Below are 144179 nucleotides of genomic sequence, written 5' to 3'. Positions count from 1 at the left end.
ATGTAATGTTTTTATTTTAATTTTAAAAGGAAAGAGGTGAAGTTTCCATTTTTGATTTCTTATTTTCGAGCAGAACTCAATTACCAATAGGTTATTCAAAATTCGTTCCAATTATGTTTATATATAAGTTTCTTTTAATATTTTTAATGCGTGTCGATTAATTTTTTTTTTTAATAGCGATTTATAGCGAAAAAAGACCAAAGTATGATTTAAAACATGTAAATTATATGAAAAACAATTTCTTTATTTTTCTTCTACAAAGCTATATACTACAAACTGTGTATACCTTCACTATTTTTCTGTTATGCAAAAAATAAGAAAATATACGATTTGAATATAATATATAAATTTTAATTAGTCTTTGTAAAAGATTACTGTTTTACAGGTGACGAACATTATTAGTCATATATTTAAAAATACAGTTTTTTCCCAGTTAAATTACAGTAAGATTTTACAGCAATTTGTGTTTTTTATTATAATTAAAAACATATTATTTAAAAAACAGATTATTGTCATGTTTAAAAAGTTCACTGACTGCTCTTCAAAATCCCCAAATATGATTTATGACTATGGCACGCCATTTTTTTCTTTTAACCGTCGTTTTAGTCCCAAATTGGTATGGAATACTCTCTTTATATCAAGTATCAAATAAAATAGCCAAAACAGCTCACATGGAATATTCTTTAGTTAAAGTACTATCAATAAGCGTTGATAAACCAAAAACGCTTGTTAAGTCCAGCTTTGTTTTTTATTATTTTGGAGAATAATTTATAAAAATATGTATTTTTTTATAGTAAGATTAAACCAAATTGTAACTAGTGGATATTCATTTATGATGTAGATAAATTGAAATGGTTTGGATTTAGGATGTATGAAGTCGTTCTGCTTGTTTTCGTATAAATAATTCTTTAAACCGTAGCACAAATTCAACACTTGAAAATAGTCTACCAATAAACGCTGATAACCCAAATAAATATCATCATATGTTTATTAAATTATTAAATAAAGTCAATAACGTTTTAATAGTCAATTATTAAAACGTTAAAGATAACAAGTAAAAAAGACAGTACTTTGTAGTCATTGAGTATAAATTTATCTTAACTTAAAATGTATTTTGAAACCCACTCATAGGTAGAAAAATAACACCAAATGAGATGATATCAATGAAATTACAATTATTACCATTGAATGTTGAACCACTGACAGTGTAATGAACAATGCTACATCAGTGTTTTATCTTATTAGAAAAAGTAATGTTATATAATATTTAGAACGTTAGAATATAATTGAAAAACTGAGTGCAAATTCGAAGTACTTTAACGTCCCATTTGCTTTTTTTATTATAATTATCGACTAGTGTTTTCTCTTCTCAATGGTTAAGTTATGTTTCACAAGTAATAATAGAGAAATTCAGACTAAAGAACGCAATTATTAAAGATCCACAATGATGCAAACTATGTGTGCTGCTTAAACTATTATGTAGCCTAAATTATCTGCCGTTTTCAAACACTTATTAGATAAGAACTTAGTTGACTAAATGGTTTTCGGATATTTAAATCGAGACAATAAATACAAACTTGAAGAAAGCTTTCTAATCAGTAGTCTACTATTCTACTTTAATGAAAATAATAGTATTTCATTGCTTCGCCAAATGATGATTTTTATTTATGTTATCGTATAAAATTGGCAAATTTGGAGTAAACCCTTTGTAAAAATTGTTAATCGTTACACATTTTGATGGAATATTGCAATACCTTTTTGTAGGTGATAAAATATCAGTAATCTGTAGATAATGGATGTTTTTTATTTATATTTATTTTAGAAAAATAGTTTACAGTAATTTCGAGTATTTATATAATTTTTTAAAAATAATGTTAAATAAGATAAATTAGTAAAAAGTTTCACATTGAGTTACTGGTTAACAAATGATTCGAATGCATTTTATCGTTCGTTGGTAATATTATTAAATTATCGTAAATGGCTTGGTTAGACAGTGGCAATATGACATTGCCTAAAAATACAATTCATGATTACAATATTATCTACCACACACAACGTTTACCAATTAGCTACTTGATTCATAAAAAACACGATCGATTGGATCACATTGAAATCGATATATCGTAATTTATGCTTGAGATCACTAATGAAATTTTGTACGTTTGTCAAGCTATCGCTGTCGATGGCATCTTGGCCCGATTGTAGAGTCATCTCTTCGGTGGCATCGCATAGGAGACAAACGTTGAATTCATGCAGCTTAAGCTTGAGCTGTTCAATAATGTCGTTTACGACTAATTCGTTGCGGCCGAGGCGATTAATGGGGTTCGCCAAACTCCCAGTTTCCAGATCGTCTTGTAGGCATAACAGTTTTTGAAATTCTACCAGAAAGGCATGCCATGTTTTTAAGTAAGTTTCTCGACGGTTACCCGTACATTTATCGACATACAACCATAATTTCCACGTCAGCTTGTACACGATGCCTTTTCAACTACTAATAGAAGCTAATAAAAATGCCTCATTGTAAATACAACACGTTTTCTTCAATAGCTAAATTAAAAGTTATGACAGTAACATTATCACAGTCACTAAAGCTTCGACCAAACTTATTCACTTATCCAAACCAATATTTAGTGCAAACTAATCACAAAAACAAAGGCAGGGTAATAATTTTTTAGCTTCAAGCTACCAAGACGTGTAATTTTTTATTTGTGTATCGTCAACCGTCGCAGATGTATCGAAAAAAGATTGCTGTCGAATGTATAGTTTTGTAATTATCAACAAGTGCCAACGACTATTCAACTGTACCTATATACAAATTCCTTAAATTTTCCACAAAATTAGTAAAAATTAAAATAACTTTTTTTTCATTAAAAAAAAAAATCATACTAATTTTCTATCGTGTTGTATATTTTGCAAGTATGCCCTTTCGGTGATTTAAATCATACCACTTTAACATTGGTAAAACTATAAAGTATTGTTTTTGTAAATTATGACTTTTCTTATAATGTCATAACATAAAAGTTCTTGTAACCGACAGGTGTTTTGCAATGCGTCAGATGTTGCGAAACGTACTGTATGTAATGTAACAAAATAATATAATATACCTTCATTCATTTTTATATAGCACGGAAATTTTAACTAAAACCAAAATTGCTTGTTGTAATATGTCCTATAATAATGCATTGGGCACTAATTACAAGTAGCTACATGTTTTAAATGTAGGAATAACTCTTTCTAATTACTTCAAAGATAGTTAAACTGTCCCGACCCCACTGTGCTGGCTTTTTATACTTGATATTATTGCATATAGAAAAAGTCAACTATTAGTCAGACTACTAGCTATGTACATGAAATCGTTCATGCCATCATCCATGAAATTTGTTACCTATATTATATTTTAACTCAAAATTTTACCAATCTGGTTTAACAGTAATATTCGTTTATTGATGACTGATAAGCATGTATGTGAAATATAGGTGCGCATTATTAATTTTACTTTATCGGTTTTGCCACCCGCACCTGTTAGAAAACCAAAGCGACTGTAATGTAATATATACAGGATGATCCATCTGATATAAGACACTCATTATTTTGGAAAATATGAAAATTATTTCAATGCTGTTTTTTATTTTTCAAATAGAAATGTTAAGGCTAAATTTAGCTATAGTGTACTTCTGTTCGCGCATTCCTAACCGTAATACGTGCAGATATATTATAAGACCACGCGAGTAAACGCTTTATCTTTCAGTCTTATGGCCAAATATACTTGTTGATTTGATATTTTGACACTAAATGGCAGCGTCATCGGAGAGATTCGATATTTTGACTCTGGAGAACAACATTTTTTGCCGAAAAAAACCATAAAAATGAAAATAAAAATTTCAAATACGGGAGGTGATCTACCAACACGGCGTACTGAAAACTTGGAAAATTCCCAACTTTAAACTCGTTTTGTCCAAAAAGAAATATATTCCACGCCGTGCAATGGAGCTCAATGCATTTTAATCCAATTGACATGTGGTTGGACACATTTTTTCCCTTAACTTACTAGCATTTGCGTCACCTAAAACTTCATTAATTGTTAATACTTAATATTAATAAAACTCTTTTATACAAATGTGGTATGCAAAAATTACGTATTTTACTTTAAAAATGATCCAGAATTTTTAATTATTTTTTATTTTTTAAGTTCACTATAACATACGCTTATAGTGAACTTACTTTAACAGAAAAATTTTGCAGTAATTTATACGATATTAAACTTTTTTATAAAATACCTTTCCATTTCTTCAAAAACAATTCTAAAAAAATTCCTATTTACACAACCATCTCCCCTTAATGTATTTACATAGGACAATATTATTCTCTATAATTCTAGGAGGAAAGCTAAATTAAAATTTTGAGTCGGCAAGGTAACAAATGATTCGTCTAATTAAAGTAATTCTAAGGCAAAATTTGTTTTATGGGTATTTTCATTTGAAATAATATTTTATCATTCAAGCAGTGTCGGAAAAAATTGTATTTTGTTTGCCATTTAATTCTTGCGTGTACTTAGCATAATACATAAGGGAAAGGTCATGTACCTCCTTAAGTTCTAGGCCATTCAAGCATTTGTTTTCGGAAATTCAAACAAATTAAACTTAAATAATAAATTTAAATTTAAATTTTAAGAAAAGGTTTAAAACTATTAATCCAAAAAACAGTAAATTAATTATTTATACATTTGAGCTGTAATACCTTTTGGTGAAAGCTAATTAAATAAAAATATATAAATATAAGTTTGAAAGTTTGATAGAGCTCTGGATAATATGATAATGTAAAATAACATATTAAACAAAAATGTTATTAAAAAAATTAAAAACTACTAAATTGTAATTATTTTAAGAGATATTGAGTATCTCATACACACACTCAGGTGAATGCTTGCCGTGAAAGCTATTAATAATTACACGTTTTAAAGGAATATTTCTATAACCTATTGTAGGTAATAAAATAACAGTAACCTGTAGATAATGAATTTTTTATTTAATTTTAGTTTAGAAGAACCGTTTACAGTAATTTCGAGTATTTTAAGTTTTTTGTATACATTTTAATATAATATTAAATATATTTGATAAATAATATACACATTTTGTATATTTTACATAGTGTGGTCAATGATTAACAAGAAATTTGAATAGGTTTTTACATTAGTTGTTAATATTATTAATTTTTCAAAGCTGCTTTGGTCAGGTCTTGACAATATTGAATGGCAATGAATACATTATTAAATTATTACCTGCTACACACTGAATGAAGCTTCCACGTCTAGGTACTTCATGAGAGATCGGATAACTTTGAAATCGACCAAATAGAAAGATTTCTCCAGATCAGTGATGAAAGCCATTAAGTATTTAAAGCTCTTCCAGCCGATGTCAGCTTGAACGGACGTGCCCTTATCCACGCTCGAAGAGAGCTCGTCCGTGTGTAGAATCATCTGGTTGGTGGCCACACATTGGAGTATAACGTCAATTCTAAACAGTTTAATTCGGAACTCTTCATTAACGTAATCTATATTTACGACGTTTCCGCCGAATTTGTCGATAGTGCCCAGGATAAAAATGAAGTCCGGGTCGTCTTGGAGGTATAACAGTTTCTGGATTCGATCCACCAGCAATGATTGCCATACTTTCAAGTGATTTTCTCGACGTTCACCTGTAAACGTATTAACTATCAACAAAAATCTCCACGTCAGCCGGTACACGATACATACGAACAGACTGAAGGCCGCTTTGTAATATCTCTTAAAGCTAAAGAAGGGAAGTAATAAAGCAGTAGGGGAGAACATTTTGATGGCGTTCCTAAAGACACCATCTAGCACAACGGACATGCCGTTCCAGTTCACTTGCAAGTCGTACGAGTGCATCAGCATAGACTTGAGCATTTTGCTGACGCCCAGCTTATTAAGCAACAGCTGTCTGTAACTCAACGATTCATATCGCGTCCCGAACGTTAAGTTTGCGTTGTTTGTGTCTAACAGATCATTTAGCTGTCGGCAGTTGTCTATGGCCTCCGTTGGGATATCCTGTCTAGCGCATCTTATTTCATACGAGGCAAACCGGTTTTTGGGTCGACAATTTGCGGCCGTCAATTCCACTTGCATTCTGCCCGCCACATAATTGTGGTTTACCATCAGTTTGTGTACGGCCGCCGGGCGAGCGTATTCCTTTCCGTTGTGGATATACTGGTCGTAGTAAGACTTTACCGTGTTCGCATACAAGAGTAGCAGCCATAATGAGCCGATTTCCACGTCGGGCACCTCGTACAAGGTACATATCACCGCTTTGATGTCGTAAATGCTTATGAGACCAACCCAGGTGTTAGAAGGAATGTTTATGTCTAACAGTATGAGTTGCATCAACCGCATGTGAGTCAGTCCTAAAGAAAGATACGTGCATTTTAAATCTCTGTACAGCTGTGCTGTCGTCGGCTTTTCATTCGTGCCATATCTGTAACCGGTATCCAGCGATAGTACCGGTGTGTTCAATGAGGTCATCAGGTTCAACAGGGTCACTAGACTCAAGACGATCGTCGTTGGTGGTAGTTTTGAGAGCGTCATTTCGTCGATAATCCGCACCTATTCGCGATACTAAATTGTAACTAAACTGCAAAATTGTTGTTGTTTTCTGATTCAGAACTCGATTGTCAACTATTAGTACCTACCCATATTATGTCAATAACGCTGTGTTATTTTGTTACACACATATACGGCTTAGGAGTATTTGTGTAAAATTATTTAGATAATTTTCTTTTTCTTGTATATAATTTTGTCATTGGAACACGATGACGCGGTCGCATCGCGACTCCGGTGGTGGCCGAGTACTAACCACACTCGCCACCGCCGGATGGCGCCCGCGCCCGTTTTCCCCTCAGCTCGTCCGACAGGCCGCGCTCGCCGCACGGACGGGACAGCCCCCGCCCAACCGGTCACTTCCATTTGGATCAACATACGGACCTTTTTTCATGGATTAGTTTTAACTTTGTGTAAAAAATAATAAGGAGCAAAGATAATTTTAAAAGCGTCATGACGTCAAAAATACCCATCTAGTCTGGATACTGAAGTGTTACTTAACTGCAATGGTTTTTTTTTTTGGATTCAAACCTCAGGCGTCAAATATTATTTACAGTGTTTTGTCAATGTCTCCGTGTTGGCTTACAACACACATATACGCTTGTCTTTATACGTATTTTGTCGACACTTGGAGGCTTGCCAAAAGTTCGAGTAACCCCCCCCCCCCTTTAACCGTACCCACTGCACCGCCACATCACTGCCGCTGCCGACTAAACTTTAGTATATGAACTGAACAAGCTTATACGAAAACGCACACGTGTTCCTTGTACTGCACCCGCCCTTGTATTGCTCTAGAGGGCACAAGGGATCCGAGTCCCTATTTATGTTTAGTTATATTTTATTTTGAAAATTGCTTGAGAATCATTTAATAGGTAAAATTTACATTGGAAGGCATAATTTGACTTGCAACTATACAACGATTCGTTGAATTTAACCACTTGAAATAACACATGCATCGTCTCCGTTTTTACTCGATACTCGATTGAGTGTTTCTTACACAGGTGTAAATCCTTGTCGTGGAAGCTGTTAATAATTACACGTTTTAAAGGAATATTGTCATAACATATTGTAGGAGATAAAACAACAGTAACCTGTAGGTGATGAATGTTTTCTGTTTAATTTTATTTTTAGAAGAACCGTTTACAGTATTGTCGAGTATTTTAATAATAATGGTTTTTATAATTTCTTACATAACCTAATAAACCTAACATAAAATAGTTTACATAACTGGTTTAGAGTTAGTTGTCAGCTTATAAAACTTTGTTGTCATACTTACTCATAAACCGTTAAATTATATCGTATCATCTTCAATTCACTTACACATAGTAACCTGGGAATAGGTTACGGTGGTTTTTTCTTAAAAAAAATGACTACAGATTTTTGAAAAAATTCAGCCTAGTTCTTAGACCTGAAACCCTAAATCTAAAAAAAACAAACGTAATATTTAGATAATGATTGTTATTTCTTTAATATTATTTTAGAAGTTTACATCAATGTCGAGTATTTTTAAAATTATATTTTATATTTTTTTAAATAATGTTAAATATGTTTAATAAATAAGTAACAAGTTTCACATGGTGTTACTGGTTAACAAATGATTCGTATGGGTTTTTACATTGGTTGAGAATATTATTCAGTTATCGAAATTTCCTTAGTCAGATCGCGACAATATAACATTGGCTGATAATACAACACATTATTACAATATTACCTACTACGCACAACATTTAGATTCCTGCTTTACGTACAACACGACTGATCGGATCACATCGAAATCGACAAATTCAAAAGTGGACCTAAGTTCATCGATGAATGCCTGTGCGTTTGTCAGGCTATCGCGATCGATAGCCTCTTGACCCGGTCGCAGAATCATCGGGTTGGTCGCCTCGCATAGGAAAGTAACGTTAAACGATTTCAACTTAATCTTGAGCGGCTTAAGAATATCGTTTACGACTAATTCATTGCGGCCGAGGCGATCAATGGCGTCCAATAAACTCTTGGTTTCCGGATCGTCTTGAAGGCATAACAGTTTCATTAACTCCGCCAGTATGTTGTACCATTTTTTTAAGTAGTTTTCTCGAATTTTACCCGTAAACTTATCGACGTACAACAAAAATTTCCACGTATGCCGGTACATGATGACTTTAAACAGGCTGAAGACCCCTTCGTTTTACTTCTTAATGACAAACAACGGGCGTAACAGAACAGTGGGGGACAACATTTTCTGCGCGTGCTGAAAGTCGTTTTCTAGCATACTGGCCGTGTCATCCCAGTTGACTTGCACGTCGTATTCGGTCATCAGCTTGCACATCAACTCTGTGTTGAGACCTAGGTTGTTCAAGAACAGGAGTTTGGTCTTTAAAGCTGCGTACCGCGTCCCGTACGTGGATTGTGCGTCGTTCGCTTCCAACAGTCTTTTCAGCCCGTCACAGTTGTTTAACCCCTCCATTCGGATATTAATCGATTCGATTATACCGTTTGGCATGGTGGCTGACTTCAACCAATTTTCGTACGTGTCGAATTGGCGGTTCGGTCGACAATTGATGGCCGACAATTCCTTTTGCATTTTGCCCGTCACGTAATGGTGGATGTCAACCAGTTTCTTCACGACCGCCGTCCCGTTAGCTTTCTTGGCGTAGCCGACGATATAGTGGGCGAAATATGACCTGATCGTGTTCAGTCTTCAGATACAGCAGCAGCAACCACAACGAGCCGATTTTCACTTCTGCCACGTTGTACAGGGTGCATATGATCTCCCGGATCATGAATAGTTTACCAGCCTGATCACGTCTCTGGTCAAAAGCTTTTCGACTTCCAGCATGAGTTTCACCAACCGCAATTGTGTGATTCCGGCAAACAGATACGTGCATTTTAAATCTTTGTACATCTCTGCCGTCGTCGGGTTTTCATTCGTCCTGTAATTGTATCTGGTATCCAGCGACAGTACCTGTGGGCTCAACGTGGTCATCAGGCTCGACAAGGCCACTAGGCTCAAGTCGATCGTCGTTGGTGTTAATTTTGATAGCGTCATTTTGTCGTCAAACCACATCTAGTCGTGATATTGAATTGTAACTAAACTGCAAAGTGTTTTTTTTGGGATTCATACCTCAGGCGTCAAACATTATTTATTAAACCCATGTTTTGTCAACAACGCCATGTAGGTTTACCACGAAAACTTTTTTTTTTATATGTTTTTTTTTAACGCGGCAGACGATCAAGATAGTACCGAAACATTTTTTTTAATTTGGGAATTTTAATTTATTACTGTTTAAAATTTAGGACGGGAGGAAGGGCGGCGAATAGAGTTATTTTTATCTGCATACAATACTCAGTAGCACTCCACCTCCCATCATTTAATTAGTTTTATACCTAAATAACTTTAAAAATTTTAATAAATATATGCGTTACCATATAAGTTTCAAATGTTGATAAAAAGATACAAATTCGAATTCATTTTTTAATTTTAAAAACTCATCCCTTTTCCCTTAAAATCAATAAAACCACCAAGAAATGTACATGTTTTTCAATTTAAAATTACGGCACTAGGTAAATTACTATTTAAAAAATAGTCTTATTAGTTGCAAATTTTAACAGAATATTTTTAAAACATAGAAGTTCTCCTAGAATTTTAGTAGATATTACCGATATATTATCTTTTATAATATAAAAGTTTTAGGGACTTGCCATTTCCGATAATACTGATATTATAATTTATATCTATTTCTAATTATAATGGGGTACACAAAAAAAAAGTTTTCTACGGCATCAAATTAGTCGATGTTTTTAGTATGCACCTAAATTACACATTCTCAAAACACAGTAACTTTTTTTAGATTGATCCTGGTTCTTAAGATAAACTATACAGTCTACATGTTAATAATATCATATGTATTGCTATCTATTTTTTTGAGTTATAACTTAAGGAGGATAGGTTATATTATCCCCAGTTGTTTTATCGAATGTGCGCAAATACTCTCTCGGTTATCCGACCATGTGATTATTTTTCTGTAATATATAAGTAACTTACGCGTTCACTATTTTGCTGTTATGCAAACAACAAGAAAATATACGTTTTGAATATAATACCAATATTTAAATGTACATTTTTTTAATATTCTTTAAATTCCAAATACTTTTATTTTGTAAAAGTTTACTGTTTTACAGGTGATGAACACTATCAGTCATATAGTTAAAATAATTCCCAGTTTAATTACAGTAAGATTTGATAGCAATTTGTATTTTTATTACAATTAAAAACATATTATGCCCATGTTTAAAAAGTTCACTGACTCCTTCAAAATCCTCAAAAACGATTTAAGACAATGGCACGCCTTTTTTTTTTTTAACCGTCGGTTTTAGTCCCAAATTGGTATGGAATGCTCTCTTTAAATCAAGTATCAAATAAAATAGCCAAGACAGTTTGCAAGGAATATTTTTTTGTTGAAGTACTAATGATATGCGTTGATAAACCAAAAACGCTTGCCAAGTAAAGATGGGCTATGTTAATTTTTTGGAGAATAATTTAAGAAAAATGTGTTTTTTATTATAGTAAGATTAAACCAAATTGTAACTAGTGGATATTCATTTATGAAGTAGATGAATTAAAATAGTTTGGGTTTAAGAAGTATGAAGTCTTTCTGCTTGTTATCAAGAATTCTGTAGACTGTATCACAACCCAACAAATATCATCAGATTTTTTCTTCATTTCACTTGTTCAAGAAAAGTTTCAGGGATTTTGATCTGAAAATTAGACCGAAGGTACATCTAGAATAGGGCTATAACATAAACATTTGCTCAAAAATATGTATTCAATTTTTTTTTTATTAGAAAAAAACTCAAAAAAAAAAAAAGGAAAATTACACTTTTGCGTAGTCAATTACCGTAATCATTGGGTAATGAAAATAGTAGGTATAGAGACAGTATTTTTTAGTTTTTAAAATTCTTAAAATACTAATTTATCAAATTTTTTTCCAAGTTGTCTAAAAACATATTGAGAAATTCCACGTACCTCACTTATTATGTAATGCAGGCAATACCGTTGGTCAAATTATTAAAATGTTGAACATAACAACTAACAAGTAAAAATGGCAATACTTTGTAGTCTTTAAGTATAAATTTATCAAACTTAAAATTGATTTTGAAATCCACTCATAGATAGAATATTAACACCAAATGAGGTGAAATCTCAATGAAATCAATGAAATTACAATTATTTCCACTGAATGTTGAGCCACTAACAGTGTATGGCCCAATGCTATGTCAGCGTTTTTATCTTAAAACCATGTAATATAATATTTAGAACGTTAGAATTTATTTGAAAATCAAAGTGCAAATTCGAAGTACATTAATTCATTCCCATTCATTTATTTTTTTAATATAATTATCGACTAGTGTTTTCCCTTCTTATTGGAAGTTATGTTGCACAAATTTTAATATGGGGATTAGATCTTAAGTACGCAATTATTAAAGATCAGCTACGATTTAAATTATGTGTCCTCATTAAATTATTATGTATCTTGAATTATCTGCCGTTTTTAAACACTTTTTAGATAGATACTTAGTTGACTAAACTAATTACTGACAAGTTACCAATTTGATTGAATTTGATTTGAATATTATATTATATCCTACTTCTGCGGGCAGCCACGTATATACAGTTTATGCAAACTTAAAGAAGGCTTTCGATACAGTAGACTATTATTCTACTTTAATGAAAATAATGGTTTTCATTGATTCGCTCACTGAACATATTGTGGTCGTTGTGAAACAATCTGCTCTGCTAAATGTTTTTTAATTGCTCTTACTCGTTTTATTGTAGAATATGAATCTATAATTTGGTCTCCGTATATGTTAGCGTATAAAATTAGCAAACTTAGTGTAAATCCTTTGTAAATTGTCAATCGTTACACGTTTTGATGGAATATTATCATTATCATATTGCAGGGGCAAAAATCACAGTAATCTGTAGATAGTAAATGTTTTTTAATTATATGTATTTAAAATCTTATAAAATTATAAAAAGTTGTTCAAAACTGCTTATCAACCAGTCAACATTATAAGTACATTATTTTAAATTTTAAAAGTACATAAAATACAATATACGGTACCATTAAAGGCTGGGAGGTGGGTAAAAACAAAAAAAAACTATTATAGTCTATTATACTACTATTATTTTATAGTATCCACGCTATATGCGGATATGTCTCTTTTCTTATTTATTACCTCACAGATGGTATAAAAAATGACATGGAACTATACAAACGAAAGAACGTTTTTTTTATATTAGAGTGGATTAATTAAAACAAAAACAAAAATAGTCAAAACTTTATTAGTTCGCCCGCAAAAATAAACTTTTGTAGGTGAATATGTTTTGGTTCTTTGCGCCTCGTATAAGTTTAGTGTTCTGCTGAAATTTCAAACACTATTTAGATAGATACGTAGTTATTTTCGGACATCAAAATCCAGCATTACCAATTTGGTAGAATTTTATTTGGATATAATATTAACTGATATCGATGCGGGCTGCCACGTGGACACCATTTATTCTTTCACTGAACACATTATTGTTGCTGTTAACTAACCCGCTGAACTTTTAAGTTTTTTAAATTGCTCATACTCGGTAGATGCGGGATATGGATCTATAATTTGGTCACTACATCACCTAAGTTCAACTGATAAGAATCCTAACCGACCGCCAAGATTTTTTAATTATGTTAGCGTATAATATCGGCAAAATTAGATTAAACCCTCGAGTACAAACTGTTAATCGTTACAGGTTTTATTGGAATATTGCCATAAAATGTTACAATTGGCTCTGCTTAATAGTTTCAAAAATTGCACCTACTCGTTCGATTGAGGTATATATCTATAATTTGGTCACCATTTCCAATTGGTTTAGCCGATAAAATTGAGAACCTCGCCTGAGATGACATTCTACATATGTTAGCATATACAAACAGGATTGTAGTAATTGTTACACAATTTGATGGATTATTGTCATCATAGTTGATTAAACAACAGTTATCCTATAAATTATGATAAAAGATAATGAATGGGTCTTAAATGATTACAGCAATTTCCAGTATTTTTAAAATAGTTTTTTTATAATTTTATAAAATTAATGTTAATAATGTTTGATAAATTAGTAACAAGTTTCACATGGTGCTACTGGTTAACAAATGATTAGAATAAAGATTTCGTTACTTGATAATGTTATTAAGTTATCGAAAATGTATTGGTTAGACAGTGACAATATAACATTGCCAGATAATACAATACATTATTATAATGTTATTTACCGCATACAACATTTAGTTTCCTGCTCTATGTACAAAATGATCGATTGGATCACATTGAAATCGACATCTCGTACAGCAGACCTTAGATCACCGATGAATGCTCGTGCATTTGTCAGGCTATCGCTTTTGATGGCTTTTTGGCCCGATTGTAGCGTCATCTTTTCTCTGGCATTGTATAGGAAACAAGAGGTGAAGTCGCGTAGTTTTTGCGTGAGCTGCTCAATAATGTCATTTACGGCTATTTCGTTGCGGCCGAGGCTATTAATGAAGTCCACCAAACTCTTGGTTTCCAGATCGTCTTGAAGGCATAACAGTTTTTGAAATTCTACCAGAAAGGCATGCCATGTTTTTAAGTAACTTTTTTGAAGGTCACCCTTATATTTATTGACGTACAACAAAAATTTCCACGTCAGCTTGTACATGATAACTTTAAACAGACAGTAGACCCCTGTGTAATACTTCTTCATGCTAAACAAGGGCATAAATGTAACAGTGGGGGACATCATTTTCTGCGCGTAATTAAAGTCGTTTTCTAACATTTTGGCCGTGCCGATCCAGTTGATTTGCACGTCGTACCCGTTCATCAAATTGGACATCATATCAGTGTTTTTGCCTAGGTTATTGACGAACAGCTGTTTGGACTTTAACCTGTTATACCGCCGTCCGTACGTGCCTTGTGAGTTGTTCGCGTCCAACAGTTTTCTCAGCTCGTCGCAGTTGTGTATCCCCTTTTTTTGGATATTATCACAACTGACTTTGCCACTCGGCGTAGTGGCCACCTTCCGCCGGTACCAGTCGTCGTACGTGTCGAACCGGTTGACCGGTCGACAATTAGCGGCTAACAATTCAACTTGAACTCTGCGCATCACGTAATCGTGAATGGCCGCCACTTTGTCCGCGACCTCCTCCGGTCGAAGGAAAGGCTTCCCCACGGTAGCTTCTAGGACATATTGTTCGTAATAAGACTCCGTTGCGTTCACGAAGAGCAGTAGTAACCACAAAGAGCCGATTTTCACGTGGGTCACGTCGTACAGGGTGCATATGATCGCTCGGATTCTGTAGCTTTTCACCAGACCGATCACGTTTCTGGTCAAAAGTTTTTCTTTTTCCAGCATGAGTTTCACCAACCGCATTTGTATCATTCCAGAAATAAGATAAGTACACTTCAAATCTCTGTGCAGCTGTGCCGTCGTTGGTTTTTCATTCGTCCTGTAGTAGTATCCGGTGTATAGTGACAGTACCGGTGGACACAATGTGGTCATCAGGCTCGACAAGGCCACTAGGCTCATGACGATCGTCGTTGGTGATAGTTTTGAAAGCGTCATTTCGTCGATAATCCGCACCTATTCGCGATACTAAATTGTAACTAAACTGCAAAATTGTTGTTTTCTGATTCAGAACTCGAGTGTCAACAATTATTTACATATCCATTTTATGTCAATAACGCCATGTTATTATAGTACGTTTAGAAGTATGCATATTTATTTAGAGAACTTTTTTTATTTTGTATGTTTTCGACATTGTAACACGATAAACGATTATAGTAGAAAAATGGTGAAGTAACGAACAATTTTCACCCCTTGTGGGTTTTATGATATTAATTTGGATTGTCAACGTTATTGATAGTACTATGTCTTAATATTCTATACAAATTTAGAAGTAAATGGACAATTTAAAAAAATGCTAATGAGCATCGTAATTTGAATTTACCTATTCAGCTACCTATTGAAGCTTCTAAAATACCTCATTGTGAATACAATACGTTTTCTTCGATATCTAAAATAAAAAAAAAAGACAGTAGCATTATCACAGTGAATAAAGCTTTGACCGAACTCATTCATTAATATTTACATTCCAAACTAATATCTAGGGCCACTGATGAAAAGGATAATTTTGTAGCTTCAACCTACCAAGACGTGTAATTTTTTATTTGTGTATCGACAGACACAAAATTAAGACAAACTGTTTTCAATTAAAAGAAACCCCTTAATAACAATTATTATATAATATTATAACATAATATTATGTAATATTATAACATAATATACTATCATGTTGTATATTTTGCAGGTAGGCTTTACGGCGATATAAATCATACGAATTTATTATTGGTAAAACCATACAAACTTGTTTATGTGAAATATTACTTTTTTTATAATCTCATAATATAAAAGTTCTTGTAACCGACATGGTTTTTTTTTTTGCAATGCGAAAGATGTTATGAAGAGTATTGTATGTAATGTATGAAAATAATATACCTATTATTCGTTTTTATACAGCACGGAAATTTTAACTAAAACCAAAATTGTTTATATAATAATGCATTGGAAACTAATTTCAAGTAGCTACATATTTTAAAGGGATGGCTAACATACAAATTCATTCTAAATCTTTCAACGATAGTTAGACACCAATGTACAAAATAGGTTTTCGCTAAAATGTATGTAAATATGAAGTACTACTTCGCAAGAAAATAGTTCAAACATAAAAAAACCAAATGAAATGCGTTTAAAAAAACAGTTTTTTCGTATATACTAGTCAAACAGTTGGTCTTGAAAGAATAATGTGTACTTCTATGCCCCGACCCCGCTGTGCTGGCTTTTTATGCTTGATATTAGAAATTGTGCTTAGTAAAAGTCAAACCAAAAGACTACTAGCTGACTTTGTCCTTGAAATTGTTTATGCCGTTATTGATAAAATTTTTTACCCCTTTTAACTCAAAAATTTACCGATCCGGTTTACCAGTAATATGTGTTCGTTGACGTCGCGATGTATATTAAATGTAGGCGTGCATTATTACTTTTACTTTATCTGTTTTTTGCTTTTTAAGGAAATATAATATTATATCAATCGTAACGACAAACGACCTGGTGTCACCCTCACCAACCAAAGCTATTGTAATGTAATATATAACGTATGATATATCTGATATCAGACACTCATTATCTCGGAAAATATTATTTAAAAAAATATATTTTCCTATACTTTAGGTACTTATAGTACAATATTTTTTTATTCTTATTATAATAGTAGCACAACCGTTTCTTATTTTTTTTGAAGACCGTTGATAACAATTTTTATGTTTATTGATTATATTCTTTTTAATAATAACAGGCATAGAATTAAAATAAGTAGGACCTAGGTAGTCCACGAATTTTTGGCCAAAAACTTTTTTAAAGTATATCACTTTAACGTCGTATGCTAAATGTTCCCTTTTTGTTTTTTCATTATTTATATTTCTCAAATTATCTATATTTTTACCTACCCATAAAATGGAAATTTTTTTAAATAGTTAATCCACGGGTAATACATTAAATATTTTAAAGTTTTGACTTGTTGAACCTTCAAGAGTAGGTTTCTGTAAACATATTCGAACAATTTGTCTTTGTTGGATTAATAAAGGTTTTAGAGCATTAGCAGAAAGGCCTCCTCAAATAAGTAGACCATATTGCATTAATGCTTGATATAATGCTAGATATACTGTTCGAACAACTTGCATTGGTACTACTGTTCTTAATTTGTAAAAATTATAACTTATAGTACGTAGACGCATTACTAAATTGTTCACATGCAGATTCCATCGTAGATTTTTGTCAAAAATTAGACCCAGATAACGAATACTAGTGACTCTTATTAACATTTTGCATTTTATATCATTGCATGAGTTATTATTATCGCAGACATGAATTTTTAATGTATCAAAATTATCTTCTCTATCATTAATCATGAAATTCATAAACATAGTTTTATTATAATTTATCGATAGTTTTCTATGGTTTAGAAAATCGACTACTCTTTTAAAACCTTTAGTAGTTTAATACGTACATCAACCCATGAATTTCCTGAGAAAAGTAAGCACGTATCATCAGCATATGTAGTAATAGTCCTTCAATTTTTAAATTACAAACCCTATTTATGTACAGGCTAAATAGAATGGGACCCAGTACACTACCTTGTGGTACTCCACAGTTTATTACCATTTCATTACCAATAAACCTATTTATTCGCACTATTTTCCTTCTGTCTGCCAAATAACTCTTAAACCAATTTAAACTTGATGTAATAATACCAAATTCAGGCAAAATATTTAAACGTGCAGAGTGATTAACTGTGTCGAACGCTTTAGCTAAATCTAAAAATATTGCCATTACTTTCTTGTCATCATCAAGTGCAGAATTAATAAAACGAGTAGCATTATATAAAGCATTTTCCGTGCCTAGTCCTAGTCTAAAACCAAATTGATTTTTAGACAGAAGTTCGAATTTTTCTAAAAATATTATGACTCAATTTTTTACATTTTTTTTCAAATATTTTTGAGAAATTACTTAGCATAGAAATGGGTCTATAGTTGTTTATATATGTTTTATCCCCATTTTTGAACAGAGGTTTAATTATTGCCACTTAAAAGTTCTTTGGAAAAATACTGTTTTTAATACTTAAATTAAAAATATGTGTTAAAGGACTAATTAAATTATTAGCTACATGTTTAATAATTTTAACCGAGATTCCATCAAAACCAGCAGCTGTTTCATCTTTTAAGTTAGTGGGGACTTTTAGAACATCAGATTCATAAATAATTTCCGTGAAGAAATTATTAAAAGAATAAAAGTCGTACTGTAATATTTCCTAATGCTAAGGAATCCGTCTGTGGGGGAGTATATTTTCTTCGCGTAATAATAGTCATCGTTAAGCAATGTGAACGTGCCGTGCCAGCTGACTTGCATGTCATACCCACTCATCATCTTGAATTTCAGTTCTTTGTTGATGCCCAAATTATTGTGGAACACATGTCTGGACCTCAAAGCTTCGTACCTCATTCCGTACGTGGCTTGTGAGTCGTTCGCATTCAACATTATTCTTAGCTTGTAGCAGTTTCCAATTGTGTTTTTAATAGAATTCAATGAGTAAATGAAAAGGTAAACTAAAACTACGTTGATCCATAACTTTTTTAAAATTGTCCATTTACTTCTAAATTTGTATAGAATATTAACACATAGTACTATCCTAGAAAGGGTGGACATTTTTTCATTTTTTCACTTTTTCCTATTATGATCGTTTGTCTCGTGTTACATTGCCAAAAACATACAAAATAAACAAAAAGTTTTCTAAATATTTATACAAATACTCCTGTGCGTGTATGTGTGTAGCATAATAACATGGCGTTTTTGACATATAATAGGTACTGTAAATAATGGTTGACGCTCGAGTTCTGAATCATAAAAAAAAATTACTTGGCAGTTCAGTACAATTCCGAATCGTGAATAAGGTTGTCGCGGAAATGACGCTTTCGAAATTATCACCAACGACGATCGCCTTGAGCTTAGTGGCCTTGTTGAGCTTGATGGCCGCACTGAGCCCACCGGTACTGTCGCTGGATACCGGTTACGATTACAGGACAAATGAAAACCCGTCGACGACACAGCTGTACAGAGATTTGAAGTGCACTTATCTTATTACTGGCATAACACAAATGCGGTTGGTGAAACTCATGCTGGAAAAAGAAAAACTTTTAACCAAAAACGTGATCGGTCTGGTGAAAAGCTACAAAATCCGAGGAATCATATGCACCCTGTACGACGTGACCCACGTGAAAATCGGCTCGTTGTGGTTACTACTGCTGTTCGTGGTTGCAACGGAATCTTATTACGAACAGTATGTCGTCAAAATCGCAAGCAAAGACACCGATGTGACGCCCATCCTTCAACCGAAGGAGGTCGCGGACCAGCTGGCGGCCATTCACGATTACGTGACGCGCAGAGTTCAAGCGGAATTGACAGCCGCCGGGTGTCGACCGGACAACCGGTTCGACACGTTCGACAAATGGTACCGGCAGAAGGTGTCCACTTCACCGAGTGGCAAAGTCAGTCGTGATGCTATCCGAGCAAAGGGGTTCAACAACTGCGAGAACCTGAAAATTCTGTTGGAAGGGAACAATGAACAAGACACGCACAAATTGCGGTTCAACGGGTTAAAGTCGAGAAAATTGTTCGTCAGAAACCTGACCAAACACACTGATCTGATGTCTAAGTTTTTGACCGGGTACGACGTGCAAATCAGCTGGCACGGCACGGCCAAAATGCTAAAAGACGACTTGAATTACGCGCAGAAAATGCTGTCACCCACTATTCTATTATACCCCTTGTTTAGCATAAAAAAGTATTATCAGGGGGTCTACTGTCTGTTTAAAAGTATAATGTACAAGCTGACGTGGAAATTTTTGTTGTACGTCGATAACTATAGTGATGACACTCGACAAAATTACTTAAACACATGGCATTCCTTTCTGATAGAATTTCAAAAACTGTTATGCCTTCAAGACGATGAGGAAACCGGGAGTTTGGCGACAGCCATTGTTAGCCTCGGTCCCAACGAATTAGTCGTAAACGACATTATTGAACAGCTCAAGCTTAAGCTGCATGAATTCAACGTTTGTCTCCTATGCGATGCCACCGAAGAGATGACTCTACAATCGGGCCAAGAAGCCATCAAAAGCGATAGCCTTACAAATGCACGAGCATTCATCGATGATCTAGGGTCTGCTGTACGAGATGTCGATTTCAATGTGATCCAATCGATCATGTTGTACATAGAGCAGGAAACTAAATGTTGTATGCGGTAAATAACATTATAATAATGTATTGTATTATCTGGCAATGTTATATTGTCACTGTCTAACCAATTCATTTTCGATAACTTTTTTAAGTTATCGAAAATGAATAACATTATCAAGTAATTAAAACTTTATTCTAATCATTTGTTAACTGATAACCAGTAGGACCATGTGAAACTTGTTACTAATTTATCAAACATAATTAAGATTATTTGTAAAAAATATAAAAATATAATTTGAAAAATACTCGTCTTGCTGTATACTTTTCTTTTAAAATAATATTAAATAAAAATAGTTCATTATCTATCATCATAATTTATACGATTACTGTTGTTTTATCAACCTGGATGATAATAATCGATCAAATTGTGTAACAATTACTTCAATTTTTCCTGTTTGTATACGCAAACGTAGGTAAAATATCATCTTAGGTGAGGCTTTCAATTTAATCGGTTTAACCAATTTTATATGGTGATCATTATAGATCCATAATCCAAATAAAATGCGACCGAATTGATAATGCTAGATTTTGATGTTCGATAACAATTTTGATAAATACGTATATATCTAAATAGTGTTTGAAAACGGCTGATATTTTAGGCTATAGAATTTTTTAAAAAAGGCTATTTATGCTGATCGGATAATTAAAATTTTTTTTGCATGTATATTATGTCTATTAGCTGGGGCCTGAGGGTCAATACGAAAATATGTACGTGCATCACGCTGAACGTTATCGAGGAATGTTTGTGCTTGTGGCGTGAACTAGCATTATACAGGGTGTCTCATATAAAAATACTCTTAGATTTTTCTCCAAAATTACTAGTCCAATTGAAAAGATTTTTATTAGTGACTTTTAGAGTACGGAGGGTCAAAATTCAAAATGGCCAACTTACGGTCAAAAACTTTTTTTTTTTTAATTGAATGCCATGTGTTATTTGTTAACCAAAAAATGTTTTTATCAATTCAACTTTTGTAAGCCCATAATTTGTAAATTAAGTCTCTATAGCTAATTTTAGTTTTGTTATTTTATTTCGATGCATATGGTAACCGTGTTACGTGTGGTAAACTTGGTTTGTATGCTAACTTTGGTTTTTGTCTTTGTGATAAATAAAAAAAAGAGGATAACGTTAACGATTAAGATAATGATAGTGTAACGGTAATACTAATGATAATGTTAAAAACTAAGACGAAAACAAAAACAATGATTTAGATACATTTTAAAAATGTCTTATTTGAGATGTTCGAATAAGCCGCGATTGTTGTCCAGACATATGTATTATTATAACATTATTAATAACATGCCGTATTGTTAATACAATACTATTTCTAGCCTTGAAGCTAAAATAAAAAGTTAAGACAGTAACAATACCACAGTCACTAAAGCTTTGGCCAAACACATTCACAAATCTAATCCACTATTTAGTGGAAACTAATTACAAAAACAAAGGCTGGGTGATAATTTTGTAGCTTCAAGCTACCAAGAAGTGTTATTTTTTATATGTGTATCGTCAGCCGTCGCAGATGTTTCGAAAAAATATTGCTGTCAATAGTATAGTTTTATAACTGTCAACAAGTGCCACCGAATAATCGACTGTTTATAAAACTTCTACTATTTTCCACAAAATAAGTAAAAATGAAGACCAACTTTTTTCAATTAAAAAAACCCCATAATAATATACTATCATGTTGTATATTTTTTAGGTAAGCCCCACAGCGATTAAAATCATACAAATTTAACATTGGTAAAACTATGAAATATTGTTTTTGTATTATATGACTTTTTTTAAAATATCACAACGTAAAAGTTCTTGTAACCAACAGGTATTTTTTGCAATGCGACAGACGTTGTAAAGTTTACTGTGTGTAATGTAAAAAAACAGTATACCTATCATTTGTTTTTGTACATCACGGAAGTTTTAACTAAAACCATAATTAACTGTTGTAATACGTCCTATAATAATGCTTTGGGAACCAATTTTCAAGGAGCTGCATGTTTTAAGGGAAGGAATAACATAAAATTTCATTTTAAATTCTTCAACGAGACTTAAACACCAATGTACAAAAAAAGATTTTCGCTAAAATGTATGTAAACATGCAGTACTACTGCGCAAAAAAATAGTTCAAACATGAAAAAAATCAAATGAAATACTTATAAAAAACACTTTTTTGTATACTAGTAAAACAGTTGTTCTTAAAAGAAAAATGTGTACCTCTATGCCCCGACCCCGCTGTGCATGCTTGATATTTTTGTACATAGAAAAAGTCAAACCAAACGACTGCTAGCCGACTTTGTCCTTGAAATTGTTTATTTCATTATCGATAAAATTCTGTACTCATACTACTATATTTTTCAATACTTAGAAAACTTTTACCTTTACGCATATAAGTAAATGAAATATGGAATTTGTTATTTCAAATGGGGACATATGATTTTAGTTCCATGAATACGTTGACAACAATTTTTAAAAAAAGTTAAGGTTTGAATTTTTAACTTTTATCAATTTCTTCGTTTGCTATGACATTATGAAGATTTGAACTTAAGATCAATATGCGTTCGGTTTTTATCTTTTTACAATAGTAGCACAACCGTTTCCCATTAGCTAAAAATATTGAGCCAGTCGTCAACACTGAAATGTCACCCTCGCTGGGTTTGAATAGGTAAAACATTGACAAACCAAAAACATATTATAATAAGCCTATTTCCCTGAAAGAAAAGTCGAAGAAACGGAAAACTATCTTATTTTTACACATAATTAAATCAACTATTTTGATTACTACAATTTTAATGACTTTCTGTTACTCGAAAAAATAAATTATAGTTTTTCTTCAGAAAACCGAGATTTTTTTAATGTGAAACTGATTTTTAATCAATTTTTTGCATGGCCGAAGATACTATTAAAAAAAAACAAATTTTACTTATTACAACTTTAGCCCAAGTAATCAAAAAAATTGTTTTTAGATAATACAAAAAAAACTGGCACTATTCTTTTCGTCGTAACAAACATGCAGTATAATTTTCAAAAATATAAGCGGGTGTTCGCTCCCAATATTCGTTCGGTTTCTATCTATATATACATATGGGACACGAACGAGTAGTGGAAAAAAGTATCCTGCCTGGCACCACATTGCTGTTGAATTGGCTCATATACGATTTAAATAAGTACAAATCAGGGTACAAAACAAGGGACACTCTAGAGTAAATAAATAATTTTAAGTATTTTTATGTTTACTGTTATTACTTTTGTGTACCTATGTAAAACTGTTAAAATGTTCAACTAAAACATATTTTAAGTTATGAATAAAATATGTACGTTATTATTTATAAGTTTGAAAAGTTGATAGAGCTCTGGAAAATAGAGTAACAGGTAAGAATGGTTAATATTCAGTATTTTTTTTTAAACCACGAAATTGCAATTTTTTTTAAGACCATCCAAGGTAGGACAAGATAAATCCTTGTACACTGTTAATCGTGTCACATTTTAATGGAATATTGTCATAACATATTGTAGGACGTAAGTGATAAAACAAGAGTAATCTGTAGATATGGAAGGTTTTTTATTTAATTTAATTTTTAGGAACCGTTTACAGCAATGTCGAGTATTTTTATAATTATGTTTTTTTATAATTATTTGAATATCAATGTTAAATATATTTGATCAATAAATAACAAATTTCACATGGTATCAAGTGATGTTTATAATATTGCCTGACAATAAAATACATAATTATAGTATTACCTTCACCCCACAACTTTTACCATTCAGCTTCGTCGTCTATGTACGCCATGATAGACCGGATCACATCGAAATCGACCTCTTGGTAATCAAACACGAGATCTGCAATGAATGTCTGAGCATTTTTCAGGCTAGCGCGTTCAATGGTCGCTTGGCTGGACGTACCCTGATCCGCGCTCGAAGAGAACTGCTCCGATTCCAGAAACATCTGGTTGGTGGCCACGCATTGGAGACAAACGTTAATCTCGCGCAGCTTATAGTCGAGCTGGTTACTAATTTGGACGCTGCCATTACTGTAGATGACGATCAGCAAAGCTTTGACGTCCGGATCGTCTTGGAGACATAACAGTTTCTGGAAATACACCACCCAATCGTGCCATATTTTGAAGTGATCTTTTCCAAGTCCACTCATACACGCATGGACGTACTCGTGGATGACCATTATGCTGCCTACAGTCACCACCCGGTCGACCAATTGTGCTTGCGTACAACAGTAGTAGCCACAACGAGCCGATTTTCACGTAGGTCACGCCGTACAGGGTGCATATCACCGCTCGGATGTTGTAGTGGTTCACTAGATCGACTGGGGTTTTGGTCGCAATTTTTTTGTCTTCCAATAAGAGTTTCAGCAACCGCAAGTGCGTTATTCCAGCAAACAGATACGTGCATTTTAAATCTCTGTACTGGTCTTCTACTACTGGTTTCCATTCTTCCTGTAATCGTATCCGGTTGTCAGGTAATGTTCCGGTGGGCTTAATAAGACCACCAAGCTCATCAAGATCACTGTTTAAAATTCGCGAGACGCATAATGTCCTCTGCCTCACCTTACCACTGTACTGTCGCCATCACCGCCACTGCCGACCAGACTTTAATATACGGTTTCGTGCACATGTTTTTTATACTGATTCAAATAAACAACATACAAATTAATAAACAACAAAATAGAAATAACATACCAATAGAAATTATTATGTTCTAAATATTAAAAACATAGGCGTAACTAGGTCTCTGTAGGTCAGATAGGGACATGCTTTTATTTTTTTAAATACTTATGAGAACACAAATATAATAAGTAAATTATAACTTAAGCTTACGATTCATTTTTATCAATTGCATTTATGATATATATATTTTTTTATTAGATATCTCTTGTTCAATGTATAAAGATATCGAAATAAAGTATTTTATACAAATTAGGTAATTTCAATATCTCAACGATATCCTTAAGAGGATTAAATTGAGGCGGTTTTATAAAGGTTTCATATTGACAATATTAGAGAAAACAGTGGTTTTAATAAGTTTTGACCATGCCAATTTATTTTCTATAAGCCTTTAAGTATATTTTTTATTCATATACTTTTTTACGGGTAAAAGCCATTTTGTTCCTACAAGAAACCAAATTATATCTAAAAGCCTGATAAAATTACTCCTTCTTACAATATTAGGATGATCGGATTTTAGCTCTGTACAAATAGTTGAGGTGAAATTTTTAATAACATTTTCACTTCAAAAAGACGAGGAAGTCAACACTAAAAGTTTGAACATATAAAATATTATTTACGACCATGGATTTGTATGAAAATATTGCACTCGATGATGTATCTAATCTTATCTAACTCTATATTTTAAACTTTCTAGTTTTCAAATTTAGTTCTAAACCCAATTTGGACAAAAGTTTTTAGGTAATAGTTTTTTGAGAAATCATGAGTCGTTAATGTATTGAACAATTTATATATTTTTAACAATTGAATCGGTCATTTCAAAAACCACATAAGTCAATTTTTTTTCAAAATGGCTTTTTTGGTCGCAAACTATTACTTGAAGGTAGACCTATAATCCATGTTAAAACAACATTAGTCAGGTAATTCCTTCTCCATTTTACAGCGCCCTCTTAATAACGTTCATTGGTAAAACAACCTAAGTCAATGACTAATGTGGTTTTTACATGCATCGCAAGGTAGCGCGCACACAAACATGTCAGATTAGCACCATAAAGAAGACTCGAGCGTCTGTTCTGTGAGGTTCTGTGATTTAGATTAAATTGTTTGTTTACGTTTGTTCCATAATAAATTTTGATAAATTACAATTTTTAAGGAGTATCTTCAATATTTTCATTAAATATATGACTATTATCCTCATTTTGTTCATTTTATATATACCTTAACTCCGTTTCCTGCTAAAACAACATAAGTCAAGCTCAGTTTTTCTGGGTTTTCTCTTTTAATTTTCCATGATTTGTGATTTTTTTTTTATTTCAGCGTATTTAGGTCTAGTTGTTACATTTAGCTGAAAAAAATTCTTAAAAATTCGTTAAGGTGTGAGTAGCACAGTTTTTATTGCCTCCTGCAAATTTTTAAATTGGTGACTTAGGTGGTTTTGGAAATTACCGATTCAATTGAATTGATACTTTTTTTTAAGATTTAATATGTTTAACGTGTTAATCAGGGTATATTAATATTATAACTATTTAAGTATGTCTCAAATAATGTTAAAAGTATTTTTTGGGGGTAATTTTTACACTACTATTCTTATTTATCTAGAGAACATATGTTTGTAGTATTTTGCCGTGAGTGTGTGAGTTGGTTGAATTTTTTTTTTGCTTAAATACAAAAGGAGTGGCGTCATAATCATCAAAGGTGGAACCGAGAACACATTAAAAAAAACTTGGCCTATTGTGGTGTTTAGTTAGACTCTGTATACTAATTAGCTTTGCCTTCGAATCGATTAAATAAATTAAATGAAACTAAACATTTCAAAGTGTACAATTCCTGTTATCACTGAGAAAATTATTAAAAATCACAATGACAGTGGTCATGTTTCAAGAAAAAAAAACCATCAGTTTCGTTATTAATTTGAATTCTCAATTAAAATACTGTTTTTTGCGGTTTTTATTGGTATCGTATAACATAGGATACCAATCGGTATATCGGTATATCGGTATCCAATAGGATAACATAAGAGCACCAAATAATATGTCCTACAACGGATAACATTGTACAACTTTTATGGAAAAAAATAATAAAAAAGTTTATCAGTGTATAATTAATACGCAAAAGTAGTGTACATTTGGTGTATAATAAAAGAGACAAAAAATAAGTATGGTAGTATTTAAAAATATATATTTTATATAACATTTTTTTGATAATTAATATCGCTAACGTATATTATATTGAATTAAATTTTAAACTAAGAGTATTTGTTTTGAAAAATAGTGGGTTGATTAATTTTGTTTTCGAAAAGTGACAAGTGACTGAAAAAAGGTCATATTTTGTTTTTTTATCCGTAGATTTTGGTGTTGAAATTAGTCTTTAAGTAGATGTAATTAAATTATACTGTATAATGTAAATCTATTGCACGTAAAATCAGTGTTATATATTTTATTGTTACAGTAAAATAAATTTCAGAGACTCAAAATACTGTATAAAATTGAAAACAACAATTTGTATAACGTTATAAAATCAATGGCAGTATATGGACTTACAGCAAACAAAAAATAAATTGTTTTTTTAGTGAAATATTTTCGTATTCGTAACATTTATTCAAATAACAACACTTACAACGACAACAGCAGCAGACACCACAAAAACAAAAATTTCGTTTTAACGGCAAATGAATAGATTTTCGATTCAAACCTAAAATATCTGTTTATACTTCTTTTTGCAAATTGAGAAAAGTGTAATAAAATAACGGCAATTATATCTGGAATTAAGAAATCAAAAAAAGTTTTACAAATAGTTTTAATTTTTACCCCCTCCCCCCTCCTAAAGTATCAACTAGATGAAATTTGTGATTTATAGAGTTGCTTCTCGAAGGAATTGGTTCAGTATTAAAAAAGTTACAGTGTGTACAGTTAAAAAAAAACACACACATCAGAGTAAAACTGCTCTGCATCGAAGCTAAAAATAGCTACTACCAAGTACTGACTACAGCTGACTTATGGTTAGACATAAAAAGATTAAAAGTAACATAATTATAATGAGTATTATATGGACATAAAATAATCTCATTGATAAGTATTGGTCGGCACATACACGATTAGGACTAGTCGTATAATTATTGAAAAACCTTTTATTTTGTTTTGTATGTATCTAGTATTATTACACATATTTGTTTCCAAATAAGTTTCAAAATTTAATAACAAGTTTGGCCTGAACAGTTAGACAGTGGACACGCATATTACTCCGCTCTCGAGATTTATTAACTTTAACGCTCTGTTTCAATCCGAAAACTTTTGATTTTATATCAATTGTTGAATCTTGTGCTCTACTTTACTTCAAATTCTACAATAGCTCAATCTCCAAAAGAATTCTCCAACTAAATTAAGTAATATATATATTTTTAAATATTATTTAGTAATACCACAAGCCACTCCGCAATTATCGGCCGCTCACAATAAAGCAAGGCACCGTCGTGTGCGGTGACATTTGGACCATAGATTACATACATCATAAAACCTCTGACAATACCATATCACCAGTTAAAATCGTACGTAACCAAGTTGTCAACAGCAACAAAAAAACCTCAACTAATAAGAATAAAAGAGGCTTATCTGCTTCTCTACTCCTCCGCTTTCACCGTCTACTGTAAATCTAAAGAAAACAAAATTATTTGTCACGCGAAACAGCTTTTTCGCTCTACATATAGAAGAGCTTACAAACGTTAAAGACGATGTATTTGACTATTCAAACCAGGAGCAACATGATACTGCCAACTATACTCCAAAGCCTACTCCACCTCCACCAATACTTATTAAAGGCGTTCTTGACTTCATAGGTCTATGCAACAATTTTAAAAGTATCATTGGCCCAAACATTTTCTCTTGCAAATCAACCTCGAGTCATCTCCAAATCCAAACTGATTTCTTAAAAGATATCGAAGCCTAATTCCATAATTATCAACTACAAACTGATAAACCATTAAGAGTTGTTATCAGAAACCTACATCCATCCACTCCAGTTGCTTTCACACCGTGAAAACGTTATAAATGTGAAACATCAACAAACAAAAACATCTTTACTCCTCTTCTTTGTCGACATCGACCCTAATGGATGTGTTAGCAACATCTTTGTCATCTCGTCCCTCTTAAACACAAAGATCAAAATCGAAGAGCCTTACAAAAAACGGCAATTTCTACAGGTCAAAACTGTCAAGCTTATGGCCACGCCCGTACATATTGTGCACATCTACCCAAAAATGTAAAATGTGGGGGTAACCACCCATCCCCTACCTGCACAAAATCACCAGAACTTCCAGCAAAATGCGCTCTCTGTGAAGGCCCACATCCATCCAACTACAAAGAATGTACTATGTACAAACAACTAAGTCGTAAGCACAACATCTCAAGTAATAAACCTTAACAACCACTACCAATCAACCTAAACTCCAATCCAGAACCTAATCATCAACAACCAACCATTAAAAACTTGTCAAACTCACGTTCGTATGCTAAAGCAACTGAAGGTCAACAACCTTTCAACCCAAATCCCTCTTCTACAAACAATAATGAAATTTCACTTCTTAAATTTCTTGATGAATTTAAATCTACAATAAATCCTCTCATTTCCCTCCCCACCACAGTCCTTTCATCCCTCACGAAAACCAAGAATGTCAACTAACCATATCACACCCAAATCTCTCCTCATCCAACATGAGACACAAAAATGAAAACTAACTAATTTCACTACTACATGACAAGAAGTATGAATGCTGGCTGACTCCTTCTACAAGACTACCGTCTCTAATATGTATAATGTATATATATAAATATATATCTATGTATATCTTATTTTCTTTTTCTGTAAACATCTTTTGAGCTTATTGTAAAACTACTATTTACAGACTGTTAATTTTATAAATAAAAAGTAATAAAAAAAAAATTTGATAGAGCAAGAACTAAAAGGATTAAGATCAGAAAACTACATTAAAGGTATTTTTAGATTGGAAATACGGCATATGCGATTTTCTCAAAAATGTGTAGTCAAATTTTTTTTATTACGGTAAACCCCCCCCCCAAATGGGGGGGGGTTAGGTAAGGTTAGGTTAGGGTTTTGTTTCGGGTTTCTTCGATTTTTAAGGTGAATGATTGATTTTTTTCGATTGTTTTGCCTGTCACATTTTATATATTCCTGTGGAAATGGGAGAAAGAATATTTTCAAGGTCTACACGCCTCTCATATAAGGCGACTAAAGTGTGTCGTTGAGGCCAAACGTTAAGTGGCCTTTCTACAGGATCACTTCTTGTTGAGACATACCTTCCCCGGCCCTCAATTAGCGCCTAGCGCTACTAGTCGGTCTGCGGTCGTAGGGGAGACCTCCGGGATAAACCACAAAATCCAAGGAACATCAGTCAGATTTTATACTTATAAGAAGTATACTTCTTAAGTATTTGAATTCTACAGCATTAGTTGATAAGGTAGAGTACTGATAAAACAACATGTGATAGGAGAAGGTGACTAAGCTGATTATAAAGTAACTATCAGGTATAGAGCAATATTAAAAGTTAAAATAATTTGTTAAAATTAATTTGTAGTCTGTGAGAGACAAGATTTTGATCAATAAACATTGAATGTTGTTTCTCATTTTTACAGGTTTGTAAATTATCTTATAAATAAGTTGTAAATAGCGTAAAAAGCCTTATAATATAATAAACTCATTTTTACAGAGCAACGTTTCAGTTTGATGTTATATTAATCTTGCCCCAGATTAACAATAAATAAATTACATATTATATACTTATAATAAGTTCGTTTGTTTAAGAAAAAATAGTGTAAATAAATAGACATTTAGTTCGGTGTAATTTCAAATCTTTTTGCAATAATTTTTTTTTGAATTTGTGTGAACACTTGTTAATATAAATTGGTGTATTAAAATTCAAAGGGTATAATAAATTATAGGTTGACAATATTCTCGAACAGACATACATTTTTAGGATTTTTGCTAACAAAATTTTAATATATTTTTTTCAACTACCGTTTTGAATCTTCATATAATAAAATATAGTATAATTTTAATAAGTGATCGTGAAATTACATCATGTCTGTAATTTTTACAAGTCGTCTTTTAGTTTAGCATTTTTAAAATAAAAGCAAAATTAGAAAGGCCAGTTCAGGGGGAATGGGCAACGAAACATATTTAAATACTATGAATGTATTGTACAAAAATTCAATGTACATCACTTTGATAAAAAGTCATATATTTTAATTTTTATTTACTTGTGAAACACTTGTGCCGATTTGCGAAATTATTATTTTACGGATTATTAAAGGCAGTAGTTGTAAAATAATAAAATATCTATGTTCGAAAACCTATCCGATTCGATAAAATCGTCAGGCATTAACTTTTCATGATTTGTTATAACTTACGATTTTTTTTATATAAAAAGTAATACTTTTTAGATAGATACGTAGTTATCAAAACTGTTATCGAATATCAAAATCGAGCTTTACCAATTCGATCGTATTCCATTTGGACATTTTTTTATCTAATGTCGCTACGGTCTGCCACGTGGACACAATTGAGGCAAACTTGAAAAAGGCGTCCGACACAATTGATTATTCTACTTTAATGAAAATATTAGAATTTTATTGATTCGTTCACTGAACACATTGTGATCAATGTTAAACAATCGGCTCTGCTTAAAAGTTTCAAAATTGCACTTACTCGTTCGACTGTGGAATATGGATCTATAATGATCACCATATAAAATTGGTTAAACCGATAAAATTGAGAACCTCTCCTGAGATGAAATTTTACCTATGTTAGCGTATACAAACAAGAAAAATTGTGGTAAATGTTACACAATTTGATGGATTATTATCATCCTGGTTGATAAAACAACAGTAATCCTATAAATTACGAAGATAGATATTGAGCGTTTTTTATTTAATATTATTTTAAAAGAAAAGCTTACAGCAAGTTGAGTATTTTTAAAACTATATTTTTATATTTTTTACAAATAATCTTAATTATGTTTGATAAATTAGTAACAAGGTTCACATGGTGCTACTGGTTATCAGTAAACAAATGATTAGAATAAAGTTTTCGTTACTTGATAATGTTGTTAAGTTATCGAAAATGAATTGGTTAGACAGTGACAATATAATATTGCCTGTTAATAGAGTAAATTATTATAATATTATTTACCGCATACAGCATTTAGCTTCCTGCTCTATGTACAACATGATCGATTGGATCACATTGAAATCGATATCTCTTACAGCAGACCCTAGATCACCGATGAATGCTCGTGCATTTGTAAGGCTATCGCTTTTGATGGCTTCTTGGCCCGATTGTAGAGTCATCTCTTCGGTGGCATCGCATAGGAGACAAACGTTGAATTCATGCAGCTTAAGCTTGAGCGGCTCAATAATTTCGTTTACGACTAATTCGTTGCGACCGAGGCTAACAATGGCTTTCACCAAACTCCCGGTTTCCTCATCGTCTTGAAGGCATAACAGTTTTTGAAATTCTATCAGAAAGGAATGCCATGTGTTTAAGTAATTTTGTCGAGTGTCATCACTATAGTTATCGACGTACAACAAAAATTTCCACGTCAGCTTGTACATTATACTTTTAAACAGACAGTAGACCCCCTGATAATACTTTTTTATGCTAAACAAGGGGTATAATAGAATAGTGGGTGACAGCATTTTCTGCGCGTAATTCAAGTCGTCTTTTAGCATTTTGGCCGTGCCGTGCCAGCTGATTTGCACGTCGTACCCGTTCATCAACTTGGACATCATATCAGCGTCGTTGCCTAAGTTGTTGACGAACAGCTGTTTGGACTTTAACTTGTTGAACCGCCGTCCATACGTGTCTTGTGCGTTGTTTCCGTCCAACAGTATTTTCAGGTTCTCGCAGTTGTTGAACCCCTTCGCTCGGATATCATCACAACTGACTTTGCCGCTCGGCGAATTGGCCACCTTCCGCCGGTACCAATCGTCGTACGTGTCGAACCGGTTGTCCGGTCGACACCTGGCGGCTGTCAATTCCGCTTGAACTCTGCGCGTCACGTAATCGTGAATGCCCACCAGGATGTCTGCGACCTCATTCGGCTGAAGAAAGGGCGTCCCATTGGTGACTGCGTTTGCGGTGCCGATGACATACTGTTCGTAATAATACTCAATTGCGTTCACGAAAAACAGTAGCAACCACAACGAGCCGATTTGCACGTTAGCCACGCTGTACAGGGTGCATATGATCGCTCGGATTCTGTAGCTTTTCACCATACCGATCACGTTTCTGTTCAAAAGTTTTTGATCTTCCATCATTAGTTTCACCAATCGCATTTGTGTCATTCCGGCAGTAAGATACGTGCATTTCAAATCTTTGTACAGCTGTGTGGTCGACAAGTTTTCATTCGGGCCATATCTGTAACCGGTATCCAGCGACAGTACCTGTGGGCTCAATGAGGCCATGAGGCTCAACAAGGCCACTAGGCTCAAGACGGTCGTCTTTGGTGATAATTTCGAAATCGTCATTTCGTCGATAATCCGCACCTATTCGAGATTCTAAATTGTAACTGAACTGCCAAGTTTTTTTGTTTTCTGATTCAGAATTCGAGTATCAACCATTATTTACAGTACCCATATTATGTCAATAACGCCATATTTTTATATTACACATATACGTTACGAGTATTTTTATAATTAATTAGAAATTTTTTGTTTATTTTGTATATTTTTGACGTTGTAACCCGACAAACGATTATAGTAGAAAAAAAATGTTCACCCTATCTTGGTGCAGAGATTTATGATATTAGTTTGGTTTGTCAACGTTTATCGATAAGGGGTCATTTTATGCCAAATCACCTAATGTTTGTTCTAGTGGATTTTTGAAATGCCTCAAACTTACATATCCTATGCAAATAGTTTCATAAAACCAAAAGAGTGAAGAAAACATTTTTTTTTGGACTTAGACAATGCTTAGACTGATTCGGAAATTTTATGTGAAAACACCATAGTTCACGATCCCGTTACTTAATCACTAATTATGATATCGTAATGACACTTTCACTAAACAATTTTAATTTAAGTCTTCTTTTTCATAATATACTTGAAAAATGTTGTTTTCAAATATTTAAGTTCTTTACCCTAAACTTGGCAGAAATAAAAAATTAAAATTAAAATTCCAAACCATTTTTTTTACAAATTAAGACCGTAGAATTCATTTTTGATGTTATTTTTTTTTAACGAACAGTTTTTTTACTATAGCGTGTATCTTTAAAGATACACCACCTCATTGACTAATTTAATAGTTGCATCTTTAAAGATACACTGCCACGTGAAGCTAATTTGGCATTTGTATCTTTAAAGATACACTGCCTCGTGGAGCTAATTTGATATATGTATTTTTATAGATACACTACCATGATAACATGATTTTTGAAACGATATAACAAATATAATAACGTGCGAAAAATTGTAAAATGTTATCAATGACTATAAAGGTTTCTCCAAATAAAATAAAAAATAAAAACAGTCCATATATCAATTATATTTTTCCTGGAATATTTATTTCAATTTTGTGTATCTTTAAAGATACATCGCCAAGTTAAGGGTTAAAAACTGAAAATCAAATTCAAATTTTTATGAATTTCATTCAATTTTTTAATTGACTTAAAGTCAACATTTTTTATTTTGATACATCATACTATACTTGTGTGATTCATAACTTTTTTTAACATTTTTTTTTTTTTTTTTGAATAGGTGACTTTTAAGTTTAGCATTTTACTAAAAAGTGATATACTTAAGAGTCTATAACTTATTACCACATGAACCAAAAATTCTTAAATTTGTACAGCACTTACTTATATGTATGTAAAACATATGATAAAAGTTTTTTTTTTTTTTTTTTTTATAGCCTTTATTATTATAAAATATTTGGCTCGACAATTAAACACTAAATGTTAGGTTACATTATTAACATGCGGTTACAGAATAACATGATTTCAATAATAAATATAAAATGATGAAAAACAAACAAAAAGTAAGTGCATAAAACTAAATGAAGTTAATATAATCTTAAATTAAATTAAAAGGCCGGAGCTCTTCAAAAAGGAAAGGATAGAAAAAATGACAGGAGTGGAACGGGTGTTTAACAAATTAACGTTAAAGGGAGGCTGAATGTTAAGGGGAGAGAGGAAATGAAATAGAGAGAGCCTTTTGTTGGTCAAAGCCGGACAGGTAGTAAGGAGGTGAGAGAAGTCGCAAATGGCTTCATCATCATGAAGAGGACAATATGGAGCAGAATTAAGGGATAGATGGAATGCATGTGACGGAAGAAGATTATGACCAAGTCTAAGGCGTGAAAAGGAGGATATTACATTTCTGGGAATATTTAAATTATGGAACCAAGGACGAAAGGTAATGGAAGGGGAAATAAAACGGAACCAGCGGGTGGAACTGAGGTTAACGTTGGACCATTTGTCTTGCCACGCTTTGGCTACAGTGTGACGGAAAAGGCGGAGGAAGTCAGAAGAAGGGGTATTGGAGATGGTCGGAAATAAGTGGGATGAAGTGGAATTAGCGAGGAGGTCGGCAACCTCGTTACCCATAATACCAAAGTGACTTGGGACCCAATGGAAAATAACTGATTTATTTTGTGTGAGGATTGAAGAGATTAATGACCTGATGATTAGGATAAAAGGGGAAAGATGAGAATTGAACGGAAAGGATGATATAGCTTGAAGGCATGAAAGAGAATCAGAACAAATTAAATAAGCCGTATTAGGAGCGGAGGAAATGTAAGTAAGGGCATGGATAATGGCAAGACTTTCCGCCGTAAAGGAAGATGAGACTGAATGTAATTTGGAAGAAAAGGATATATTCAAAGCAGGAATAAAAAAGGAACAGCCTGCCGAATTGATTGATACCGAACCGTCCGTGTATATTATGCATGTATTAGGAAACGAAGAAGAGATATAATCGGAAAAGAGATTGTTGACTGTAGAAGGGTGGAGAGAACGAAGGGTTTGAACGTGGAGACCGAGACAGCTAGTGTTGGAGAGAACGGTGGGTTTAAGAGTGAGGGAATTAAATGAGCAATCATATAAGGGTAGTCTCGAATGCGATTTATATACAAGGGCGGCAATAGGAGAGAGAGAGTGGCAAACCGAGGCTAAAATAGGGAGAGATTTGGGAACGTAACGCCAGGAAGATTTTATAACTGTGAAGAGATGATATATTGGGGTGTTGGGAGAAGAAAGGGATTTAAGTAGAAACTTACCAGCGAGATCCCGGCAGCGGATTTCGATAGGGGGGGAGGAGCATTCTACAAATAAGCTAGAAATGGGGGTGGATTTCAAAGCACCTATGATACTACGTATGCAGGAGGCGAGAATGGAGTTTAATTTATTTCTATGAGTGTGAGAAGCAGAGACAAATAAAAAGGAACCATAGTCTATTTTTGAACGAATGACGGAGTTATAAATAAGAAGTAAAGAAGTAGGATGACAGCCCCAAGAGGTGCCTGTAACGCAACGGAGGAAGTTAGCCCAACGAGAGGTAAATGAAAGTAGATAGTTAAGCTGAGGTACCCATCTGAGCTTTGGGTCCAACAAGCTTTGGGTAAAAGTTATTTAATAAAGAGTTTTATTTACTAGGAGCTGTAAGATTTTGAATTTCTCACTATTGTGCCGACTTACGGTCAAAAACTTTTTTTTTTAAATGGAAACCATGTATTTTTTGTTAATCAAACAAATTTTCTTATCAAAACTCACAACTTTTGTAGAAAAAATTTTTCGGTCAAACCCATAAATGTAAATTAAGTCTAGCTATTTCTAGTTTTGTTATTTTATTTTGATTTATATGGTTACCGTGTCATTTGTGGTAAACGTGGTATGTATGATAACCATGGTATGTGTGATAACCTTTGTCTATGAGGTAACCGTTGTATGTGTGGTAACTATGGTAAGTGAGGTAACCTGTGAGGTCTATCAACTGTAGATAGTTTTGAGCTAAGAGTTCAAGCATGTTTGGACAACAATAGCGGCATATTCAAACATCTCAAATAAGACATTTTTAAAATGTATCTATATCTTTATTTTTGTCTTTGTCTTGAGCACTATCATTAGTATTACCATTACATTATCATTATTTTAATCGTTAACGTTACCCTCTTTTTTTTATTTATCACAAAGACAAAAACCATGATTACCACACAAACCAAGGGTTACATGACAAGGTTACCATTTGCATAAAAAAAAATAAAATTAGCTTAAGAGACTTAATTTACAATTTTATTTTGGTTAAAAAGAAGCCATGTGTTTTTTTTAACTTTAAAAAAACTTTAAAATTTTTAAAAAGTTTTTAATTTTGGCCTATATTTTTTTTTAAACGTCCCCCTTTGTACTCTAAAAGTCTTTAATAAACAACTGTTTGATTGGATTAGTACTTTTGGAGAAAATCTATTAGAATTTAAAAATGTGATACCCTGTATAATCACTTACAACCGCTAGATGGTGCCACACGCACATATTTTCGTAATGACCTTCAGCCAATAAACATAAACAGGTCAAACATTTTGACAAGAGATATGAGAGAGGGGGGTAGAAGATAGGGGTGGGGAAAAGGGGGGAGAAAAAGAGAATGAGAGATAGGGGAGGGAGATAGGAGTAGGATATAGAGGGTGGAAGATCGGGGGAGAGATATTGGGGTGGGATATAGGGGGTGAAAGATTTGTTGTACGTTCAACGTTCAAATTAGAACTACATGATAAATTCAAAATAGTTTAAGGGCCCAAATTCTCTATGAATTGTTTAAAGCCAGATATTAAAAACTACAATATTAGCCAGTAACTTGATGTTTTAATATACTAGCTTGTTACTGCTTTTTAATATACTATATAATTATCTATAATTCCACCACTACTCTAAATTTATTCGGCTCTTCAACGAGACATGAAAATGCTCTTTCGTGGTTGCAGACACGGCTAAAAAACGTTATATAGGTTTACCCTAAAATTTTTATGTAATGTCGCTGCGGTCTGCCACGTGGACACAATTGAGGCAAACTTGAAAAAGGCGTCCGACACAATTGATTATTCTACTTTAATGAAAATATTAGAATTTTATTGATTCGTTCACTGAACACATTGTGATCAATGTTAAACAATCGGCTCTGCTTAAAAGTTTCAAAATTGCACTTACTCGTTCGACTGTGGAATATGGATCTATAATGATCACCATATAAAATTGGTTAAACCGATAAAATTGAGAACCTCTCCTGAGATGAAATTTTACCTATGTTAGCGTATACAAACAAGAAAAATTGTGGTAAATGTTACACAATTTGATGGATTATTATCATCCTGGTTGATAAAACAACAGTAATCCTATAAATTACGAAGATAGATATTGAGCGTTTTTTATTTAATATTATTTTAAAAGAAAAGCTTACAGCAAGTTGAGTATTTTTAAAACTATATTTTTATATTTTTTACAAATAATCTTAATTATGTTTGATAAATTAGTAACAAGGTTCACATGGTGCTACTGGTTATCAGTAAACAAATGATTAGAATAAAGTTTTCGTTACTTGATAATGTTGTTAAGTTATCGAAAATGAATTGGTTAGACAGTGACAATATAATATTGCCTGTTAATAGAGTAAATTATTATAATATTATTTACCGCATACAGCATTTAGCTTCCTGCTCTATGTACAACATGATCGATTGGATCACATTGAAATCGATATCTCTTACAGCAGACCCTAGATCACCGATGAATGCTCGTGCATTTGTAAGGCTATCGCTTTTGATGGCTTCTTGGCCCGATTGTAGAGTCATCTCTTCGGTGGCATCGCATAGGAGACAAACGTTGAATTCATGCAGCTTAAGCTTGAGCGGCTCAATAATTTCGTTTACGACTAATTCGTTGCGACCGAGGCTAACAATGGCTTTCACCAAACTCCCGGTTTCCTCATCGTCTTGAAGGCATAACAGTTTTTGAAATTCTATCAGAAAGGAATGCCATGTGTTTAAGTAATTTTGTCGAGTGTCATCACTATAGTTATCGACGTACAACAAAAATTTCCACGTCAGCTTGTACATTATACTTTTAAACAGACAGTAGACCCCCTGATAATACTTTTTTATGCTAAACAAGGGGTATAATAGAATAGTGGGTGACAGCATTTTCTGCGCGTAATTCAAGTCGTCTTTTAGCATTTTGGCCGTGCCGTGCCAGCTGATTTGCACGTCGTACCCGTTCATCAACTTGGACATCATATCAGTGTTTGTGCCAAGGTATCTGACGAACAGTTGTCTGGACTTTAACGTGTTGAACCGCCATGCGTACGTGTCTTTTGCATTGTTCCCGTCCAACAGTATTCTCAGGTTCTCGCAGTTGTTGAACCCCTTCGCTCGGATATCATCACAACTGACTTTGCCGCTCGGCGAATTGGCCACCTTCCGCCGGTACCAATCGTTGTACGTGTCGAACCGGTTGTCCGGTCGACACCTGGCGGCTGTCAATTCCGCTTGAACTCTGCGCGTCACGTAATCGTAAATGAACGCCACTTTGCCCGCGACCTCCTCCGGCCGAAGGATGGGCGTCCCATTGAAGGCTTCGATTTCGCTTTTGAGGACATACTGTTTGTAATAAGACTCCATTGTGATCACGAACAGCAGTAGTAACCACAACGAGCCGATTTTCACGTGGGTCACGTCATACAGGGCGCATATGATCGCTCGGATTCTGTAGCTTTTCACCAGACCGATTACGTTTTTGTTTAAAAGTTTTTCGTTTTCCAGCATAAGTTTCACCAACCGCATTTGTGTCATTCCAGCAATAAGATACGTGCACTTCAAATCTCTGTACAGCTGTGCCTCCGACGGGTTTTCATTTGTCCTGTAATCGTATCCGGTATCCAGCGACAGTACCGGTGGGCTTAATGAGGCCATGAGGCTCAACAAGGCCACTAGGCTCAAGACGATCGTCATTGGTGATAATTTCGAAAGCGTCATTTCGTCGACAACCTTATTCACGATTCGGAATTGTAACTGAACTGCCAAGTTTTTTTGTTTTCTGATTCAGAACTCGAGCGTCAACCATTATTTACAGTACCCATAGTATGTCAATAACGCCATGTTATTATATTACACATATTTACATTTAGAAGTATGCATATTTATTTAGAGAACTTTTTTTTATTTTGTATGTTTTTGACATTGTAACACGATAAACGATTACAGTAGAAAAAAGGTGAAGTTACGAAAAATTGTCACCCTTTTTAGGTGGGGTTTATGATATTAGTTAGGATTGTAACGTTATTGATAGTACTATGTCTTCATATTCTATAAAAATTTAGAAGTAAAAGGCCAATTTTAAAAAAAGTTACTGAGCATTGTAATTTAACTAAATAAAGCATTGATCGAACTTATTCACCAATATTTACAATCCAAACCAATAATTAGTGCCAACTAATCACAAAGGCTGGGTGATAATTTTGTAGCTTCGAGCTACCAAGACGTGTACTTTTTATTTGTGTATCGTCAGCCGCCGCAGATGTATCGAAAAAATATTGCTGTCAATATTATAGTTTTAAAACTGTCAACAAGTGCCTCCGACTAATCGACTGTATATAAAATTTCTACTATTTTCCATAAAATACGAAAAAATTAAAACAACTTTTTTTTTCAATTAAAAAAACCCCATAATAATATACTATCATGTTGTATATTTTGCAAGTAAGCCCGACGGCGATTTAAATCATTCAAATTTAACATTGGTAAAACTTTAAAATATTTTTTTTGTAAAATATAACTTTTCTTATAATATCACATCATAAAAGTTCTTGTAACCAACAGGTGATTTTTTTTTTATGAAATGCGACAGACGTTGTGAAGTTTACTGTGTGTAATGTAAGCAAATAGTTTACCAAACGTAAATAGTTTAACCAACTAAAACCAAAATTGGCTGTTGTAATACGTCCTATAATAATGCATTGGTAACTAGTTTTCAAGTAGCTACATGTTTTAAGGGAAGGAATAACAGAAAATTTCAATCTAAATACTTCAACGGAATTTAAACACCAATTTACAAAAAAAGGTTTTCGCTAAAATGTATGTAAACATGGAGTACTACTGCGCAAAAAAATAGTTCAAACATGAAAAAACCAAATGAAATACTTAAAAAAAACACTATTTCGTATACTAGTAAAACAGTTGTTCTTAAAAGAAAAATGTGTACCTCTATGACCCGACCCCGCTGTGCTGGCTTTTTATGCTTAATATTATTGTACATAGAAAAAGTCAAACCGAACGACTACTAGTTGACGTTGTCCTTAAAATTGTTTATGTCATTATCGATAAAATTCTGTACTCATATTACTATATTTTTCAATACTTAAAAAACTTCTCGGTCGGCCCACTTTGCTTGCGTACAAGAGTATTAGCCACAAGGAGTCATAGCACGTCGTACCCGGCCATCATCTTGGATTTGAGTTCTGCGTTTATGCCCAGGTTATTGAAGAACTCAAGTCTGGACCTCAACGCTTCGTATCGCGTCCCGTACGTGACTTGTGCGTTGTTTACAATCAACATATTGTTTAGCTTATCGCAGTTGCTTAACGCTTTCTTTCGCATATTGTGGTCTTTCCAAGTGGTCTTAATGAGACCATCAGGCTCATCAAGACCACTTAGATAAATTTTGGATCGTCATTTCTTTGACAATCCGCACCTAGTCTCTCTATGCTGATTTTAGGTGTAAACTGCAAAGTTTTTTTTTCTAGGTCAAACCTCGGGCGCCAAACATTATTTACAGAACCTATATTTTGTCTATAAGGTCATGTTGATTTACCACACACACACACACAAGTTGAGGAGAAATCGTATAGTTATTTAGAAAATTATTTTTTATACATGAATATGTCTTATGGCTGGAGGACTGTTTAAAATTAGTGAGACGCATAATTTCCTCTACCTCACCTAACCACTGTACTGTCTCCATCACCGCCACTTTAAGTATATTTTTTATTCATATACTTTTTTCTACGGGTAAAAGCCATTTTGTTCCTACAAGAAACCAAATTATATCTAAAAGCCTGATAAAATTACTCCTACTTACAATATTAGGATGATCGGATTTTAGCTCTGTACAAATAGTTGAGGTGAAATTTTTAATAACTTTTTCACTTCAAAAAGACGAGGAAGTCAACACTAAAAATTTGAACATATAAAATATTATTTACACCCATGGATTTGTATGGGAAATATTGCATTCGATGATGTATCTAACCTTATCTAACTGTATATTTTAGGCTTTCTAGTTTTCATATCTAGTTCTAAACCCAATTTGGACAATAGTTTTTTGAAAAATTATGAGTCGTTAATGTATTGAACAATTTATATACTTTTAACAATTCAATTGATACATTTTATTAAGATATAATATGTTTAACGTGTTTATCAGGGTATATTGATATTATAACTATTTAAGTATGTCTCAAATAATGTTAAAAGTATGTTTTTGGTGTAATTTTTATAATACTATTCTTATTTATCTAGAAAACATATGTTTGTAGTCTTTTGCCGTGAGTGTGTGAGTTGGTTGAATTTTTTTTGTTAAAATACAAAAAGAGTGGCGTCATAATCATCAAGGTTGGAATCGAGAACAATATTATATATAAAAATGTTATAGGTCGTTTTTTCATAATTTTAAAAAATCGTCAATAAGTCGGGTGAGCCATAAAATTCTATAGACCCTGTATTTGTCGACGTTAGGTGCACATTTTTATAACAGTAGCCCAATATGAGTATCTAAATAATGTTTATAGGCTTTTGGAACGAGCAAAAAAATGTTATATAAACGATTACTATATTTTCATTTATGTAAACAGTGGAAATGGAGACTCTATCAAATAACACAAGTTTTTTTCTAATGTAAAAAAATACACTTTCAAGTTAACGTGTAGGCAAAATTTCAACGTACAACACTTAAATAAAAAAATATATTTAAACATTTTTGTTTACTTTTGCAACACATGCGCCGATTTGCAAAAATATTATTTTACTGACTATTTAAGGCAAAAGTTGTAAAATAATAAAATACCTGTGTTCGAAAACCTATCCGATTCGATAAAATCGTCTGTGATAAACCTTCATGATTTACGAATTTTCATTATAAAAATGAATGCTATGATGTGCACAAAAAAAAAAGGATAAATTCGAACATTTGACAATTTTATATATTATTTTGTCGCTAGATCGACGTCTTTTTCATAATAATAAAAAAAAAAAATACTTGGTTTATGAATAATTATTGATGATAGTTATAAAATGTACTAAGACAATTATGTGCACAATTGATACTCGTGGAAAATGATTTGAAATGTTTTTAGTTTCCCAAACCCAAACCTTCCAAATTCTAAGCCATACAAGCTATTGTTGGTTAATGTTAATAGGACATTTTGTTGGTAAATTTTTCTAGAGCTCAATCAACTTGGAGAAGGTTCGAAATCATTTATCCGACATTGATGTATTAATTATTTACATAAATTATAAGTTTGAAAAGTTGATAGAGCTCTGGAAAACATTAAAAACGGTACCTAACTATTTAGAACTTTTATATTATTTTAAAATAACATAAATAAAAATGTTATCAAAAAAACATAATTGCATAACTGTATCATACATAGTTGCAATTATTTTCAGAGATATTAAGTGACTTATCCTTTATAAATATCATCCGATAATATACCACGGTAAATATTCTTGTCGTGGAAACAGTTATTCGTGTAACGTTTTAATCGAATCTTATCATAACATGTTGTAGGTGATAAAACAACAATAATCTGTAGATAATCAACGGTTTTTATTTAATATAATATTAGAAGAACAGTTTACAGCAATGTCGAGTAGTTTTATAACAATGGTTTTTATAATATTTTCAATAATAATGTAATGTTAAATATTTTTGATAAATAAGTAACTAAAATAAGTTTCATATGGTTTGTCCCTGTTTAACAAGTAATTCCAATAGGTTTTTACATTGGTTGTTAATGTTATTATCATATCAAAACTTCTTTGGGTCAGGTCTTGACAATACAACATTGCCTGATGATACAATACACTTATACATTATTACAATATTACCACCTATGCACAATGTGCTAAACATATTTTAGTCTCGGCGTCTATGTACTTCCTGATCAATCGGATTACTTCGAAATCGACCATTCGGAAAGAGGACCTGAGGTTAGCGATGAAAGCCTCTGCGTCTTTCAGGGACGTGCCCTGATCCTTGTTTGAAGATGATTTCTCCGGTTCCCGATTCATCTGGCATTGAAGTTCAGCGTTAATCGTGTTTAGTTTATTTTGGAGCTGCCTAATAAAGTCGACGCTGTGGGTGCCTTGGATGGTTTCCACCAAAAACTTGACGTCCGGATCGTCTTGGAGGTATAACAGTTTCTGGAAATTCACCAAAAAGGCATGCCATTTTCTTAAGTTTTCTTTACGAAGGCGACCCGTAAATGGTTTGATATACAACATTTGCCTTAACGTCAGTCGGTACACGATCCCTATTAAAATATTAAACATTACGCTATAATACTCCTTAATGCTAAGCAACCCGTCCGCGGGGGAGTACATTCTTTGTGCGTTTTGATAGTAGACTTTCAGCAAATCCAACGTACCATCCCAGTTGACTTTCTCGTCGTACTTGGTCAACAGCCAGGACTTTAACGGTTTGTTAAGGCCCAGGTTGTCGAGAAACAGCTGTCTGGACCTCATTGCTGCGTTCCGCGTCCCGTACGTTAATTGTGCATCGTTTAGATCCAACAGATTGTCCAGCTTATCGCTATTGTTAACCGCTTCCTTTCGGATATCGCTTAAAGACGGTTTAGCTTCTGGGGTGGCGGACGTCAGCTGCTTGTACCATTTTTCATACGAGTCGAACTGGTTTTCCGATCGACAACCATCGGACAACAACTCCTCTTGAATTCTGCTCGTCACGTAATCGTGGGTGACAACCAGGCTGTGGACTCCCGCCATCCGATCAAATTCAGTTTTGCTCTGGACGACATCATATTCATAATAAGACTGCACTGTGCTCGCGTACAATAGCATTAGCCACAACGAGCCGATTTTCACGTCGTTCACGTCGTACAAGGTGCATATCAAATCTCGAATGCTGAAGTGGCCCACTAGACCGACCGGGTTTTTGGTCTCAATTTCTGGGTCTTCTAGCATGAGTTTTAACAATCGCATGTGCGTCAGTACGGAAAACAGATAAGTGCATTTTAAATCTCTGTACCTGTCTGACGTCGTCAGGGTTTCCTCCGGGTCATATCTGTAACCAGTTTCCAGGGAATGTTCTTCCGGTGGGCTTAATGAGACCATCAGGCTCATCAAGACCACTAGGATCAAGATAACCGTCGCTGATGATAATTTTGAAAGCGTCATTTCTTCTGATAATCTAATAGTAAAACAACTAGTCTCAATACTGAATTTTAACTGAACTGCTAAGTTCTTTTTTCGAATTGAAACCTCGGGTGTCAACAATTTTTTACAGAGCCTAAATTTTGTCAATAACGCCTTATTGGCTTACAACACTCATACACGCTTAAAATGTATCGTATCGTTTTTTAGAAAACTATGTTAGACGCCCCCGCCTCATCTTACCACTGCACCGCCGCCATTTCTGCCGTTGCCGATCAAACTTTATTATACATACTGCACTATATGAAATTCACGCCATGATTCCATGTTTAAAAAAATAGCTACATGGCTCCCGAGTATTACTGATAACAGTAACAGTATAATGCTATTGAATATTATATAGATATAAAATAATCTCACTGATAAGCATTGGTCGGCACATACACGATTAGGAGTAGTCGTATAAATATTGAGAAAACTGTTTTTTGTGTTGTATGTATATTTTAATCTTATTATATATATTTGTTTCCAATTAAAGTGCCATTTCCACTGTTGTCGAGAGCGCACGCGTTATTGCGAGCTCCCGTCAATTTGTGTTATTGCGCAAGTAGTTTGTGTTGGTTTTTTGTGAAACCCACATATCTCGTTTGTAAAATAAGGAGAGAGGATCAATGTCGATTTCGAGTCGATCCTCCATAAACTCGCTAAGTTAGAGCGATTTTCGTTTTCTCAGTGTTAAGCATACGGGCTTTAAAAGTAAGAAAACGTGCTATTGCAACAACATCTCACTGTTACAAACGGCAAACGGCATTTTGCCGTTCAACTCCGTCATTTTAGTTGCCAATTATTATTTTATAAAATTATACCGGCTGCCACAAGAACGTTCCGTGCCACTACCGGGTGTAGGGGAACCTAGTTATGGACTAGCCGTATTTTCGGTCGGTACCCCCACCCCCCGCAAAATTTAAAGTGCCGTAGCACATTCAATACGCGTCGAATCGACCTCGGACAGTCGGCGTCCACCTCGGAGTGCTAGGGCGGATATCATATTAAATATGACTTCCCCTCCCCCCCCATTTTTTGGAAATTTTGAATCGCTATAACTCCGCGGCAAATGGTCGTCGCAGAGTACTGGTTCAAACGTTGGATATTTTGGTTTAAGTACCTCAACAGGTACGTCATAACTCCAGGGAACTTCCATCCCTTCCAAGGCTTCCCCCCCCCCAAATTTGGGACTAGAGGTCACATACTCAGCACACGTCTTAGGGCAGCCATAAAAGGTCCGATTACCAAATTTGGTAATTCTACCATATTATTTACGCTCGTATTCGGCAGTTAAGTTTAGTGTAGTTGTGATATATAGTGAATAAATTTGGATAGTGACAACTAGATACAAGCCAGTAGTGTAAGTGATTACCCTTCGTAGCCATGCCTGCTGAAGAGGAAATGGATACTACCAGTTCTAGTACCTCCAAGGGGCTTATTAAGTCCTAGGACATCTGCCACTAAAAGAGGTGCTGAAGATGATGAAACATTGAGCCAGATATTGAACATTATAGGCTGGTGCAGGATGACCTTCTCCTCAGAAAAGACCAAGAAGACGATCCACAAATTACTTACAATGCCCTAGAAGCTAAAACTAACGAGCTACATAACAAAATCTTCGAGATACATCACAGAGGTTTGTCCAAAAAAGGGCCGACACAACCACAGTCAGCCCGGAAATAAATTACGGGCCACTAGTGAACGAGTTTTTAAAAGCTATTTCCGCTAAACAGATAGAAATTAAAGCTCTAAAAAAGGTCCTGAGGGAAGAAGAAACTGGAAAAATAAATAAAAAAACAGAAATCGAAGTGCCTCTCGAAAATCGAATAGGATTAAAAAATAAAAATATAATAAAAAACATTTTTGAACCAGTCTAATAGTTAATATATTTATATAAGTTATTGAAGTTTCAAGTTTAGGGCAGAAGGAAAGGTGAAGTATAGTATTATATATTTATCTGCAGTACTCCACAACCGCACTTTCCATCCCATCCTTACTAATTACTTTAACTTTAAGAAAAATTATCCCAAACCAGTCAACATTTTACCATTTAAGCTTCAAAAGTTGATATCAAAAAAAGGGGCGTAGAAACATAGTAATTTGTGGAAAATTGAGATCACATTACATAAAAACACTATGAAAATAAAAAAATTAATTATAAATTAAACTCAGTGAGATAATAACTGGCCCATGATAAAAAAAACCACCCTGTATATATACATATATATTAACATTTTATATTAAAAATGCTAAGGTTATATATAATAAATCAAGAATATTTTCGAAATGCATAAACACTCGGAACTTGTCCACACAAATGTTTTAGTATATATATATATTTTTTTTTACTGCCATCGAAAAACATTTACACATAAAGTATAAAATTTAAATCAGTAAATATTAATGTTTGACGAGGATTGCACGTAAAATTAAAAAAACTGCGGTCGAGTTACATTTCAGTATCGAGAGTAGGTGCGGATTGTCAAAGAAATGGCGCTTTCAAAATTATTGCCAACGATGATCGTCTTGAGACTAGTGGCCTTATTGAGCCTGATGGCCTCATTGAGCTCGAAGGTACTGTCGCTGGAAACCGGTTATAAATATGGCACGGAGGAAAACCCGACCACGGCAGACCGGTACAGGGATTTGACATGCACGTATCTGTTTGCCGGACTGGCGCACATGCGGTTGTTAAAACTCATGCTGAAAGACAAAACCATTTCAACCAGCGTCCCGGTCGGTATGATGAGCCACTACCAAATCCGAGGGGCAATATGCACTCTGTACGGCGTGACCTACGTAAAAATCCGCTCGTTGTGGCTGCAGCTCTTGTACGCGATCACGGCCCATTATATTAACAAGTATTCCATCATCGACTGCTCAAACGAAGTCGACCGGACGGCGGCTGAGACCAGACTAATAGCCATCCACGATTACGTGGCATCAAGAATGCAAAAGGATTTGTCAGCCACCGGTTGTCGACAGGGTAACCGGTTCGACTCGTACGAGAAATAGTACGTGCAGAAGACCGCCATTCCTGGGACCAAACCCGATTTGAAAGATATCCAAACGGAGGTGTTAAGCAACTGCCACAAATTGGACAGACTCTTGGGCGCGAACGACGCACAATTCACGTACGGGACGCGGCATGAAGCGTTGAGGTCCAGACAACTGTTCCTCAACCACCTGGGCAACAACAAACCGCTCAAGGCGAAGCTGATGACCCAGTACGACGTCCAAGTCATTTGGGACGACACGTTCGAATTGCTGGAAGTTGATTATAAAAACGCGCACCTAATGTACTTCCCCAGTGTTAATTTTTACCCTTTGTTTAGCATCAAGAAATATAACAGAGGGGTATTTAGTCTGTTTAAAGCCATCTTGTACAGGCTTACGTGTAAATTTTTGTTGTACGTCGATAAGTATATGGGTGACCCTCGAAATAATTACTTAAAAAAATGACACGACTTGTTGGTAGATTTCCAAAAACTATTATGTATCGAAGACGATCCGGAAATCAAGAGTTTGGTGGACGCCATTAATCGCCTCGGCCGCAACGAATTAGTCGTAAACGACATTATTAAGAAGCTCACGCGTAAGCTGCACGACTTCAACGTTTGTCTCCTATGCGAGGCCACCAATGAGATGAATCTGCAACCGGGCCAAAACGCCATCGACTACGATAGCCTGACAAATGCACAGGCCTTCATCGATGATCTCAGACTTAAATTTCAAAAGGTCGATTTCTGTGTAATCCGATCTATCATGTTATACAAAGAGGAAGAAGCTAAATGGTAATCGTTGTGTGTTGTATTGTTATTATTAGGCTATATTGTAATTATGTATTGTATCATCAGGCAATATTATATTGTCATGATCTGACCAAGTCATTTTCAGTAACTTAAATAAATTATCAACCAATGTAACCAATGCTTACTCCTATTAAACCTACATTCACTAAGAAAACAGAAATGATAATAATAACAAGTATTAGTGAATACTGAAAAACAGTGATTTTGCCGCACGGTGTATAGAAGTCGATTTTGTCATGTTGATGAAAAAAACGTGGGTATAGTATTAGTATAATATCAAATATGATATAATTGACATGCAGTTTATCTCGAGAACCAGATTCAATCTCAACAAAGCCATTTTAGACTTCACTATTAATGGCATGTTTTAATATTTGAATAAGACTATTAAATTATGATTTATATTTTGGTGAGCTTAAAGTTTTTTACAAAACAATTTATACAGAATTTTACTTTCTTGTTTTGTTTTAAAACTTTTTTTTTGATATGCTGTTTATTTTCTAGCAGATATAAAATTATATTAATGTATAATTACAAATGTTTAAATTTCAGTAGGTATACGTTATAGTCAAACGCGCTACACATTGTTTTTTTGTACCTATGTGATTTCTTAACGTTATTTTATTAAAAATTTGTTTTTAAAAACTCAACGTGGAGGTTGAAAAAAGTATACTATAATCTTAAAACTTGGTTGAAAATCATCAAAAAAAAATTCTAAAATATTAAACGATTATATTTAAGAGTGTTTGAGTGTGGTAAACCAACATGGCTCTATTGACAAAATGTGGGTTCTGTAAATAACATTTGAGACTCGAGGTTTGAACTCGTAAAAAAATGTTTTAATTTAGTAATGATATAGTATCGAGACTAGGTGCCGATTGTCGACCAAATGACGCCAACAATGATCGTATTGAGCCTAGCAGCCTCGTTGAACTTGATGGCATCATTGAGCACGCCAATACTATTGGAAACTGGTTACGATACAAAGGGAAACCCGACCACAGCAGAGCAATACAAATATTTGAAATGCGCCTATCTGTTTGCCGGAGTGGCGCACATGCGGTTGCTGAAATTCGTGCTAGAAGACAAAAACATTTCGACCAGATGCCCAGTCGGTCTGGTAAGGCAATACAACATCCGGGCGACGATATGCACAATCTGGACAGACTGTTGAAAGCGAACAACGCAGAATTTACGTACGGTAAGCGGTAAGAAGCGTTGAAGTCTAAACCGCTGTTCCTCAACAACCTGGGTGTCAACAAAAAACTCAAGTCGAAATTTATGACAGGGTACGGCGTGGAAATTAGATGGGAAGGCACGTCCGAATTGATGGAAAGCGACTATATGAACACGTTAAACATTTACTCTCCAAAAAACGGGTTGTTTAGCATCAAGAAATATTATAGAGGGGTCTTTAGTCTATTTAAAGTCATCGTGTACCGGCTTAACTGATGTTCATATTGTAATAATGTAATAATATATCATATTGTTAAGTACTGTTATATTGTCCACCCCCCCCCCCCCTGGCCATGGTTTCATGACCTCAATTTTTTCTTTTTTACTTATTTATCAAAAATTGTATTATACGAAAACTTGACATTGCTGCCAACGGTTCTTCTAAAGTCAAATAAAAATTCACTATCAACTGATTACTGTTGATTTATCATCTTCAACATATTATGGTAAAGTTCAGTTAAAACGTACATGACAAAACGACAAATATGGTTAGACGTTCAATGGGAGTAATTGCAATTTATTAGATATTATCTTTCTATTATTTTCTCACTTGCTGTTAATATTATATCTAAAGAGTGCAACCGGGGGCTTCAAAATAAATTGATAAATAAATAGTTTGATTAATTTATATTGAAACACATTCAAAGACTAAATATTGCCTGTTTAATTTTATTTTCAAATTTTTAATAATTTTTGGTATGATACTGTCTGAAACACATAAAAAGTTAGGTGCGTGCCATTTTTCAATATTTTTTTGAAACAAAATAGTTTATCACAGTATAAATTTATAAAAAAACTACCATATTTTTATTGGTAAATATGTAGGTTGTCTATCAGTCTATGTACAACGTCTATCAGTTTTAAACGATTAATAAAACAAATTATAAGTGAACATTTTTTTATTTCGCATAACATTTTTTTCATCAAATTAAAATGTATAACTGAACACTATATGACATATTTTAAATTTACAGAATCGCTCACAAAAAGGTGGTATTAAACGATTATTGAAACGTATCTTGTATGAAAAAAACTCATTAAATAAAAAAATCTAAGTATGTTTATCGCGAAAAATCATGTTGTACTTTGTATGACAAATTACATAGGTTTTAGAGAAGTGAGAAATTTTGTTTGCTACAATATTGAAAAATTAAATATACTATCAGTGACATAGGCTTTGCGACCATTTGTTTTTAAGTTTAGGCAACCCTTACACCAAAGGTCTTAAACCGTCCGTCAAGGAGACCTTTTATTACGTCTCATCAGAAATTGGTTTTCTCTTATTGTGTCTGAGCCCACAATAACCTTTTTTTCTTCACAACCTCAAGTTCTTCATTTAGCTAGTATGTCGATACTTTAAAAGCTTAAATTAATTGTTTTGATCCGAAAATAATATTGATTACATTTACTCTCAGGTATGGTAACTCACGAGTCATGAACACCCATGTCCGCCCTAAATTAGGTAGGTACATTATAGTGGATAACGATTGGACATTATACACATCAAGTATAGTTTTAAAACATATTATTTCAAAATATTGTTATTGGGTATGTACGCGAAGTTTTGCAAAAACGCATAAAGATTATTTCCAATAACCTATTGAAATCTCAAGGTAGGTATATCTTCACTTAATCATATATTTTTGATATTAAGTTTTTTTTTTTTATTTACACAAGTGTCGCACCATGTATAACGTTTCAAACTATCCCGATGCTTTTAAGAATGCTTCTGTGTCATTGCTTTCAATTATAATTTTTTAAATCACCGGCTGACAATATTCTCGCATTAAACATAATATTTCAGTAATATGCACACATTAATGTTAATAATATAATATATTTTAGTTTTTTAATTTGCCGTTTTGAGTATTCATTTATCCAAATATAATACATTTTACATTAAACGTCTTAAAATGAATAGGTAAATATTGTAATGTTTGCCTTGTCTGAAATTTGTACAAAATTTTAATAAAAAAAATAATATACTTTTTAAAAAATATAACATGCACCTAGTGAATGCTCTAATAACACTATCAGAGTGTACAGGGTGTTCCACATAGATTTAACAAATTAAATACATTTTTTTCTAGTGAATATTTTTAAGATTAGATTCAATTTTAAATAATATTATATAATCATTTACGCTTTAAAAACAGTGGTTTGTATCCTAAACTCTTCGATGCGAATTTGTGGATAGTAGATTCAAATCAGTTCAGCCGAAGTAAGTAGTAGTGGTAATAAGCGAGTAAGGAAGAAAGGTCCAGTGTTCATAGATAAAAAAATAACTAAAAATATTATTAATAAACTTACTTTTTTAGTTAAAATAAATTGTCTGTTAACGAACAAGACTTGGTTTGTTCCATATAAATTAAATGTGTAAATACAGCAGACAATTTTTGATACAGTCATTCAACCTAGAACGTATCCTTCAATAGATCGTATATTTTAATAATTCGTAATCGTTTAAAAAATATATAAGCACAATTTTATATTCTTTTTTGCACCTTTTTTCGTACATTAAGAAATATGTATAACAATTTACTTAAAATATTGTAACATTTTTTTTTAACATGGAACATGCTTTAGCCTTGGCCTCCCAGCTCGAAAACGACACAAAAGAGCGTCACGAAAGTAGCGCGATCTAGCGGTTGTTTTATATAAAAGTATAATATATATATATATATGAATAAAATTAGCGTGATCTAGCTGTGGTTTTTTTGTATATAACATGTATATAATATATATATATCATTATTCAAGAGCCAGTAGACTAAAGCATTTTCAATGTTTTATCATTTTAGCCGAGAGGCTTTAAGTAGACTGTAACTATTTTTTGTTGTATTTTGTGTGGTTACATGGCATGGGTCATCGCCAAAAATTCTGGTTAACCCATCTAGGACGTTTAGCAGCAACGAACACAGCTTGAACTCAGATGCCACGTGACAGCTGAGGTGTCCACACCGTCACACCTACCCTCTACACCGAATCGTATACAATAACGCATAGCTGTCCCTCGTGTTTTTCACTCAAAGAATAACTGTTATTGAATAAATATAATGTAATCGCATAGACTTGTAAATACACGTAGAACGGATAAATTTGTATGTGTGTGGTGCGCCAACATGGTGTTATTGACAAAATATGGGTTTTGTAAATAATGTATGACGCACAAGGTTTGAACCCGAAAATAAAACAATTTTGTAGTTAAGTTACAATTAAATTTCGAGACTAGGAGTGAACAATCAACGAAATGACGCTGTGGAACGTATCGCATACGACTATCTTGAGCCTAATGGCCTTGCTGAGCCTAATGATCTCCTCAATGAGCCCGCCGGTACTGTCGCTAGAAACCGGTTACGATTATGACACGAATGAAAACCCGACCACGGCAGACCGGTACGGAGATTTGAAATGCACGTATCTGTTTGCCGGACTGACGCACATGCGGTTAATAAAACTCATGCTGGAAGACAAATACATTTCGACCAGCTGTTCGGTCGGCACGGTGAACCACTGCAACATCCGAGGTGCGATATGCACCCTGTACGACGTGACCGACGTGGAAATTGGCTCGTTGTGGCTGCTACTGCTGTACGCAAGCACGGTGCAGATTTATTACAAACAATACATAGCCGGCAGCGCGAACAGCCTGGGCTGGATGGCGGCCGTGGATAGATTGGTGGTCAACCACGATTACGTGACGGGTAGCGTTCAAAGGGAATTGTCAGCAGCCGGTTGTAGGCCGGGAAACCGGTTCGACTCGTATGATATTCGGTACGCGCGGCTGGCGGCCGCAATGCCGAGCGGCACACCCAATTCGTTCCATGTTCAAAACGAGGCGTTACACAACTGCCAAGAGCTGACCAGACTGTTGAACGCGAACAACGCACAATCCACGTACGGGACGCGGTACCAAGGAATGAAGGCCAAACAGCTGTTCATCGACAACCTGGGCGTCAACAAATCCCTCAAGTCCGATCTAATGACCGCGTACGACGTGCAAGTCAGCTGGGATGGCACGTTCGAACTGCTGAAACAAGATTGGGAGTACGCGCACAAATTTTACTCTCCCACTGTTATATTACTCCCCTTGTTTAGCATCAAGAAGTATTACAGAGGGGTCTTCAGTCTGTTCAAAGTCATCATGTTCCGGCTGACGTGGAAATTTTTGTTGCACGTCAACACGTTTACGGGTCCACGTCGAGAAAATCACTTGAAAGAATGGCACGGATTGCTGGTGGAATTCCAGAAACTGTTACGCCTCCAAGACGATCCGGACGTTACGGGAATTGTGGGCACCATCGACAGGCTCAGTCGCAACGACGTAGACATAGGCTATGCTATTAACAAGCTCGTTGTTAAACTGCACAAGATTAACGTTTGTCTCCAATGCGAAGCCACCAACATGATCACTCTGGAGCAGTACCCTTCAAGCGCATACCAAGCGGAAATCGAATCGAATAGTGTAAAAGAGGCAAAGACTTTCATCGCTCATCTCAAGTCCGCTTTCCGAATGGTCGATTTCGATATAATCCGATCGATCGTGTTGTACATAGACGATAAATGGTAAACGCTGTGTGTAGCTAGTAATATTGTAATTGTGTAATAATATGTTGTATTGTTAGGCATTTTATACTGGCATTTTTAACATCACTTTTATAAAAAATACTTGATGGCTGTAAACGGTCCATCTTAAATAAAATAAAATATCACCTACAATATGACATTATGGCAATATTCCATCAAAACGTGAAATGTAATGGCTATTTTCAAATCAGTTTATTCCACCGTTTTGGAATTGTTAAGAAAACTATTCTCTCAACCTTTCCTTCCGTCCGAACTAGTATAATAACTTTAAAACTCTTTATTAAAAAAATGGACTGATACCATGCTTCGTAACAACGTGTACCGTTGATAAATCTAAAAATATCAACCTATACGATTACTTCTAAGCGTGGTAATGGTAAACATGGCGTTATTGACAAAATATGGGTTTTGCAAATAATGATTGATGCCCGAGGTGTGAACAGGTAAAATAAGAAATGTTCAGTATAGGTACAATTCAGTGTCGACGGTAGTTGCGGATTGTGGACAGAATGCCGCTTTTAAAATTATCGCCAACGACGGTCGTCTTGAGCCTAGTGGCCTTGATGAGCCTGATGGCCTCATTGACCCCGTCGGTACTGTCGCTGGAGACCGGTTACAGATATGGCACGAATGAATACCCGGCCATGACAGGCCAGTACAGGGATTTGAAGTGCACGTATCTGTTTGCCGGAATGACCCACATGCGGTTGGTGAAACACATGCTGAATGACAGAAACATACCGAGCAGCCAACCGGTCGGTTTGCTGATTCTCTACGACATCCGAGCGGTGATATGCACTCTGTACGGCGTGACCTACGTGGAAATCGTCTCGTTGTGGCTGCTACTGCTGTACGAGAGTACGGTGCAGTCTTATTACAGAAATTCGATCTTTGGCAGCGCGAACAAAGCCGGCCGGACGGCGGCCGTGGCCTGGCTGGTGGTCATCCACGATTACGTGACGGATAGAATGCGAAAGGACTTGTCGGCTACCGGTTGTCGACCGGGCAACCGGTTCGACACGTACAAAACTTGGCATGCGGAGCTGGTGGCCGCCATGCCGAGCGTCGAACCCAATTTGTCCGATATCTAAACGGAGCTGATTCTGTTCAACTGCAACGAGCTGGATATACTGTTAAAAACGAACACGCACATTTCACGTACGGCAAGCGGTACAAAGCGTTGAAGGCCACACAGCTGTTCCTCAACAACCTGGGCGTCAACAGAAAACTCAACTCGAAATTTATGACTGGCTACGACGTGCAAATCAGCTGGTACGGCACGTCCGAATTGCTTGAAAACGACTATGATTACGCGCACATTATCTACTCATTCACTGATAGTTCACTCCCCTGGTTTAGCCTCAAGAATTATTACAGTCGGGTCTTGGGTCTGTTCAAAGCCATCGTTGATCGCCTGACGTGGAAACATTTGTTGTACGTCATTACGTTTACGGGTAAACGCCGAGAAAATTACTTTATTATATGACACGAATTGCTGGTGAAATTCCAGATACTGCTGCGCCTCCAAGACGATCCGGACGTCAAGACTTTACTGGGTGCTATCGACAGGCACGGCAGCGTCGACATTAGTAACCAGCTCGAGGTTTATCTGCACAAGATGAACGTTTATCTCCAATGCGTGGCCACCAACCAGATGACCCTGAAATCGGAGCCGTTCCCTTCGATGGCGGATCAGGAAACGTCCGACCAAGCGGCCATCGACAGCGATAGTCTAAAAAACGCATGGACTTTCATCGCTGATCTCAGTTCCTCTTTCCAAATGGTCGATTTCGACGTAATCCAGTCGATCGTGACGTACATAGACGGCTTGAATACATGTTAAACGTTGTGCGTACTAACAGGTAATATTGTAATAATGTACTAATATATTATTGTATCGTCAGATACATACATAATAAGATAATAACAATAACAACAAAATATGTAATAGCCTATATGAGTTATAACCAATGCCATCATATTATGAAACTTGTTAATACCTATCTACCAATTATATTTTTTTAACATTGACAAAATGTTGTAGCAATATTCCATCAAAACCTGTAACGGTTAACAGTTTCCACAGGATGATATTGCAAATTTGTAGTTATTATTTTTTCTTATCATTTTTTTTTTTTTTTTTTGTTAGGGTTTGAATTTAAAATTTGCATCAATCTCTTTAATTGCTATGAAAATGTAAAAATTTGAATTTATAATCAATATTAATTTTTACAACAGTAGCACAATAGTATCCCATTAAATGATAATATTGACCCCGTCGATAACACTGTCACCTTTACTGTGTTTGAATAGGTAGGTAAATCATATTTAAAATACCTTAACCGTTATTCGAAATTTGTTGATTAATTTTTTTATATTAAAAATGCTAAGACTATAATAAATTGAAAATAATTTTGAAGAACCTACATTTTTGGTACTCGTGCACAAAAAATGTTCTAGTACACTTTTTTAAACTGCTATCGATAAATATTCATAAGCCAAGTATTAAATTTTCATCAGAATATTAAATTTCCAATGATAGATTTTCTCATTTTTGTTTTTGTACATAAAATATTACTATTACTTTTTATATTAAAAATTCGAAGGTTATAACAAACCATCATAAACTGACAATTTTATCGAAACAGATATAAATTTACTTACGATTTGTGCACATAGATATTTTGTTACTTTACAACTACTGCCTTTTTAGTAATCCGTAAAATAATGATTTTACTCTTCGGCGGATTTGTTTCAAAAGTGACACCCACTTTAAAAGTAAACAAAATTTTTTATCAAAATATTGATTAGAGAATTTTCGCCCAGGCGTTTACTCGGAAATACAGTTTTTTTACTTTAAAAAAACATTTGTGTGCTTTGATGTGCGTTTCCATTTCCACAGTGGAAATTCCACTGCTTATAAAATATAGCAATCGTTTAGAAAAACAATTTTTTCAAGTTCCATAGACTGTTAACATTATTTAGATACCCGTATTGAGCTTGCATATATATAACAATGTCTGACTTATTGACGATTTTCTAAAATTATAAAAAAACAACCAATGAGAATCAGAGGATTTAGGATAAAATTACCCCTGATTTTGGAATCTCTTACAGCAACCTGTATATTGATTTAGATATTATTCATGTTGAGCAATTTTTTTTTTAGTAAAATAAAATTTGATTGTACTTTGAATTTTATAACATCAATCAAATGAACCGTAACCTTTTGAAATTTCTTTTAAAAAATTAGTTTTCTACAATAATCGTAATGCAACTTTTTTCTGTTATTATTTATTTCAATATAAATTTAGTCAACTTAACTATAAAAAAAACGAAGATGTACATCGTATAATATTATATTTTTTTAAATCCTATCAAAATGTTAAGACTGTACTACCACTCTGGGGGGGGGGAGGACAGTTATTTAGTATTAGTTTATTTTTATTCCGTCGAACGGCAGTATCTAATTATAAAGACATAATAATTATTATGTTGTTTTTCATATTTGAATGGCAACTAAAATATTATATTTTATTGCAGTGCGATCGCCCTGAATACCTTTTGATCACAACCGCGTTCTGGAAGATTACCAATGTTTATGGGTTTTCTAAAGCTTTTGAAATATATTTGGTAACACATGAATAACCTCCAACATAATATAAAAAAAAATGTATAAACTACTAAGAACATTGAATGAAAAATAAATATATGTTTTATATAAATGCTTTTCTCACAACATAGTCGAAACACTAATCTGCTGTCTGTCTTCGTACTTCGTTCGTCCGTGAAACGAAACGGCTGATAATGGCTCAGTGATAATAGTCGATAAGAGCTATCTCCATTGACCATTCCCATTTCCCATCGGCCGACGGCCCATTTAAAAGTACAGCTAAATTAACAAAAACTAAACAATCAAAGCCAAAACGATTTTTCATATTTTATTGTGCTTTGGGTCCATAGTAGGTACAACACGGAGTAGACAATTAAACGTTGTCGTTTAGCGGATTTAAATGTTCCCTGATTTATTATTAGTACAATCCAGGTTCCAGGGGCTCTAAAAATTCGTAGAACCCATGGCGATGCCAAAAATGACTATTGTGAAAAATTCAGTTCTATTTTAATAACCCCTTATTGTATTGTAGGTTTAGTTGCATATCGCACACATGTTTTGGGAGTCTAATCAGTAATCGTCTTATTGTTATAAATGATATGTATATTGTTATACAGATCAACAGGTGAGCAAATTTAGATTATTAAACGTTGTACCGTATCATTACTATTATATAATATACTGTGATCAATTATAATATTATCTGTACAATTCATATCGATTAAATAACACTCACACGTACATAATATTCTATATTATTCGAGTTCATCGATCTACGCCAAAGTGTGTATTCGCATTAGCTAACATCTAAAAATATTAAACGACGTCGTAAGACTATGTAAGTACAACCACTGCGTTTTCATTAGGTATAATATAATTTATCAGTTACTTTTTAACGCATTTTTGAAAACAGAAACTGCAAAATGAGGTCCAGAGTGATCGGTCTGATGGACACTTTGCATTCGGCCTCTTGTCGGTGCCCGTCGCATTCCACCTTGGGAGTGTTGCCCACTAGACTCAGCACAAACGTGGAACAAAAGGAGTACGCTTTCGAAATGGCTTGCTCGACTGTTCGTTACGGCCCGGGCGTCACTAAAGAGCTGGGCATGGATATGGTCAACATGAATGCCAAACGAGTGTGCGTAATGACCGACTCGAATCTGGTCAACATGTCGCCTGTAAAAACAGTTCTCGATTCGCTTACCAAACACGGCGTTCGATTCGACCTTTACGACAAGGTAAGAGTGGAACCTAACGAAAAAAGTCTCAATGCAGCCACCGAGTATGTGCGCAACTTGCAATTTGACGCGTTCATAGCTGTTGGCGGCGGTTCCGTTATGGACACTTGTAAAGCCGCCAATTTGTACTACTCTGATCCGGAAGCTGAATTTCTGGATTACGTTAATCCGCCCATTGGTAAGGGAAAACCAGTGACCGTACCGTTGAAGCCGTTAATCGCTGTGCCTACAACAACCGGAACGGGTAGCGAAACGACTGGTGTTTCCATATTCGACTTTGAAGAACTCAAAGCCAAAACGGGTATTGCCAATCGAGCTCTGCGACCCACTTTGGCTATTGTAGACCCTTTACACGCTTTGTGTCAACCAGAAAGAGTGTGCGCTTTCAGCGGTTTTGACGTTTTCGGTCACGCATTGGAATCGTTCACGGCTGTGCCGTACAATGAAAGATCTCCGCGGCCCACTAATCCGATCTTAAGGCCCGCTTACCAAGGACGTAATCCCATATCCGATGTATGGGCTCGTTACGCGTTAGACGTGATCAAAAAGTATTTCAAGAGAGCCGTTTACGATCCAGAAGATTTTGAAGCGCGATCTAACATGCATTTAGCTTCTACGATGGCCGGTGTAGGATTTGGAAATGCCGGCGTCCATTTATGCCACGCTCTGTCGTATCCTATATCAGGAAACGTGAAAAAATATCAAGCCAAAGATTACGTGACCGACCATCCGATTATTCCCCACGGGTTAAGTGTCATAATGTCTGGTCCTGCAGTTTTTGAATTTACGTCTACGGCTAGCCCTGAACGCCATTTGGAAGGTGCCAAATTACTAGGTGCTGACGTGAGTCGCGTTAAAGACGCTGATGCTGGCAAATTTTTGGCTGACGTCATACGGGGATATATGCAGGACATGAAAATCGATAATGGCTTATCAGCACTCGGATATACTAAAGACGACATTCCAAATCTAGTCAAAGGTACATTACCGCAGCACAGGATAACGAAACTTGCTCCTCGAGAACAATCTGAAGAAGACTTGAGTAAACTGTTTGAAAACTCGCTTACGGTTTTTTAAGATGTCTAAAAAAATTGTTTTGTTTGTATTGTTATTTTTTAAAAAATTTAAAAATGTATAAGGTTTTTTAAAATTATTATTATAATTGCTATTACGTTATTTAGTGTACAGTATAAAATCTAATAACTCATTAGAAAATTTGTTCAATGGATCGCACAATTGAGAAATGGTACGATTTAGTTTTTATCAAAAACTGGATGCCGTTTATGCATTATAATTATTGTCAATGTGAATCTGTTTCTATTCTGTAAATAATTGTAATAGATCAATTTATAATATAAGTATATCGTTAATATTATTTCTTAAAAAAAAAAAATAGTCTTTAGTCATAAATGTATTTAAAATATATTTTGTACTTGAAGTTGGTTCCAGAAATGTACCTATTTTTATTTACTAATTTCCTCTTAGAGTTCTAATTTTGGCTAATTATTTCATTTATTAAACAATTAAAAGTGAATTTTTTGGGGGCATATTGGAGAAGAAGGTAGTATATAGTTAATACAATTTCAAATAAAGTAATAAAATGCATGAATTGTCTTGTCTTGTCGCATCTATATTGCATTATACATTTGTAGTAACTTTTATATTTTATTAAGAAAAAAAAATTTCTTTCTCAAAAAAAGTGATGCAATATTGTTAGTAAGTTGTAAATATTTCATAATGTACAAACAAATGCACCAAAAAAGAATTTAAAATTGTGGTATTATATTTTTTAAATGAACATTTTTAATACAGTTTATTAAAGGACACGTTCTAGGTAAAATAAATGTGTGTAGTATTAACTTTACATTGAACAAACCATGTCTTTATCGTAAACAGACAATTTAGTTTAATTAAATGAAATAGTTTATTAATAGTATTTTCTACTTTATTTTATACCTGCAGTTTCCATTTTGTTATTTAATTTAAATACCAAAATAAAAGTATTTTCCGGTCTTCAAACCGAATTTGTAATTTAATATTGACATTATTCAAGTACGGTTATGTGTAACCGTCGTCGAGAATAATATTAAATTGTTATTTCATTTAGTGTACATAAATATTATGCACGTGTCGGGAAATAAAAATGGATTTTTATATAAAAAAAAAAAAACCTAAGCGCGACGCAAAATAACATCTAGCAAAAATGGTTGGTTATTAATATTATAATTTTAAATTTTGTTAATAATCCGGAGATGATGAACAATAATTTATCGATATCGACGAGAATCGTCTTGTGTTATTATTATTATCGTATACGGGTAACTAATGATTTCATATTGAGGTTTATTATATTGACGATGATGATAATATTGTAATTATTAATAATATTTAATAGGTGTATTATTTCGAAAAGAATAAAATAAAATGCGCAGAAAACGTTTATCACCTTATCGGACGACATCGAGATGGCGGCCGGCCTCTAAATTTCCCAGCTGATAACATTCGCTTGATAATAAAAATCACGGAATAACCAGATGGGAAACTTCTGAATACTGATAAGTGTCCGACATTTCGTTGCCGAAGATTACGTACGATTATTGCTAATTCTAGGTATTATCCCATTAATATATTATTATTATTTTGTTGTCTGGTTCCCGGCCGCGAAAACAATATGGCAGTCGGCCTTTTTCGGCGGCACATAACAACCCATGTAATTTTTTTCAAGCTTCCCTTCTGGTTATTCCGCGCGGTAATTTCCCAGCTGATAACATTCGCTTGATAATACAAATTCCTGTTTATTCTAAATATCCATAATCATGATGTAATGTACCTATCTAATATTATGTAATCCTTAAACGCGACCCACGATAATTAGAATATTAATATTAACAATAAAAATAATAATGTTGTACTCAAACCGTTGTCACATCTCAACGTCGATTCGATAAGTCCGTAATTTGAGTTATTCACGAGTTATTCTTTTAAAATTGCTGTTTTTTTTTTTTCGTTTTTCCATATCCCTTCGACGATATTAATATGTATTTTTCGAGCCCGTTCAACCGCGTTGTTTGGCTGTCGTGTGTTGTGGTGTCGGCAATGGCACTGAAGAATAAGGACAAGTTCTACTGTGAAATGGCATCGCCCTGCGTGTGCGTTAGCGTTGACAATTCCAGAGTAGACCTCGGCGGTATAAACATATCGTTGAACCTCTCGACCGATGTGACGCTAAACTACAAGCCGTGTCCTGACGATGTTCAAAATCCGGATACAACAGCCGTAAGAATATTGAATGTTTTCTACCTTTTTTAATACGTTTACCTACCTACTTAACGTTATTTCAAATTGTCAAATCCTCGTCAATTATTGTCATGCGCACTAGCGCCAAATTAAAATTTTTTTCACAAAAGTTCTACAAGTCTAAAACCTATTACCTAAAGATCAAATTATATTATATATCCGATAAAGCTTTTTTCCATTTTTTTTTGTAATTTTTCCCCTCCCATCTTTTTCAATAGTTTAAGAAACTTTTCATTAGATTTCTAGTTTGAAAAGACTGAAGAAATTGAGTAAAACACATGTTTTGACGAAACGCAAAGCAAGAAGTGGTTTTGTCATTCAACAGGAAAAATATATCCCTTTTATTTTAAATGAATTGAGCACTTTTGTCAGATCAATTACGTACCTCCGCAAAATAATTTTAGTTTTTCTTCTATTACTCGTTTAAGTTTTTAGTAAAGGCCATGTAAATACTGCAAACTAAACCACATCGAAGTTAATAGTAAGTTTTTAGTTAAATTTAGAGTCTGTTTTAATTTCAGATAAAAATAGTGAACGCTACGGCAAGCACTACGACAGCACTTGCTAGTTATATGGATGTTCAATTTGATATCGACGATCAAATATCATTGGTTTATTCAAACAGTACTGGGTAAAAGAAACTACTTTTTTTTTTTGTATCAAATGTACTTGTAATAGGTATAAATTACTGTTTATTTGTAGTAATTTTGAGGTGGATTTATCGTGCGATCCATCAGCAGTCGAAGGGAATGAATACCTAACCAATTTCGTTAACAATACTAATCAATATGTAAGTGTAAATATATTAAATACTACTTAAGACCTGTTTTGAAAAATAATTTGAACAAATGTTGAAGGTCTTAGCATTTCAGCGACTGTGAATAAATAAAATGCAACACATTGGTCGCACAGTGTGTATATAATTATATAAATAAGCTTGAGGACCTTGAAATGTTGAAATTGATAAAAAAAAAAATGTATTTAAATTTTAGAAATGTGTGTTTTCAAGCATTTTGTAATCAGTTGTTATTTCTTAAGGTTTTAAGGGATGACTTAATGTAAAAATTTGGGAGAGATTTTTAAAAAAATGTATTTGCAGTCTGTCGAAATACTAGTACCGTCCATGATTACTATTAAAACAGACTAATTATTGTTATTTGCAGTCGATCACGCTGAAAACGAATCGTGTGTGTGGATTGAACTTATTGGATTCAATCGAAAACAGCAACACGGATTCCTGGTCTGTCTTCTTTTCCTTTTTGTTGTTTGTCATTTTCATTTACGTTATCGGCGGATCCGTAATCAACGCTTGCTTGTTTAACGCAACCGGCACCGACATATTGCCTCATTATCAATTTTGGTCGTCGCAGTACAATAACATCAAAGTTTGTTTCGACCTATCCTAACATAGTGACTACGTAGTCATAAGGGTGTACACGCGGATGGCTTATACCCTTACGACCACGTCGCTGCTAACATACTATTAACAATAACTTAATCGCCGCTCTACTAATCGTATTTAAATTTACTAAATGGTTTTTATAGGGCAAACTGTGTGGTACATCGATGATGGCGTCCGCTTACGAGAGCATCTAGTCACGTTTAAAACTAAGAAGTGCCAATTAAACCATTGGCGACTTTTGGGGCTGTTCAGAAGTTGTACACCGTTTTTATTTTCAACATTAACAACACATTTTTATCCTGCTTGTTTTTTCTAATGTTAAGTTTCTATTTTCGTTTAACACACCAACAATGTTACATTTATTTTAATTTTAATTTTTTAGTATTGTTGATTTCTTTTTTTCAACTAATTTTATTCAGCATTGTAGTCACCTTTCAATAGATAGTGTTTGACTAAATGAAGTAAATGAGAACGGTCAAATTATTAACATAGTCGACTAATAGTTAACAATATTTAAAAAAAAAAAAAGTAATAATAATAGTGATTGATTACAAGTTACTGTGTTATATATGTTTTGGAGAAAATCATAGAAATTAAAAAAAAAATGTCTCAATAGTATTGTCTTATTATAATCGCATCTAGTTTCCAGTAATCATGTTAATAATTTATTTTTATTGTCTATTATTTGTTTTCTAATAGAATATCGTATATACATATGTGATTGATGAATCATTTTTAAATACAATTTACGTTGAAATAATTTGTTCAATACGATTAGGTATTTAATTATTCTTAATTCGTCCAAGTTTAGTGCCGCCCGTTCTTGTGTGCGATACATCTGCCTGTAAAAAAAAAAAAAAAATTAACTACTGTGTGAATTTGCAACTAATATATTATTTTTTTAACAAAAATTTGTAGTTTTTACAGTTTATTATTGTTATTCAAACAAGATTGAAATTTACCATTTTATTCTGTTGTTGATATTTTAAGATTATTTTTCGGTACTCATGGTGTTCACTTTTTTCTATAAAAGAACACTAAATTATATTATTTTCACTTATGTTGTTTGTACAAAACGAACTGATTCGTACTTAAGTGTTTTTTTTTTTTTTGATTTTCTAAATATAGATATATTTATTATATATTAGTTTTAATTTTTTAGTATGTTAAATAAAAACATTTGTAAACAATTTTATAAGTTATTTTTAATTTATTTTACTCAAAATAAAATATATTACTACATATAACAAAAAAAAAAATTGTAATACATTTTCAGTTTTTGAAATATTTTATGTGTAAACTATGGCAAAATATGTGCAATTATTTAATTATTAGTAATTATTGTCAATTATTTACTTTTTAACTGCCTAAAAGATGGTTTAATTCTATTGAACAAGTTTTTATAAATATAATTTATAATAACAATATTGCCAACCGATTGTTTAGATTAATCTTCAGTTATTTACAATGTTAGTTATGTAAAACTTGAAAAAAAAAATGTTTATTACTCTTGCGATATAACTGTTTATGTTTTTATAGTCTAATTCAATTTTGGATGAATTTATTGAACAAAAAGAATTTGACTAATCAATATTATTTTTTTTATTTTTAAAATAATTACTGTACTAAAATAACGCAGTGTTTAAAATTTATTCTATAGAAAAAGTCGGTTGATTTAACCAAATGAATTAATTTAATTGTGGAAAAATGAATGTAAATTTAGCTATTTTTATATTAACGTGCGTTTAGTTTAACGAATGTTAGTCGAAGACTTATTGTATCGGGTCTAATGAACTTAATACAATTATTGTAATTTGAATAGTTTATATTTTTTTATGCGCTTCATTATTGGTTTTGGCAATAGCTTTGTGAACTTCATCGTCTAAACTTTTTTCGAATTGAAATTTTTTTAGACTCTAATAGATTATTTACTGTTTTATTCAGTTTTTCCAAAACCAATGATACGAAATTTAATCAAAGTTAATATATTATCTTTTATTATATTCTTTGATTCACAAAATATCTGAAAGTTATATGAGATGGTTTCTATTCATGATAATTTATAATACAAAGGCGCAAAATAGCATAGTCAATATTATAAATAATCTTGAGGAAATTTTGCATAGAATTACCATTACTATTTAAGACATCCAGCCATATACCAATGAACGTAACAGTCTAGTTATCGCCAACACTTTTATATGTTATCCAAACGTGATATTAGAAACGTCGATTTCGATGTAATTCGGTCGCTTACGGATTATACCGACAAAATTAATCGATAGGTAAATGTTTATTATGTCATAATTAGGTGTAAATAAAAAAACGATTTTCAATGTTTTTTTTGCTTGAAATTGTTGCAAATCGTTTTATTGACATTTTCCAATTGAATAAAGGTCTTTCTACACTTTTTCTCGGTGTACTATCATTTTTCTGGTTAGTATATGTAATGGTTGTAAAATTAACGATAGCATACTATTATTACGGATAAACATTCATATGACGGATACGAGTATTTTTAACAGTTATCGCATACGATACCAGAAAAAGAGTAGGTTTTAACATAACTTTGATTATTATTGTTGTTGTTTCGTTCAATCCAATATTGTGTTTAAGTAAACAAGGAAGTTGTACAATATTGCAAGTGTGCTTAACCGTGAAAATAACAAAACCCGTAAAAATACAAAAACCCAGTAGGTAGTTAAGTCTACGCAAACGAACAAAATGCAGCCGACGACAGTCGGCTTGTGCTCAGCAACATTAACAATAATTATTATTGTAAGTCGTTCGGCGGTACTATCGGCTCTGGAAACCGGTTACGTTCGCGGCACCGAAGACGACGACGCTGGCCGCCTTAAAGATTTAAAATGCGCGTATCTGTTCAGCGGGCTGACGTACATGCGACTCACTAAGTTGATGTTGGAAGACCAAAACATTTGTACTAGCATTGCGGCGGGCATGGTTTACACTGGCTACAACAGCAAAACGATAATATGTACGTTGTACGACAACGATTCGGACGAGGTGAAAATCGGTTCGTTGTGGATCTTGCACTTGTACATCCACACGATGCCGAACTATCACGAAAAAGTACTTATGAACCAGCAGGACCAGCGGGCTAGATCACAGGCTATCGACAATCTCATCGGCACCCATAGTTATGTCATCGAGCAGCTACAAAAGGACTCGGCTCGTTGTCGCCAAGGCAATACGTTTGACACGTACCGCGACTGGCACGCGGTACACGTTATGCAGACGTCTCCAGGTGGGAAACCCGGGTTGGACGAGTTACAGGGAGCGATACTGAGAAACTACTTTGGCACCGAGAAAATGTTGAAAACCAACAACGCACAGTCGACATTTGGGCGGAGGTGCGATGCGTTGAAATCCAGACAGCTGTTCATGAACAATTTGGGCGTTGACAATGAAGCCAAATCGAATTTGATGTACGCGTACAACGTGCAAGTGAATTGGCACCATACCCACGTGTATCTCGACTATTCTTGGACTTACGCGCACAAACTCTTGTGGCACAAAAACAGCCTGAAAAACGTCAAAAGGTATGTAATATGTAGAATATAGAAAAGATAAACGAACAGCTGCTCACTTGTTAGAGGTAAAAATAGACGGGCAGTAATGTAGGGTTATAGCTGTTTAGTCGGATTGTGGAAGTATTATTTGGCGACGTACCATTAAAGTTTAAATATGACTTCCTATTATATTACCTTGCCGAAAGGTTTGTCTGGAAGTCTATGGATTCTGCAGAGTTGCGTTTTTGTTTCGATATTGCTTAATATAGTGTAAACATTATTGTGGACTGTTAACACTCTGGTAATCTCTTAAAATAACTTGTGCAGAAGATGCGTAGAACAATCTTATGCCACTAGCCCAAAGTAGCTGCGGAGGAAGAGGCTACAAGTTACCGAGAAATAGGTTTAATAGTACCTATTGTAATTTGTATTGATAAAACACTTGTAAGACTTGATTTTAAACATAACAATCGCGTAATTGAATCCCGGAGGAATAATATGGAGAAAGGTATGTTTGTGGTGAAAAGAGGAAGATAATATAATTAGGTGGAAGGAAGGAATGAAGGGTGGGTACTGATAGGAAAGGAGAACTGTCCGATCTCTGGCGTGTGTGGTTCTTTTATTGACTTGTCCCCGCCAATTATTGAGAGTTTCCATGAAAGAAATACGCCTCTTATTAACACCGGCCGGTGACCTGCCGTCCTTATCAGTTTGAATTCCGCCCACTGATAAGAAACTAGTCAAAGACATTGGTAATTTAATATGCAATTTGGGAAAAGTGGTAGCGACCGTATTAATGATAACACTTATGACAACAATGGATGTCAATAAAAACGTGAAACATAATCAACTACAATATATAATGATTAAATCTTATAATATGATATTACAGGTACTACAACATGCATATCGGCTTGTTGAAAGTCATTATGTGCCGGTTAACGTGGAAACACTTGTTGTATGTTAAAGATTACACCGGTACCAACCGAGTTAAATACTTGAGAAAATGGTACGATTTACTGATCGATTTCGAAACGATGTTACGTATCGACGGCGATCCTCACATAAAGTATTTAACCACTGCTATGTATACACTGGCAAAGGCCCGGGATAGCATAGTCAACATTATATACAATCTTGAGGAAATTCTGCACGACATAACCAGCTGGTTAGAATGCGAGGCGACCAATCCAATGACTTTGGACGGCCGAGAATTTGTGCAAGATTGCATGAGTAAGGAACAATTTTCTATAACCAAACACTATCTAAAGACATCCAGCCGTATACCAATCGAACGCAACAGTCTAGTTATCGCCAAAACTTTTCTATGTTATCTCAACGTGATATTTAAAAACGTCGATTTCGATGTAATTCGGTCGCTCACGGATTATATCGACGAAATTAATCGGTAGGTAAATATTTATTATGTCGTAATTAGGTATAAAATAAGTGTACGATTTTCCATGTTTTTGACTTGAAATTGTTGCAAACCGTTTTATTGATATTTTACAATTGAATAAAGTTCTTTCTACACTTTTCCTCGGTGTACTATCATTTTTTTTTTTGGTTAGTATATGTAATGATTGTAAAATTAACGAATTAACAATAGCATATTATTACTTAGATACCAGAGAAAGAGTCAGTTTTGACATAACTTTGGTGTAGGTCACGGTTAGGTCGTGATTTAAATATACTAGGTTATTGCACTTATTGGGTTAACCAATCAAATTCATATATTTTATTAAAGTATTATTTATATATTTATCAAAAAAACAATGATGTACCATTAAGCTGCCATTTTATGAATTGATAATGTAATAAAGTGGGGATATGCAATAACCTTGTATATTTAAGCCATGGGTTAGGTTAGGTGTAAATCTCAAGGCAGTAATGGATGACAATGATGTGTTAAAAGAAATAGAAACACACTGTAATCAATAACAACTATGCATCGACGTTGACATATTATGTGTAAACTTATTTTTTTATGTTGCTGATGTGTACATTTCTACACACGATCTAGCACGTCATTCAATTAAACAACTGGGTTATACGCGTTTACCTGGCGACATTTGGCGAAATTACAAATCGCAACAAGACTCATACGAGTAGTACTTGTGTAACAATTAGAAGTTTAACCGTTTTAGAAAATGTTGCGTGACAAAAAACTGCTAACGAGCATCGTTACGAGCTTGGCTTTAATTTTTGGCCAATCAGTACTATCGCTCCACACCGGCTATACATATGACAAAACACCCGTCTCGTCTGCTGCCCTCCATGCTGATTTGAAATGCGGTTTCATGTTCAACGAACTGACCCATTTACGGCTAGTCAACCTGTTGATGACAGAAGAAACCTTCCAACAGGTACCGCCAAGCGAAACGATGGAAATGATCGGTTTTTCCTACAGCAGAGCAATGGTACACGCGTTGATCAACATAGAAGGTATGAAAATAGGTCCGTTGTGGCCTTTACATTTTTATACGAAAATCGCGATTGTTTTTTACAGGCAATGCATTGAACACGCTAACGACGAGCAGAAAAAAATAACTATCGGAAAGCTTTTGGACACCAACAATTATGTATTGGGCTTACTGCAAAAGGAAGTGGAAAATAATTGCCGCGGAGGAAACAAATTCAACTCGTACGACCGCTGGTATCAGGACTGTAAAAACACTGAAGCAATCTGTCTTGATCGGATAAAACTTGAAGTAATGAGAAACTTTTCAGCAATTAGACACATGTTGAACAAAAACAAGTTTCCATCAACCGATAATCGACAGTATATAGCGTTGAATCTCAAAGAGCTGTTGATGAACAACTTTGGAAATAACTTACAAGTCCTGTCGGACTTGATGTATGTGTACAACGTGCAAGTGATATGGCACAACACAATTACACAACTGCATGCGGCTTGGGCACGTACGAAAGAAATGCAATGGTCCACGAACAAACTGAGCCATATCAAAGTGCATTATGACTTGTATTTTGATTTCTTGAAAGTCTTCATAGTTCGATTGTCGTGGAAATATTTATTGCAAATTAAAGACTACACCGGTTCCATTCGAGAGAATTATGCAGTACAATGGTACTTCTTAGTGGTGGATTTCAAAAAATTGTTAAACATGCACGGTGATCCTCACATCGAGTATTTGCTGGTAGCCATAGATAACTTAGCCAAAGCACAGGAAAGTATAGTCAATATTATATATTGCCTTGAAGATATACTGCGAACGATCACTCCTCCGCTCGAATGTGTGGCAACTGATCCAATGAATTTAGACGGCGCAGAATTTAAAGTACCTTACAAAAGCATGGACCAAAGCCTAACGAAGTATTTTATGGACATGAGTAGACCGAGGCCAATTGAACGCAACGGTCTAGCCAACACCAAATTGTTCCTGTCTCATCTCCGTGTGATATTCTCAGAGGTTGACTTTGGTCTTATTCGGTTATTTTTAGATTATATTAACGAAATCAATCAATGATATTCTTGTGTGTACATAGAAATATACCATGTTTGATAATAATAAAAAAATGTATAAATAAATTTCGTATGACTTTCGTACTACCTAACACTTATAAAATGATATTATATTGGGACGAGTGGAGTTACAAGTCTACAGGAATTATTATAACTGTAAGTGATTGACGATCACTTGAGTTGTATTGTATAAAAGCTAAACAAGTTATGTGTGTATAAAAAATATAACGAAATAATGAGTTACCAGGAACGTACCGTTGTTGATACATAAGTATAATGTACATTCTCAATAATGATGAGAATGTACATTATACTTATGTAAACACATATTAAACCTGCATTCAATTATTATAATGGTAGTGTCGTGAAAAGTGCTTGAGTTTAATTAATATGAAAAATCACTTATATCTCAAGCATAGATATATTAAACTAAAAGGTTTAAAAGTGCTTGAACATACTTTGTTAAATAAAAAATACTACTCAAAGGCATTTAAGCGAAACACTAGGGATTGTTATATTAATTTAGGTACTCATAAAGACTGTATAATGTGTTATGCTTGTTCAAATTTTTCCTTCAATTCTCCGGGTTTGAAAACGTCGTCCAAGTGGTCATCTAATATTATTTTTCTAATAGTACAATTTGATCGTACACACAAAATCATGTAATTAAAACAGTATATATTTTTATTAAAAGTTGTTATGAAATACGTAGTATTTTTAAAAAAATAGTTTAGGCTTTAGTGTATGGTAGACGCTAGTATTCAGACACATTTTCACTAGCTTTCAGGTAGAACTGAGTTCCATATACCCAATTTAATTTGTTTAGTTTTACTCTTAGTAGTGCCTCACATAGATACATTAGAAATTGTCTTTGTAGAACTCCACAAACAAATAACATAAATAAACAGACTCTAGACAACATATTAAATATAGTGCTTTTGAGACTTCCATATGTAACGTTATAGCTAGATTTTTGTTTTGTTTTTTTATTTTAGTAATAGGTGTGCTGTTAATTCAAATGTTGTACTCTGTACTTGTTATACTTTGGGAAGCACAGCAGAAAAATCTGAGACGATATGGTAACTTTTTGTACGTGTTCAAAGTGTCTTATTTAAATTTTGTTAATTTTGGAACTTACTTATTAAAAATCAACTACATATCGTTTTTAAATTCATCGTTTATTATTGTTAAAAACTGTTACGCCGTACGACCCACATAAATATGTACATTTCGTTCGCATAGTGCACAGGTGTCATGAACAGTGTTGGGCAATAACAAATACCCACGAATAAAGTGTATACAAGCATTTATCTATAATTTTAAATTTATAAAATTCTATGCACGTATAGCTGTTGTTGATTATGCTAATGTATCTGTGGACAAGGAATATATATATATATATATATATATATATGTATGGTATTATAATTTGTATGTTGATAGAATTGAATCAATAGAAATGTTCGTTAATTAAATACAAATGTATTTAAAAAACGGATAATATCACATTAAAAAGCATTTTCCAGTAATTGTAAACATTTTTCGTGGGTTATTTGTTTTGCCTAATACGACTTATAATAATATACTTTTATGACAAACGTCGAGCTACACATATTTTAATAGACTGTAACAGTTTCTTACAAATTATGTACAACTATTTTGGAAGCCAGAAATTTATATGTAGTTTCCAAATCAGAGGCCATAGAATACATTGGTTAAATTAATAACACGTGTAACAACATATAAGGCAGTTTACAAATATTCAAAAACATACTTAAGACATCTGTACAAGATGCCTTATCATTTTATGTTATACGATATTAATATTTGCGTTAAACAATAATAATCATATTACATCCACCAGATGCTTTGTTGTTGTTTTTTACAAAAGTTTTTTTCAACAATCGTACGTAGCCCCTAGTGGGGATGTTAAATAGTGAACAGAACCCATATTAAAAGTGGTCAAATGTATAATCGCTCAACATTTTTTTAATCATATAATTTATTGTGAGAATTTGTTAAAAAAAATATAATTTTTGGTTGCCTCCTTTATCTAGAGAACAGTACTGTTAAAAAAATAAATACCACATAAATGATTTTCGGATATATCCACGTCAATGGTTGTTACCCGACGTTTCTGACTCTTTGCAGAGTCCATCTTCAGGGTAATGTCACGACTGTTCCGCTGGCGTGACTATACTGTCGGTTAACAACCATTGACGCGGATATATCCACATTCATGTGATATTTCAATCCGCGAAAGTTTCAACACATTCATAAAAATAAATACGTTAACAAAATTAGAAGGGTTGAAAAATGTGTCAATAAAAGAAAACTACAAAATTTCAATTATTTCAATTGTTTTTAAATAAATGCTCCGGCTTAGGCTTAACTAAAATACAGGGTGATTTATTAAGGATAAGACATGCATTGTCTTTTAAAATAATTGCAATTTTGTAGTTTTTCTAGTTAAATACATATTTGCCCATGTTATTTTACAATATTATACAATTAATTAATATTTAGCTTTTTAGTAATACCTAGAGGTTTGTCAACTTTTAAAATTTAATTGGAATTTTATTAACTTTTAGAACTAAAAATGATTTGCGGGGGTTCGAAACTTGTGGTCGGACGACGGTGTTACCAGTATAAGGGAAATTCGAAATTACGGTCATTAAGATATTTTGAAAAATTATACTTTTGGCCACTTTCAATGAGGTTTTTGCCCCATTGTGCAGTAGGGTTGACGCATTCGCCTAGAGGTTGTCCTCGAGCCAGTTGGCGCGATAGTGCCTGCTGCATGGTCGACCGTTGAATGACTTGAGCCGCCTGACCGACACGAACGACGACGACGTGTTGATCCGGTGGAGACCTTCCATCTGGCTGGCGTCATGTTGGCTGTAGTGGAACTGTTGCTGTTGAGCGCTCAGGTACCCGTCCAGGCAGTTGCCGCACCCGGGAACGTTGCGCAGCACGGCCGCGAACCCCGTCCGGTACCGCATGTTCATCCAGCAGTAAATCAGCGGGTTGTAGCACGTGTGCGACATGGCCAACCAGTGGAACGAGAACCACACGTACGGCAGATTGCTCCAGGTGCTCAACGACGGCTCGTGATCCCACAGTATCTGGGGATAAAAATTTATAATAAAATAACATTAACCCATTTAAAAGTTAGTTATTATCACCGTTCCGCGGTGCAACATTGGTCTGATTGATATATTATGTTATCATTTATCTCTTATCACGTATCTCTAATCTCTACATGAAATTTCTTGTATCCAGCCCAATAACATTTGGCCATGTTAAAATTCCAAGGAATAAAAAAGCCCAAATATCATATGCCCAATCTACTAAAACCACAGAACAAACAGAAGAGAAACTATCGTTATTAATTTTTGTAGGGGCTTTTATGGGAATAGATAACATCATGTTTTTTCGTTCATTCCGGTTAAACTGTTGCCGACTTAAGACATTTAACAAATGAACAGTTAAGCCACGAATCACACACAAAATAAAAAAAATTAACGAAATATCTGCGTTCTGGCATCACTGCCTATTTTTCAATGTGTCTGATTGTTTTTCGATAAGCTCTAAGATTCCCTTCTGTTTGTTCTGTGCTAAACCTGTTAGAATTATTATCAGAAATGGTAGGACGTTGCGATAAAATAATTAGAGAGGATCCGGGAAGATGTGCAAATGGAGAGAGCATAATATAATAGTGACTAATAGGAATGGTATATTGATGGCAGCAATGAGACTTCAAGATCCGCTAAACTATTGCGAAAAAAATTAACACACGCAATATCAAATGGTCCAATTACGACATTGCAAATTATATATTACTAATGTAAAACAAAGAAAAAACATATTTTTGAGTTTTCCTTAATTAAAAAGATCTGTAAGCTGTGTGTGTTAATAATTATTTCAAGTTAAAAATAAGCTACCGAATATTTAGTAATTGGCCGATTGGAAAAATTCGTAAAAAAAACTGAAGAATGCGGCAGTTGGAAAAAGCCAGCACAGTGAGGAAATTTATGATATCTTAAAAAGAGTTAAAAAACTAACATAAATATTTTCAAAAAACTTAAAAATTACTTTATTGTTTTTTACGTTAAATTGATCACCTTGTATAAATTAAAAACTGGAGTGTCGACAAAAAATCATTGTTGTGAAAATAATGTAGGTACTAAAAATTGTGTTTTTTACAATTATATTGTATTTTAAAACTTTGTACTGATTTTCTTATTTCCAACTTGATTATACATTTATATAATATTATAACACTTACACCGGGTTGAATGAACTTTCTTTAAATGTTTAACGGACCATTGAATATTTTGTGTTTAAATAATTGATCATATTGATCAATAATTGATCATCATTTAACGGCCGGGAATCAGATGTGTACGTGTATCAATGATTTATATAGTATCATTTATTTTATTGGTACTTTAATACAGAAAAATGTTTCAACAAAGGAACATCATTAAATGCTAATATTATAAAGATGTTCTTTCAATAATGATATTTTCCGTCCAGCCGTCAACGGTAGGAAAACTACTAGCTTTATAAAATATGGTTTTTTTAAAAATGTTTTCATTTTATTATCTACACGGATAATAGACTTGATGTTATGTTGGTCCTAAAATGATTTATATTTTAAATAGCAATTCTTGGCAGCTTTACGCTACAATTATTATTTGTCTGAGTCCGTGTGTTCGAACTGCTAGACGAGACTTATTATTATTACACATACATATTAAGCGTGCTTAATATCAATTTATATGGCCGTTTGTTTAATATATATTACCGTGATTAAAGACTCTACAGCGAGACACGGGTATTACAATTTTCAACTTCAAATCCACTCATAAGGTTTAATTAATAGTCTCGTGTGCATCAAGCGAACGTTGCTGATGAGAATATGAATATTGTATTTATATAGCAACGAAGCACACATTGTGTACAGTAAATTGGGAAAATTACTTTTTTTTTTTTTGAAAATGTGCGTTTAAAAAGTGCAATACTATATTATAATGTTATGTTTATTCTTGTTGAAGCCAAAAATATATAATGGATGTGTATAAATCCGAAAATAAAATCCACGGTGAAGAATTTCGAAAATGTCCATTACGAATAATATTTTTTTTGTTCATGCTGTACAGTGGAGAAAATTGAACGCATAAAAAAAGTACACGAAGAAAACCGGGCAGTTTGGTGCTATTGACGTGTTTGACGTTCATGTTGATTTTTCTAAGTTGTAAAAAAAAAAAAAAAAAACAAGAAGAAAGTGTCATCCGGCATAATGCAAGCGTTTAGGACGTTTTCTACGTTAAGTCCTAAAAAAACACACTCGAATCGCATCCCACGCACATTGACTTGCACTGCAAAGCGGTGGATACAAACAGAATGAACAAAGAAATGTTATTTGTCAGTGGGGCGTTATAGTTTAGAGTGAAATATTGTTGTTTTATAAAACCTACACAACTACATTATTATCTTGCGGCGGTAATAAAAATATAATGATGGTAAAACAAAAAAATAACCACACGCATATAAATGAAAATACAAACGCACAGTAAGTGTTGTGTTTTTTCGATTTTTTTTTAACATAAAAATAGGTACAAAATATATTATTTTATTTTCACACCGCCAATCAAACAGAACAATAACGACAGATGGTGCGACAGACAAGAGAGACGGTTTTGATGTTATTATATAAAAGCCGTAATCCTTATTATTTGGTTTTTTAAACTTTTATACAAAATTATTTTTCACTTAATCTTTTCAAAATTCCGTACTTGTAAAACATGTGAAACATTCGTTTGGCAATAAAACAATTTGATCAAAGGCCTAGTAACGTAAAAAAAAAAACGTATAAAATTTATTTTTGTTTTTATACTAAACTCTAAGTCGTTGAGTCAGTATTTCTTGTTTGTTTTGAACATTTTCTATATGGGTTCATTTATAAAATATTCTCGAACATTTATAATTACTATTTACAACGGACACGGTTTATTTGTCTACTGATGAAATAGCTCGCCGCCTTGGTTTATTGATGTTGTTTTTATTTATAAAGTAATTGGGTCAATTGACTGTCTTGAGCGTCTCAAAATCTCCTGTTTTAATTCTAGAGCTAAACCTTGCTCTTCTACGCCAGCTTGTTCAAAAGATTACCTAAAAAATAGTCCACTTTATCGTTTGCCTAAGCATTGTAGTGGTTATAACAGCTCTGAAATGGTTTTTTTTATAGTTACATGGTACAATTATTAAAAAACTTAGTTTATAAGTATTATTACTGAATTTTGTCTTACTGAACTTACTAACCCTCGTGGGTGTTTTATATATTTATATATAAATAATGGAATAAAATGCTAGTTTACTTAAATAGTGTCGTGGCACTTGACTGAAATATTATAATATGCAATCATACCGACAATGGCCATTGTTTTTCGAAAGAAAAGAAAACGAATTTGGAATTTATTCAAGTCAAACCTTGTGCACAATATAACTGGAACTGACTACTATTGGAAGTTCAATTAATTCATATAAAACAACATTATAGTTGTTTTCCCGGGAAAAAACGAAAAGTTTAGCCAATACCAAAGTGGTTTTCATTAACTTTGTCGGTTATACCCGACTTAATTAAATTTTATCGTTCATTATGCAAATAGACTACAAAAACAGTAAATTGTCTTCGGAAACATTTTGATTGAGAAAAGCGCTTTAAAAATAGGGGGAAAAACTAATAATTATACAAAAGTTCGATTTTTGTTACTAGAAAACTTAAGCGACTTAATAGCGTTGTTTTATTTTTGCAAGATTTATGTCTTGGATGTATTAAGTGCATGCACACGCACAGAAATCATAATACTAATGAGACACTTATACGTTAAACCGATGAAGATAATTTAACACAACGTAGTAACTGTTTGTGGTGGTTATTTACAAATTCATAGCTTTTTTATTCTTGCACGAAATAAGACATTTTTGGAAGTCGTGCAATCTAATTAACGTCAAATTTAGTTTTTCCCATTTAGGCTTACACTACAAATATCCAAACAACTGCGTATAAATAAGGATTAGACAGATATCAAAATAGCGTACAAACAAATTATAACGAACAAATTAATTAAAAAAAAAGTTCATTACATTAGCCGTTTTATTGAAATTTAAATATGTGGGATACTAATTACATATTAGTAAACGCAAAATAGAATAATGAACAATGTAAATAAATGAACGTATTAAACGTCATAGGAGTAAAAGTTAGTAAGTTCCTTAAATGATGGATAAAAAACTTTTTCAGACCGTCAATTTGGACAAAGGCAAAACTGTAACAGTGTTTTCAATCACAACGAATTTATTAATTTTTTGCTCTTTCAAATATACATTTTTTAACAAAGAATGATTACTTTTTAAAACGGCGAATTTTCAAGGCATTTTTGGTGCACGAATGAAAGTTGTGAGTTATAATTCGAGTTATTTGAGCTTTGATAGTGAGATAGCCAGATATTACTTTTCATTTTAAAACTATTAAAAGTGAACCCCGTAAGTCTCATTTATTCACAAATTTATAAACTATTACCTTGGTTTTTTTGTTGTTGTCGGTCCGGTTTCAATTTTACGCGCATTTAAGTCTTAAGCAATGTATGAATGCACTTAAAAGGTCTGTACACACTTGTATAAATATTTTTATTGTAAATATCTTAAATAATAACATGATTTTAAAAGTCGCTTGAGGCTCTATTAAGACGAAATATTTTAACGAGTTTGGTAGATAAGTGAATAGATAAATCAAACGCTATACCCATTTAGAAAAATTCATCTTATGTCATGAGGAAGTGATTTAGAATATTTCTAATGTCGGTAGTTAAATGTATGTAAATTATTTATTTATTTATTTTCAACTCGAAACCGTAGACTTTGTAATGTCTACCTATTCTTCTGTTTTTTAAACTTTTTCACGCCAAACATATTTTTCTCCGTGGCTTGAGTAAGTATTAGTAGCTATCAAACTTATCGATTGAAACATTTGTGTAACCATAGTAGCTCATTAAGACATTTTTTATGCTGTAAAATCAGTGTTTTTAAGTTTTATTAGTAACACACAATATATTAAGTGCAGACAGTGTGGTGCAGTTAGTCAATGTGCACCTCTCGTTTGGGTTAGGTTATCGAAAAATGACCTTCTTTACCATTAAAATATTGTAAGGTAGCCAGCAAAACGTAAACGCTAAAACTACGGTTACCATCATTTTGATCATCTGAAAATTAACAAAAAAAAAACATACATTTAGTTTGCATTATAGTGTGTTATTTTTTTAATTTTGAACTATTTCGGCTTAGGGCTAAGACGTGTTACCTTTCTTTTGGACTTGGCCATTCTGGCGTCTCTGGAGTTTTGCGCTTCGCCTGGTGTTCTTTTGCCCCATACGACCACCCCGATGCTGATGTACGTGAACAGTAGCACCGCGAACGGTATACAATATTGGAGCACCATAAGTGCCAAATTGTAAAAATGTTTAAAGTTCTGGTTCGTCCACATTTCATTGCATATGTACACGCCACATTCCTAGTGTAAAACAGAGCACATTTCCATATTTATTTGCCCGTTTGCCATAGCACGGTTAAGGTTTTTTCTAACGGAAAATACAAAAATATTAGCTTAGAGTTTTTATATTGAAAAGTTACACTATTAACAGAAGAGTTGATTAATGATTTTTTGTGCCAGACCGTTTTAAAAGTTTTATTAATAGTATATTACATTGTCATTGCACTTGTCTTGTGTGACCGGGCGGAACAGGAGCTGAAGGAAAATCCTGGATAACTGATAAATTATTAGATGATAATGTCTTTCGTTAGAGTAAAAGGTTGAACCGATTTATTTTAACGATAGACGTGTTGAACATGACGACCCATTTAAAAATCCTATTATTTAGTTATAGGTTTTTTTTTTTTTTTTAATAATGATACTATCGTTATTTGTCATTGAGGTCGGCAAATTAATAAATTTCAAACGGTGGATGACATAGGTAGCTGTCGAAGAGCATGGCAAGTGACGCGTGATTTATCTTTGTTTAGAAGTATCGTTGATGCAGAAATTTATGAAAAATAGATACCATTATCCTCTGTGACGAGAACTGACCGGTATAGGCGTATAAACTAAACTAGGTATAGTAAATGGTGTTTATGACACGACTGATCAGATAGTCGCAATACATCATACAACATTCCCGTCGCATTATGATAAAATCAATACATCCATGGAACAAAAGTTATATTTTCCTAGCGTTTTGTATACAGATACAAAATATCATATTTCACTTTAACAATTATTATAATAATCGTTATAGTCAACACAATTATTATTGTTGCGTTACACTATACCAGCTGTATTGTGTTTATCATAATAACCGCTAAAGTTGCTATTGGATATTCGAAATTGATACTACTATTATACATATTTTGTAACTACAAACACTGCGAATGGTTTAGTATATAATATTTCGTATTAATAAAAATATTGAAGGCGTGTCTAATTAAATATTATTAATTAAACGACAAAATTATTAACGTGGACATTTTTTTTTTAAATAACTATTATGTTATTAACTAGAAAATTTGTATTTTAACATCAACTTGAAGCGGATTATGAAACTTTGTTTACAAAGGATGGAATAATGCCGGTTTCATTATATGGAATTGCGCTATAATATTATTGGTTTCATTAGTCCTTTACATATATATTATCTGTGTGTGTACTGTGCAGTGTAGTGTGTACACTGGTAATAATTTAATTAAATAGTATAAATTTTTTCATCCGTAGCACATGGAACTAAAAGCCAGTGTTTCACTCTCAAAAAATGAAATATTTTTTAATAATAATTTCAAACTCGGCGGGTGTGTGTAAATTCATTCGCTTATTTTATTAAATACAATTGCATGACAATTGTACCAGACATTGACCCGGAATTAGTTTCTAGATAGAGTCGTCGAAATTAATATTATAAAACTATGGCGGATAAAAATCATGTAGAACGTTAAGCTATAATAATAAAAAAACGGTTATTACACTTGAGGTGGGAATAATTCAAATTTTTTTTTCAACTACTAGAGCCAATATCCAAACACGTTTGGGGTATTTTTAGTATGTCTTACCTGATGCCATTCGGATGGTTGTTCTAACGTGGTGACGAACAAAATAGGCAAAGCAGTTATCACTGCTATCGTCCACACTAAAGTTATGATGAACTTGGCGTGGTGTCTACTGGCACGTGGCTTCAGCGGCCACATGATTGCTATGTACCGGTCCACGCTTATTGCTACCAACGTGTAAGCACTGACCTGGTAAAAAATCAACATAATCGTCGATTAGCGCCTTTGGTATAGTGTAAGTAATAGCGGTTAATTTTTCAGACACTAGTTTAGGATTATGGATTGGACAAATGAGCAATCTTAAGAGGTCGCCACACCAAAAGTGGAACGCGTGCAACGACCGATGGAACGCGCTGTTAGGTGTTTTAGCGAGGCGCAGGCACGCGTTTTTAGCCCCGCCTACCACGTTACTGTTGACGTAACCGGTCTGACAATTTCTCGTACGGGACCCTGTTTTATTATTGAATTAACGTCGTTGGTAGACGATTCGTATACTTTGAAATTACATACGCTGTACACAGCCGACATATTTATAGTATCTGCGCGCAACCACGAATTAGTTATTGATTAAAATCTACTGTTTGCCTAATTATATAGATATATTTATAAAATATAAACTCTATGTTCTATCATAGCTTGAATTATGTTTTTATCATTTTTACTTTACAAACTATAAATAAAACAATTCAAATAATTTTGTTACTGATATTTTTAATACCGACAAAATCATGAAATAAAACCCAATTACATATATTTACACAAGAAAAGTAATATGATATTTTTAATATTTCAATTATTGTTAAATTATATTGGTAATTATTATAAAATTTACAACTATAAAAATTAATGTAGAATTATAATTAAAATTTTTGTAATTATATTACAAGTAATAATAAAATAATAAATTGTTAAAAAATTCACTATAAAACACAGAACACAATAGCAACAAAAATATAGTATTTCCTTAGTATAGGCATATTTCTTAATTCTTCAATATTTACAAAATAATACGTTCAGTTAAAACTAGATTATCAGTATTCAGTTCTATTGTTATCCCACGAATTACGGTGCTAATTAACTGCCGTCGGCACTTGGCATACGACTTTTAAAGCATTTTTAAAGCACTTTTAAAGAACATGTGATAATTTCCAAAATTATGCACTATTATACGAATATATTTTGTTATGTATAAATAATTTTAAAAAGCCAATACAGTGGGGTAGAGGCATAGTGGGGATGGAGCATATTGCGGCGGAGAGGTCACAGGTCTATATGATTCATTACAATTGAACCCTGCCGTTTTTCGGCTGTCGGTCGACGGATGGACGGCGGCTGACCGTTACCCCCGCACTCCGCACGGTCAATTATAAATAATACTTGAACGCCCCGTTAGAAGCAGCACATGACGACGTACAAATTTACAAATCTGGCGTAAAAACTTGTCTACGCAGAACAGGTTTTACTCGGTCCACGATGGTTTTAGAGCAAAAACACCAAGTATAAAATCGAAAGATAATGACATTTTAGAGGGATAAGCATATTTTTTTTTTGATATACTTAGTACATAGTTCAATATTTAATGTTAAAAAAGTGTACATTATACTTTTTTAAAACATTTTTAACTTTTTTGTTTGGACATTTTTTAAAAAACGGATATGCTATTCTTTCAGAAATGTCATTATCTTTCTATTTTATACTTGGTGTTTTTGCTCTAAGACCATCGTGGGCCGAGTAAAACCCATTCTGCGTAGACAGGTTTTAGCGCTAAAAAATTGGGTGTGTGGCGTCCTCTTAACCATCAGAAATGAGGTAAACCGTTTGATTTTTGTTTTGTCCGTAGCCCGACCCGATGGAAATTGTAAAAAGGCCGGAGAGCTATCAGATTGGTATGTTCCTAGAAATGAAAAACAATGCCGTAGTACTGCCGGATTTCCGGATTTTCTATTTGTTTGGCAAATTGGTTTTTGGACTTATTTCGGCATCGACGATTGCGGTACAAACGGTTACAATCAGATCCGATACGTGTAGTACTGTATGCTATTTGTGGTAAACAACCAACTAGATACAATATTACAGTTATTTTATTATAATCTTTAGTGGGCCACTCGCTTGTCAAAAAAACAACAAACTTTTCTGCATGCTACTCGATTGTAACAGCGGAGGATTATTAAAATGAATAAATCGCTGCGAGCGTTTCGGGGAAAATTAGTAAAAATGTTTTTAATACTGTTGTTGGTATAAACTTTGCTCTTTTCCCGAAAGTTTTCGTAAATTAATAAAAGTGTATGGTTTCGATATTGTACAAAGGCAATAAGTTTTAATTTACTGTATTTTTAGATTGCTGACTGAGCAAAACAAAAAACAAAAATTATCATAAAAAACTGACTCCGAAATCTTGTCTTAGTTTAATATTGCAAGAAAACTGGTTTTTAAACATTTATAAATTTATGAACGTTTAAAAATCAATGTGATAAACATTTTACGAGTTAGTAATTTTGTCTATGAAATAATTGTTGAATTTATACTAACATAAAATTGTATAAAGACTACTTATCCATCTCCAGACACTGTACGACTTGACATTAGGTCTTACCGTCTTGAAATAAATATATTTTAAATGTTCGTATTACATATTTCAAGCAGTGTGATGTGATGAAAAATAAGTACTAGTCGATAAACTGTTAGTCGGTAAAATATTTCTTGATTTATTAGCATTAAACAGTATAATATGAGGAAAAGAGTAAAGTACAATGTAATGTTAGTTTTGCACTACTTAAGCGAAGACATTTTAGAACTCGTTTGGATCTCGTAGTTTCAAAAACAAACAAAAATCTATTTGTTGTAATTTTCAATATTAAACGTTTGTCATATTAAGTAATTGATTTTACAATAGTTATTAAACAAAGGTTCAAATTAAGAGAATAATTATTCTAAGTAAAACCAATAACGAATAGTTGCATTGTGTAAAGTCTAGTACAATTTTTATTTAGGATTTTCAAAAAGATTTAAAACCAAACAAAATATTTAAAATAATTTTTTAAAGACCTATATGGGAAGCAAGCAACTAGTTTAAACGAGAGAGGAAGATAATACAAATGTTTGAGTCAACGCTAATAATTTCAATAATCATTTATCTAAACTAATTTTTGTCAACTAATAAGCTTATTGGTTCAATATTTTTCTCATGGCTCTACCACCCGTAATACTCTATAAAAGTTATTTAAGCAACATATAACACTGTTGTCTGATTTAGTTAACAGACAATACAAATAGCGATCTAATTTTTGAAATAATTACCAAATTCCAAAGTTGGCAATACAATGTTAACTGTATTTGTGAAAAACCCTGTTGTCTGCACAATGTAATAAAATAATAATAAAAACCCTCAACCATAAAAATTATATACTCTCTGCGAACATGTCGTATTTCGGCAACAATGTTGTCATCTTCAGCGCTCACGAAAGACTACAATGTAATTATATTTGCTATTTCAGATTATTTCTAAAACAATTTGGGTTACATTGATGACAGTTCTTACCTTGGGAAAGTTTGTGATTTACTTTTGTGGGATGTATGTTTGGAATTGTTCAGTAATTCTCCGCTCTTTTGTGTTTCTACTGTATAGAATTTGAGCGCTGTGAATGGATTATGTAAACTATGCTACTCATTCTTGGTAACAGCTACCAATAAACTAATTTCATTTGGAAATTTAACTAAGTAAACAGCATAAAATTCAATCGCACATCCATTGTCTTACAAGAATGATGATTAATTAGACTTGACATTTATTATTCAAGTTACTAAGAGAAAATAGTGGTCGTCCAGAATTCTCAGAAAAAATTAAAAGTTTTTGGTTTCAACAGTAGAAAACCCCAGTCGTTTGTCCTTCCCTTATTAAACGGAATTATGTGTTATTAAGTCCGGAGTGCAGCATCCCGGGTCATTGTAACTTGTGTAACGGTTTGAATTTTCGTGTCAGTTCATTGTTTAGGCTTGATAATTGTATTTTTTTAATCACTGTAGTTCTAACCTTTTGTGGTGTGAAAAAATATCGATAAAAAACATTGTTCCAAATGATAATAATGTGTTTGGAAATGTAATTTTAGTATTGGGGCGGATGCGACTAGGGTTGACCGTCTGTCTATAATAATTTATTGTCATAGTTGCCCATGTATCGTAATTGATATTATTATGTCATTTTTTCCAAATACGTGTTGACTCACACAAAGCAACCTGGAAATTGACCACGGTCGAACAACGTGTAGTTTTCCCCTCTTTCGGGATGATTTACCCGTACGCTGCCATTTTGTGAGAATTTATAATACATAATTAAGTGTGGGGATACGCAATAACCTTGTTACTGTTCAAGACACAGGAAAAGTCTCTTATGGCACCTTTGGCTATACACAAACAGCTGATTCAGCATATCCCCTGTACGTTGCTCTCCCATTGCCGTTGCTGCTCTACCCTTCCCATCGGCCTTCCGCTGCCCTCGTTACAAACGGGTTAGAAATACAGTTGGACATACCAGAACCGCCACGGCTTGAGCAAAGCTGACTGTGTGGCACATGTCGTTGCCGAACGGCCAGTACTGTAGCATGAGCGTGGCGACAAACGAAAACGGTACGCAAAACAGCGTCATCAGCAGGTCACCGACCGCCATGTTCATGATGAACAAATTGGTAACCGAATGCATTTGTGACGAGAACATGACCACGTAGCATACCAGTCCGTTGCCGGCTAGCGCCACGACGAACACCACCGAGTACATTAGGTAAACGATGGTCCTGAACACCGTAGAACCCAGCGGGCCCGTCTCGGTTGCTCGACACTGATCGTCCGTTGTCTGCGCTGTAATGTTCCATGCCGAAGACGCTTCGGTGAAGTTCAGCCCGTCCATAACTGCCGGCAAGTCCGGTACTTCCTAAGCCACCTGTGAACAAATCAATTCCGCGTATAAGTTAATATGTGTTTAATTGAACACGAGACAGTCGTTTATCGAAAAGAAGCGTTTGGTTAAACAATATCAGTTAGAATGGAAAAATTTAGATTCAAAGTCAATAAATATTACTTAAGTCATATATTACATAAGATGGCCTAAATCATTGAAAACATGTACTGCAAACACTTGGCTTTAATTAAAACTATAGAATTAAAATAAAATATATTTACTGTTTGTTCAATTGGATTTTCACCTATTAATTAAAGTTGAGTACTCGCAAGAATCAAAGCCAGTATTCATATTGTACATCCAATTAAACACATAATATGATTGTTGTTAAGATTGTCCGCTTTAACTTGGTACAGGCTGTGTTATGTTTACATTATTATATCGTTAGATAAGGATCAGAGTAATTTTGTCAACCGAATGAAAAAATAAAAAAATTAACAAACAAAAAACCAATTCGATTATGATGGCTTTTACGACGAATGTTTAACAAAATTAGCAGTATTATAAATATTTTAAATGTTTTAACGTTTGACATCGGACAACGAAATCATAACCTAATTGAGGCGAGTTTTAATGAAAATGGTTTTTTAAAATTGTTGGCCTTATCGTCAATCAAGGCCAAAACTACAAGAGCGTAAGTTTAATTTTAATGGTGGTACTTAGAACAAGTTTATCTGAGTTAAGCAATGCCAAAGGAAAATTAAATTCTGGCAGATGTATTGTTGGTTTTGAGTTTCATCTTCCTATCTCGACAGGATTTCATGTACACTTAAGCATTTAGGCGGTCGTGACAGCTAATCATTTAAATCAACATTCGCGTCATTGTTATATTAGAGAAAGTTGTTTTGCAAACGTTAGATAGCAAATCAAATTTCGTCGAAAATCAGATTTTCTCTTAGTAGCTGTAGATCGTGCTGCTGTCTGAACAGTGCAGATGGTTGGTCGTAAACGCTGAATAACGAATGTCGTAGGATAGGTTAGGAAAGATAATAATGGGACAGGATAACGTTTAATCGGCATGTTTAAGGCAGAATCAGTTGATCTTTGTAGACGTATATTCCAAAGTGACAAGAGTTTATAGTGATCTTTTCATAAATTGTTAGAACGGTTGCAGCAGTTTTTAAATGTTCAGTGTCGACCGTGTTTACATCTCATTGTTTTTAACTTTGGTATACATCGCCATGATATTATTTTTTGAGTTTTGACCTGATTCGTACAACGTTACCGTAGAGAGAAATTGGATAACCCTCGGGGAGGTTCAGTTTTTAACATTCATAGAAAACCTTTCGGAAAACCGTAGGTAGCAATCGTGCAATTGAAAAAGACAAACGTCTTGTCGGACAGAGAAAAAGCATCTGCGCGTTCCAACAGAGAAAAATGAGCTTTAAATATTCAGCACGGACACGACGGCATATTGCACATTCTAAATTGTTTTTATTGGTATTACTCGGTTTCCGGTCCAAAGCACATTGGAATTTTTCCTTCGGTAAAAATAATTGGACTTTTTTTTTATCAGTTTAGTAGGTAACGGTTTTTTTCGTAGACTCTGGGTTAATATATTTTTCAAATTATTTTTTCACCCCCCATCAACGTTACTATGGAGACCTATTATAATTCTCACCGGTCTCGTTAAAAAAAAAAAAACAATCTAATAATATTTATCAAACGTACAACCACTTTAATATTATTGCATCTAAATCCGAGAATCGTGTCATAACTTGGGCGTAAAAGAAATTGAAAAAAAAGACTTTTTAAATAATTTTTAATTATCTTTACACCGACACCGTTTAATTTGCAGTGTGTTAATTGGACAACGATTAAACGTTTTACAAAATGTGTATAGGTAGTCAAACTCGGTGTGAAAATATTTTTGACGCGAAAGTTATGTGCTTGAAAGGCGGTTTCACCAAATTGGTTCTTATACTAAAATAACCTAATTAACTTATGGGTTAATTGGGAAATTCGGAGGGCGGGTACTAACAATATCATTGGTACTAGATTGGGACCAAAATAAGTGACTAAGATTTTCGAGGGACTTTTTTACCTGTTACGGTACCCATATATTAATTAAAACGTTGAAATACTTGAAATGCTTTACAAAATACTTACACGTCACGGTTGTATGTGAACAAAATCAAGTTATAAATATAATGTCAACTTAGAAGTCCAACCCTTTTTGCACCCCGACACCGATAATAAAGTTTTTTCTTATGTCTGGGTCAGACATATTGGTTTTACAATATTTTACCAAACATAACTTTGAAAAAAGTTTATTTTCCTTGTGTGTTGTTACACTTTTTTATATTATTTACATAATATTATGTTACGTTGAATTATGTATGTTATTAACGTCTCCCTCACCGGTTCAAGTGGCAAAATGTTCAAAATTGTACTACTGAAACAACATAATTATTATGATTAGATTGAGGCCGATGAGAAGTAGAATAAACATTGGGAATAATGTCGCGCCGTGGCTTAGTCTTCAAGCGTTACTGTATATTTTTAAATAAATCAATTGAAGTTTATTGTTCAGACGGCGCTCTGTGTATGCAAATCAAGCACATTTACGCGTTCTGGTCTGTTTATTTGCTGACGTTAATTTTCAACAGACTAATTTCAACGTTTTAATCGAACCTTAAAGTAACTGTTAGAAAAATTAGGGTAAATCAATAGATTGCAAACACGTCATCTTTATTTCCTACAAATTGCAAAAATATTTGAATCAGACGAATTACTTTCAAAGCAGTCGGCTTAGCCGGAAATGAGTGGGGTCAAATAATCAGCATTTTTTTTTTTTTTTTTTTTAATTAGGCCTCAGAAATAAATCGAGCTATCAGCGTTTTAAAGTTATATGTTTAGCATATTCATTTAATGTTATTTCGATATGCCTTAAGACCGTATATATTATTTCCGCCAATGTTCTTAAGCCTAATAAAGACTGACATCAACACTAGTTGTCAATAAAAAAAAAAAACAACTATAAGTTTATGTACATAAACGAAATGGTTAACAACATTGGACCTTGAAACATTGGAGTATTTAGTATTAAATTGTATACATAATAATTATATTTGTTAATTAGTAAATGTATTTTAATTAAAAAATGAGAAAAAGTTAATTATTTGATAACTTTGGATGTCGTTGATGGGCTTGGTGTAAATTGTATTGTTATTTTCTATCTATTTTATTTTTGAAACAATGTACTTATATTTTTTACAGACGTTTTTTGCGTTCGTTATAATAAATTGAAAAAAAAATATATAAAATGATAACCGCACTCAGATACACAATAGCTATACCTAATATAATATTGTCAAATTTATTTCATACTAGTGTTGGGATTCGCCAAGGGATGTCAATGCATGTTAGCTACACGACAATATGCAGTATGGGTGAAAATCATACAATAGTACACAAACAAGAGGTACTAATTATTGTCGGGCACGATTAATGAGGAATATATTGATTATATAATAAGCTAAATAAATATAATAACAATATAAGCCAAAAAAAAGACCCCGTGTAAATGAAAGCAAGTGATTGATGCGATTCTAGCTTCTTCGATGCTATAAAGCTGAGAAAACAAAGCCGAAAAACTTTGCAATGTTGTCCTTGTCGTACTTGACGGTAATTAATACATTATTAATGACGCCATAGCAGCACAATCAATGATCGTTCCTCGTTCAGATTAAAACAAAATCTGTATTGCATCATCGTAGAATAGTTTTTTTTAATGTAAATCACCGCATAATCAGTGAATTCACTTGAAGTACTTGTTATTTCATTATTTTTTAGATGTATTTTCATAGATGTTATTAGTGGTTCATTTTTTATTGCTTGAAAATGTTGAACTGACAACTGAAAGTGCATAGTTAAATATTCAAATTATATCTGATCATATTTCGATTAGAATATTAAAAAGCCACGTTAATGAAATGTATACTTTAATAATTTTACCGAAATGCAAATTTATTACATCCAATGATTTACACGGTAGTATTTTTAATTATACTAAAATGCCTTCTTTGATCATCAATCTGTCACGCATATCCACACGCACCGCATAATATAAATTTAATTCGGCCATGACAATATTTAAACAGGCACTGTGGTTATATTTTCATAATAACTTTCGTTTAACCGCTACTTACTGAAATACTATGTTTATTGAAATATACTTGTACTGTCGCATGCTAAGAGCAAGGTAAAATATTTGTACATTTCTATTTTATTACATTTTTGCCAGAAATGCAATAAAAAGGTATATAAGATATCAGTTGAGTTGTTTTGTTACGAATAATACCGACATCTCTTAAAAATATTACATTTAGTAAGTATTAAACAATTTTGTAGTATTGTAAAATAACAAACTGAAAGAGCAATCATATTTACACAATAAAGGCTAACAAAAAAAAAAGGTTTAAAAAACAATAAACCTGAAATTCATTTTATAAAACGAAAGCCTATTGTCAAACTGATCACCTCGTATACATATTTTGCTTAAGCAATAAATATGAATTTATGATCTTTGAATTTACATTTTTTTTTAAACGTTTATTACCAAAGTTTTTTGTAACTTTTACGATCGCAATTACGGTTTATTATACAAATTCTTAAAAACTTTACTGTTTGTTTAATTTTTGTTTCGAATAAATTATTATTTATTTAGTTATTGGTGTAGTTTGAAATCAAATTTATTGAACTAAAATGCTGTTACAATATTTTAGATTGGCTTTCCTCGCGACATTCACTAATCACCGGTGAACAAATATTTAATATTAATACACTGGATTTACTTGCATAAATGTTAATAACGCTATTGGGTACCGTGCTATGTCTGTGTTTGTTTTGTTGGGCTTCGGCGAATGATCTCGGTATTGATACACCGGCTAATTACTAATATCCAATTGCAGCAATGAACATATTATTAAAAAAAAAAATTGACTTATAACCAAACAAACATTACAATACGAACTCAAGGTACAGAAATAAAATGTAAATTTTCCAAAAATAACTAAACAATCTCCATAAAATATATTATTTTAGTTATTAAAAAACGCAGCCGTAGGAAAATGTTGTCTATAATAAATCATGTTTGAATACTATTTAATAGTACATCGCCCCTAGCTTGACAGGTTGAATTTGCTAGGACAGTAAATCAATTATATTACTTATCACATCATGATAATCAATATGCACACAAATGTTCGGGAACCAACTATTTAAATACAACGCTAAATTTTAGGTATTTTCCTAATTGAGTGTTGAAGAACTAAGAAAAAACAAGTATTCATTACTTAGTCTCTAAGTCCATAAATAGTAAAAATGTACCCACTTAAACTATTTTAACGGTACGCCTAGGTTAATAAATTCTTGGAACTTTAACATTTATTATATGTCAATCCACTATAACTTTGTTGTTATGTAAAAGTGCAGGTACCTAAACGGTTAATAGCTACGTTAGAAATTGAAAAAAAAATATATTATGTAATTTCTTCTTAAGGGGAATTTCCATTTTTATTTTATTGGTTGTGATGCGATGATGAGATTGACTTGGGAAAAAAATCAAAGATAAAACTAATATGCTAAACAAAATATGTTATACGGAGGAGAAAAACGAATTTCAGCGAATTGCATTATCAAGGCAAAATGCTTAAGGTAAATCGAAATTTATTTAGATTAAAGAGCATAGTTGCAAATTATTAGAGTTGTTGCTTTAGATAAGCATTATTTATGCGAGTACTTGGTCAGAACTGTATGGGTTGAATGTAGAAAGGTCTCAACCGGTTAGTGTGCGCGCATTTATCACTTGAAGTTGAATCGCCAAGTATACAAAACCGTTTTACGACGGTCGAATCCCTTGCTACTATTTTGCTTAAACAATTACTATAATACAACAAAAATCAAAATACAATACAGTTTATTCAAAATATTATTCGATAGGTACATTGTTTACGAAAATTAAAACCTGTACTACGCTCGATAGTGTGTTTAACGTTTATAAATAAAATGCAAAACGTCGTTGTTATTCTTTTCGGCGGTAAATTGACTAGAATTGAAAAAACAAATACAAAAATCATTGTTCCAATGTCTAACGAGGTTTGATGTAAACATTGTTTACACTTTTATGTTGCGTTTGTATTCCGCCAAAGCAGAAGAAGGTTGTTTTGGCGTGGAATTTATGTACAGCACACGAGTGTGGTTTCGATTAATACTGAGCAACGTCACAAAACGGTACAATTAGAACAAATACATATTTTTTTTTCATAAAAGGTTAAAGGTTGAAAAACGAACAAACGATTCGATAAAAACAAATGAAGATAATAATTTAACGATAACTTCTCTTTACGCAGCTTTGGTTGACTTCACCCGGTCTTAAGTTTACAAGATTACAAAGCGTAGAAAATAATACTATTGTTTGTGCCAGAAGTTTTGCGAACGTATTACACATATTATCATAATATAATATTATGTACATTTATACACAATATTGTCAGTGAAACTACATACTACTACTGCATTGACAGTTTTAGTAGCCAGAATTGTAAATGTGTGTTTTATATGGTTTGCCAAGCATTACGTTTCATTACCAGCGTTTTTTTTATTTATTTTTTGTGTGGGAAGGGAGGCAGAAATCATCCCTGGCTTTTACTTATCGATGGAGTTATTTTTGTTTTATTAAAAAAAAAAAAAATATGATAACATTATAAAATATTACATTGATACAATTGGCAAAGTTGTGTGTTATTGTGGCTCTCAATCTTAAATAAAAACCATATCTCTATAGATAAACTTTGATCACCTTGACTTAAATTTAATAAATGTGTTTGAAAAAAGAACTTTAGATTTTATTGCAAAAACGAATTTTTTTCTGGCAATGTTTGAATATTGTTACATTTTTCATCATTATTTATAGTCTAAAAGTAAGTATTTCAAGCTAACACATCTTATTGGTAGATTCGTGGGAATACAGAAATTATCATATTATGTTAAATATTAATCTTGACTCAAATTTATGTATATATATATATATATATATATAAGAAATAACAATTGAACCACGTCAAATGTCAATGTTTCAACTATTTATGGTTAAATATATTATGTTGATTAAAGCTGGTGATAAATCCAACAAAGTTCAAATTGAATGCAAACTCTTGGGAAAATAGAAATAATAATTTTATTGGAACCAGGTGTTTATGACTTGAAGTGTGGATTACCGTATGGTTATTATGCAGGTAAATTATGTTGATTTTCCAGTCGCTTTACGCTCCTATTTTCCTTCGTCTAATGCTCGTTATTTAATGATCATAATAAATTCTCTGAATATAACTATAAGCGGTAAAACAGGTTAAAAAAAAATACTTTCTACAAGTATACTATTGTGAAAACAAAAATAGTTTTTTAAAACGTTCATTCACATACAAATTTAGTGAAAGGCCACGTGTACTTTTGTGAGTGTATACATTTATACTACATAATACACTTACTTTAGTGTTTAATAAAAATTACATTTATGCGTTCAAATATTTAGTTTACTTTCTGCTAGTTTTGATTTCGGTTACTGGATCGACGCTCGAGGGGCGGATTTATATCATCGTTATTATGAATATTGTTCAAAATGAAATGGTCAGGGACACCACACTGTCCACTGCGATAGGCCTACTTAGGAAAACATTTTCCAATCCTAAAAGCAAACACATGTTTTATGATATTATATTGAGCATAATATATACCGAAAGTACCCGGATAATAATAATTATAATTAATGTATGCGTGTGAATTATAATATAAACGCGCTTAGAGTAAAAAAATGATCACAATTTATTCGATTAAATTTACAGTTAAAAAATTGACGGCGGTCAATAATATTATTTAACGGGAAATTGCTGTGCTACTGTTGTAAAAAACCGGATAGTTCTTCAATTTAAATCTTTACAAAGACATAGCAAACTAACAGATTGATAAAAATTCAAACGCTAACATTTTTTAAATATTTTTATCTTGTTCATATTTATTGAACTGAAAACATATGTTCTCGTTTAAAAAAACAAAGTCCATACATATTTTACGTACAAAGGATGCAAGGGATCAAAACAAAAACGGCTAACACGAGTTAACGGTAATCCTGCGGTAAGTATTTTCAGCATTTCAATCAAATCGAGCCGCTCTTATTGTTTGAGTTCTTCAATGTCTTTGTGAATAATATCAAACCTACCGGTGACTAATTGAAGGTTCGATTAACGATAATATTCAACAGCAAAGCAACGCCGAGAGAGGAAAATCAATATTAGATAATAATAATGAATATAAACTGATGGTACCGAAACGGTTAGGTTATTATGTAAAATATAATAATATATGATATAGATAGACGGTAAATATTTATAAGATATCACATCAAAGCAATAATAATAACTGTCACGGGCTTATTAAATTTGACTGGCGCCAAACTTTAGCAATATACTACTCGCAATAACAGCTGTGTAAACGGTGTACATAAAATGATAATGCAGTTTGTAAAACTTTTAAGAAAATTATATAATAAAAACCAAGGATATGAAATTGCGTGCATGTATTAATTTTTTATGTTAATAAAAAGCGAATGGTAAACAAAGGACTTTAACTGTAAATAAATTTCATAACGAAAATTTCGACTAATCGTACTATGTTTTTTGTATCAATTGCATCAAAATTTCCGCCGTCTCTTTCCAGTTACTATAACAACACTATATAAGAAAAATAAAAAAACGGGTCCTTGCTGGTCGAGACTAATGTCGTCTTATCCAAAGTGAAGCACTTTCCTTTAACGCACAATCACATTGATTCATGACTGTTGGCCTAGAAACGACTTTATATTGTATTATTATATTTCCACCGTCATGTAGTTCAGTAATTAAATCATTTTTAAGCTATTGAACTGTCGAGTTGGCCAATTATCGTAGGTATAGCTTATGTTTGCCGTCGGATTTTATTGGAAGTGTGTACAGAACATTATGAGATTAATCGGTCTATTTAAACGTTTTATACTTCACACACCATGCAAGGAATTCACTGCAGGTAGTGCAAAATTTTGTGTTAATCTGTTATTTACAATATCGTTTGGTTATAATTGTTGCTGTTAATTATTAGCGTTCAACGATGCCGAACCTTTTAGATAAAGTTGTTTACAACTGCAGTATAAAAATATGTGTATGGGTTAGTGGCCAGGAGATAACACTGGAACCGATCATTGCCCACTGTTGTTGCATTATTTATATTTTATACATAGGTACATTTATTTTAGTTATATATTTATGTTTTTAAAAAAAAAATTTCAGCTTATTTGGTATAATAATGGCCTATGACTTTTTAAGAGCATAACAGCTCATATTGAATACAATTGGCTGTGGCAACTTGGCTTTGTCAAACGGGCATCAGGCTGTAGACAGATAGTATTATACTAGTATATTAGTATCGATTAAAAATTGGATAAGTTTAGCAAATTAAGTAGTTAATAATTATTAATAAGAACAATATTATTCATTAAAATTGCACTTATTTAAAACGGTATGCACACAGTTATCTGAGCTAAAAACAACATGCCCAATCATTTTGAGGTATAATTATTACAATAATTATTATAATCAAGTTTCAAGTCTTCACTTAGCGCGTGCATGTATGGTCCATGTTGAAACATGTTCTATTGCCTAATTTAATGCGGGGCATAATACACTTTGGAAATTTGTATCGATGTCGGTCTGTGATCGGAAAACAAGTATGTATAAATATTTTCTTTCGGTATATTTAAAAATATTGTTTTCATGCGTGCGTAAAATTTGTACCTATATGAATATCGTTTATTTTGGTTTTTAAAACGGCACGTTTTACTATTATGTAAACACATTTTTTTTAACGTGCACGTTCAGTCTACCTAATGCTTTCTCTTTATGGCAAAACATAATTTTTTTTTGTTACTTCGATATTACATTTTTATGGGGCTCTGATTATATTGTGCACTTTTATAGTTAATCTATATATTTTCATTTGTAAACAACAAACGGTTTCATTAAATATAACAGCAAATATTTGACCTAATAATAATAAAAAAAAAAAAAATCACTTGAAATATATTTAAAATAATTTTATATCGTGTCAGTTATGTTTTAAATAGATAATTACTATGTCACGATAATACGCAGGGCTACCTTTTATTTCAAGTTATTCATGTGGAAACCTAATGGTGACATTAATTAGAATAGACATAAAATGAAGTAGGTTGTTGGTTAAAAGTATGTACCTAAAAATAACATTTTTAGGTACATGTTTTATTCAAATCAAAAAGTTTTATTTAGATTCAAAGTTTTTACTCGTTTAGATGAGTGGCTCAGATTAATATTACTATTATATTATTATCTACACTCCCAGCACTGTGTACTGTTTGCTGTTGCTGTTTTACTGATTGTTGACACACATAATTTTTTAAGTATTTATATTTTTTGTTATTTTCGAAAAGAGGACATTTGTGTTGCTAGGTTATTTCTGTAGACTCATACGTCTTACGTATACTTTGTGTAATTCAACAGCTGGTGTGAGAAACTTTGAACTTCATAAATTTATAACGAGCCTGTTGTATTTGTTTCTTCTAAGTTACCTAATACATTTTCTATGGATTTCGAAATAATTGTTTTGTGGTCTATAAAAAGTCGCGTTATTTCTCCATATGTAAACGACAGAAAGAGACTGGGTCAAGAGCCAGTTTAAAGGCAGGGGCAGGTAAAAGGTTATGATAGTACCGATATTAAGGTAATACTTGATAAAAAAAAAGCCCAGTTTAACAATTTAGCGAGGAACTGGATCACCCTGTTTTATACATCATGGTGAAAATTCACTGGAAAGTCTAATCCGAGTGAAGCCAGGTAAAAGTTGTTTTGTTTTAGTTTTAATATTTTTGTGCAGGTATAAATGAAATGATGGTATTGTTATGTGTTCATTAAAGATCCACGTTTCATACTTCAAGAAAGTCGAAGGGGCAAGTTTAAGCCCCGTTGAACCGCTTATTGTTATTTATTAATATCATCGGCGTACCTTCGACGACCTTTGTACGCATCGTGAAAAAATTACTAACTAGGAAGCGAAAATCTTCAAAAATGTTTTTATTAAAATTTTTAAATCGGCATTGGGTTTGACCTAGGTACTGTGACTGTTTGTTCAAGTAGAAGCAAATATATTAAATATGAAAGTCGGCGTAACCGATTGCACTATCTCGGTCCGAGCAAAAGTTTACAGAGCCAGTTTGAACTTGACAGTGCAAGTTTTAGCTGTTGTCATTGCTGCCGGCCAGATGTTTAATTTTTATTTGTGAAATAATGTATAGGCGCCACGGCCGTGTATTTTCTGTAAAATTTATCAGCTTTGAAAAAGTTTTCCATAGACGACATTCTTAATTTACAGCGGCATTTTCACCAGCTCAAAATTACCACTGTACCGTTGTACGGTCTTTGACATACAAGGAATACTAACTGGAATATATATACACAAAACATCTTTTACAGTGAAATGAGAAAAAATGTTCAAAATAAAAACAAATCATTTTAATACTTTTCGAGGACTATTTAATCAAATCTTCGGATGAAAAGCAAAAACCTAACCCTGTGCAATGTTTTTAGTAATTAAAATACTCAGGGGTATTTGCTGGTGAAATACAAACGAAATTTATTTACAATAGCATTGTATAATGTGTAGTATATAAACATATTATATTTAAAATTATATAGTTTACAATTACAAACTATACAAGCACAAATTTGGCTTTCAAATTGCAGAGTTTTGAATGTTCGGTTAGCGAGATCCAGATTTTTGGCCTAGAAAGCATGGTTTAAAATTATTATCATTCATACTAATGGAAAACTAACTGTTCACAAAGTCCACCATTCAAAATACTTCTTCCTGTATCACATGCCACAACTTTTTCAAAATCATGGCGATTTTATCATTTTAGTTATGTTCCGGTTTTTTGGCGCAAAGCTATTGACTCTTTTTTTTTGGCTACTGTTCACAATACCAAAATATAAAGTAATTCAAAGCACGAGTTAAAGTTAGACAAAAAAAACCCCTCTCTTCTCATAATGTAATATTTTTACAATAATGTTTATTATAGTATATGTATATATATATATATTTTTTTTTTTGTTGTTGTTTATCTAATAAGGTATTGTTTTGGCGTACCATTCCCTGGGGTTTTGCATCGGCGAAATTAATACTTAAGTCGGTATTGGTATAACTTGGTCAATATAATAATTGCTCGGACGCAAACGGTTAATTAATTCGGATAAAACCAATTTAGAACCCAAACAACAATTTATTCGTAGATTCAGCTCGTGTTCCGTGTATTAACGTTGTCTATGAACAACAAACAAAATATGTATATACTATAAACTAGTGTGCCTTTTATTTTGACTTCTAATTGCATGCAGTTACTTTAAAATTACATGCTGAACTTCGCGATTCAAGTTTATGGTTAAATTGTATCTATATATATACATTTTTTAAATGACCAACGATATTAAATAAAATAACGTCGATGAAAAGAAATGTTTATAAAATGTCTCATCGAGATTTAATAGTATCACCCATGATTGAATTTACTTTATTTAATGAATATTTGCACTAATTAATTTAAATCCCAGCTGTCTTTGTTTTTTCAAAACCGTTTCTCGGACAAGGCAAACAGTATTATTTAAAAAAAAAAAACATTGATCTACCAGGTAGGTATGCGTGACGATTCCAGGACATAATGATTGTAGTAATAGTATTATAGTAATATCGTTTTATACCAAAAAAAAAAAATATAATAACAACCCATTTGCGGGTTTTGGGGGAGAAAATATAACACTACACCATTAGGAATCACTTTACCAAAACTCCCAGTAGTATAGTATTGGCTATATGAGTTAGGGCTAAAACGTGAAATACATATATATACGAATACAATCGACAGGTATGCTAATTTTGAGTCCTTTTATTGCAAATTCCAAATAAACAACTTTCGCATTAAAAATATTACCAATTTATGGGCGGGTCGCTATTTTACGGGGAAAAAGCATTCGGTGTTATAAATAAAAAAAACACCGCAGACATAAAACACATACATCACTGTAAAACCAACATATCAAATCTCGAATTCAAGTTAAACATGTTTTCCATAACGATGACAAAAAGCGTATGAAATATATTTAATATTTATTTTGTTTACCGCGAACACAAAGGAACATCCTTTACAGGGTTATGATTTTATTTGAACAATTTTAGAAGTATAAATTACATATTGCGATACCTTTTGTGGTGTCAGCACCGATATAAGAAATCAATGATCGGATACTGACTCACATCTTGGATCCCTTATCGATCTCAAAATAGAGATTAGGGGGGTGGGGATCAAGGGTGGATCCCAAAGACCAGTGGTATAAGTTTGGATCTGTGTCCAAAACAGATGAACTGTTTGTTTTGAATTATTCGCTAAACTGGATTTGCTTGTACATTTTCAAACCATCGCATATTATAACCGCAGATAACGTTAATTTATTTTTGGATATCTCATATCAATTTTCAACACTTAAGACGTCATAGATAACATTAAGATACCGACCAGAATAGTTCTACAAAGGTTAACGCACGTTATGTATGTGTAATGCGTTCAATAATTCTCTTTAGGTTGTTGATCAAATAATAATAATATGCTTAGTGCAAGAACGTTTTTGTAATGAGTTCATTGAGTCAGTAGACATATTAAACGGTTCACTGTACATAATTTAGTGGCACATGTCTGGTCCGTTGAATTTTAACGAACCGTATTTTTTATCGTATAATATTTTCATACTAGTGGTGTACAGATTTTTTTTATAGAGCATGTATAAAAAAATGAAAACGTCCCTTTCGGCGGTATCCAGCGGGATAAAACGAAGGCTTTGCAGGTGAAATTGGATAAGCAATAACGGAGTTATATTGCAATACCACTATCGGATGTTGTGACGCATTAAACTTTTCCGGAAATTGTTTAAGCCATTGTATTATTGGCGCCGTCAGTGTTTAGTCGGTATACCTAGAGTAAAGTATCAAGTCGTTGGACCGATATCGATTTATGAAAAACAAAGCAACAATACATAATAATATAGGTATTAGTCGAAACGCCAAATGCGAACAAAGTATGGAGCACCTTCCCGCGGAACTGTTTGAAACTGTTTATAGTCTAAAAAGCTGGTTTTTCCGTGTTGCCCGACATTTGAGAATTTTTCTAATATTTTTCATTGTACCCCACATACAAGGTAAGTTTCAAAATATTGGGGGGGGGGGGTTGCTCCAACGGTTCGTTCGTACTTGGCGTTTTGACCTAATTTTTCTGGATCTTAAAATTAAACCGAATTACACTGTACACACAATTAAAACGGAACCGCGGTGGTTCTATTCAGAGATGACCTATCAAACGGGATAAACAAAGCAGTGCAGCTTTAGTCGTTTGTTTGGCAGGATTTCGACTATAAAATTAATTTGAGTGGCTCCACGTTAATCCGAAAACGTTTGCTGTTAAATCCAACCGCCGCATTGATGACCATTGTCGACATTAAAAACATTGTCCTAGGCTTACCTTTATTGTGGATGTTCATTGTCTATGTATATTATATACCAACGGTCATCAGTGTTGCGATTGCCGCTTTTAAGAGAGGCCAAAACTTTTAAGATCTATTTTCCAATTAGAATAATTAATAATAAATTAATACAATTTAATTGTAATAAAACAGTGTAAAATGTTATTATAATACAAACGTTTAAAAAGAAATGAATGAATAAACTTTTACTGTCTATACTTTGTTTTTCGGGTAAGAATGTTTGTAAAATATAGTGTAATTATTGCATTACAATAATGAAAAGTAAATCTATGTGTGTCAATTCCCAATAAGATAAAAATGTACCGTACATATTATATATTTTAAGACAATCTGAAGAGAGAAGAATATGATAAATGTTATGTAGGTCAGACAAAACAAGAAGTCGGGCTAGATTCAAGGAACATAATATATAAGTAGGTAATATGAAAAATCAAGGAATACACAAATCTCTCACCGTGGAACATTATTTGATACTGATCATAGGATAAAATCAGTAAATTTAACTAAAAATGTAAACATTTCTAAGGAACTAAAAATTAGAGAGGAATTTGAAACGTTGAAAAATAAGAACAATTTGATAAACTGGGACTTAATTCCATTATAAAACATAGCAATGCTACCGAAATACGCTTAAGTCTATTATTTTTTGTGGTCAAGGGGTTTTTTTTTACTGCTGTCCTGAAAACTTGGTTTCTGATTTTATTCAGTAAATTTTCTACAATATAATGTTTCCTAGCACACAAAATATATGTACATCAACTATATTATATTTTCTACATGTTTTTAGTACGGTTTACTTATTCTACTAATAATAATACAAATCATTATATTGCATATGACTCATCGGTTTATGAAGTAGAAAACAAAATGTTTGAGTATAAAACCGTACATTTTGTTGACACAATATATCTTTTTGTTCAATATATATTTTGAATGGGGGTAGGTTTCTATAAATATATTGTGGCGTGGCACAGCTTGTAAATTTGTCTTCCTGTTTTCATCGTTTCCGTGGTCGACACTAAGCTTAGTGCTTGATGATAACCATAATAATTATGACTCCATTCAGACTGGAGCTTTTCTGCGCGACAAAATTACATCTGTTATTGAATGGTTTGCTAATTATTTGTTTAGGACAGACCGCAAGGACGTTTATTACATCTTTAAGTATGCAATTACATGACGTCACGGTCGTTTTTTCCCTTCATTTTATTAGACCAAACATAACCTACATACAATATAGGTATGCAAAATACTTAGAACACAACATCATGCTGCTGTTCTTCGAATAATAATATTGTGTGTGGACATTTTATAGGTCAATAATAGATGAAGCCGAAACGAGCTGGCGGACTATGAAAATGTTAAATTATTAAATTAATCATACAAGACGTGACCCATATCTTTGGTTAGTACGACGCCGAATCCACTGAAAAGAGGTATTTTATAATTTAACGGATCCGCCTATTGTGTGGAAAAATAGAAAATTCGTAGCCGCGCCATTAAGTTGTCATTATTATTTATACGGCGGTAAACTATAACATTATTGTTATTGTTATTGAAATAAATACCATATATTATGTACAAACCTCGAGGATACACACTAGAGTGGTTAAAATGCAATAACTTTTATCAATTTCCCATATTGATATAGACAATGGAGTTATAGTAGACAGCAGAGCTGTTGTAGTAATTCAGTACAGCAATTGGTTTTACTCTATATTCTGATACACCGCAATGCATCAAAATGTTTGTAGTCGACATTTTTCGTAATATCTTACAATACTTAAATAAACATTTTGATAAAAAAAAATGTATTTTTATATCTCATACTGTAGGGAAACATCGGCGGCTTAAGTAGTCGGAAAAACGTGAGTGGAATTTCTCTCTATTTGAACAACACTGTTTTGCCAATTCGATAATTTACTGTTTTTTGTTTTACAATAACTTTACATTAAAAAAGGTCTTTCGTATATTAAATCATAAAGAAAAACAATAATGCGTGTTCAACACACAATACGACTAATACCGACTAGAAATATAGTTTAAGATGGGCAGAGCCAACAATAAGAAATTCAACCATGTTAAAAGCAGCGTCCTACCTATATATCACCAGTCTTAAAAGCACTTCTCTGCGAATCCATATTATAAACTCATATGTATGTTGACAATAAAAATAACAAGTATGCAGATTCGTTGTTTTTTTTTTTCGGAAATAATTTAAAAGGTTTCTTTTTTTCTTTCTTTCATCTATCTCATTTTTGTTTATTTTAAATTTGTATTTAATCGTGTTGACTTAACTTAGTCCATACCGTTTGTTTAATGTATGGTATTATTTGTACTTGTTGATAAAGTGAATTATGAAACAAAGTAAAAACCGCGTTGGTTAACACATGAATATTAACAGCTAGAGGAGTGTTGTGTTTTGGCTGGGTATGCTTTTTCGAGTGTTACTTAAGCCTTTAAAAACGCGTAGGTAAAATAATCAGAAAGACGGTTAGTTATTCATTTTGAAACAGCCGGAGATAATGTGCCGTAATAATATCTGTTTTTTCCAGTGTAATATTATTATGCGCAAAAAAAAAGAGAGAAAGTTCTTTTATCATTGAAATTTGTTTTTACTGGACCAAATGTATGGAAATAATTAGTTAGGTACATCATTTTGGCACGTTAAAAAATTGCCTAGTGCATAATATTCCAAATGGTGAGTATTATAAATGTACAAGTAACAGTATAATGCTTTTTTTTTCAACATAAAACTATTAAAAAAAATCTATGAAAATGTATACGGATAAAACGAATGAAAACTTCAGGATTTGTAATGATTTTAGTAATACTGTACTTATGGAGCTAGGATTATTACGGATGTGAGCGTTTGCAAAAAAATGTTACAGCTAGAAGCAGTTGAAATGAAGGTTTTAAGATGTGTGAGATGAAAGAATATAAAATGATTAGTTTGGAGTTTGTCCAATGACGGATAAAATACAAGGCCGACTAGTTCGATATAATTTGGGTATGATATTATGTTGGTCGGCCTGTTATTATGTGATCATTTTATAGATCGTTTAGTCTATTTGTATGTTGGATATTAAAACTACCAAAGGTGTTTAAAAACTTTCAGCAGAGGATAAGCACAGTAGAGTAATATAAATGTGTTGTGGAAGATTTAATACGTTTGAATGGTATACTTAAAAGGGATTTTAAAAGAGAGAAAACATAATGTATCTTCGACAGATTAACAGAGTATGACCGATGAGGTAGACATTTTTAATCATGTCTACACTCTGCAAAACCGGCGTAATCGATTAATATCAATTTCAGCTTGGCAAAACAAAGAAATGACATGAGTTATAAGTTAAAATTTAATCGTATAAGGTATAATCCAACATCAGTGTATAATGTATGTTTCTAAAACCAACATTCATAGTCTGTTGAGATCTTGTGTTATAACGTTAGGTGTTGGCCAATAGCATAAACAAAAATATTTATTTAATGAAGTATAAGAATAAGTATAATAAGTATAAAATGGTAACTTTTTTCTTAAATTCTAGTAAATAATATATATCTTGCATGGCGACATCAATATGACCGAATATTTTAATTTATGTTAAATGCTGCTTATCTAGTTTTAAATATTAAGATAAAAAAAAATATGAATTAAACTTGATTTAATTTATGTTAAAAGTGTTTAAACCATCCATTTGCATAGGAGAATTTTTTAAAACACTTCGTGACTTTTACACGTGGAAAGATTGCAACTTTTTCTAGTCAAAAATGTTGTGTTTCTTTTTAAATTTCACACCTAAGTGGTTATTTTAAAAACAATGAACGTCATATAACCGCACTATGATTAGTGGGCACAACAAACATAATTTGTTTTATAGCGATGCTATTATGTTAGCATAATCTCGTCTTTATAAACAAAAGGTATGGTAAAAAAAAATTACAAATAAATTTAAAAATACATGTATAGTGCAACCATGTAATAGTTGTTTTACAAGCACAAAGTTTGTCTATCTAATACGTAAAAGGGTATTTTTTTTTTCATAGTATCTTTTTTATATTATACTTATTCGTCGTGGTACTTGGAATTCATAATTGAGGGTTATCGCTGGACCCGGAGATGGTTTAGTAAAAAGTAAAATTGACTAAGAAGGGACTTTTTTAAGACTAATTTTACTTTGTTGGTTTTTTTTTAACCAGAACAATTTTTTTCAGATACTATGGATCAACATTTTTTTTTACCCCTTTCGACCGTTATCGACAGGGGCCCAATCATTGTTATGGAGTCTAATTGAATTAACCTGTATTTAATTAATTACATATAGAGCTAAACATTTCTGTTCGATGAAAATAATTGTTCGAGTACTCTATTATATAGCATATAATAGGGGTTCAATGGGATTCACCAAGTCTAAACGAATAGAATTTATTACAGTACAAAGAAATTAAGCTTTTAATAGCTTTATATTCGCATGGTTCTGAAAATAGGAGCCCGTCACAGTAGGTGAGTAATTTAATGTCGTCTGCGCCATAATAATTAGTTAAATACTGATTTACCGTCGGGAAAGTCGTTTGTGTAAGAATGCCATTCAGGATTAATGAATAAGAAGATTCACCCAGGAGAATTACAATTGCGATGAAAGAAAATTTGTCTCTAAAAACACCAAATCTAAGACAAACCGGTAGTAACTATCGGTTTGCTACAATAACTGTTATTGTAGCAAAAAACCTAAACCTTGCTGTTATGAACTAAAACTAAAAACAAGTTAAAGCATGAAATGTTTATTTTTTAATGGCTTTCTCCCGCTATATTCACACATTCTTATCATATTAGTTGTCAGCCGATTGCCTTATCAATAAACCATATCTTATCAGCTGACTCTCACCGTTCTTATTATATCAATTGTCAGCTGCCACCGTCCCCCCCAAAAAATAACCCCTAAAAGTGTTTATTTTCTATGTAAAGGTGAAATTGTATATTTTTTAAATAGAAAATTTGTTTTTTGGATGTGTTTAGTCTAAGCAGAACTATTGAATTTCGGAAACCCACGCGAAACCGTTTTATTTCTATTAAACAGCATGTAAAAGCTGTTACGACATTCTATATTGAGCATTACTTGTACTCGTTTATCTTATCTTAATCTCCGGTACATGAGCACGTGTGAATTTCTATTAAAAATAAGAAAATATATGGTGCGAAAAAAAGAAAATGTAATAAAAAAAGGTGGGCAGAGTGGTAAGCTGTTATAGGTACCTTGCAAATTTAATTTGCAGGGTATAGAGCAAGAACAAAAGTGGCGGCATACTGGCTAACATATTATACAACTTGTCTGGAGATGATAATGAATTTACAAAAATTAAAAAGTTTTAGTAAAACTTTATTACGTTTATAACGTACACCTAATACATCACATTTTTGAATAATATTATGTTTTTAACATTAACCACATCATATTCGCAAAAAGGTTAATTAAATTTATACCATCTCTGATGTCGTAAATCAATGACGAGCAGAAATTTGATTTACCTACGGTTGGGTTGTGTACACAATAAAACCGTTGATAAAACTCCAAACGATACTTGAGTATTAAAACCAGACGGTTAAAATGTATGAGCTATAAGAAATTATTGTGGCCTAAAATGATTGTTCTGAGCTAGTTAACGTTGACTGCCAGACCAGTTGGCCACATATTTTCTCAATTGGTTAAACAAAAGACGAACATTTTGTGAGCAATAATTATTATTCTATTACACCTCAAAGAAGTAGAGCAAACGAAAAAGGCTTAAGTCTAGACCGTGTGGCGGCATCGTCTTAGTGAAAACGGTATGTATGTCTTAGCAGCTCGCTCGTGTTCCTGTGAAATTCGCAAAATGTCATTACACCGGCTTGTGCTTGGCAATGAAACCACCAAACAACGGTGTCCGTCCGATAGGAAGTTAAGATTTTAATTAAAGTCTGCACGCTTAGCAAAAGCTCAGATCGATAACTCCTGCTGCGCTTATAGTCACGAAGCTAAAACCAGGACGGAAATGTATGTATACAATTTATATGATATGTATAGTACCTAATAAATAAGGTCAACGCCATAGAAAAAGGGCAATTATATAAACCTCCGTTTATGGTCATTAGTACAAAATATAAAGTCAATAGCGGTGTATAAAGAAAGTTTCAAAAAGAGATTCGCTATAATTGAATTAAGGCTAAACTCCTAGAAAATCCGGGGGGAGGGGTAATAACTGTACTCGTCCGAACGGTTGTCATGATTTGTTTTGAGGAATCTTGGGGAGGCATATTTTTACCGTCTTAATTGTAGAAGATTTATGGTTTTGAACGCGTTTGATAATTATCAAACAAATTATAATTTATTCTTCAAAAACGAACAATTAAAACTCGCGGACAAACGGACTTGAATAATGAGCTCACTCGGTTGACTTGTGTACATAGAGTTGGGCAACTGTTAAGATAAGGAGCGCCCTTTGTACAGTCGGAGATTGGTAAGGAAATAATGCAATGTATAAATTATATTTTATGTGACAAGGAATGAAAAAAAAAGTTTTCGCGATGAAATCTATACTTATAGAAACGGGAGCGAAATTTAAATTACAATAGGAAGATGCTAGTCTAGACCAGGCTGAAAGAAATACAATTTTAACTTGTTCGGTATTCTGTGATGTTGCTGTCGTATTGCATCTTGTTTCCTTGATTTTTTTTTACCCCGGTCAGGTTTCTCTTTATAAAATATGATTTGATATTGAAATGTGGTCGGCCAGTCAAATGCTTCTTTTCCACAAATCCCTATCAGTTACCACTTATCTTTACATCTTTTCTGACCGAATCCATCTCGATTAATTTTTATTTAAAACACAATAGAACTAACACATTAAAAAAAAAAATTCTTTACCGTTTGAATTCTGAAGCGATCCGTACTTTCTTTCCATCAACATAGGTAGATAATTTAAATTAAAATATTTAAAACATTGGAGAATATTAGTATTAAATTGTATATATATATATCATATTATCTTATGCTTTGACTTATTCCATTCTATTTCCAACTTGCTTCTATTATTTCCAAAATTGTTCTGACTACTCCGCACATCTATACACTATTTATTTGGCCTAACTCTACCTCTTAATCTCTCTTGCCGGTTTTATGAGTATTTGTCTCTCTAAATTTAGTCACTATCGTTTTTGCTTTAATTCAAACAACTACTAAACTTCTTCTTGTACATAATAATAGTATAATAATTTATTATTCTGTCGACACTATTCTCTTCGTACATCAAGGCCATATTTCCCAAGGCTTTGTCTAATCTTATTGCTAGTTGTGTAAAAAATATTATTATTATTGATGTTATATTACATGAGGCTCATGTCCTGTTTATGGGGTGAAGTCTCGGATGATTTATATAGATTTATAGGAAGGAATAGCTATATTTATTAGGCGAAATAGAAAATAAATATAAAAACCGCAGATGTTTTTAATACGCTTTTTTGAGTTGTTTTGAAAGTATTTTTTTGGTCGAGCTGCTATTATTTTCGAAATTCAATCCAAGCCTGTTCACATATAATATATAATGTGGCTCTGGACCTCGGAAACTTCTGCGGTATTATCTTTTTCTTACTTTCGGGGCGTCCGTTGTTCTTTAATAACGGTTTTATTTTACCAAAAGCGCACTTTTTCACACACACACACACACATACACACCGCACTAAGCTATAGGCCCCCAGGCGATATTATTGCTTTGCCGACCGACCGATATAAAACGGTCCGATTTAAGATAACGGCCTACTAATTGATTTATACACACCGCAAGAATACAATACTATCGCTTTGGCGTGGAAAATAGTACAGCTTTAATTTTTTTTTTTTTGTAAAAACCAACAGTTAAAATATTTAATAACTGTATCTATATAGGCTTATTAATTATTAACTGTACAGTCTGTACACATATATAATATTACGTAGAAAAAACATTTCAAAAAGAGGTAGCTAATTAGTGAAAACTGTTTAAACAAAAAAAAAATAATAAGAGAGTAGGCATAATCAAAACTTACAAGATCCAAAAATCACATTTTTGTGTGAAGGTTTCCCTAAACAACAAAAAACTCTATACGAAATTATTTCGAAATAGTTTGGACCGAAAACTAACTCTATTTTTAGAATGAAAATTGGAACATGTGTGTGCTGATAATAACTTAAATGGAATAATATGTGAGTTTTGACACCATAAGGTAAAAATCAGATAAAACAAAAATATTTTGGGAAGGTTTAAAAAATAAAAATAATGTTTTATTCTTTAAAATATCTTTTGAAAATCGTAATTGAATTTAAATTTCAAAAATGTACTTCACTCAAATTAACGCTGCGTCCACAAACGTGCCGTCCCATGGGGAAAATCGACTTAAGCGATGTGGTAAAGACAGTAATATTGCCAAAGATCGGTCGGTCGACGATTTCGTTAAACTCGACCGGCGGAAAGAAAATCAAATATTATAAACTATAAGGCTCTCCTAATCCGGCTCTAAGTATAAAAACTCAAAATTGGCCGGGCCGGTCTAAGTTTCACTCCTCCCGAAAAACTTTTACGTGTACTTACGCTATAGCCTATACTTATACTTATATTTGTCGCGGTTGCACCCGATCGGAACACGCACGTGCCGTGTCCAAATGTTTGCTGCTAATGCTTAATGTTATGTCCAACCGTATCGACCAGTGAAGCTGTGTAACTTTTACTTTGAACGTTTTAACTTTGAACGCCAAACTTCAATATACTGCACCGAATCAAACACGGTTGTTTTTTGTAAATTTTAACGGATTGGCTAATTTCGGTTTTGCATAATTCATCAAAATATGTTACAACCACAATTTATAAGAGTTTAGTTTAAATTTTATCTTTTTTTTTATACTAAAAAAACAGCGAGTGCTCATCGTGTTTACTTTTAAAGTTATAAAGAAAAACTTGTTGTGCAAACGATTTTGCTTATGTTCCTGTTGGTTTTTCACAGGAATTTTCGGCCAGATTTTGTTCAACTTTAACAACTATGCGAACAAGACTGTGTTTCGGGCTTTGTTGTACACAATATTATAATATATGTGGGGATAAGAAATAAATAAGGGCCAAAGAAGCGGCAGAAAAGAGATGAAGCCACCTTCCATACCTCTTTTGCATTTCGTCAATAAGGGTTTATCGAGGTCAACAAATCGTATAAGGTAAAAGGGTTATGCGGTATTTAGGACAAAACGAGGATGCAATTCAGTAACGCAACACACCTAAGTACGCGTTAAAGTCGATTATCCGAAAAAGCGGTAGATGAGTAGTGTTCTGGGTTAGTTTTTTACTTGGGCAGTTATGGACTGAAATATTGGTAATACGTTGCCAATGTGTTTAAAAATCTGAAGAAAGCCATCAAAACAGTCTTTCAAACGCTCAGCTATGAGTGATTTCTATATGATGGTTATGACACAGATTAAATCAAATAAAACAGTGCACTCTAAAAAAAAAATGTTTAATGTAAAAAAACTTTAATATCTCAGGTCAGTGTGATCAAAAAATGTTGAACAAATAATTCTTCTGCTGTAGAGTGTGTAAAGACATTTTACCAAACATCTGTAATGTTATCAAACATCGACCACCGTTAATAAACTACTTGTTATCAATATTTTTTATCAATTTACGTTTAGTGTGTACAGTATTTTCGGCACTATGATTTGACCCTACTATGCATTGAGTTTAAACCAATCGAAAATCATTGTTTGAAAAATCTATTGTTTTACTATGTATGGTTAGGTGCACTATCTGTTTTATTTAATCTGCGGTTTTGCCGTTCGTTGGTGTAGTATTATTTTTGTTCAATGTAGTTGCTTGGAAGTATGACTTGGCGTCGAAGTCAACTGCTAATTTCCGGAAAACGAACGAATTCGGGCAACGTCCAATCACTTGGATTAGATAAATACTAATCACAAAGGCGCACAACCGGCGATCGTCTCACCTTAAGACGTGTAGTTTCATGTTTTATGTACTAGCTGTCGACACGGACATAAAATGTCTGTCCATTTGCCCATAAGAAATACACACACTAACCGAAAACAATCAGTCAATGCACATATATATGTGACCGGAGGCGTATCGTGGCTATTCATTTAGTAGTGTACGTTTCAGAACCATCATGTCGAATGTTTGAAATTCACGTGATAGACCAATGCACTCAGTTTGGCTCTTGTAAACGAGACAAATTCGTCGAACTCGATACTCGAGTAGAGTGTTTTAGCTTCGACGCGGAGCTAAGAAGGTATTGTTTTGAAAAATAAGGGGTTTCACAAAAATAGTGTTTGGGCCAGCGATATCTTCTTATCTAAACCGTTGAACCGAATTCTTCAGGTAACAACTCTATACATCATACTTGGCAAAAATATTTAAAAAATTTAACCCTTCCCCTTTTAAAATCGAGAAAATATCCAAACAATTTACATAGGCGAAGTTTTAGACCTTATAAGGTCTGAAAATTAGACCAAAGATGGATTCTGAATAGGACTATAACACGTATACAACTTTCTTAAAAATCTTTAGTCAATATTTTTCTTTTTAATAAGGAAAAACCAAAAATAAAAGGGAAAGTTCTCCGAAATGTTGCTATCCCTATACATTTTCTCAATCATTTCAAATAGCTTACACTCGGTATCTTTTCGACGTTTTTTAATAATTCTGCCGGGATTTCATCTACTACTGACGCTTTTCCTGGTTCCAATTCACTTAGGGCTTTAAAGAATTCGATTTTTGTTATATTTGGTCCTAAGCATTAGGTGAGAAGCAAGAGTGATAAATCTAATATGATACACTCGTTGGACTGCAGTGACAATACAATCTATCAACGTTCAACTATGTGTGGACAGTCTCAAGACGTGGTACAAACGCTAGGTTTCTTTTAAGTTATGACCAGAATACGGAATGGATAAAGTAACGTTAAAAATAAATTGTGTTTATGTACATATAAATGAGACACGTCTGATCTGTGTGGAATTCAAACAGATTGTCAACGTTGGGTTCGAAAATTTAGTGTTCGTTTTTGATCGTCGGAGTGGTCCGCAGCGTTTAGAAATAAACCATTGAAAACCCAATACATTACAACGAAAAATCATAAATATATTTTTAAAATAATATAATAATATGATGAAAATGTTTTAAGATTAATTATACCTTTTTTTGCCATACATATGCATTAAAAATGACGGTTAGCAAAAGTGGTATGTCGTCAAAAATCTAATAGAAAATTAAGTAAAATGTTAATCGTACCAACATTGATAACCACAGGTTCGAGGCGAATGACAAACACGTTTGATTTTGTCTGAATTAATTTGACAAATCCCAATTAATAACGGCTGATATAAATACTAAAATAAATTAAGCCGTTCAGACGGCACTTTGGTTATGCAATTTCAATACATTCATGTCGACTGTAAGTAATTATAGACTTTAGGCAAACAGGCTTATGCGGTTTAACTAACAAGGATATTATTATTATAGTGGTTTGATCAATTAACGATACCGTTGCTCATACATATTATGCGAGTGACTATTATTTGTAATTAACCGTGTGATAAATAATAAGTTTTACACAATGAAAGTATACAAAATTGAGTTTAAATAAGATTTATTTATAGTTTGTGATGTTGTAGGTTCATATAACAGCTTCATTTTAGGCAGTTATAAATTATTACACTGGAAATATTGTCTATCAAACACTAAAATGCGTGTTGTTAAGAAAAACATAATTAAAATATTTTTACTCGATTACAGCTATTCCCTGTCGAGGTCTTATCTCTTATCGAATTGCTCTCGCCTATCAATTATTATTCTTATCATTCTCATAATATTATCTCTTATCAAAGCGTGTGTCCTTTTGATTTCCCTTGCTTCTTCTTATAAACCACCTTAGAAAAAAAAAAATATTTGTTCTAAAATGTATAGCAATAATTTATCTAAAACTGATAACCGAAGAGCGCAAAAATATAATTAATTCAATTCCTTTAAAAAAAATGTACATGTATATTTTATTCTGAATGTAAGTGCTATTATTTTTGGTTTTTCACAATGACATACTGCGTACTAGGCGGAAAGAGGCGTGCACCTGACCCGCTTGCTCACATAATTTATTTATAATGGTAAATTTTGTATTCTTCGTACGTTCTAACCGATGCTTGGGGTTTTCCGGTAATGTTTTTCGGAAATTCCTACTTTATTTAGATGTGTACCGATCTAAAACTGACAATATTTATAGAACGACATGCACACGAATATAATAATTTTCTGAAGAAGTATTAAAAGCTCTTACACAAACAGTCGTTACACAAACTATACTCTTTTCTTTCAATCCGTTTTCATTGAATAAGTAATTGATTATTATAATATGGAATTCGAGTAAACCAAAAACGATTTTTATGCCAATTTAGTTTTGATTAGAATTTTTTTTTTTGGCCTCCCTCGACCAAAGTTCAGAAAAGCATCTGCGGTCCGTTCGGTGGTCTTAATATACAAAAGGGCTTTGTTTATTAATACTGTTAGGATACCGCAATTATGTAGTTAAATAATTAATTCCCTGAACTATGGTTCCAGGAGACCTTTGCAAACGGTTCACAGAAAACGTATCGCATTTGGCGACGGAATTACTTTGGACAACATTAAACCCGGCTAATGTAAAAGGTAGATTTAAGTTTTTCTAAATTTAATTTCAAAAGACAAAATATTATTTTCAACAAATTTTTATGTATTTATAGCATACATTTTCAATTTATTCAATCCGTTTGAAAAAACTCAAACGTTGTACTCATATTTGCTAGATGAGTATAGTAGAATTATGACCGAACGCATTCAACAATTTTTTATGTAAAACTTTACTGAAAAAAAAAAGAAAAAATTTAAATATCACTAAAATATATTAATGTACTGCACTAACCTGTGCACATTGTGATTGGTACAAATGGAAATTAATTTTACCGACAAAGCAATTAAACATGAATAATAATAATCATAAAATTGTAAAATCTATTTTATGTATACGATTTACATATTTTGTTTGTACACCGATTTCAGAAGCACCTCCATAAATCTCACTACAACGAAAAAGACAATTCATATTTAAGTAGTGTAAACTAAAATATTTGTTAAGACTTTAGATTACCGTTTATATCTAGTTATTAATTAGTTGAATTATGTCTGGAAACTTTTGCCATTCTCCTTTTATTCGAATCACCCACTGAAACGTATTATGAAAACCAAGCAAATAACAGCTATAAGTAATACAAAAGGCAAACAAACACTAAAGTCACGTGATAGCACTTTTCCAAACGTTTGTAATTTTATTCGTTCCTCCCCCCCCCCCCAAAAAAATATAATATATATATCAGTTTAATACGTACTATATTATAATCAGTTTATAGTATTATCATTAAAAAATACATCGAATATTAAACGTTGACGGGTAATAAAATTGTACGGCGATTTTGCGAAGGAGTCGTTTCTGTACACAATCAGTTTGTGAAAATCAGTTTTGTGTCAATAATATAAGCTGTTATTTATAAAGAAGAAAAAAACAATATAAGCTTACAAAGATAGGAAAATGTAAAAGCAATGAAATAAAATCCGCTCATAGTCGTCGGCGAAACGCTTTGGTGTAATCTAAAAAGAATAAACCCGATTTCCCTTATAATATAAAAATGTAAATTAAAAAGGAAACTCTGTGTAGACATTTATTACCTGACATGTAATATTATTGCATTTACATTTATGTATATTTTTTCTATTGGTTGTTCATTTCTAGAATTCGACGGTTTGAACGTGTCAAGCGGTTGCGTGCTTTATTTAGTTTCAATTTCATTTCATATCTCGCGTTTGAGATAATTTCATTTTTTTTTTTTGCATTTCTTAAGTAGTTTGGTACAAGGGTTGCCGTTTTCTTCGAAAACATTAGCTTGTCAGAAAAACGTCAGAAAAAATACCATAGTTGTATTGCTTAATAAAATTCAATAACGGCTAGATATAGTTGACACTTGATGTATTATATATATCTATATATATATATTTTTTTTTTTACTTCTGAAACATTCAAAATATTGTACACCTTAAAATGCCTCTTTAAATTAATATGCGACGTTTCTTTGTGTATTTCTGTAAAACGATTTAGTTTTTATTGCCAAAATTCGTGACAATCGCGTAGAGAAAAATGGATATTATACAAATAATTCATCTCATACAAAACTGTTTTTATTAAAATATTTTCTTTATTTACAATCTATACAAAATATGTATAATTAGCAAGTCTGATGACAAAGATACAGTGACAATAATGTATGAATAGGAAGGCTCTCAGCAGTGCCACCTGAACAGAAAAAAACGTGGAATATTTACAGGTTAGTACATTTAAGAATAAATTTTAAGAGTAAATTTAAGATAGAACTTTTATACGACAGTATTATGAAGAAAATGTCAAAACTTTTGAGAACACTTAATTCGTTTGTTGGGTTTAGCAGTTCATAACAAACATCCATTGACAAACGTCCAGCTGTGTTGCAAAAAATAAGTAAATTCTAATCCAATCGATTCATACAATTTGATTGCAAAAATTGATCAAACTAGTATCTAAAAATAAACTATACTCGACCGCCATGACTTGAATTAATTAAAAAAAACTTATATACATATATTCATATATGCCTCCTTAACTTTTTTTTAAAAAAAATTTTTACAGAGTAAAAAGAGGATAGAAAACGATGAGTGTTTTATACAAACATTAGGAAAATTTTAATCCTCACAAGTATTTAACAATAAGTACATTTCTTGTATAAAATCAAAGTGAGATTCACCCTGCTTATAATATCAATAAATGGTTAAAAATATTCTATTCTAAGCGTGAAATTACATATATTTAAGAGAAATAAAATTTAGTCATTTGCGGACCTACACCGATGGAACGTTACGGAATTTGCTCAACAGTTCAATTGAATAATATGGAATGTGGTTACAACTAACCTTCTATTGTTATATAAATTGAATAAATAAGTTATATAAGTTGAATAAATTCCTATGTGTAAAATTTAAGGACAAGGCTTTGCTTTAATTTTTATAAAAATGTTTAAATATTTATTTAAGCGAAATAATGACGCCAGGGACCAGATTGAACGAAAATATGAAATAAAATAGAATGTACCAGCCAAGTTTATTTATTTTAAAATACTTACAATTTTTTTTTTTTTTTGGTATGGATGATATTTTTTGACAAATCGCCATAACGTAGCAAGTCATGGTCTGACCAATCCGGTAGGAATGCACCGAGGAAAAAGCAATAAGAACTTAAAACTATTATAAATAAAAAATGTATGTAATTTCAAACATGTTCAATACATCCCATCACCTTACCACAAAACTATTTGTATCCCGTGTGTTAAAAAATAAAAAAATGTACACAAATATTATATAATAAAGCGAATTATATATATATATATATATTTACATATATTATAATGAACCGAGAATTTCATAGTATGATAATATTTTTTTTAAACTCTTCTGAGTCGCTCGGATAAATATGTTGTATAATTGAAGACATGGCTGCATGTTTAACCGACGCATCAGACCCGTTTGAAAATTACATTTTACGATTACTTTAGGCTGAGCCAGCCCATAACAGTTAAGTGTAATCTGCTATTCGGCACGTACTAAGTTTATTGGTTTTATTTAGAGCACTGCACGATTCCAACGTTAAGACCATAAAACTATGACTGTTTAAAAAACAACAGGTAGCCTAAATTCCACTTGCTGCACCAAAAGTTCGCTTCTGTTGTAATGGAATTTTGGAATATAATATAACAAAAGGTATTTCATCTTCTTCTTCTTCTTTTTGCACTGCCAACTTTGGTGTATTTGCTCTACACAATACTGGGGAGGGGAGGGGGTGTCTTGAGATTTAGAATGTTGGTCTTACACAGCTTTGGGCTAACACTATGGCCCTTGACGAAGTAGAGAGAGTGTGTTGTTGCTTCGTTCTCTAAACATAAGTCGTTTAGCCGGAATTAGAAATCGCCAGTGACCGAGAGTAGAATCGGCGACTGTGTATAACAACTCTTTTCGCTCAATCCGCCTTTCTCACTGGATTGGATTCCCATTGTTTATTTATTTATTTTTTTTTGTTAATTAACTACACTGCTTTTGGCACACCACTACCGATTAACCAGAACCACACCAGAGAAATCAGACGCAGAGCTGTAAGAAAGTCACGGTAAACAATATGAACGGCATGACATGGCTAACGCCACTAAATTAATGAAATTTAAAAGGTACCGAAAAACCAGAATGAAACTCCATTCGTAGAAACCGCAATACGAGAGAAACGGCTAAAATAACAAATCATATTGGTTAGGAAATAAATGTGTTGTCCGTTTTTAATAGTAATCGACAATATTAAAAAAAAAATTATTTTTCAATTAAAAATCCAATTTTTAAATTATTTAAAAAAACACTAGGCCAAGAGATGTTCATATTGTGTCGGTACTGTACGTTTGCGTTGTTAGCTGTTCTTTGTGTTAAGTAAATATTGCATAATATATTGCTAGGTTTTTGTACCAACATACCTAACCTGAACGGGTAACTAACGGTTTTCCATTCAGACTCAACAACTCCCACCTCAGGGGTTGCGACAGACAACGGTTTTTTTTTTAGTAAGAAACTAAATTCAAGGTCGAAACGGTTTTGGATTTAAATTGTTTTCTATTGGAAGACTTTCAGCGATCAAGTCAAACGGTTAAGTTCCATTTATAAACACTTAAATGAAACGCAATTTACTCTCGTTTGTGCTTTTTTAATAAACGTCGTGAAGGTGAGAATCTTTCTAATTTCGACGTGACAGTTTTATTATAAGAAAATCAAGAAGACAGCGGAAAAGTCATTGTAACAAAATTCTACAAAATTCTACAATATCAAAATATTATTATCTTCAATTAAGCGACGAAAGCAATATTTCATTACAAGTAAAACGGTAACCCAGTTTTTGGGATAACACTGAATCAGAGCTGTATTTATATAATTAATATCCAGAGCAAGTAAATTATTGGTACGATTAAAACATGATGATTGCGAAATCTGTAAAAGGTTTTTGTACTTATGTACAGAGTGGTTCATTAAGGATAAGACATTTATTTTGTCTTAAAATAATTACAATTTTGTAGTTTTTTCTATTTTGAAACACTTTAGGTGTTTACAATACTAGGCGATATTTAGAAATTTATTTTTTTCCAGAGTTCTGTTAATTTTTTAAACTTAAATCACTTTATAAACATTGAATGTATTCGCAACCGGGTCATAAAGTATGACTTTATTCCAACTTTAGTAGGTTATGTAGGAAATAAGATTTTTGATTCTTTCCTTTTTTTATGTAAACAAATTGGGTTTAAATATTGAAAAAATTGCATATTTAATTGATTTAATTACAAGACACTGAAATTTAAAAATGAAAATCGGCTTCCTACATAACATAATAAGTAGCCAAAGCACTCGAATCTTTTTACAGAATTGAAACTGAACCATCCTATGTAGATTCTACTCGTGGAAAAAAATGATTTAAATTAAAAATAATTCCTCGAAGCTTATACAAATTAACCGGTAAATTTATTGACATGGTCGAAAATATATTAAAACTTTTTTTTTTTTTTTAAATACTGCCTGCACGAAACTTATTGAAAACGGACCGCATGCAATCCGCAAGTACGGCCAGTAACGGTGACAAATTATTATTATACACGAAAAATTTTTCCTAAATATTTAGAAAACAAATTTCGAGCACATTACAACGGCCAGTGCAATATTTATTCTTTATCGGTTCATCTTTGTCTACCGTCTACAGATTCGCATCACTTTCGGAAATGACAATATTACCGAGGGACTTTACCAGTGAATTGGCCTTTTTTTTTTTTTATTCTAACTTTCGACGTCTTATTCTACAGTTTATAATTGTTTATATTTTGTGGTGGCTTACCATGGTGTCGGTCGCCATCACGTCATCATATGAACATCGGCTTCCGCACCGGTTTTTGAACGTCGGCCAAAACGGTGTTATTATAATGTTAACACACTTTACCGCACTTTGCCGTCAAATTTTTTTAACAATTTTTTTTCTTTAATTTCTCCGTTGTTGCCAAACACGTGTCCTGTCGGTTTACACGAAACCACCAACTCGACAACTCGCACCCGAGTGGTCCGAACGACATTTGAACACATTTTTGTTGACGGTCCTCGCGCCGGTACGAGTCGCGTTGGTCGTTTTCCATACTTGCGCAAACCGCTATACCGTTGCCGCGATTAGCCCGCCACCACACCGTCGCCACAGTGGTCCAAAACGGTTTTTTTTCTACCCGGACGAAATAATTAATAACTAAACAATTCAAAATAATAATTACCGTATTTGCGCGTACAGGATGTTGTCATCAATCTGATTTTCAATTTACACCAATCTGCTGGTATGCTATTACACGTTATCACTGCTTGTCTAGTATTACCTAACCCAAAACGTTTTATTGTGTCTGGTTATCGGTGTTAACGTCCACCGGACAATGCGAACATCTATATTAATTGTACGGGCTACTGGGTTTTGAAAAGGCGAAGACAAATAAAATGCAATGTCTTTGCGATGATAATAAAAATTAACCAGACCGTGAAAATTCTCTCGTGAAAAACAAAGGTCACTCTTACTTTTGGTTTTTTTTTCTTGCGGCAAATTTTCCACTATCAGTTTTTATTATGAAATTACTGTATTAAGCCGACGAGATCGTTATCATAAGCATTAAAAAAGTAAAATAAATAATAGAAGGGAAAACCCTGTAAAATGTCCATACACATTTATGTGTCATGCCATTACAGCAGAAATTTCATTGAAATACTAATAATACATATGCTTTTATATTACATGATCTGCAATATTATAATATTATCGAATATTTATCTTTTTTGATATTTTCCAGATCACTATTTACTTTTAAAAACTTAAGCGTACGTATATGTATATTAGTTAACTTTTTAAATTAAGGGTAATTTATTGAGATTTTTGACTGGTCGATTACCAGCTTTCAATAATTACTTGAAAAGTAGAAGTATGAAGTTTTTAATATTTTAAAATAACCATATTATAGCTCTTAAAAAGCTTTTTTAAATGATTGAAATACTTGTTTCCTAAAAAAAAAAAATTACATTCGTTTACCGTGAATTGAAGCACAACAAGTTATGATCACTAATCGTTAATCTATTTTAGTCATACACTAAACTAATATGTATATATTATATAATATTATACATACATTAAATACATACATTGATACATTAAACTCCACGGGACCCTAAAAGTTATTTAAACCCAACAGAGGCAAATACACTTGATGGTTGTTATTATTATATTGATACAAGAGTCTAAAATGTAAATATACAAATTTGTGATAAAAAAAAAATCGATCTTGACCTTTATTTTACAATTTTGGGCCGATCGAATCCAAAAACATTGTCAGCCAAAGGCCACATAATGTTGTTTGGTTATTACGGGCATTTTTTTTAATATTAGACCACGAGGCCACGGGCGATAATCTCAGTTTATTATTTTTCGTCACGACTCCGATCGAAAGGGCTAGCCCTGGGGTAAGGGTAAATCAAATTTATTTTTAAAAAACAAAAGAAAAAAGAAGGCGACGTTTTCGATGGTTCAATTCGGAAGTCTGTGCCACGTGGTTTAAACTACAGCAGAGCTTTACATCCGAATTACATTATAATATTGTTTTTGGATTTCAGGGGTCAAGTCGGTCCAACGATCCGTCAACAAAACTTAACGCCACCAATTTATAAAAGCGTAGTAAAGTATAGGTAATTTTTCACATCGTCTAAGTTCAGATTGGCTTAAGGGGGCGGAACAGCCGAATTAAGACTAAAACGCGATATATCACTTTCCGAGGTGTCTACCAAACCGATTTAAAACATTAGTTTATTTTTCTTATACCGTTTAAACGTCGCTTCTATGCGGACTGTAAGGCCGGCTTTCTACTTTATCACTTTTTCTAATAAATTCAACTACTTTTCTAGTATAAAAATTAAAAAGCAAGTTGTTTGTTATGATATTTATCAAAACTGTTTGTTCCCTTAGAAGGCAATGACATATACAATCGTTTCCTATTCCAGTGCCGTTAGCCTTTGTTAAAAAACGAGTCAATAATTCCAAGATGGCGTGGGATCCTAATAAGGGTGTAGCTCCTGGTATGTATTATTCTCACCCGGTCCTTCCTTCGGCACTGTAAATTAAGTAAAGATTAGTAGTTGACTTCAGTGTTTAAAAAGCATAACAAAATCGGATAGATAAAGGCTACGAGTGTTATAGTTAAACGGTTTTTAAAATTCATCTGTTCGACTATGAGTTATGCAGATAAAATGTTCTTGGATGACATCAACAAGTCATAAATCAAAATTCCTACCCGAAAAATATATTTTACACGGCCATAAATGGAACAAATGTATCCTTCCCCTTCGAAATCGACAAAAACGTCCTATAAATTACATTTGTCAACATTAGGGCAATTTATAACGTTTTGAAAAATAGTCCGGTCACTTTGGAACTTATGTGGGATGTTATGGAAGTATATAGTACTATCGATGACCGTCGACAAACCAAAAACAATTTCTAAAACCGTTTTCCCTCGGGATGGAAACTTCTACGAAGTCGTTTGATTTAGTTTTACTGTTTTTGAGAAAAAACAAAAATATAGAAACAGGCATGTGAATAATATTTGTATTATTATAATGTCGATCACGGTTATTATGGTTGTCAGTTATAATTGATCATGCAGACTCGTAGGCTGTGACTAAACCAACATCACTCACTATATGGCCGTGGTGCCAACCTAATGTCGAAGACGGCTCATTGAAACGGCTCGTTGTAAACATTGTTTGTGGATCACTATTATCTTACCCGACAATTTCTTCATCCGACCAGAGTTTCTGTTTTATGTATTGCGATTACGTCGTCACCAACTTAAGTACGAAGCTGTGAACCGAAACTTTGTGGACACGACAACACGCCGTGTTCAATATTGTTACAAGAAAAGCACACGACACACCTGTTTTTCAATTACTATTTTCGGTGTCCCGAATATTGTTTAAAGCGTCTTCAGATTATAAAATCCGAACAAACGTACTTAAGCCGATACCGTGTCATTTGAGTATTAAAGGGTTTAGGGGGATGGAGTTCTTTTTTTTTTTTGTAGTTGCACTTATTGTTCTATTAGAAAACGGCCGGGATTACACAGTCTGCATAGGACGTGTGCGTTTTGTTAAATGTATGAAAAGTACCGTAGACAAACTGTTGGGCCGAACGGACGAATCTCTTCTCTTGGACTACTATTATACCAAGGAAGCTGCTGAGAGCGGATTTGGCGCACTTAAATAAATACACCGTAATAGCAGAGCCTTTGTTTTCCCCCTTAAAGCACGATTCGGTATATTGTTATTTGTATTCACTCGACTCGCCTCACTTCAGCCATTTTAAAGATGTTATTAAAGAAAAAAATTATAATAACAATAAGTATTTTGTGTTAACTCGTTTATTATACAACCGGAAGTAACGACGAATGGCGGTCATGCAAAAGGGCCGAAGAGTAAAAATATAAATGTACACAAGACTGTTTTTTTCTTCTGTTTTGCTTACCCTTTCAACCGATAGTAATAATATATTATAATAATAAATCCTTAAAAATTTCTGATGCCCAGTTCAAAGGTTAAGCGTGTTAGAATAGGCTTTTGAATTTTTTGTCGTTTTTCGGAAAGTTGGTCGTCACAGACAAAGTTAGGCATAATTTAGGTAATTTTTTAAATACTTTTTTTATTTCACTTTTACCCATCGACTAATTTTTTTAATTTAGATTTGCGGAAAGATTCTTGAAGCTAAAATATGACACTTGAAATTACTTCTTATGATAATTTTTTTTTTTAGCAAGTTATCAAGCTTGTACAATTTAAGAATTTTTTTTATTTTATGCAAACAAAAAATTATTGACTTATGACGTTTTAAATTTCAATGATTTGTTGTAACGGATTCGAACCATCTAATATTAATAATTCAACGGTAAGGTTTGTCTGTTTAAATGGGGTTAGTGTGTTTTCTATGTAACGGTATTTTTACTTGTTTGAACATTTAACAATAATAATAATATTTGGTTATGCCTCGACCATTCATAAATTTAATAATTATCCTAACTTGTCGATATCTGTTGAACTCAACACGGCCGTCTCATAATCGGTGATCTGCAATGTAATAATAATTGCCTAAAGATCGAATGCTTTTTGCTTGTGCTTCCAAATAGCATTAAGTTCAGCATGCGTGAACTTCAAATGATACCGAAATGTAATGTCTACAACTATTTTATATTTTAATGCAAATCTACTGAGGTTAGAAGGTTAGGAGGCTCGATGAAGTTAGAATAAAAAATTAAAATATTGTAGTATCCATGGCCAACAAGCGTTTTAGAGTTTGTTGGAATTTATATAGTCGTATACAAAAAGTGCAACAATAATAAAAATAACAATACTATTAACGTTGTGCTATCCACGGACCAATGCAATTGTATTGTTGTCTGTTGATAATATTTTACATACTTTAATATTTATGAGACAGTTTTGCGCAGATAAAGTTCTTTATTAAAACGGCAGTTGGGCGGACAAAAAAAAAACTGCTATAGAATTCTATTTTTTTTTATTGCAATAAAGCGATTGTTAAAAAGTAGTTACAAAGTCATTATAATATTGTTTATTATTTCAAATTATGATAACAAAACAAATAGTGTACGTATAAAAATTATTATTCTTACGCGTTGTAGTTTTTATTTGTTGTATAAATCACAGCAAACAACGATAAATATACTGAAGTTGCAGTTATTATAGTAAAAAAAAAAAAAAATTGATAATAATAAACCAAACAAAATGAGCTGGCTAAAAAATTATTTTAATAAATTACTAATGATTTAACGGAAAGCGCCGCATTTTTAATTATTATTACCGGCGCTATTTTAATCAGTAAGTACACGATTGCTGTTTTATTAAAAATATTACTATAATTATTTACCTTTACAGTTGTAATAACGCCGAGAAAGCAATTAAATTAAAAAAAAAGAAAACGATTTGTTAATGATTGTCGTTTAAATAAAAAAAAAATACATTTCAACTTACCTAACTTTTTTTTAGAACATTATTATTGTTATATGAAACAACCACGTTTGGTGCACGAAATTAATTATTCGTACCTAAAAGAATGTAGCGCGATGTAGAAATTAAATGATTTGTTTTCTTCTGATAAATCGCTAAAACGTCGACTTAACTGAACAATATTCCACAAAAATTGTATTATGCAAACATCATTAATTTCGGTATGCCGCCGGTTGGTTAAAAGTGATAAAAAAACGTATAGGTACACTTTTAATTCAATTTCCATCGTTTTCCTGAGATCATAAATCCATCTTGTTAGTGTAATTAATTTTTTATGATTTTGTATTTACACAACGAATTAAAAAGTTTGTTTTTTCCTAACAAAAAAATTCGGTGAAAAATAATACATAGGAACCATACAAACAATAAAACATAGACATATATATAATGTTTATTAATAAACGCTATAATAATAGACGCTTAGTTATTTACTTTATTTATTTTAATTTTAAAACAAATTGTTTTGCATTAAAATATAAACAATTTGTAAGCAGTTATGTTATGTTAATAGATTTTCATTTAAAAGTTATAGTTGGTTGTAGGTTACTAAAAACTATACAATTTAAGAAAAATTTCAATATTAAAACTCATTTTTTTATTTATATAAAATATACAAAAAAAACCCCATTTACATAATAGCCCGGGAAAATAGCCATAGAAATTCTTATATTAGCATCTTTACAGAATTGAAGTAGGTCCATCCCGAGTAGTCAACAATTTGTCAGGCTTTTAGACCTAAAACTTAAAAAACCCAAGATCGCTTCTGGGAACTATATAAAAATAGTTCAAGTCGAATAAAAGTTGTTCTTGAAATTTGTTCACTTCTTTTCTAGACCCGTCGTCTCTACCCGTTTGCATTCTCTCGCTGTCTTCTGTCAAAACTCCTGTGTCACATTTATTATTATTATCTACATAATGTTTTTATGACGGATTTTGGGCAATTATATTTTTGCCCTTTCTCGTCGTCTCCGTTTTTTTTTATTGACTTTATCTCACAGACGAGTGGCTCCGACGTCACCGTCTGTATGCATTACACTTGTATTAATTTAATAACTTCGCTGTGCATACTATTGCGGTTTGTTAATGTCGCTTTTTGGAGTCAATATTAAATGCCACAGTTGTAGTTGGAACCCTTGACCCTGTTTTTATTCCCAGAAATGGCCGGATAAAAACAAAAAGTATATTTTTTATAAAAAAAAAAAAAACAGCGAATAAATAATTTGGGGGAGTTTTGTTTCACCGATTTGGATGTTTAACTATTATTATTATTTATTTTTTTTTTTAATCCGGATAAGCCATCCATATACTGTTTTCAGGTCATATTGAGTTCACAAAAAATGTCACAACACACTATTACGTTTACATGGGAATTTTAAGTGAAATTTTTTTTTTAATCTCGCTCGTTATCGTCGTCGTAAATTTTAATAACCATTCAAAAAATATGATAAATTAACTGCTAGAATTACTTTTACCGTTTTGCATTTTACAAATAATCAATTTTCGGTTTCTTTCAAGGTAAATACCACAATTAACGTTCAACCGCACTATCAATAAATAATAATCGTCGGTATATATTTTAAATTAATCATCCTTATAAATATATTTATATATAAGTTTTTTTTAATTGATTGTTCTTTTTAATTAAATGAAAGAATATTAATATTTAATAAAAGAAAACAGTATTTCGATAACGTGCGGTTTTATACAAGCACATAATTTATCAACAAAAATATTATATAGAACGTTTTTTATTATTTTTTTCCCTAAAAATAATTAAAAACTCTATGTTTAATGTCAAGAACGCTATAAATAAAACAATGTATTACTATACATACAAGTGATTCATATTACTTGGATTAATTTTTTGTAAGAAATGTCAAATACTTATTTCCCAGTTTATATTCTTATTTTTATTAATCACAATGGCAAAATGATGTCGAGTAGGTGACATCATAACAAAAAGAAGAATAACAAAAGCTCCCCGAAATAAATAAAAGCTTACCTCGGTTGTCTCTGGCCGTTCTACACATCTTTTGTGTGCACATTTTTTTATAATATTTTCTTGTGTTATTATTACTATTATTATTCTTTTTGCATACGAAAGGTTCACTCCTCGCGGTGCGGTGGTCGCAGAATAGTCGTTTGGACCAGAATCGGAAATCTATAGCCTAAGTCGACGGAATACCAAGCGGAACACGTTCTTGTTTATTAAAAAACTCTTCAATAATTCAGGTTCGTCTTTAGCTGCTTCATTTGTACTTTTTAGACCCGCTCAAAGTTGATACCGGATTCTCGGTTTCATTATTGTGATTGTTCGAGTACACTTACATTGGGTTATAACCAATTCTAGCCTTGGGTGGATTACTTATGAATTACTGTAACTGAACGACCTATGATTGGATACTTATATCAATCGGCTCTATATAGGAAATAAATAGCTTTAGCATTTTTTCAGATTTTAATTTCATCCACTGAGTTTTCCTGTTTGCACGTTAAATTAAATAGAAGAGTATACAGTTTTACACAAATTCCAAAATTAAGTTTACCACCAGTATGATCTGATGCAAAAACCAAATGACGGCCATACAACACCATTTATCGTTTAAGGACCACTCTAATATATATATGTATATATATATATATATATATATATATATATATATATATATATATATATATATATATATATGTAAAGTATTATTATATTTTAAATGTCCGTTAGTACATACAATTATTAGAGTATCGTAGGTTGAATGTACATCCGTGTTACAAAAGGGAATCCCCTTTGCCAGCAGATTCACTTAAAAAGTATGTACATAATATTATATTACATATTATTATGTACCTACATACACGCACTACTGACAATATATATATATATATATATATATAAATTTATATTCGTGTAAAAGGAACGGATGTAAATCACAGGATACATTAGCGAGACCAGTAATCGTTACCAGTTACTACTAACCCCTTTTCTCAGAAGTCTATACCTACCCGATTAGGGTTGGTCGATTAATTTCAATTTTAAGAGCCAGTGTTCGTATCTAATACATTGTACATAAATTATATTGTCGAGATAAAGAAATAATCGTAAATCGCATGTTTGTTACGTTTTAGAAACAATATATTCTCTTTGGATCACACTTTAATAACATAATATTTGGTATATTATTATGAAAAATTGACAATTATTGTGTAGGACAAGCGATAAGTAGGTACAGAGATCCAATAACAGCTGTTGTACAACTCTTTTGTTGGGTTTAATTTTATTTATAGTAATAAATACTTTTGAAAACATTGTGCCGCGAAGTTAAAGCGCTTAAGACGTATACAAAGAACAAGAAAACTGGGTCACAGTCATACTCGGTGTATTCATTTTAGTTTTGTAATACGACAATGGGTGCTGATTTACTATAATCAACCGGGCCAAAAAGAGTTCATCGTAATATTATGGAAACACAGTGGAGTGTTTTCGTTAGTTAAGTAATAACTTAGCGAGCACTTTAAACTGTACAGCAGAGCTTAAGAAAATCTTTGAAAAAGTTGTACAACTCGATATTGAACGGTATTAAATAAACCCTTGAAAACCTAGGCTATGTTTTCGAATCCAACTAAAAGTATGTTGTGCGTTGAATAGCAACGTTAGTGTTGTACTCCCCCGGGGCTATTAAAACATACTGAAAAGGTCATTATGCAGAAAATAAGTTTTCATAAATTATTATAAAAGAGTTCGACAAATGCGTTTATTATCACATCAAGACCCGAAATATATCATACAAAGACTTAAGTGGCTGTCAAAAATTATATAACCAACCTTAAAATGTACACTTTTTTAAATTTGAAACTAGGGCATGCTATATAACTTGTTGAACAAAAGTCAAATTACCTACAAACTCTCATGGGGTACTCTTTGGATAATATATTGTACACATTGACAGCCCGAAAAAAATCACTATAAACGTTTCCTCTAGAACGTGTAAAACGCTCTTAGTCTTAAGGCTATAGTCAAAAGTCGATTTCTACAGCTGCGAAAATATACACAGAAATGAATGAATTTTTTATGTACCTATAATTTTTTTTAAACCGGCCGGAAGTATTTTTAATTTTTCCCTTGGAAAGTCTGTTATAAATACATTTCAAGGGCGACTAGAGAGAATGAAATATTTTCAGAGCTTCTAAACACTAAAACGTGGACGTGAAAACAATGTTGGTTTTTTTATAAAAAAAACGGTTTTGTTCGTTTAAAAATTTTTTTTTAACGCTACCCAACGGAAGATTCACGTCGAAGAGCTATTCACAAAAAAATGTATATTCGTAATATTAAATGTAGATTACTTCGCAGAACCCACAGCGATAATTTGGCACCGGGACAGTGCGACTTCTTTTAATGTTGTGCGGTAGTCGCACAACATTTATTTGAGATTAAAAAAAAAATTAAAAAACTGTTAGTAGCGCAACAATTTATCTTAGAAAATTAATAGAGTTAACCGATTTAAAAATAAGACATTTTTATCTTAAGTGTTTTTTTTTGTTTCCCCTAAAACTACTTGATTAATACAAACTAAATAAATTATACTAATCAAACGAGTTTTACACGAAAAAAAAAAACAAATTACTAATTACGAATAACAATGATTAAGAATATAAATCATGATTGAAAATTTAATCGAGGACAATAGAAATTATTTAAATAAAATATTAACTACTATAATGACCAGAGTTTGTTCACCGCAAAAGGAAAACGGCAGTGACTAGCTGTTTATTTTGATAATACATTAAAAATGAAAACAAACGAACGCATCGTTATAAGGGTGCATTTTTTCCCTTGCCTATTGTTGCACATTTTTTTGCACTACTCGGGACAATAGTTTCGATTGTTGTTTGCAGATTTATTATCGCCAACGGGTTTCCACTTGCCGGTACCAGAACCATAGAGTGACCTTAATGGTCGAATGGGTTTTTTCTGTACGGCATAAGTCCAACGCGTTTCTTAATTTGACGTTAGTGCATTTATCTTAGACATAGTTCGGAGCAGTGGACTAACTGTTAAATTTCTGAACTTAAATTGGTACGGCGACCCGTCTGAAGATTGAGTTCTAATGTCAGCCCGAATAATGTAGTAATTATGTTGATACTATCATACAACTTAGTATGGACAACTTAGTATTAATCGCAGTGTCGATAAGTCTAAAAAAAATTCACCTTTGCCCGGATCAGTTGTAAATTCGCTTGCCGTGAGACACTAATGGTCTAAAAAAACCGTTTGAATACATTCAGTTTTTACTACCGTTACTCGTAGACCAGGGCTTACGACGCGACGGCAACCATTGTTATCTAAAGCAATTTTTTTCTTTTAACTGCCCCAAATTATAATGGTTTGTTAGTCTTTTGAGAAATTGCAGTGGGATCGCGGCGCAAGAATAAAATATTTGTCCGTTCATTTCATACCGTCCGGAGAAAGCCATTTGTCAATAGCAAGATGTAAGAAGCAAGGATTAGCTGATGAAGAACTATTCCACGACAAGAAAGATATCCTCCGTTGAACCTCTGGCCAAATCCCTTTGTTTCTTCTTCTTCAAAAAAAATTGCCACATCACACTAAATGAAAAAGTATATGTAAATAATACGCGTGTTTACATAATATAGTAAACAATCAACAATAGTACAATGCTATCAGCGACAAATTCGATTTTAGAGAATGTTATTAATGTTATCATGACCAACTACCGAGTATTCTGTATTTCATATATTTTGTTTAAAAACAAATATTTTATTTATTCGGCTGTTTTTACTTGTAGTATGATTTATGGTTAATATCTGTTGTATGAATTTATATAATAATAATAAATAATTATGCCTAGTATATTTTCTAGTTGATACTAAATTATGATGTGAATAGATTTTGATTATAACTCTAGTATACTAGAATAGTGTATTGTTGAGTAATGATCATCCTCCCCTATCAGTGATCCTCGAGGATGATCCTCCTTTATCAAAAAGAGGATTGTTATCAGTGATAAGAAGTTTTTTTTGGCTTAAAAAAATGGTTGATTGTAAGTGTCCATGTGGTATAGCAGATTGTTATCAGTGATGAGAAAAACGGCTTCAAAAAAATTGGGCGGCGAAGGTATCCTCTGGGTATGATAATTAATGAATAAAAAAAAGCGCGCTGTTTGTGTGTAGTTGAATAATAATTAGCAGCTGTTCATGACAACAAAATATTCAAGTTCGTTGCGGACACGACGAATTTCTTGCTTAAGTTCCAAGTTCCAAGTTGCGCCGTCTTGTTGAAACCATACATTTTCGATATTCATTTGGTCCAAACGAGGCCAAAGAAAATTACTGAACATAGCACGGTAACGAACTAAGTCCGAAATATCTTGGAACTTAAGCAAGAAATTCGTCGTGTCCTCAACAAACTTGATGGGGTAATGTGTGATCGCGTGATGGTAAATTTTATCAAAAGAATAATCGCCTGTAGGGCTAGCAGGGGGGGTCATATGCCCGATATTGTTTTTCACTGTTAAATCTAAACTTCTCCTAAAGAGAATGATATATTTGTTATGTTTTTTAAGAGAAATAAATTTAATTTATAGCAGATTTAAATCCAGCGTTTATTTGGTGCTGTCTGGTTCGCCTTGTGCCTGTGTCGAGTGGACGTCCCAATCGACTTGAACCAAATCCGGTATCACTTCTGTACAGCATAGAATAAAATTTAATAACTGTTTATAAAAAAAAAAATTAAAATTGACTTACCGCCCGGTTTTGTGTTTCTTGTTTAGCTCTTACACTATTTATGAGTTCACTTTATACTAATACCAACGACGTTTCTGTTATTGAACATCATGCTTAAATCCAATTTTGAATTTTATTTCAATAGTAATAATAATTTTAATTTATTTATTTAATCTCAGTTAAAATAAAAATGTCTGTTGACGAGTATCAAAACTATCTTGCCATCGAAAAACTTTCAAACTTCAATGAAGTAAAACCAAATAAAGGTTCACAAATGTATGTGAAAATTACATACAAATCGAAATAGATTATAAATAATTTTTTTTTTTTTTACAGAAACACTTAATTAAGATAAAAAAAAACTATAAAAAATATATATTCTATAGTTTTTGTCAGTACACACGTTAGATCTTAAAAACGGATGAAAAGTGTTAAAATGGTTGGCCAATTAATAATGAAATGACATTTATATCGATAATTGGGTCTTGGTAACGTGAATCCGGTACTGTTGCTGTATAATTATTTATTATATAAATATTTTGTTGTGTAATTTTGAACTTATTCTTCTGAATACCTATAATTGTTGTTTTGTCTTCACTTTAACTTTGTATGTATACCAAACCAATTTTGTTTTGTCTTGTGTTTTTTTGTTTACGAGTGTAATTGAATTAACTCTAAATTTGAACTTTTATTCTTTTGTATATCCATAATTGTTTTGTGTTAACTATAACTTTGTTTTTATACCAAACCAATTTTGTATTGTTTCGCTACGAAAATGGCAGATGAAAATACTGTATTTTGTCCAACCGCCAGCACTTCGACCGCAGGACAAGGTTGGTAACTTATTCTAGGTTAAGTTTTCGTTAAACTGATACGTGTAGTCCTAACCTAACCTAGTCTGTAATTACAATTAGTAGACAACCGTTGCACGGTGGACTCCGGTCGTGGACGCGGATCGAAGAGGTCATTTGAAGGCGATCAGCCGGCGTCCAAGCGAGTCAGGTAACCTAAATAGCTGTCAATAAACGATTTTACCGGAAAAAAAAATTAGGAAAGTTTTGAAACTTGTCAGAAATTTTTTTTATGACTCCCGAATGACCAAAAAAAATTCGCCACCCCTCCAAAGACCGAAAGTGTCCGCCATTTTGTTTTTTTTTCAATTATCATTAAAAATATAAATTTTACAACAAAAATACTTCTATTCAGCGTTATCTCCAATAATTGAACTGTCGGGAAAATTAGTTTTTTGATTTTTCTGTTTTTTACAATACAATTATTATTTTTACTCACTAATTTTTGCATTAATTATTAGTCATAGGCATCCTTCATTTTTCGAAAGATTTTTTTGCTACTTTGGTTTATTATTTTTGCTTTTTTTTAATTTTTAAGGAGATACTGCATTATTTTCTAGTATTATTGTGTGTTAAAAACAAAATAAACTTAACAAAATGCAGTATCTCCATAAAAATATTTTTTAGTTTATGTAATAATTTAGTAGAATGATAAACACATAATGGCTATAGTTAGTACCAAGGTATCTGAAAAATCTCAATAAATGTTTTGGTACATATTGTCTTGTCTGACTAGTACCACGACCATTTTTAGATCAAATATAGCGTACATACTGCAAAGCCGTTTTAGCTAAGATTACTTGGTAAATATGCAGTATATGCATTGAGAAATTCGATTACTATGAAAAAATAAGCAGTATCTCCATTGTATATACTGCTTTATTCCTTAGGACATGCTACATAAATGTACATACTGTGTTTTTCCCTAGTATTTGACAATATTTTGGTTAGGACAGGAAGTTATTGTTAATATTGTAAATCGAGTAAATAAATAAACAGAATATCGTCTATTAATCCTAATAAGATGTTTATAATTTTACAAATAGTGATGGTACGTCGGAAAACGAAAACGAGGCGCCTAGTATGGTTATCGTCGATCAATCGTTAATCCCAAGTGATGAAAATATCATCGATTTCAACAAGTAATCAATTAATATAATTTCCTGGGGGGGGGGGGGCTGTATGAAATATAGAACCCGTTCAAATACACCTATACACCTATACACCATTCCCATCCCCTCTTATTTATGATCAGTAACGGCAGTGTCGACGATGTAATTTGTGATGTGTCAACCGAGCGGCTGAACATGTACCAAGTGAAGAAACCAATGCTGGGTTTATTGACGTACAAAATATTAAACAGGAAGTAATAGACGACGAATATGAAAACGTGTACAACCAGTACTTGAGTCAATGGACTACCGACTCGGAAACCGAAATTACCTGTCCAATTATCAAGCAAGAAGTCATCGACCAAGAATACCACCTGAGTCAGTGGGACGACCGGGTCCCTTTGACCAGCTGGGAGACGACCTATACGGAATTAACCGATCAGAGGATTAATGAAGACGATAGTGACGATGACGAAAAGTATATTCAGTACCTGCGCTAATAAACTACGTTTAAAAATGATTTCACATAAACTACATTGTTGTTTATGTAATGTATTCCGTTTAATGTTTATAATGTTTTCTTTGTTTTGTTATGTATTATTTCTTCTATCTTTTCATACAATATGTGTTGATGTGTATTGTGTACATAATAATGTGTTATAAAAAATATTTTTTTGTAAATTAATTGTAAATCATATAATTATTGTACCCGAATTAAATACTTAATAATTAAAATTTTACGTTGTGTTTACTAAATTTGTTTTTACAATGATGGCTTTTAATTTTTTAGCAGCTCTCTAGTACAGAAATTGTACCTGAAATGGTAACTATATTGGGAAAAATATATCAAAAAAAAAATTTATCCCTTCCCCTTCAAAATCGAGAAAAACAATTACATATATTCCAACTTAATTTTTTTTTAAATAGTCGAATTAGTTAGAAATATTTATGGAATATTTTCTAAACACTGTAGATAGTACCGATAAACATTGAAAAGCCAAAAAATAATATCATAAACCCTTTCCCCTAGAAGAGATAGAAATGTTTTCTTTATTTCAATTGAATGGAGCCACAGCTCATACATCCCGTAGTTCTCGGGTTATTTTGCAAGAAATATTTCCTGGTCGCCTGATATCCTATTTCTTATGGGGATACCTCAAAGCTGCAGTTTTCAAACATCGACCTAGAAACATTAAAAAACTAAAAGAGGCTATCCGTCAAGAAATCTCTGGGATTCCACTCGATATGCTGGCGAGAGTGATGGAAAACTTTCGAAAACGGCTCCAAATGTGCGTCGTTCGTCGAGGCAATCATTTGGACGATATAATTTTAAAAAAAAAACCTAATATAATTAGTTTCTATAAATACAAATGTTTTTTTCATATCTTGTATAGTTTTTTTTTAATTATCCTCGGAAATGTGAGAGTCCATTACGCCGCACTCTATATATTTTACAACAATCGACCGTTTTTTGGTTGCGTGCCCGACAAGTACATATTGTTATAGGTATGTATCAGAAAAAAAATGTCTGAGGGAGCACGTGCCCTTGGTACCCACTACCCACCTGCTACAGCTCTCAAAAATTAAAATAAATAAGTAATAACAATTAACAATAATTTAAGCATGAAGACGCCAGGCAACTAAGTACGATAACGGCAGATGGATGCGACCACAGACCACAATCCATACGTTGAAAATGGCGCCAAATGTTTTTGTTTTGATTAACAGCTGTTGGTGTAAGTAGCGAGTTGTATCCTCAGCCACAGGTACACCAAAAATTAAAAATTCGTTTTTCTTAACACTGATAACTATCTGTCATACTACATAGATACTCAAAATCAAACATTTTTTGATGCCAAAAAAAAATTCTTATCACTGATAACATTGATAACAATCCTTTTTTTGATAAGGGAGGATCATCCTCGAGGAACACTGATAAGGGAGGATGATCGTTACTCAACAATACACTACTTACTAGAAAAAGTTCAATATTTAATACTAACTAGTATACTAAACACAGTGCAACAACTATTGCCGTGTAAAAAGAGCTTAACAGTATTTTGTTTCTACATCAATAATAATTCATTGGACGTTTTTACTTTATTTTAACAGAATATTTTAACGTTATTTTTATTGATTTACTGGAAAAACTCAATTGAGTAAAGAAAACAAGTAATCGAGTAAATAGATAGAGAAGAATAGTAAACATTTCGAGTGAATAAAACATGAATTGAGTAAAATATCTATTACATAATTTGGGGTGAACGTGCAATAAAAATAAGTAAAGAATAAACAAAACAAGTTATTGAGCAATCAATTCGAGTAAGTAAATGTAATATATTAAATAAATTTGTTAAACTATTAATAAAATTGAATGGGTAAATACATTTTAGGAAACGAGCATGTGAATCGAGTAAATACATTTAATAACCGACTAAATAACTTAAGCAAACGAGTAAAAAAATTGAGTAAAGAGTAAACAAAACAAGTAATGGAGTATATAAATCGAGTAAACGAGTCAATACAAACTGTACTGACTCGTTAGTATATCTAAACAGTAACCGAGTAAATATATTGAGTAAAAGAATCAAGTAAACAAATAACCATAAATGAGTAAATGAGTAAATAAAATGAGCAGATTAAATAAATCTAGTAACCAAGTGAATAAATCGAGTAAACAAACAACAGCGAGCTTGTCAATAAAACAAATAAATGAATCGAGTGAAATTGGTACATAAATTGAGTATAGTAAATAAATCGGATTAAACGAGAAATGAATTTATTCGAGTAAACGAGTAAATCGTTAAACCATTATTGTTATTTTGTAAACATTAATATTGTTAAGTATATTTTGGTAATTATTATCATGGTGTAGTCGTCTCTTGTCCGGACAAAACGTAGAAAGTACAAAAACTTTACCTATTTTTTAAATTGGCAAAAAGAAAATAACAACGACCGAATTCAAATCTGATATCAATTCCGTCGACGAGTCAACGACCGACTAGTGTCGTGTATATGTGTGTGTGTGTTTTTAACGACTGTCAGTCAAACGCATATATACACAATCAAAGTAAGGAAAAACAAATTAAAGCAGTTTTAAAACGAGTTGTCGTTTGGTGAATAAATAAAACGTCGACGGGCTCCACGCGAGACCTTAGTGTGAGTACAAGCGTCGATCGCATTTTTTCGAGCTGGTCGCACTTTAAGTTTAGCCGCCGTCCAGATGTTTATTTTCTTCCAGCAATACACTTTATCAGTGGAGGGTAAAAAAAAAAAAAAAACTTTATGGAAATTTTCCCAGTGAAGTTGACAGCCACTGTGGCCTGAGGCCGTGCAATACCACGTTTCTGTCAATCTGTCTAAGTACATGTTGGTCTGGGCAAACACAAAATTCCAAACAAATACAAACCGCCTCCCCGTCTGGGAGCAGATAGTGCGTTACCGAGCCGAAACTACCTCGGTTGACCGTAGAAATTATTTCTGGTGAATCATCCCGCGAATTGTATTCTATACATATTGGTTTTAAATGTATCAAATCGAAATTCCTTCTGTTTTAACGTGATTTTTTTTCATAGGAGAAACCCCATTCAAAATGTTTATGTTTAGGTTATTTACCATGTCTACCGTTAAAAACGTAAAACTGTATAAATAAAAAAAAAATTGTCTATATAATTATGCGATTACTTCTAAGCTTATGTGTGTGGGTGTGTGCCGTGTGGTAAATCAACATTGCGTGACTGACAAAAAATTGGGTTCTATAGACAGTATGTAATGTTTTGCGTTCAAAGTTTGAACTAGTAACAAAAACTTGGAATACAATTACAATTTAGTGTACTAAACACCGAGACTAGGCGAGGATTGTCGACGGAATTACAGTTTGGAAACTATCGCCAACAACAGTTGTCACATGACGTGTCTTGTGGCCTTGTTGAGCCTGATGGCCATATTTAGCCGACCGGCACTGACGCTGGAAACAGGCTACGTTTATGACACGCCGGAAAACCCGTCGACGGCGGACCGGTACAGAGATTTAAAATGCACGTATCTGTTTGCCGCATTGACGTACATGCGGTTGGTGATACTCATGTTGAAAGACAAAACCGTTTCGCCAGGCATCCCAGTCGGTGTGACGGTCCACTACAACAGCCGAGCGGTGATATGTACCTTGTTCGACGTGCCGTACGTGGAAATCGGCTCGTTGTGGCTGGTGCACTTGTACGCGACCTTGGTGCATTTTTATCACGAAAACTATATCGCCCGCTACACGGACGAGTCCAGTCGAATGGCGGCTATCGGCAGACTGTCTACCATTACCGGTTACGTGGCGATCAAAATGCGAAAGGAATTGTCGGACGCCGGTTGTCGACCGGGCAATCGGTTCGACACGTACGAAAAATGGTACGCGCTGAATGCAGCCCTCATGCCAAGCGGCAAACCCATTTGGTATGTTATCCAACCGGAGGCGTACAAAAACCGCTGCGAGTTGATCAGACTGCTTATTTACCAGCTCCAGGATAAGCTGTATACTATTAACCACTATCTCCAATGCAAAGCCACTGAACCGATGAATCTGGAACCGGAGCCGGTTTTTTCGAGTGTAGATCACAAAAAGCTGGACAACGCACAAGATTTTCTCGCTTATCTCAAGTCTGAGTTTGAAACGGTCGATTTCGATTTAATCCGATCGCTTGTAACATACGTAAACGACGAGACTAAATAGTAAACGTTATATGTAGCAGATAATATTGTAATAATGTAGTGCCTTGTCAGCTAATACTTTATTGTCGAGACCTGACCAAGACAGCTTCTATACTAAATTATTTTAATAACCAATAAAAAAACATATTCTAATTATTTGTTAACCAGTGAAATTTGTTACATACTCGTATTTATCAAACATATTTAACGTTATTAAAAAAAAATAATACTTGACATTACTGTAAACGGCTCTTCTGAAATCAAATAAAATAAAAAATGTCTACTATCTACATATAGTTTATTATTGTTTTAGGTATTTATCAGGTATAATAAAAAAAAAAGTGTAAAATATGCAAGTATTTGTTATAGAAGTTTGCTGATTCGAAATCTCTTTTTTGTGAATCTGATTTATATCGTATTTGGGTATAATTCTGATTTCACTAAAAAAATATGCAAAGGCATAAATATCTGAGCTTTAGTAATAACTAACATTGCCATTAGCAACCGCTTATTCATCTAATTTTTCAGTTTTCTTGACCCCGAGTTAAATATAACTAAAAAATCTTTCATAAATATAATAAGAAAATAATACCATTTAATTCTATTAAAATGGTATTATCAATTTCATAGGTTTTGTTTAACTAAATTTTTATAGGTATATGTATTCAGTATATCATGTAAACCTACAGTGCTTAGTCTGTCAACGAACCTGGGCATTAACTAAACAACCGTTTTATGTAAATCGAAATTATAATTTTAAAAAAACCAGTACAGCGGGGTCGGGGCATAGTAGGGACGGGTAGGTTAAAGGTCTATAGGAAGTATCATTACTAAAAGTGATAAATACACTTTTAAATGAACGCTTTCTTCGATGCGAATCTGTGAATAATAGGTTCAAACCAGTACAGTCCAAAAAAAGCACAGTGAGATTGGTTTCATTGGACATTTTTATTTTATTTCATTAAAATATTATAACGTTATTTTTATTAGATTTGCTGGGGTTAACTCAGTTGAGTGAACAAAACAAGTAATTCAGTTAGTAACTAAACGTTTTTAAGGTATTCGTCCAACAAAAGGCAGAGGCGGATGTAAGCATAAAAAAATGTGGGAGGGCTAGAAAAACAAAATGCCCTACAAATACATAAATCAACATCATACAAATTATAGCCTTAAAGTTGAAGTAAAATACACATTTTAGTATATTTAATACTGCATTATAAAAGAAAATAAACACTTTTAATGGAAATAATTCATGTCTTGTATCTACCATATGTATTGGGCGTTCGCGCGACCTAGCTTAAAAGATTTTCCTTATTATTATTATTGCACGCCATAACTCCACAAACGCGACACTTGTTTTTATTTAATTTTCCAGCCCTTTGGGTCAGATACAATATTAAATCCACCATACCACATCTTATAATACCGAGTAATTATTTTATCGCCCTACGCTAGTTTACTTTTTAAAGAGTTTAAATTTGGTAGTGTTTTTTTTTTTTTTAACATTTTTATTTATGTTATAGTACAGTATTAGACAATATTTAAATGGCGTGATAGGGACAATAAACCACGTACGTAGTTAATGTGTTTTAACAAAATACATTTTTTACCGAATAAACAAAATATCTAGTTTTGCACTGAAGAATTGTGCTGTTGTCGTACATTTAACTGTATAGTATACAAGTAAGTGCACAATTCGTAGAACACATCTTTAACGTTTAAAGTTAAAAATAATTGAAAAACTGTGAAGATATTTCAGCGTTTCCTAAACAAACATAAAACCAATAACAATGGTTTCAATGAACTTGTGGAAAGTTCTTTTTTATAAAACGATCGATTGCTGCGTTACCGACGTGTTTTGTGCGCCAGAACTACCACAAAAAGAATATTATTGTGTTAGTGGACTGCTAAACATACTAACTGCCATATTATACGTACCTAATACCTATTCCTATTGACATTCACAAATTGTACTTGAAATGTAATGATGTTAAATGCGGTTACATTTACAGTGCCCATTTTCACATGCATTGAACACGGAAAATGTATTCGGACTTAAAATCCAGAGATAATGTATGTGCGTTGCCAAGTTTTTACAAGACGAATAGCTCTAGTAAATACCAATAATGATAAAAAAAAATTGTATTGTTTAATATTGTACATTAACATAAATAAAAATGTTGCCAATTATTTCAACAGTAAATTAGTGTTGGGCGTTAAAATAATCACCTGGTATAATATTGCAAAGCTCGAGTACCTTGTGTTTTTCGACGAAACAATAACTATTATTTTTGAATAAATCAAATATAAACGTATTATACTTAAACACGTAAATAAATTTAATTAGTTAATTTAAAATAGTTACTACTAATATATACATATTATACATCTCAAACATATATTCGTACATTAAAAAAACCAACTGGTATGGCGGTCGTCTGTCGCGGTACAACGTCTACCGTAAAAAAATATTAAAAAAAAAGTCTATATATTTACACGATTACTATTAAAAGCGCACGCGCGTGTGTGTGTTACATCAACATAGTGTTTCTTACAAAAATATTATTTCCAGAGCTAATAATTAACGTTTGGCGAACAAGTATTGAACACGTAAGAAAACAAAACCTTTTAGTCAACAATTTTAGTATCGAGACTAGGCGTGGATTGTCGACGAAATGACGCTTTTGCAATTATCGCTGACGACGATCGTCATGACGCGTCTAGTGGCCTTGTTGAGCCTGATAGCCTTATTTAGCCGACCGGCACTGACGCTGGAAACAGGCTACGTCTATGACACGCCGGAAAACTGGACGACAGCCGATCAGTACAGAGACTTGAAATGCGCGTATCTGTTTGCCGGGCTGACGCACACGCGGTTGGTAAAACTCATGCTTGAAGACAAAACCGTTTTGACCAGAGTCGCGGCCAAAGTGGCGGTCAACTACTATAACAGCCGAGCGGTGATATGCACCCTGTACGATGTGACCGACGTGGAAATTGGCTCGTTGTGGCTGCTGCACTTGTACGTGATTACGGTGCAATATTATCACGAAAACTATATCGACGGCAACGCGAACGAGGCCGGTCGAACGGCGGCTGTCAGAAAACTGGCCGACATTACCGGCTACGTGACCGGCAGAATGCAAAAGGAATTATCGGACGCCGGTTGTCGTGTGGGCAACCGATTCGACACGTACGAAAATGTGTACGCGCAGACAACGGCCGCCATGCCAAGCGACAAACCCAATTTTCTGCATCACATCGAACAGGAGGCGTTGAAAAATTGCCGCGAGTTGGACAAACTGTTGGCCGCGAACAACGCACAATCCACGTACGGGACGCGGTACGAAGCGTTGAAGTCCAGACCGCTGTTGCTCAACAATCTGGGAGTCAAAAAATCTCTTAAGTCTACGCTGGTGCAGGCGTACAACGTGCAAGTCATCTGGTACGGAACGTTCAAATTGCTAAAAGAAGCGTGGTACAACGTACACAAAAATTTGATCAACGCAAGAAGCGACTTGTCGACCATCAAAAAGTATTACATGGCGCACTTTGGCCTGTTCAAAGCCATCGTGTACCGGCTAACGTGGAAACATTTGCTGTACGTCAAAAAGTTGACGGGTCACCGTCGAGTTGGTTACTTGAAAAAATGCTACGACTGGCTGTCGGATTTCCAGGAAACGCTACGCCTGCAAGACGATCCGGACGTCACGGGTTTGTTGGTCGCAATTGACTGCCTAGGCCGTAACGAGGAAAGCATAGTCAACATTATTTACCAGCTCCAGGATAAGCTGTACACTATTAACAAATATCTCCAATGCAAGGCCACCGATCCGATGAATCTGGAACCAGAGCAGTTTCTTTCGAGTGCCGATCAGAAAAAACTGGACAAAAGCCTGGACGATGCACAAGATTTCCTCGCTTATCTCAAGTTCGCTTTCCAAAAGGTCGATTTCGATCTAGTTCGATCGGTCGTCACTTACGTTTATGACGAGACTAAATGGTAAACGTAGCACGTAGCAGGCATTGTTGTAATAATGTATTGTCTTTTTAGGTAATATTATATTATTAAAAACCTGACTAAGGCAGCTTATATTAGATATAGATATTAGTAACTAATGTAAAAACCCTATTCCAATAACTTATTAACCAGTGACACCATATAAAAATTAGGGCCACCCGTGCGGTGTCCGATATTTATCAGGTAAGATAAAAATGTCAAGTGTTAAAAGTGTCAAGTATGCAAATATACGCTGTACAATTTTGCTGATTTCAAATCTAGTCTTTGTAAATCGAATTTATATTTTATTTGAGTATTAAAAAAAATATAATTTGTATACAGAGTGATTAACTTATCGTAAACCACTCAATATCTCACTGGGCTTAATAAGAATATTAATTTTTTTTTTCAAAACTTTTTTGCACAATATGATCTCAATTTTTTATCGTTTTTTTTTAGTTTTTACCCCATCTCAGCTTAGTTTTTTTGATATAAACTTTTGAAACTTAATTGGTAACATATACATTTCATTACCTTTTTAAATTGAGAATAATGTACTAAAAAGTTGGTTGATAACCTGTTTTGAATAACTATTTTTGAAGTTATTGTAGTTTCGTGTTAAGGGCAGGAGGAAAGGTAGAGTGTAGTATTATTTTTATCTGCACGCATTTCCCCACCCGTCATAACCATTAAACTCTTATAACTTTAAAAAGGTTTATCCAAAACTGGTTACTTGGTCATCCACCAATCAAAATTTCAAAATTGGTAGTACATTTTTCTCAATTAAAAAAATGAATGAAATGTATGAATTACCGTTTAAATTTTAAAAGTTGCTATTAAAAAAAACTAAGTTGGGAGAAGGGTAAAAAGTTGATCCCCCTGTATATAAATAAAACATGTTTTCTGTAATATACGATTACTTTGAAGCATGTGTGTGTGTGTTAAATCAACATGACGTTTCTGACATCAATATGGTTTCTATAAATAATATTTAACGTTCGGCCTACGAGTTTTGAACACGTAAAAAATTGGAATTCAATTACAATATACAAGTAGTAGTAGTATACTTAATATCAAGACTAGACGCGCATATTAGACAAAATGACGCATTTGAAATTATCGCTAACGACGATCGTCGTGACGTGTCTAGTGGCCATGTTGAGCCTGATAGCCTTGATTAGCCGACCGGCACTGTCGCTGGAAACCGGCTACAGATATGGCACGAACGAAAACCCGTCGACGGCGGACCAGTACAGAGATTTGAAATGCACGTATCTGTTTGCCGCATTGACGCACATGCGGTTGCTGAAACTCATGCTGGAAGACAAAACCGTTGCCCCCGGCGTCCCGACCGGTATAGCGGTCCTCTACAACAGCCGAGCGGTGATATGCACCCTGTACGATGTGGCCGACGTGGAAATCGGCTCGTTGTGGCTGGTGCACTTGTACGTGAGTATGGTGCAAAATTATCACGATACCTATATCGGCAGCAACCCGAGCGAGGACGGTCGACCGGCGGCCGTCGCAAAACTTGCAGACGTTACCAGTTACGTGGCGAGCAAAGTGCAATGGGAACTGTCGGACGCAGGTTGTCGTCCGCGCAACCGGTTCGACACGTACGAAAGATGGTACGCCGAGACGGCGGCCGCCACGACGAGCGGCATACCCAACTTTTTGCTTCATATCAAACCCGAGGCGATGAGCAACCGCCGCGAGTTGGACAAACTGTTGGCCGCGAACAACGCAAAAACCACGTACGGCACGCGGTACGAAGCGTTGAGGACCAAACCGCTGTTGCTCAACAATATGGGCCTCAACAAACAGCTCAAGTCAACGCTATTGTACACGTTCGACGTTCAAGTCACCTGGCACG

At 33.1% G+C, this 144179-nt stretch overlaps 5 protein-coding genes and 1 long non-coding RNA gene across 6 annotated transcripts; 4 read left to right on the top strand and 2 right to left on the bottom strand.

Annotated features, from left to right (window-relative positions):
• The first annotated feature begins 59163 nt into the window (after positions 1-59163).
• On the top strand, positions 59164-61597 carry LOC126843600 (hydroxyacid-oxoacid transhydrogenase, mitochondrial). Its single transcript, XM_050581225.1, has 2 exons — positions 59164-59760; positions 59836-61597. The coding sequence occupies exon 2, from the start codon at positions 59846-59848 to the stop codon at positions 61235-61237; it is 1392 nt and encodes a 463-aa protein (XP_050437182.1). The 5' UTR covers positions 59164-59760; positions 59836-59845; the 3' UTR covers positions 61238-61597.
• Positions 61598-62960: 1363 nt separating this feature from the next.
• On the top strand, positions 62961-65949 carry LOC126843610 (uncharacterized). Its single transcript, XM_050581240.1, has 5 exons — positions 62961-63436; positions 63979-64088; positions 64160-64247; positions 64621-64842; positions 65003-65949. Exons 1-5 carry the CDS (start codon positions 63197-63199, stop codon positions 65051-65053), a joined length of 711 nt encoding a protein of 236 aa, XP_050437197.1. The 5' UTR covers positions 62961-63196; the 3' UTR covers positions 65054-65949.
• LOC126843613 (uncharacterized) lies at positions 65445-68982 on the bottom strand. Its single transcript, XR_007686450.1, has 3 exons — positions 68467-68982; positions 67758-68402; positions 65445-65701 (listed from the first exon to the last, which is right to left on the bottom strand). It is a non-coding gene; the product is annotated as an uncharacterized LOC126843613 (long non-coding RNA).
• LOC126843601 (uncharacterized) lies at positions 67583-69821 on the top strand. The gene is made up of 2 exons (XM_050581226.1): positions 67583-68419; positions 69282-69821. Exons 1-2 carry the CDS (start codon positions 67584-67586, stop codon positions 69799-69801), a joined length of 1356 nt encoding a protein of 451 aa, XP_050437183.1. The 5' UTR covers position 67583; the 3' UTR covers positions 69802-69821.
• Positions 69822-70350: 529 nt separating this feature from the next.
• Positions 70351-71881, top strand: LOC126843605 (uncharacterized). Its single transcript, XM_050581232.1, has 2 exons — positions 70351-70834; positions 70899-71881. Exons 1-2 carry the CDS (start codon positions 70680-70682, stop codon positions 71875-71877), a joined length of 1134 nt encoding a protein of 377 aa, XP_050437189.1. The 5' UTR covers positions 70351-70679; the 3' UTR covers positions 71878-71881.
• A 1185-nt stretch (positions 71882-73066) lies between these two features.
• LOC126843603 (RYamide receptor-like) lies at positions 73067-119852 on the bottom strand. Its single transcript, XM_050581228.1, has 6 exons — positions 119653-119852; positions 86560-86964; positions 82035-82220; positions 80239-80448; positions 80072-80140; positions 73067-74998 (listed from the first exon to the last, which is right to left on the bottom strand). The coding sequence occupies exons 2-6, from the start codon at positions 86929-86931 to the stop codon at positions 74630-74632; spliced, it is 1206 nt and encodes a 401-aa protein (XP_050437185.1). The 5' UTR covers positions 86932-86964; positions 119653-119852; the 3' UTR covers positions 73067-74629.
• Positions 119853-144179: the final 24327 nt, after the last annotated feature.

This window comes from Adelges cooleyi, unplaced genomic scaffold (assembly GCF_023614345.1).
Source record: "Adelges cooleyi isolate 19-005CV unplaced genomic scaffold, UGA_ACOO_1.1 ACOO_flye_CR_arks_rails_tigmint_CR_PRNA_574, whole genome shotgun sequence".
Taxonomy (NCBI): Eukaryota; Metazoa; Arthropoda; class Insecta; order Hemiptera; family Adelgidae; genus Adelges; species Adelges cooleyi.
Note: the sequence above shows the minus strand (reverse complement) of the source record. Positions and strands in the feature narration are given on the sequence as shown.

Bases quoted from the DNA above. Each gene is read 5' to 3' on its own strand.
- LOC126843600 (XM_050581225.1), top strand. From the start codon at position 59,846: ATGAGGTCCAGAGTGATCGGTCTGATGGACACTTTGCATTCGGCCTCT.
- LOC126843610 (XM_050581240.1), top strand. From the start codon at position 63,197: ATGTATTTTTCGAGCCCGTTCAACCGCGTTGTTTGGCTGTCGTGTGTT. The intron at 63,437-63,978 runs GTAAGAATATTG...TTTTAATTTCAG, and splicing joins AAAATCCGGATACAACAGCC to ATAAAAATAGTGAACGCTAC. The intron at 64,089-64,159 runs GTAAAAGAAACT...GTTTATTTGTAG, and splicing joins GTTTATTCAAACAGTACTGG to TAATTTTGAGGTGGATTTAT.
- LOC126843601 (XM_050581226.1), top strand. From the start codon at position 67,584: ATGCAGCCGACGACAGTCGGCTTGTGCTCAGCAACATTAACAATAATT. The intron at 68,420-69,281 runs GTATGTAATATG...ATGATATTACAG, and splicing joins AGCCTGAAAAACGTCAAAAG to GTACTACAACATGCATATCG.
- LOC126843605 (XM_050581232.1), top strand. From the start codon at position 70,680: ATGCGGTTTCATGTTCAACGAACTGACCCATTTACGGCTAGTCAACCT. The intron at 70,835-70,898 runs GTATGAAAATAG...TGTTTTTTACAG, and splicing joins CGCGTTGATCAACATAGAAG to GCAATGCATTGAACACGCTA.
- LOC126843603 (XM_050581228.1), bottom strand. From the start codon at position 86,931: ATGGACGGGCTGAACTTCACCGAAGCGTCTTCGGCATGGAACATTACA. The intron at 82,221-86,559 runs GTATGTCCAACT...ATTTTTTACCAG, and splicing joins CTCAAGCCGTGGCGGTTCTG to GTCAGTGCTTACACGTTGGT. The intron at 80,141-80,238 runs GTAACACGTCTT...GTTAATTTTCAG, and splicing joins TGGCCAAGTCCAAAAGAAAG to ATGATCAAAATGATGGTAAC.